This window comes from Haliotis asinina, chromosome 7 (assembly GCF_037392515.1).
Source record: "Haliotis asinina isolate JCU_RB_2024 chromosome 7, JCU_Hal_asi_v2, whole genome shotgun sequence".
Classification (NCBI taxonomy): domain Eukaryota; kingdom Metazoa; phylum Mollusca; class Gastropoda; order Lepetellida; family Haliotidae; genus Haliotis; species Haliotis asinina.
Window position 1 is genome coordinate 8,583,377 of NC_090286.1, and position 144,179 is coordinate 8,727,555.

At 39.8% G+C, this 144,179-nt stretch overlaps 8 protein-coding genes across 11 annotated transcripts; 3 read left to right on the forward strand and 5 right to left on the reverse strand.

The window, feature by feature from the left end:
• Positions 1-1,283: 1,283 nt before the first annotated feature.
• On the reverse strand, positions 1,284-6,586 carry LOC137290773 (uncharacterized). The gene is made up of 6 exons (XM_067821888.1): positions 6,489-6,586; positions 5,967-6,014; positions 5,088-5,177; positions 3,788-3,810; positions 2,720-2,793; positions 1,284-1,687 (listed from the first exon to the last, which is right to left on the reverse strand). Exons 1-6 carry the CDS (start codon positions 6,523-6,525, stop codon positions 1,633-1,635), a joined length of 327 nt encoding a protein of 108 aa, XP_067677989.1. The 5' UTR covers positions 6,526-6,586; the 3' UTR covers positions 1,284-1,632.
• A 13,626-nt stretch (positions 6,587-20,212) lies between these two features.
• Positions 20,213-28,449, reverse strand: LOC137290651 (peptidyl-prolyl cis-trans isomerase FKBP1A-like). Of its 2 annotated transcripts, none has more exons than XM_067821727.1 (6): positions 28,332-28,449; positions 26,896-26,943; positions 26,302-26,397; positions 24,863-24,885; positions 24,483-24,556; positions 20,213-23,913 (listed from the first exon to the last, which is right to left on the reverse strand). In XM_067821727.1, exons 1-6 carry the CDS (start codon positions 28,369-28,371, stop codon positions 23,859-23,861), a joined length of 336 nt encoding a protein of 111 aa, XP_067677828.1. In that variant the 5' UTR covers positions 28,372-28,449; the 3' UTR covers positions 20,213-23,858. The 2 variants fall into 2 exon arrangements, with proteins under 2 accessions (XP_067677828.1, XP_067677829.1); XM_067821728.1 differs by having other exon boundaries at positions 23,325-23,908; positions 24,478-24,556; positions 28,332-28,431.
• Positions 28,450-28,458: 9 nt separating this feature from the next.
• Positions 28,459-52,469, forward strand: LOC137290641 (mediator of DNA damage checkpoint protein 1-like). Of its 3 annotated transcripts, none has more exons than XM_067821715.1 (24): positions 28,459-28,527; positions 28,852-28,943; positions 29,382-29,445; positions 31,003-31,055; positions 31,537-31,629; positions 32,441-32,533; positions 33,705-33,860; positions 34,541-34,616; positions 34,798-34,857; positions 35,460-35,555; positions 35,921-36,004; positions 37,174-37,421; positions 38,366-40,501; positions 41,322-41,391; positions 42,398-42,489; positions 42,696-42,836; positions 43,267-45,576; positions 46,793-46,966; positions 47,120-47,188; positions 48,411-48,510; positions 49,749-49,904; positions 50,108-50,133; positions 50,386-50,538; positions 51,158-52,469. In XM_067821715.1, the coding sequence occupies exons 1-24, from the start codon at positions 28,461-28,463 to the stop codon at positions 51,257-51,259; spliced, it is 6,711 nt and encodes a 2,236-aa protein (XP_067677816.1). In that variant the 5' UTR covers positions 28,459-28,460; the 3' UTR covers positions 51,260-52,469. The 3 variants fall into 3 exon arrangements, with proteins under 3 accessions (XP_067677816.1, XP_067677814.1, XP_067677815.1); XM_067821713.1 differs by having other exon boundaries at positions 46,790-46,966; positions 50,386-50,546; positions 51,163-51,341; XM_067821714.1 differs by having other exon boundaries at positions 50,386-50,546; positions 51,163-51,341.
• A 2,743-nt stretch (positions 52,470-55,212) lies between these two features.
• LOC137290650 (mitochondrial substrate carrier family protein S-like) lies at positions 55,213-71,814 on the reverse strand. The gene is made up of 8 exons (XM_067821726.1): positions 71,687-71,814; positions 68,371-68,524; positions 66,499-66,567; positions 66,059-66,121; positions 65,408-65,480; positions 62,291-62,338; positions 61,433-61,638; positions 55,213-60,387 (listed from the first exon to the last, which is right to left on the reverse strand). The coding sequence occupies exons 1-8, from the start codon at positions 71,742-71,744 to the stop codon at positions 60,213-60,215; spliced, it is 846 nt and encodes a 281-aa protein (XP_067677827.1). The 5' UTR covers positions 71,745-71,814; the 3' UTR covers positions 55,213-60,212.
• Positions 71,815-72,040: 226 nt separating this feature from the next.
• On the forward strand, positions 72,041-75,354 carry LOC137291040 (DNA polymerase epsilon subunit 4-like). Its single transcript, XM_067822298.1, has 4 exons — positions 72,041-72,234; positions 73,895-73,979; positions 74,440-74,481; positions 75,129-75,354. Exons 1-4 carry the CDS (start codon positions 72,052-72,054, stop codon positions 75,143-75,145), a joined length of 327 nt encoding a protein of 108 aa, XP_067678399.1. The 5' UTR covers positions 72,041-72,051; the 3' UTR covers positions 75,146-75,354.
• Positions 75,355-75,611: 257 nt separating this feature from the next.
• LOC137291039 (coiled-coil domain-containing protein 152-like) lies at positions 75,612-80,640 on the reverse strand. The gene is made up of 7 exons (XM_067822297.1): positions 80,541-80,640; positions 79,275-79,343; positions 78,368-78,432; positions 77,606-77,708; positions 77,035-77,162; positions 76,622-76,711; positions 75,612-76,474 (listed from the first exon to the last, which is right to left on the reverse strand). Exons 4-7 carry the CDS (start codon positions 77,637-77,639, stop codon positions 76,298-76,300), a joined length of 429 nt encoding a protein of 142 aa, XP_067678398.1. The 5' UTR covers positions 77,640-77,708; positions 78,368-78,432; positions 79,275-79,343; positions 80,541-80,640; the 3' UTR covers positions 75,612-76,297.
• A 589-nt stretch (positions 80,641-81,229) lies between these two features.
• LOC137291897 (DNA ligase 4-like) lies at positions 81,230-96,851 on the forward strand. Its single transcript, XM_067823455.1, has 17 exons — positions 81,230-81,572; positions 82,117-82,194; positions 82,440-82,541; positions 84,105-84,518; positions 84,890-84,996; positions 85,247-85,392; positions 86,256-86,466; positions 87,616-87,898; positions 88,456-88,623; positions 89,214-89,351; positions 89,796-89,936; positions 90,289-90,406; positions 90,629-90,761; positions 91,667-91,802; positions 92,610-92,704; positions 93,814-93,966; positions 95,250-96,851. The coding sequence occupies exons 1-17, from the start codon at positions 81,375-81,377 to the stop codon at positions 95,395-95,397; spliced, it is 2,769 nt and encodes a 922-aa protein (XP_067679556.1). The 5' UTR covers positions 81,230-81,374; the 3' UTR covers positions 95,398-96,851.
• Positions 96,783-110,051, reverse strand: LOC137291899 (threonylcarbamoyladenosine tRNA methylthiotransferase-like). Its single transcript, XM_067823456.1, has 15 exons — positions 109,980-110,051; positions 109,486-109,683; positions 108,899-109,000; positions 108,346-108,509; positions 107,585-107,651; positions 105,396-105,516; positions 103,645-103,748; positions 103,185-103,351; positions 102,189-102,334; positions 101,764-101,824; positions 100,361-100,480; positions 99,903-99,965; positions 98,924-99,007; positions 98,336-98,512; positions 96,783-97,545 (listed from the first exon to the last, which is right to left on the reverse strand). Exons 2-15 carry the CDS (start codon positions 109,664-109,666, stop codon positions 97,441-97,443), a joined length of 1,662 nt encoding a protein of 553 aa, XP_067679557.1. The 5' UTR covers positions 109,667-109,683; positions 109,980-110,051; the 3' UTR covers positions 96,783-97,440.
• Positions 110,052-144,179: the final 34,128 nt, after the last annotated feature.

Genomic DNA, 144,179 nt, shown 5'->3' on the forward strand with positions numbered 1-144,179 from the left:
CAGTAAATTACGCCATTTAACAATCTTGCATCTCGTCCATTAAATGTATTTAATCAAAGTGGAATTTTGTATTGTTTGTGTAAGAGAAAAAGTTGAGTGATGTATACAATCCATTTGCATTCAAATGAGATTAAATAACTCAAAATAGGAATAAGTGCACAAACCAAATGAACACATGGTCCTGAAACCACTGTACTTAACAGGATCTGAAATCTGATCTTTTATGATTATCACAGTAAACGTTATGTAAGAAACAGTCATATAACTTTGTTCTATTTTCATTACACCAAGGGGTGACCATTTCCTTACCAGCGCTGGTAGGGGTGGAGTTGCAAGTGTGTGTCAGCGCTGTTCCACCAGCCTTTTGTCACTCCTCTGTGTGAAGAGTAATAGCAGAACAGTATTACATATTATGATTGATCATAAAACGTCAGATTCAGATCCTCTTGGATTTCAGGACTGTGCGTCTCTGTTTGGTACACTTATCCCCATTTCAAGTTACCAAATTATTCATCGTACTCAAAATGAACCCCAAGAGACAAAAGACACAACTAAGCAAAGTGTCCAGCAATCAGGGAAGGTCAACAACAAATTCTCAGTTGTCTACATTGTGACAGTCTAAGTAAACTTCGTCTCAGTGTATTTTGTCACACTCCACCACTGAGTCTAATGAAACCTAGTAGAAGGTCGCGTCAGGTAACCTTTGAGCTACTTATAACCGTCCAATCAAACGTGAGGCGGTTAAATAGATTTAACCAATCAAACAACGGCTACTATTTAGGGATCGGAGGGACTTTCAAAATATTCAAGTTACTGTCACTGATCTCTCGACAAACACAAATCTGTATATAACAGTTATTTGACAAGGCTGTATATACACTTTGGGGGTTCTGTTGACATGGTTACCATTAGCCAATATTTCCACAAGACGACATCCTTGAATATTGCCAAAAACACTATTTTCAGGGACTGTTTACTCACCATTGTCATGGTTGTAACGTGCACCGTGTGCATCACCCGGAAGGGATCGTACACTAAATAGCATTCGGAATCGTTCGGGTACGAACCATTTCGAGATAAAAAGTTCAAAAGGTATGTGCGAATGTCCACTTTCGCAATTTGGTAAGCTGTGTTCTCATTGGTCAATCTCAAAGGTTACCTGACATGACCTCCCATAAGGTTTTGTTGGACTCAGTGGTGGAGTGTAACAAAAAGTACTGAGGATAAGTTTACTTAGACTGACATTGTGAGCAAGGATTTTCACTGGATAAGAAAGGCACATATCGATTTCATTCAGGACTTTTATTGAGAAAGGAAAGTGTAAGACAGTACAGCCAGACTACTGCAGAGTGCAGTTAATTTCTTCCATCACTTTCACAGAAAATGAAGCAGTCCATAAGACATCACAAACTGATATCCATTACTATTAAGGGAATCGGAATATGCTATAAAGAAACATTGAGACTCTGCCATCCAGCTGTTAAAAGGTACATGAAAAAGGCTGTAGAAATGATGCTTGGGTTACTATGGTGACAACACTGACAATCCATTTCTGATGGAGATGATGACGACACCAAGACGCTGAATATGTAGATACTGGTTCCAGTGGTTATCTTATCCACGCGGCTGGACCTAGTTAATCCGAATCAGCTCCACGTCGAATATCAGAGTAGCATTAGGTGGGATAGTGGCATGGTCAAGGAGAAGAAATTAATAGTATTAAACATCAAAATGTGTACTGATCAATGCTAACAGCTTGAAGGTCACTTGTGTTTCATTTTAGCACCAGACTAGCACTTAAACCTTTTCAACATTAATCAAACTGGCAAACACTGCACCTTTAAAATCGTCTCAGCAATGAACCCTGAACTTCATGTGATATGTGATGTGCACTGTACACAGAAACTTATACCATCAAACTGACTTTAATGCAAATTGTGTTTTCCTTAGATTCAGAATCATTGTGCTTAAAGAATGTCTCAAATATCAGAAGAGCTTATAAGGAAGCATTTTCTGCGATGTTATATCTGTGTATGCAATCCAGCTGATGTGTTCTGTTTTGTTCCTTAACTTGGCACTTGGCAGTATTTCAGCCATACAATACCAGCCTGCATAAAATCAAGATCAGACAACCTTATGACTAACACAAGCAATTATCCCTCCAGGGTGCAAAGATCCACTTGACACTAGGTCACAGAGAAGAACCACAAAATCCATATGAAAAGTGTGATTTGTTTAAGCAGTGTAGGTTTTGTGAGAGTGCGTGCAGAAATAAAATTATAAATTAGTAGTTCAAATCATTTGCGTGTGAAATGTTCATTACAATCCAGAAACATTTCAAAATTTCTTCTTTTTTTTTTCATATGTGGCTGTTTTAATGTATTCTTTATATTTAAGCACATCAAAATCTATGCATCCAAAACATACTCGCTAAAGAATGTTTGTGTATTTTATTTTGTTTTTGCCTGAAAAATGCAGGTTTCTGCCTTAACACAATCACTGTTTAAGGCCTCGCTTCTGCAAATCGAGTCTCGAGCAGACAATTCAGTGATCAACATCATTAGTATCAATCTATAAATTTGGGATACGATAACATGTCAACCAAGTCAGCAAGCCTGACCACACGATCCTGTTAATCGCCTCTTGTGACAAGCAGGGGTTGCTGAAGACCAATTCTAACCCAGAACCCCAACAGCGCATACCATTTAGTAAAGGATATACTCCGGCAGCACCAGCAGCTCCATATCCATAGTCTGGACTAATGGTCAGTCTAGCCTTCTCACCTACAGTCATCTGAAACAGGAATTGAGTGAGTGAGTTTAGTTTTATTCCGCACTCAGCAATGTTCAAGCTATGTGGCTGCGGTCTGTAAATTATTGAGTCTGGACCAGACAAACCAGTGATCAAGAACATGAGCATCGATCTGTGCAATTGGGGACTGATGACGCTGTCAACCAGGTCAGCGAATCTGACCACCCGATCCGTTAGTCGTCTCTTAAGACAAGCATAGTTCCTTTTTATGGCAAGCATGGGTGTTGAATGGGTTAATTTTGTTGATTTTCACTAGAAACTAACAGTTATGTCACGATTTACAGTCACTTACTACCAAAATCTACTTTTTTAAAGAAAATAACTGAAGATAACTTGTGGTGATGTGTATCGTGTAATTCCAAACTATTGCAATACGTATCAATGCTATCATATCATGAAATTTCTTTATCATCACACCTCTAGTTGTATGAGACACATTACATCAGTTCAAGAAAGCAGATTTGGTTGAACACTGGTTCTCATCGTGTATCTTATCTCCCATGGGATTCTTTGTGAATCTAGTTACCATAGAAACATGAGTGAGAGTTTAGTTTTACGCTGCACTCAGCAACATTGCAGCTATGTGGAGGTGGCCTTGAAATAATCAAGTTTGGATCAGACAATCAAGTGATCAACAGTATAAGCATTTATCTACACAAATGGGAATTGGTGACATGTCCACCAAATCAGCAAGCCTGACCATCTGATCCTGTCAGTCACCTCGTAAGACAGACATGGGTTATTGAAGATCAATTCTAACACAGATCTTCACAGGTCGCAGGAACACGACATCGAACAAGCTGCAAATGTTACTTTGGGTGAATGCTCTGGGTAGTTACTCAACTGAGTTTTCAAATCAATATTTTCTACACATCTGAAAAATACAGCTCTTAGTAACTGGGTCACTGTGATCAGTTGCCCATATAATGCACAAATGTTCTGCATATCAAGAACACAGATCCGTGTTTCCACATACCTGTACAACTGCCTCATCCCAGCCTGAAACAAACAAATACCACGTTCTGAGTAAACCATTGTTTAAAGGCTCATGATACAAGACAATTTACACAAAAATGTTTCTTCAGTCCTGTATTTGAAGGACCCTGGGATTCATACTACTAATTTTCAGGAGTCCTGGACTACAAAAAGGGGGTCCCACACACTTAACCATTATTCCTTCCACTATTTTGTATCATTGCAATTCAGTTCTTGTTATTGTATTGTGTATCATGATCATCACATTGATGGCAATGGTACAGTTATTACATTTGAAATGATACCACTACCCACTCAGAAACAAACTCTGAGATAACTATTCACTTGATCGACATTTTACGAAAAGTATTCGGATGTTTCCTGCGTCCCTATGGACACGCTATTAAATTTTGTTGCGTCCATTGAAAGTTTTAATGCATGTGGGACACAGGAACTTGCATCCCATAAATCCCTGGTTTGTTCACTCCTGCATCAAAGTATATGCAAAATTACCTAGTTATTTGTTGTCAAAAACGTTAATAACAATTTTTTCAAGTTGATACAAATTCTCCATTATTTTTAGATTGTCAAAGATTAGTATAATCAGCATAAAATCCCCAAATTTTGGTTTCTCCGTAATTTACCATTTTTCACTGATTGAAATTATAAAATAAATGAACCTGGGTTCTGACACAACCAGTAAAATGAGAGACAAGGTAAATCATAAAGTATGATGATACAAACTGCTGCAACCATGTTACTGTCAGACTGTGTTGTTACACCTCTTACTATCTTGTTGATTTGTTACAGTCACAGTACACTGGCTATTTCGAGAGAGGGAGTGATTTTAGTTTTATGTGGCACTCAGCAATATTCCAGCTTTATGGTGGTTGTCTGTAAATAAGAGAGTCCGGACCAGACAATCAAGTGATCAACAGGATGAGCAATGACGTGTCAACCAAGTCAGCAAGCCTGACCACCTGATCCTGTTCGTCTCCTCATACGACAAGCTTAGTCACCAAGCATGGGTTGCTGAAGACCTATTCCACCCCAAACCTCGACAGTCTGATGGCTATTTTAAACAACAGCACTTGGCAGATGAGAAACTCCTGATCTTAAGTGTCGGTACAAATGGATCATCTACATGAGTTTGGTACAATTATCGAGTGAGAAAAAAACCTCTGTATTTAAAATCTGTGCCATTCATTGCTAAACTTTACCTCTCAATATACTGCAATAATAATACCTGTCTTGCCATATATTCCAATAGAAATTTTGGGCCAATGTTTAAAACTACTTACCTCTTATAACTTGTCCTACACCGATATTGCATTGAAAAGGCTTGCCTCGATCTCGTGAAGAGTCAAACTTCTGGCCATTCGTTAAAGTTCCTGACAAATAAACATGCATCAGTGTTACCCTATCATACAACATATCTAATGACAAATTTCACACCACCAAGTCACCATGTGTATATTGAAGAACGGTGTCTTAAATCACAAAGTCACCATATGGATATTGAAGGAATGTGTCCTACACAACAAAGTCAAAATTGTATACTGAAGGAATGTGTCTCACACCACCAAGTCACCATGTGTATATTGAAGGACAGTGTCTCAAATCACAAAGTCACCATATGGATATTGAAGGATTGTGTCCTACACAACAAAGTCAAAATTGTATACTGAAGGAATGTGTCTCACACCACCAAGTCACCATGTGTATATTGGAGGACGGTGTCTCACACCACCAAGTCACAGTGTATATTGGAGGACGGTGTCTCACACCACCAAGTCACCATGTGTATATTGGAGGACGGTGTCTCACACCACCAAGTCACCATGTGTATACCGAAGGACAGTGTCTCACACCAAGTCACCATATGTATTTTGAAAGGAGTCTCACACCACCAAGTCATCATGTGTGTATTGAAGGACGATGTCTCACCTCACAAAGTCACCATGTGTATAGTGACTGTCTCGCACACCCAGTCACCATGTGTATCATGAAGGAAGGGGAAAAGAGTTCTTTCCATTGCACCATAACTTTCTTCCGCAGATTTAGTGGGGGGTGGGGGGTGCTCTTGGTTTTTGTGAGCATTCATGTTAGGCTTTGTTAATAATTTTAGCATATATCAATGGTACTTAGGACATAACTGAATACTAGGCAATTCAACTCACCAGTATAATGCATAGTGACCTTATCACCTTTTTTAGGATAGTTGGCGCCTGTAAAAAAAACCGGATAAGTTGAGATTTAACAGAAACTTGACTGTCCATTTACACAGATACTTCTAAGCATCTTACGTCCACGGATTAAAACATGCCAGTTTGCTTATAACGCCTATTAAACGTTTCCATTGTGCTAGTCACGTCTTTAGTTAGCTCGTACAGTATAACTGAACGCTCATTAAATGTCAACTCTGGCTGGGGAAACTAGCCCATAAACTGAGAAACATCACTCTGCGTGATCTCGGAGGCTTTGATTACAATTTACTTGACATGCATAAAAACGAGAAAGATCGCATAAATAAAATTCGATCTATTTCGAGTCAACGCGGGAACAGGATATAAAGAAATCACCAATGCCGCATGGCCATGGCACCTTGGTTTTTCGCTAAGTATGTAACTACCGGTGAATGCCTGTGTGAAAACAGTCTGAACATATCTCTTTAGGTTAATATTTGTCCAAATCAACCATACCATCGCCAGGTTGGATAACTACTTTCTCTACACCCATGGTAAGCTTTGATGCCAGCGAATTTGTTCAATGGAGTCTGAAAGGAAGGAATTTGAGTTATTTCCCTTGGTATTATAAATAACAGGTTCTCACAGGAAGCTGTTTACGTGAAGTATTCAAGTCAATCACATTTTGAAATGTGGTATCAGCGCCCCCTGTCGATAGAATGTGCGCACTACGAAAAGACAAGTCCTGCTCACTGTTAATATGATTTCACGGCTGAGCAGTTCTTATAGTCACATCTCCATATGATATAATGTTTAAATAAATATTTTTACGTTAATATTATGATAAACTATTTTGAATGGCTACCTGATCCTTTTCTACGCGTCTGACTCACCCTAGACCATAGAGAATATATAGAAAAACATACATAAAGATGTATCTTTGATTTCAGTAGGGTTTTTTTCCAAATCTTCGTAAATACTTAATCGAAAACGTCTACTTACATTCACACGTTCCACCCACCTGAGTTGTGTCATATAGCTGACCATTCAACTATGCAATTATCCGACGTTTAAAAAGGCATTTGTGAAAATACTACCATTACTTATATCACAACATCCGAGTTAGATTTTGTCTTCGTTGATTCATGCTTGTCAATAGAGTCGACTAGCGGGATCAGGTGCATGGTCCGGCTGGCCGACTTGGCTGACACATGCTATGGTATAACAGTTGCATAAATCTATTCTGATGCTGTTGATCACTGGATTGTCTGATCCTGACTTCATTATTTACAGACCTCCGCCATTATAGCTGAGTATTTCTGAGTGCGACATTAAACAATGAAGAAACAAACAAACAAACAAACAAACAAACAAACAAACAAACAAACAGATGACTATTTTGCTACCATTATAAAAAAGCTCAGGCTTACACATGAGCTTTGCTCTGAAACTTGGGCTCAACATCATTGCTATCTAAATCTGTAAATATAAAGCTAGCTTAGGCTAACACGAGGAAAATGGCTTGCTACGCGCCCGTTTTGTGTTTTGTGACGTTATACGGCCACTTAGCTGCTTACTACTCATACCTAATGTAACCCTCCACACACAATATTTCCACCATACCTGCAGACTCAACATATGTCATATTTGGGATTTCACTTTCTTAGTAAAGTACAGATTCTAGAACTTTTTTGGCTGAGTCCCATCCGGCATTCGAACTCGCACCCTCAGAGTCAGGCACCTACTCAGTAATCGCCAGCACACAAAGTCAACCGCCTAACCCGCTCAGGAACTACTTAGAAAGTGAAATCCCAAATATGACATATGTTGCATTTGACCACTTTCTAAATGGAATCGTGTAATCATAGCTTTCGGCCATGGGAGCCGTGCCAATTCACACGTATCAGAGGGGTACACAAAGTACGTAGTGTAGACTACCAGTTGTCCCACTGTCAATTTTGTGGAAGTCGCGGTGGCTGAGCGGGCTAGGCGCCTGACATTGTGTGCTGGCGATTAGGTGCCTGACTCGAAGGGTGCGGGTTCGAATCCCGGATGGGAATCAACCAAATAAAAGTACTAGAATCTGTACTTTACTAAGAAAGTGAAATCCCAGATATGACATCTTGCATTCGACCACTTACTAAATGGCATCGTGTAATCATACCTGCGGACTGTCAAGTCGAAGATGATGATTAAGATAGTCCTGAACATTTAGCAACACTAAAAAATTGTAAACATACAACACATACGTAAAGAGAGTTCGGAAGGGACTCAAACAAAGTCAAAGTACTATAATCTGTTCTTTACTTGGAAAAAGTGTTGATATAACTCATATAATCAACGAGTGTTGATATAATTTGCACCAGTTGACACTAGCGGGAGATACTATACTACCGACAAGAAATAAGGGAACTAATGAAATAATAGCGAATTTGAAACTGCTTTAAATATCCACTAAATCAATTTTAGGCGTCAAGTTCAATATCTGGTGTGTCCACCATGTTGGGCAACACATTCACGGCACCTTGATGGCATGCTGTTAATCAATTTCCGGATGGTTGCCCGTGGTATTGCCCGCCATTCCTCTTGGAGAGCTGCACCAACCTGGGCCAGGTTGGCGGGTCCTGGGTCCCTGGCGTACACCCTTCGACCAAGAACGTCCCAGAGATGTTCAATTGGGGACAGGTCTGGGGACTTAGATGGCAGGGGCCGATTTAAACCTATCGCGTAGAGCAATTAACGTAATGAGACGATCCTTTCGTGGTGTCGTTGATTTTGGTCTACCACGCCCAGGTCTCGTTGCAACCCCACCCGTTTGACGGTACTTATCCCACAGGCGCGAAATTACACTTTTTGATTTACACATCTGCCTGGCAACTTCACATAATGATGTCCTCCCCCCACTCTATCATCCCCACAATTCTCCATTTTGTTGCTTCACCGAGATACTGCCTCGGAGGCATTTCTGTCAGTAAGTGTCAATCTCTATTGCATTAGTGATTGCGACTTCTCCAGTACATTTACAGGAGTTAACTTCTGTATGCACGTGTAGCACGTGCTGGGCATGCATTATGCGAAATTCCATTGTCATTGGATGTTGCGTTTGGGAGATACGCCACGATAACGGACCCTGTCACAGTCAAAGTCATCTACATTCAATTTCTTGGTTCCCTTATTTTCTGTCGGTAGTATATTTTACATTAAAATCAAACTTGATTAGTTTTCAAGGAAATATGTACATCTCTGACCAGGGTGCTACCACTAGACTTGCAGTGCAGTGATGTCATAACATTGTCAGAGCATTGTACAACATCTACTGTCACAATAATATCTCCCAGGATATCGTTTGAGCTAACACAAGCAAGACACAATGTTGTCCCAAATAAATAGAGAATCTCACCCAGGTGTCCACTGATATCACTCATATCAACCCGAGTTGATAAAGTTACAAATATCTGAGGCTTGCCGTCTCAGTTTGGGTTTTAAAAGAGGTTGTTGTATATATTCTAAATAAACTCAAATAAACTCAAATAAACTCTAATAAACTCAAGAAATCATCAGCATGCATGGAGACATAAGTTACAACCTCTGCAGAGGCGGAGGTGTGGTTGCGAAGGCCCGATTTGTTTTTTTCACCCACTTTGGTCCAGTACTTAAAGCATATATGAAACCCGATTTGTTTTGCTTGGCATCGACATTGTGTTTTTCCCCAAATAACATCGGCCTTGTTTTACAAAGCGATCTTAGCGCCATGACTGTCGTAACTCCATGGTAACGTGTGGAAGATACGATAGCCTTAAATTAGCGCTATGAAACGCGGTCCAAGTCTGCACACATACACAAGTACAATACGTCGGGTAGTTAATGAAAGACCTCGAGCTTCTGCAAATAATAATCATAATATATATCATAAAAATGATAATGCCCTGAAAAATAGCGTTATCCTTATAGTGTATTGAAATGTAGATACACCAAGAGCTGTCTCTGGTGTCTCCAGCCGTGGTATTGCTGGAATATTGCGAAATGCGGCAGAAAACTATAGACTTACTCACTCACTCCAAGAGCTGATCTTGGCAAGCCAGAGTCTAGTTCTGTCAGATGTATACTGAATTCCAAAAGAAACCGGAATATTATAAATGTTTGGAATTATTCACATGGAAATTAATTAAGCAACATTGTATTCATAGACTTGTAATTTAATTAACCAACACCTTATTCACAGACTTGTAAGTTTGTGAATTAAGAAAACAGAGATTTTTTGATGACATACAATTTTTTTGATGATATATATGAAAAACATTTGGTATGGTCAACGTTGAAACATCACGAGGCAGGCAGCGTTCGAAACAACCGCCGGCCCGGAGGCCCAGAGGCCCAGCGCCGGTTGCTATTGTATCGGGCCGGCGGTTTCAAATGTGTGCAAGCCCTTATAGCCGTCAGTAAATTATATGTCAATTATTTTTCGACTGGGATGTTTCCCATTTTTTCCTTAGTAACGTTCGGATCATCCACGATTAACCATGTTATGATAATTTACAATTTTACTTCCTGGTATTTCAGCGCTTGGGCGTAGGAGTGTCAACACCAGTCAAACAAATAAATAAAAACTCCCCTGTGTGCAACAGCCTTCTCTTGATTTTGTAGAATCAGTTTCAAACTGTGTACGATGTAGTCTACTTTGTGTTTATTGGTTTAACCATAACAAATTAGGCTTGCAGATTTCATTCAGGGCCTGTAGATTTTAAAGCCTGCAGATAGTACCAGGTTCTGATGGACAGCTGGTAAATTAAAGCATTGCAATCACCTGAGGCAAGGTTCACCTTTCTGAATGTCGTTTGTTATTGCATACGGCAGATTGTTGGACACACAGGGGCTTGTATTGCTGAAACTAAGCATCCTGGGTCCTCTGTGTGTCAACATGAATGTACGCTCACCGAGATTTTACGGCGCAGTTTCACATTGATTTCCCTCTTCGAGGCAACCTCCTTGTTTAAGCCACAGGAGCTTGTATTGCTGAAAATAAAACATCCCGGGTCCAACAAGCCTACACTGATATCCGTATACATATCCTTCTTTATATGTATATGAATATCAGTGTAGGCTTGTTGGACCCAGGGTGTTTTATTTTCACCAATACATACCCCCGTAGTTTAAGCCCTATAACGTATAATGCCATGCGGGGAAATAATAAGTGCATATTTTGACGTAGACGTACTCTCTTACTGAAGGCGCTCTGCTTCCCTTTTGGTAATCAGTTCATGGACAGCAGCATCTCCCGTCTAGTCCCTACTGTTCAGCTATGAAGAAAGTCTAGATTTTCCACATGCTAATAACTAATGTCGCACTTGATCCACCAAGAGACAGGAATCGGTGTTAGCATGTCAGCAAGATGGAAGCGTATAAAGAATTACGTGTCCTGCACGAGCATTTGTGATTTCGGTGACCTTGACCTTAATAGTGAACCCAAACTATGAACGATTGATCAACTTTATACTGGTCCCATGTCTCCTGTCAACAGCATTGACACTGAATATTAAACAACGTTGACGACACTGAATATTAAAAAACAGCGGTGACGACACTGAATATTAAACAGTGTTGACGACACTGAATATAAACAGCGCTGACGACACTGAATATTAACAACGTTGACGACACTGAATATTAAACAGTGTTGACGACACTGAATATCAAACAGCGTTGAAGACACTGAATATAAACGGCGTTGACGACACTGAATATTAAACAGTGTTGACGACACTGAATATTAAACAGCGCTGACGACACTTAATATGAACAACGTTGACGACACTGATAATTAAACAGTGTTGACGACACTGAATATAAACAGCGCTGACGACACTGAATATTAACAACATTGACGACATTGAATATAAACTGCATTGACGACACTGAATATTAAACAGCGTTGACGACATTGAATATAAACGGCGTTGACGACACTGAATATTAAACAGCGTTGACGACATTGAATATAAACGGCGTTGACGACACTGAATATTAAACAGCGTTGACGACACTGAATATTAAACTGAGTATCGGCAACATATTCCTAACAAGTGTCCTGACAGGACCTCATAGTCAAAGCCTTTTTGGTAAGGGAAAATCCACCGAAAGTTTCACTTGGGTGACATCGAACAGTTTTCATTAAGGATATTGTTTTTGTCGTTGTAAATGATGCAGATATAATTCTAGGCTTTGTAAGAAAGGTTCCTTTTGAGCTGGAGATGACGTATAGGAAATGACACGCTTCCGAGGTTTTGTTAGACAGTACAAGACCTGAGGGATTTCTCGAACCCGATGGTTTTACTTTGTTTACCAAAACCGAAAAGTGCTTTCCCTATCATATATATCGTCAGTTGTAGATAATTACGATGTGGATGGCACCCACGGCGAGCCACCTCTTCGTGGTGGGTGCTGGGTAACGCCAAGAGCTCGCCAACACCCCCGTTGTGGACCCGGGGGTATATTTGGTCCACCAACCCGTTTGCCGTGGGTTGCATCCCTGTGTCGGTGGAGGACGCGAGTCTGGGGGTTGAGGGCACTGGGGACCTGTGACCGCGTTCCCTTTGTTCAACAGACCCCTTCGACCCTTACTTCACCTAGACGGGTTGTTGAATGGGCCCGGTTCAACCAATCGGCTGGTCACGCCAAGCCCTGAGTGTTACATTCTGTATTGTTAAAAAATTGAAAATTACATCCTTGTGAGTCTTGGCGAATTTTTGGACCTTTGTAATTCCAAATGTACACTTTCATGTTTTTGCCTAGAGTCGTATCCCCAGAAGGCGGTGGCTCATGGGCCAATCTGGTGGAATGATTAAACTTTAATTTTTCTGCTGGAGTATATCATCCGGGTATCCTTGGTGCTGCAAGCTGGAGATCCGCATGTTTTTAGCATTGTCCTTGTGATACTCCGTGGTGGGTGCAGAGCCCGGATGATGAACCAATAAATACTAACCATGGAATACCAAACCCATACCAAAAAGACAAAACGTCCACTTGACACTGATTCTGAAAATACTGAACACAGATCCACTAAATCAATTGACTACTGGCCGCGCTTTATCGTAATTGAGACTCTGGATAAGACACTGAACATTGAAACTGAACCCTTTTGAGGTATCTAAGGGAATACAAGGAATTGCAGGTGAAGTTAAAAAACATCAGATGCTTGCGTTCAGGTGCTTTACTTGTTGAATGCAGTAAACGGCAGCAAGCCACGAACCTGATGGCGATTGAATCGTTTGTGAACATTCCTGTGTTGGTCTCAGCACACAGAACCTTGAACACCAGTAAAGGAATAGTGCGAGACCGTGATCACGTGTTTGCTGACATGACAGAATTCGATATCGTGTCAGAAATGAAGGATCAAGGAGTCACTTATGTTAAGCGATTCAAAACTCGTAGAAATAATGAAACCATACAAACACATACCTGTTTTCCTTTTCGTGTCCGATTGCTCCAAAATCAATAAAGGCTGGATACTGTAACATATATTTGTAGATACTTACATTCCTAATCCTTTAAGATGCTTTAAAGGCAAATGATACGGCCATGGTGTCAGTACATGTAAATCATCTGTTACATGTGCTCACTGTAGTGAGAAAACTCACACGACGGATGACTGCACCAACACTTTAAAAAAATGTACCAATTGTGAAGGAAATCACTCATCTTTCTCAAAGGAGTGTCCCATTTGGAAACAGTAAATGGAAATCAACAAAATAAAATTTACACAAGACATAAGTTTTGCTGAAGCCAAAGAACAAGTGCAAAAATCTGAACTCACAGAAACGTATGCTTCCATATCTCGATCACCATCTGATACAGCCAAAATAACCAAAATGTCTATAAATTGTCAGACTAACTGGACATTTATAAATACCGATTCCCCTCAGATTCTGTCACCTGAAATATCCACTCAGACTGCGGAAGTACTTCCAGAGTCATCACGTATTCAGGATGCATCTATATCTAAGGCATCTAAATCCCACTCACATTCTAAATTTGATTCTGAACCAAATGTCAAAGACATTGCAAAGCACCCAGTGAAATCAAGAAATGTATCTTCACAAAAATGTCAAAGTGGCAGAGCCTCGAAAGGTTCAACAAATAAAATCCAGCTGTTCAACAAATTTGGATCGTTGGAGGACATGACTGTGTCCGAAAACATCCCCTACAGGGCACATAGCTTGTCGCCCTCTAGAAAGGCAAGGGGTAGGTCCCCAATAAATCCTCCGAAAAAATAGTTTCTTCAACCATTGTACAGTGGAACTGCAGAGGCCTTAAAAATAACATTCATGAACTTAATCTACTAGACCAGGATATTCAACCATCTGCGATCTGTTTACAAGAAACGTATCTGAGACAAACAGATTCTATAAACTTACGTCAGTTCAACACATATCATTGTTATTCTCCCCCAGGTGATAAAGCCACTGGTGGATCCTCCATTCTTGTAAGACAGCCCTGTGATGCTCAAAACAAATCTCCAAGCAGTTGCAGTGCGCCTAACTTTGAACATTACACTTACTCTGTGTTCATTGTACATGCCACCATCATCGACTCTCCTTCTAGCTGATCTTCAATCTCTCTATGATGAACTACCAAAACCATGTGCACTCGTGGGTGATTTGAATGGCTACAACCCACTGTGGGGGAGTGCGACAACAAACACAAAAGGTAAAATTCTAGAGGAGTTTATTTTAATTAAGGATTTATGTATATTCAGTGATGGTACAGACACGTATTTACATCCTGGTACAGGAACATATCCAGCTCTTGATTTGTCAATAACTGACTCCAACGTACTAAATGAATTTGAATGGTCAGTCCACGATGATCTTTGTGGAAGTGACCATTTCCCTACTATATTGAAATCTGTAATCCCATCTGATGTTCCTCCATCATCAAGATGGAATTTTACAAAAAGCTAACTGGCATTTATATGAAAAATTGTGTCTTGACAAACTTAAACCTGAACTTTTTATTGATGTTCCTGATGCTATCAAATGTTTTTCTGATGAACTGAATTACATAGCTGATGAGTGTATACCAAAGTCCTCCGTAGTTCCACATATCCGGAAACCATGGTTCAGTGATGAATGCAAACAAGCTAGGAAAGCAAGGAAAATAGCAGAACATTATTTCCGTCGCCATCCTATGTTGCATAATGTAAATAAATTCAAAAGTGTAAATGCTAAAGCGCGGCGTGCGTTTAAACAGAATAAACGCCTATCTTGGCAAAATTATGTGTCCAAAATAAATTCTCGGACACCCATGTCCAAGGTATGGAACATGGTCCAGAAAATTAAAGGTAAATCTACTGTCCACCATCTTAAACATGGAGAACAATTACTTACTGATAAATCAGATATTGCTAATAAACTGGGTGAAACCCTCGCTAAACACTCTTCCTCTTCTAATTATACACCTAAATTCCAGCAGTATCAAAAACAACAAGAAAAGAGAACTATTAATTTCAATTCAGATAATGGGGAAGATTATAATGAAACATTTTCTATTCATGAACTCCATACTGCTCTCGATCAAGCTCATGACACTGCTACAGGAACTGATAACATAAATTATCAACCCCTGAAGCACTTACCATGATATTATGACTTCCGGGAAATTTCCCTCTTCATGGCGTGATGCTATAGCAGTACCAATACCTAAACCTGGACGTGATCATACGGATCCATCCAATTATCGTCCGATTTCATTAACTAGCTGTGTTTGCAAGACCATGGAACGCATGATAAATAATCGACTAGTTTGGTACTTGGAAACAAATAACCTTATAACAGATATACAATGTGGTTTCCGTAAAAACAGAACTACAGTCGATCACTTAGTGCGTTTAGAATCATTTGTGAAAAATGCTGATTAATAAACAACATGCCGTGTCTATCTTTTTTGATCTTGAGAAGGCATATGACACAATCTGGAAATATGGCATTCTGAGAGATTTACATGATTTCGCTTTGCGAGGTCGTTTGCCTGAATTCATAGCCAAATTTTTAAATAACACACAATTTCAAGTCCGCGTGGGTTCTACCCTGTCTGATCATTACAGTCAGGATCAGGGTGTTCCACAAGGCAGTATTTTTTCAGTCACACTTTTTAGTATAAAGAAAAACAGTTTATCAAAAGTTTTAAGCGATTCAATTGATGGATGCATACCATTGAACGGCAACTGCAGTTGTGTTTAAACAAGATTAATAAATGGTGTCTTGAAAACGGCTTTAAATTTTCTAAATCGAAAACTAACTGCATACATTTTTGTCGTACATATAAACCACATAAAGACCCTGAACTATATATCTCTTGATGGGACGCCAATTAAAGTTGTTAAGGAAGCTAAGTTCATGGGTCTAATCTTTGATTCACACTTAACGTTTTACCGCATATTAAATCCCTTAAAACTAAATGCCTGAAAGCACTTGACTTGTTGAAAGTGGTTTCAAATTCTAAATGGGGATGGGATCAAGCTACCCTTCTCCATCTCTATCGATCACCCGTGCGTTCTAAACTTGATTATGGCTCCATCGTCTATGGTGGAGCCTGCAAAAGCAACTTAAAACTATTAGATTCTGTCCATCATCAAAGTCTATTACTTTGTCTTGGGTCTTTTAGAACTTCACCTATTGACAGTCTCTATGTTGAGGCTGATGAACCATCTCTTGAGCAGCGCCGTATAAAGTTGGCTTTACAGTACATTACTAAATTATACTCTAATGAATCTAACCCTGCATATAACTGGTTTCAATCCCCTTTATGAGGATTTATACAACAAAAAGTCTTCTCTTGTCCCGCCTCTAGGACCCAGAATTAAACCATTTCTTTCTGCTGCCGGCATTGAGCTGGAAAATATAGCTCCCTCCCGTCTTCTTTCTTCTCCTCCTTGGCAGTTGGTCAGGCCCCAAGTGGACCTAACATTGACCACATTTAAGAAATCAGAAACAAATGAATTACAATACAAACAAGAATATAATTAACTAAAACATAAATATAGCAACTATAAATCCTTATTTAAAGATGGGTCCAAGGACGGTGGCGCACTGGCTAGTGCCACTGTCATTGTATCCAGAACAATATCTTCTAGATTACCAGACAACAGTTCTATTTTTACCGCTGAGGCTAACGCCATACTAACGGCTCTCAAATATATTCAAAGACACCCTAAACATAAACAGTTTATAATCTATTCAGACTCTCTTTCTTGCCTTTAGGCTTTTAAAAATATTTCTTGTAAACATCCACTTTTAATTGAAATTATTGAATTGTATAATAATCTTGCTACTGGCCAAGACTTCGTCTTCTGTTGGTTACCAAGCCACGTAAGCATTTCCGGTAACGCAATGGCCGATCTTGCTGCCAAAGCAGCACTCAACAAATCTGTGACACCACTTCTTATTCCATACACTGATTATAAAGCTAACATTAGATCTTATATCCGTGGTCTGATGCAGAAGACGTGGGACACACAGGTAGGCATCAATACATTACATGAAATAAAACCCTATATTGGTTATTCCTACTTGGGCTGTCAATCCAGATTTGAAGAGGTCATTATGAGACGATGTCGTATTGGTCACACCAGATATACGCATAAATACCTATTGAAAGGTGAAGACCCTCCATTTTGTATCCCTTGTGATGAAAGAATCACGGTCAAGCATGTCTTACTTGATTGCGTTGAGTATTCCATCACAAGGGATACCTATTTTAAATCATGTAATATGAAGGACCTTTTTACTAATATCAGTTCTCGTTTAATTATTGCATTTTTAAAAGAATTGGATTTGTTGAATGAATTGTAAATAGATATTTTTAGTATTGGCAGTTTAGATTAGTAACTGAGATTGTTAGTGGCTGTACCCTCAAAGGGGGTTGAAGTATTGTATAATTATTGTCCTCCTGAGAGGGTACGTAAGTCCCAAAACATTCGATGTTAATTTAAGTCTACCAGGTTTTTAATCATAGTATTCTTGTCTTTTAAGTTTGGCTAGCATTTCATACACTCGCAAGCAGCTGAAGGGATGGTGTAAATCCAACTAAGGTCCACGCAGGTAGCAAAGGTACTGTAAGTCCCCATGGTCCCTAGTATGGTGATCTACCTTCTGTTGTTGGCGATCTATAGCCCGTGTTTTATAATGTATTGTCTTCTTTAATTACAATGTTTTAGTTTTTCATGCTGGTTTTATATTCATGTCTGTGATATTCTAGTGTTTTAACAGTCCTTTGTCGACATTTTTTTTATATTACAAATAGATTCCATTTACGTGTTATGTTCACGTCACGATATGGCTGAAATATTGACGGTGTGACGTTAAATATTAACTCACTCACTCACTTACAATGTGGATGATCATTTGAAGCTACATATCAATAATTGAAGCGTAAGTAAAATCAATTTAATGATAATTCAACCCGCTTCCTTCGTCGACCCAGTGGCAGTGTGGTAAAGCGTATGATTCAATATCAATTGACTTCAAACACTCATATCATTTGAGTGTTGATGTTCAGATACAGTTAGGAAAAGACAATTACAAAAGTAGAGCCCGGGAAGAAGTCTTACTAAAGAAAAGTAAAACATGGGAAGAGGTCAACAAAACAAAACAAAAAACTCAATTCTGGGAAAACAAGAGATGACCTAATATACAGTGAGAAGCTGACTTCGGGTTTACATAACGCAAGAGCGAACAGGGCTCGTCTTGAGTACTACCTCCAACAGAACATAAGCGCCTTTACCATGTCACTATGTTCAGTCTTGTCACCCACCAAATATTTCTGTCGTTTACATCAACAACCATGGGCAACTCTCAATGAACTTGGTGCTGTTCTGCAGGAGGAATGGAATGAAATGAACCAAATGAGATTTGATGTTTGATAAGGAGTATGCCTTGTAGAATCTGGTATTATCTTGCAAACAGAGGCACTAACATCGATATTAAGGAGCCTGACATTTCCGTTTGAATGGTCAATCACCTACCAATCCCTTTGGTCAGATGACTTTCACCGTTTTTCTCAATCAGGTGCCCTGTCACACTATTAAACTACTTATCTGAGGAGGCGTTACGTGAAAATCGACCTCTTTTTAAATCTGCATCGCAGCAGATAAGTCGACCATCTCACTTACGGTAAATATTTGTACTTCCATGGTACTTTAACAACTGCCAAGAATTCCCAGGAACGCAAAGGAAACAACAGATACGAACTTCCCACATTGGTATGAATCAAACCAGCTTCTTCTGCGCGACAAGCGAACGCTTTAACAAGAAGGCTACCTCACAGCCCAGACGTGAATAGAAAAATACAACTATACTGAGCATTATCACGAAACAAATTCAAGATAAGGTTAGTTCAATATAATATGTCGAAATGATTAGTATATATCTACAAACGCATCACAGATACAAATGATTCTTTTCAAATACCTCTTTTTCACTTATTAACACATTTTTTTTCAGAATCAAGATACAATGGAAGCTGTCAAAACCGACATCTGTCCAATCCGGCTAGTTGTCAACGCCGGCACAAAATCTCAGTCCCATTTGAGGCTTATACATTTATCACCAGCTCTACGATACGGCACATTGTAACCGGATTATTTCTTCAGATTCAGTGGGTGCCGGTTTAGACATGTCTTCAGTCTGGACCATCATTGCCGTCTAAAATCAAATTATTGATATGAGGAATGGTTTTGAAGATACCTCTTTATATCTACTGATATCTGCAATGGAAATAAAGAAAAGAGAGCTGGGGATGAGTTACATGAATCTTCACATCTGTAAATTCTCCAAGTTTCAATAACTTGTCTTCCAGCAGAAACCAAAATAGAATGAAATATTCGCTCATTCAAGATATCAGTTTGCTTACATCACTAAACCCTTTTCTAACAAGACAAACCCAGCTTAGGACACCATCAGTACTCTTCATGATTTATGTATGGTTCCACAATGCACCCCATTGGGTGACATGTCAAAGGAGTTCCTGGCACTGTACAGGGACACACAGGTCTGTATGTATTGATGACATTGAATGGGAAAATATCTCCCAGTATTTCAGTGAGATCAACTAGGCAGGCAGAGTTTGTTCACATGCATCCTCTTAGTTGACAGGCCACCAAGGTGTCTATAAATCAGATACAACACCACAATGTGCCCAGTTTGAAACCACATCAAACATTTCAAAATGACAAGGAACACCCCCAATAAATAGCAGATAAAGGTTTTTAATGCAATCATTGATGCTATACAAAATTCTATAATTATATCCTTGGTATGGCCTCCAAGCTCATACTGTGATAGCATCATCATTGCCGTACTGTGTGCACAGCTTAATATTGTACAAATATACCAGACTCTATAGCCTAGACTTTCACAAAGCCAGGTGGCATCTCAAGGCATAGTAACACTACTATCATCTCATCACAGGTACACAGGAATTTACAGCCATCATCACCGACGTGCCCACTTCATTGCAATGTCAAAATTACCTATGGCAACTTTCCTAGTACAGTTCTCTTTGGGTAACTCTATAACAAGCCTTACTTTATAACAAAACATTTCCTTAGTCGTGTTAACAAAATAAAATCAACAAGTGCTCTGTAATTTTGTTCTGTAAATTTCAGGGTATTGCTTCCATCTGACTGGAATCCAAGCTTATCACATGTTAACAGAAAGAAATTGGTAGTACGTGAATCTGCTATAAGGCAGGAATTAGTTATCACTGGCCAATCACTTGAACCATATGATATATACCAAATCACCGACATAAAATTTTAAAATAGGAACTGACAGACTTTTGACAGTCACTGCAAGTTTGTCATATGGAAAGAGGGATTATTAGATTGTAGTCACTTAATAGTTGACATGGGATCAAAATTTTACTTCTTTCATGTTTTGGGGTTTGGGTGGCACAAAATATCTGCAAGCTGCCCATCTGACAAAGTCAATGTTTCAATATAAGAACAGCTCAATTCGCTTAGTTTTATAATCAACAAATAACATTCTAGTTTTAAAAGGTGTAAAAGCTGTTCACAAGACATACTTGCAAGAAAGCATTAGCTTCAATTCTCTCCACAGTAATCACAAAAACCTAACTGAGGGAATACTAATACTTACCACTGTCACAGAAACTTTAAAAGTCAGTCAATTTAAAACAACAGAATCTCTTGGATGGTTTAAATGTTAGGCATGTACCTCATAATATAAGGTACTATATTTAATTAATTACTTAAGTTTTAAATTTCCACCACAAGGGAGATAACTCTGGATAAATGAAAAAGGAAACCACTATAAACATGTAAAAGTAAAGCAAAACACACTTGAGAAATGTTTCAAAGTACTGAAATGGGTCAATAATGAAAAAAAGAGAACAGCTATTGGATAAGGATTACATTTGACAATTGCACACACACAAAATGTTAAAAGGACGAACAAGTGTTGACAGCTGGTTTACCTCAATCCAGTCATCAAAAGGTTCCTTTCCCTTTAGTTTCATTAAGTGCATTGATGGCATTGCAAGTAAGTAGTAAAGGAACTGCACCACTAGAATTATCTAGCAGCACTCCAGCCACAAAACTTTCTCAAAATCCAGTTTGACTAAAAAGTGTGACTGTAATTTTCTATTCCATGAATCTGTAATATAACTTACAAATCCACATATAGCTACAGAGGACTATTGTCACAATTATCACCTTAATCTTCAGCTCTCCCATACATATTACTTATCTTTAACATAAAAAAAAACACACACACACAAAAAAAACCACCTTGAGAATATTTCAACACCAAATGACAAATATGTATAATCACTTCACAAAGTTGGAAAAAAGCTTTGTTTTTTACCACGCTGGCGACTTTCTCTGGCTTGTCAATGTAATGTATTTACAAACAAGACTTTCTCTGCAAGCATATGTGACAATTGTAATTAATCACTGAGCATTACTGATCACATCAATAATGATCTTCGTCTTCATTCATCACTAACAACAAGATATTATGTAACACTGGAAGATATGCAGATCCATCCCAGGAAAACTCCAAATTTCACCAACTGCACAAAACCTCTGCCCTTCTGTGTAGTTCCAAATAAACAAATACAAACATGATATATATGTCTACAATGAGAGATTCATGTATGATACCTTTTGCAATCAGCTAACAATTTTCAGTAGAAGACCCATTAAGTCTTCCATGAAAGGAAAGATTCTCATGGTCATCTCTGAAAACTTGTTCACGTCAAAACTTCTACATGTCAAATGTCTACAAAGAGTCAAGGCAGAATTATGCACATACCTTTGGATATAATGAAACAGCCCAAAGGTGGTATGACAGAGGGAGCATTTGGAAGTAGAGAAGTGAGTGAGTTTGGTTTACGCCGCTTTTAGCAATATTCCAGCAGTATCATGGCGTGGGACACCAGAAATGGGCTGTGCACATTGTGCCCATGTGGGAATTGAGGGAGTAAAGGAATACAGGGGGTAGAGGATAAACACAGGTTCAGTAACTACTTACTACTTTCAAACAAGATGAAAGAGTGTTATGTGTGTACAGTAAAGTTGAGCTGACATATTTGTGACTCATTACTTCAGATTTGACACAGTTGCATTGTACATGAAACCTCTATTGAGAATCACTGTATCTTGTATCATATAACTGAAAATTTCAGACTTCTCGGTGATATATTTTGCAGGTTCTGAGGGGACTTCTTACACCTTTTGTCACAACAAATTATTCACCGTAACAATAACAAAATCATATTTTTGAAAAATCATTTAAAATATTGATATGTTATACACTATGATATTTGTACGTCAATGAACAGTTCATCATACACCCATAACTTCTTGTACTTTTATTCCACTTGGTCTTCAGCCTAATTAAGTCTAATTAGTTGGACTAGTCCAGCCAGAGCACTTGAGGTAAGGGACAGGGGATCAGCTGTGCACTGGACCACTTATCTGTTGTTTTAGTCTGTAGAAGACTTAGCATGTAGAAGTTTTGCCAGGACACCTATCTCACTCCTTGCTGATGCCTCTTTAATCAGCTACCAGTTTTGACTAAATGACCTATCAAGTCTTCCATGAAAGTATTGGTTGTCCATCTTTGCTGCGAATCTTTACCTCTAAGGCCTTTTTGTTTTAATTACCTGGTTTACGGATTTAAGTTTTTTCTTTTAATAGGTTGGTAGGAAGGACAGAAAAAATTAAAAAAACAAAAAACAAAATAAAAAAAAAGGGTGGGGGTATATGACGATGTTATTTGCACACTTGAGCATAGCATGGTGTTATGAGGGAATATCTGAAAGGAGTGATTTGTTATTTTTCATTTTTTTTATCATTGTTTTTTTCAGGTTGGCAGCACATAATGGCAACAGAACCGAAAATGTAAAAAAAACATTTTTTTCACTTTCTTCACATTTTGGGTCAGCGGATCCGTAAACCAAGTAATTTAAAAAAAACCCCAAAAGCCTAATCGATAAATACGACAGCTGAGAAAGAGGACTTAATAAGCATATAACAGGCAGATTGTAGAAATCATACAAAGCAGTGTCAGAGACAACTGATAAGCAAAGTGTTTGACAGCCTGCACAAGGCAGTAGGGTTAGCACCAGTTCTACATAGTCTCACAAGGTACTAGATAACCGGGCTCGCCCAACAAAGCATGACGAAGCATGTACATCAGACAATACATGGGTTGCGTATGTACAAAATCTACACTGGCACATGTAATCATAATCTTATAAAGTGTCCAGTTAGTTGTTGTCATCTTCACGTTTCATGGTACAGGAGTTTTCTCCCCTGAAGCCCTCTCCTGATGATGAAGAGATGGCAAGGAGATGTTGGCAACATCTTCAGCTCAGCTTCAGCAGTTCGATGTCGAACACTAGAGTGGCATTGGAGGGTATCGTGAATCAAAGTCAAGGTCATTCAGTGAAAAGTATGACAGGGTAGTCAAGTATGCATTCAAAGCAGACAAATATGCTCACATAACCAATGGTTGAATGAGATCAAAATGATATTTTACATAGCTTTCAAGAATAATGTCAGCTTGGTCTAATAAGAAGGTTGTGAGACACAGAATATTTTTACCCATTTTAAGCAATATTCCTGCAATATCACAGCAGGGGATACCAGATACCACTGACCCTGCTGACCTGAGGATCCTGGCACACTAATAAGGGATTAAACTCTGACACAACTGAAATGACTGCGCCACCATGCCTAGGCTTAAGACTAAGAGAGAGTGAGTGAGTTAAGTTTTCTTCTGCTTTTAGCAACATTCCAGCAATATCACAATGGGACACCAGAAATGGATTAACACATTTTACCCATGTGGGAATCGAACCCTGGTCTTCTGCATGATGAGTGAGCGCTTTAACCGCTGTGCACAACAGACCCCTAGGCTTAAGAACAAAGGGAAACAAGCTCTAAATGTTCAGTAAACACTTAAATTTCAGGCATTTGAGAAAGGATATAATCCAGGATGACCCCTGTGTCCATAGGCCAGCTTGGGAGGACATGTAACTCTTGCCCGCTCTCCCATACTCATCTGAAAACACAAGCAAGTATTTACTGCAAACACGTCCTGTTCAGCAGTGTTCATAAATACCATCTGACCATCTGATCTGGCAGATTTACTGACGATCCAGTGGATGTCTTCAACCCAATGGCACCAATGTCTGACTGTATATTTCAACTTTGACTTAAGCTGTCAAATGTAACACGTCACACTTGTTTGCTATTTATAAATTATACCTCAGTTAATAATTTCAATGCCAAATATGAGAAATGTTAAATCTGAAATGTGTGTTTAATTTTTATTTAATGGGTCCTGAGGAATGTGACATATACTCACTCTTTTCACACCTTCCTCCCACCCTGAAACAAATGGAAGGTTTGATTGTAAAACATTACACACGGAATAAATACATGAACCATTGGGCAACCACATTTAATCTGATAATCTCATAAAGAACAGAACAGTCACCATGAACTAAAAATATGAAAATTTACATCTCATACGTCTCAACTCTCATATAACAACAACTCTCTTAAGATGACAGAACCAATCTGATAGTAGAAATAGAACGCTTTATTTCGTGCACATATCCAGGCACATTACCTGCTCAACATTACTATCCTCAGTCATAAGACACCATATGGCATGTAGGGCGCAATGAACTAATCATTCACATTGCCAGCACATCCTCATGGGTTCCCATTTCACAGCTGGGTGAATGGGCACAATGTGGATTTAAGCATCTTGTTCAAGGATACTACACAAATCTGATGAAATCATATTTCTTTAACTTGCCATGAAAACGAAAATGCAAGGAACACAATAATGCTGATGATAAGATAAGTCACCACCAAAACCTCACTCGACTTCCCGAGTGCTCTGAGCATTACTCTGATCAGACTAGGGTGTGTTGTGACCCTGAATGTAAGAAAAAGCTAAGATTCCTGAATAGAACACAATTTTACCAGACTCTGAGAGTGAAAGTTGTTGTTACTGTCACAGATTCATATTATTTGTTTCATTTGCTTTTAACAAACTGAAAAACTTGCACCTCCATACCCATGATGATCAGAACGAGTGAGTGAGTTGAGGTTTACTCCGCTTCTAACAATATTCCAGGAATATCATGATGGGAAACATACTTCACACATGGTAACCATGTGGGTTTCGAACCTGGGTCTTTGGCATGACGAGCGAACGCTTTAGCAACAAGGATACACCACCACACTATGATAATCAGACAAAGCTCAAGATAACATTTAGTTTATGTGGGTACAGTACCCACTGTATTTTTCTGGAGTGGGTATTATGAATGTTGAGTGGGTATTCATTGGTATTTCATTTTCCATTACCCACTGCTTTCAAATATGTGGTATTTCAGTGATTTTGCTCAGCTGAGAAAATGTAACTTAGTAAGGCTACTAAGCAGGTATGTCCTGCTTTGTGCCATAACAGATCAAAATCAACAGTTACTTAAATATAATGGATATGATTTCATAAAAACGCACTCATTCTACCTTGACAGTACAACTTGATTACATTTCCGAAAACATTTGTTTTAAACCTTTTGCACATATTTGTTTTAAACCTTTTGCATATATTTGTTTTAAACCTTTTGCATATATAGCATTTTAAATGCTTAACTGGTATGCAACAATTATTTATCAGTGTGTAACTGGAAATTTTCTTTGAATATTTTACCCAGATACGCAGCTTATATAGGCTTCTGATAAGAGATTAATACTGATATGAAATTACAAGAAATCAGTTCTCACCTTTGATCACCTCTCCCTTACCAAGCTGGAATGTGAACGGAACACCCCTGTCTCGAGAGGAATCTATTTTCTTGCCATTCTCTGTGAACAGTGTACCTGTGCAATACAAAAACAACTTCAGTGTAAATGAACCATTTTCAATTCAAAATATGCAAAATACTGACTCTCACTCTTAATCAATGTGTGAGCTCAGTTTCATGCTGCACTCACCAACATTCTATTGATATGGCAGTGTAATCGATTAGATCTTTAACCACACTGACATTCTAACAGATCAGGTTAGAAAAGATCCCTTGCAAGCTATATTTGTTCATCCAACCAACCAAATACTTGCAGAAAATTGTGCTCTGTCTCAATGACTTTCATCAAAACAATATGAAATCTGAACCTGACGTGTTGCTCTTTTAGTGGTATCTAGACTGGCACTTGTAGCCAACTTATTGCTCAATGGCATGAAATGACAAACAAAACATTTTTAAAATCTAAAACATTCTGTGACCTTAATGGGGAGTTCCTGAACCCATTGCACCTCTGAACCACCTGTTCATCTCTGTTGAGTTAGTAAGCATGGTTACACGCACTGGCATTACCCACCTACATAATGGAGGGTCACATACTGTCCAGGCTTCGGGTATGTCTGACCTGTGAAAAAAAGCAAAATATTTCTAGTTCCACACTGCACTTTTAGCATGATTCTCACTCACAGGATTAAATGGAATCAGTAAATTATTTCTTCATCTGTTTACAGCAATATCAGAAACAGCAAGAAATATAACAAAATGAATTACACTGCAACACAACAACAAAATATTTCTGTCATTGAGTAGGACTCCTAACATAGTCCACCATAAGTAATATTCAAAATGTTCAGTAAAGTTGTAAATATGAAAAATGATACAAAAACATCCCCAGTTCAAATAGGCAACTAATGTGGTTTGAAATTAAGAGGTATACTGGTTATTTACTGAAATTTGCTTGTGTACTGTTTGCATCAAGGAATCTTCAACATCCCCAGTCATACCACATTCTTGACATGGACCCCTGGATTTTCAATCACATATTTTCATAGAGCACCACAACAAAAACAAAATGAAATCCAAACCACAATCAAAACTGAAGCAAACAGCCATGCATGTATCCTATGAGTATGAGTCATACAAGAAATAGATGAAGTCATTAAGAAAACATATCAATATTTATCCCCTACAGAAGTTATCTACCTTACCCCAGTAACAGCAACAGTTACATGCCTGTTGCATCTTTTGAAAGAGGATAGTCATACTCAAACCTTCAAAATGGCTAGTTAGCACATACAGACAGAAGTAGAACAACTAACAGCACATCATGTCAGCGTCAAGCGAAGTGAAATGATTAACAACATGTTTTCATAAAATGTTTGAATTTACTCAAATACATATCTATGACTTGCCATCAGTTATGATGATATTGCTCAATGAGGTCAACAAACGCCGTAATGATGAAGACGTGACCCTAACTAAGGATTAATATAGTATCATGACTAAATTTTTCCACTCAGAAATAAAACTGTTGGTTCGTGATAATTCAGTACTTGGTATCAATATCCTTGGGGTCTGTGTTTGATGTGTGTGCTGGCGTGAAAATGGGCCATATATCATTTCATACACTTAATAATACTATTGCCTATGTCCTGGACAGAGCAGACAACAGATTCAACCTTTGTGGTCGTGGGAGACTTGTATTCTGTACGAGTTGAGATTATGGCGAATCATAATTATTAGGTGTTCATGTTGTTAATTAGAGTTTGGTGAAACAATGAATGGTCAAGCTGGATTTCCCATGTAAATGCATTTTACTTTAACGATGAACACAATCAACAGGAACTCTTATCATGATATAATGTTGATCACAAGAAGCAGACATGACATCATCAATGTTGACAGACTGTCATAGACAGGGAGTGTCTGGCGCCCTAATTGCTGCCAATGGTGATTTATTTGGCAATTAACGGCACACAGAACATTTCTACTATCAAAAACAAACCCTCTTACCGTCTCCTTCCTTAATTGTTTCCACTGTCACGCCCATCATGAGCGGCCAAGCAGATAGAGGAAAGCAATTTTGCACACCTGAGTTTCTCAGTCTCGCTTGGTCTCGCAAGGTGCGAGATGCAATGACGCATGCGCAAAGCCAGTGCGGGAAAGAGCAATGTACGAAGTGGGAAGAAGCGAAAAGTGAAACAAAAATGTAATATTAACATATTTGATGATCGTTTATTGATTATTGTCTCGAAATAATGAATGGTCCTAAGCAGTTTCACTTTGTCTGCTGTTGTCATGCAGAAGTGTATCGTAACTTTTCTTGTTTCGTTCGCAACAAGACAGCCTCCCAATCTAGACGTAATATTGTACAGGATGTTTTATGTTATGAATAATATTTTTTCGGACGAACCATTGGACTATTCCGTATGGTTTCTGGCGACAAGTAGTGGATAAAACAGCTATACCAATTGTGACTGATCGTGAGATTTTGTGTTGTTGGTCTGCCAATTCAGAATTGTTCAATTTTCAGTTGCCATGGATTTTGATCAAACTCAAGTCATAGCATTGGAAGAATTTGATGATGACACGGATGAGAATATTTCTCAGTCCCAGAAAACTCCAGTAAGTACATAGACAGCCGAACAATGAAAAAGATGGAAAAAAGTGCATACCCAGTCACTGCCAGATAATATCTTTCACTGTAATGTGTTCATCTATATGATATCAGCATGTTCATGGAAATGAAAGTGATCTTTTCAATAATTTATGAAACTGTCATGTTTTTTGTATCAATGCATTGAAAGTGCAGATCAGGATAGAACATGATTAAAATTACGAAAAGACTTCCGCCTGTATCACCCAAAGTTTTTACGTTGAGGAAACTTTCCTAGACATTCTTTTATAAGTTGGATTTGTGTTGCAGTATTTTAAGATAAATTAAAGAAACGTTAAAAATTCATCATTATCAGATGAGGAATACATATTCAGGTGATATGATTCGACTAGAATGATATCAAGAGGGGATATGGGTGGAAGTCTTACAAAAATACTTCACTGCAGGTAGCTCATTTGAAAGTTGGTTGCCAGAAAGGTGTTCCTGAGAAGTTGTACCCGTTATATGAAGGTGAGGTACACTATCATTACCAGTCTAAGTAAACTTATCCTCAGTACTTTTCATTACACTCCACTACTGACTCTAACAAAACCTTATGGGAGGTCGCGTCAGGTAACCTTTGAGATTGACGAATCAGAACACAGCTTACCAAATCGCGAAATTGCACATTCGCACATACCTTTTGAACTTTTTATCTCTAAAAGGTTCGTAGCTGAATGTTTCGGAATGCTATTTAGCGTACGCTCGCTTCCATGTGATGCACACAGCGTACATACAACTATGACAATGGTGAGTAAACAGTTGCTGAAAATAGTGTTTTGGCAATATTCAAGGATGTTACCTTGCAGAAATATTAGCCCGTGGTAACCATGTCAACAGAAACCCCAAAGAGTATATACTGCAGGTCAAATAACTGTTACATGTGGATTTTTGTTTGTGGAGTGATCTGTGTCAGTGTCCTGAATATTTTGAAAGTCCCTCCGATCCCTAAGTAATATCCATTGTCTGATTGGTTTAATCTATTTAACCATCTTGCGTTTGAATGGACAGTCATTGGTCGCTGAAAGGCTACCTGACGCAACCTTCTACTAGGTTTTGTTAGACTCAGTGGTGGAGTGTAACGAAATACACTGAGACTAAGTTTACTTAGACTGCTATCATTACTCATATGCTCTATCTAGACAATGCTCCATGGGTCTACAGCAATGATGGAACGTGTGGCCCAGTCATTAAATGAACTGTAATTTCTTTTACAGAGTTGTGTCCCTTTAGCATACCAGGACACTGATTATATCGAGTTGATTCATTTCAATTATCTTTATGGGTTTGTCTCCTTCATTCACCCATGGGTTTCACAAAATATCCAATATGTGTATAATTTTTGGATTTTCTTCCAGGTTCAGCTGACAATAGTGACATGGCATCATGTAACATCAAACATTGTTAGCTGATTAAAGCTTACATACAACAACGCATTTTGTCCCGACTGAAATATGTAGAGTCAGGCGTCAAGTAGCTTGAAAAGTGCTTAGCATGGCGTTAGAAAACAAACAAAGCAAACAGATAACTGCTGTTGCCTCAGTTTGAATGAAAAAAAATACAGCCACTCATGTCCACAATATATGCCATTAGCAAATGTACCATATTTTGCCATGACCTATTTATTATCATAATACTGAGATACTTGAAAACTATCAAACTGTAATTTGTTGTTTGTGTTGCTAGGGGAACCCATATTTATGTTTGTTGACAGTGAGAAAATAATATGAGTAAGTGCTGTCTAGCTAATTTTCTTTGTATTTCTAGTAAGAAGCGGTTTGTTGGTCTAATTTAGATGAAAACTCACCTAAACAATTTTCATGAAATCATTGAAATGGGTATAGTTAAGACAGACACAAATGGGTGCAACTATGTAAATCTCTGATTCAAACCCTCAGTCAGTGGATCTTGTCTGCCAAGGGAAACAACTCTATCCTAAATCTATTATACCCTCTGAAAACAAGTATTGTCACTTTTAAGTTTTTGTCATTGTATTAAACATTCCTAAGCAGTTTTTTACTTTTTCAGGAAACAATACTGTTGGCCGACATGAGGATTGCAATGTCTACATTCCTAGTAAGGTAACAATAGCTTTGTTTGTCACCATGGTCGGAAAAATGTCTCATTTTTTTTTAAGATGGCAGACAATGACAAACACAGATGTACCTGAGGTTAGCATGTTTATCTAGTTCCATGAACCTAAAAGTAAAAATGCATTTCATGTGCTTTTTAATTGTTCCCTATAGTATAAACATGTCCAACCTCTATTTTATGTATGTGAAGCAGGACATAGGACTATGGGTAACTGCTGTTGTACCAAACAAATATAACTCCATCAAAATCAACAGACCATCAAATTATTATCATTTTATTTAAAGCATGTATTTAATGTATGGCGTTCTTGAATATTAATTTTGTTTATTCATATCAAATCCTCTAAACAAAATAATATGTTTTGGTGTAATTGTACCTTGCGTCATATGGCCTGTGGCATTGAATAAACGAGTTCGAGTCTGTGGGTCAGCTGGATTATGGTAAACTTGTGAATATGTTGGGACCCAGGCTTTGTCGAAGCAGCATGCGTGTGTTGAGATCCGAGGAGACAGTCACTTGATCTACGACAGTGGAAGCAGGAACAGGACACGACGTGGCATGGTAAATCAGCATTGATGATCATAATGATTATAATATGAATAAAGTAATCACTGTAACCATGGTAACAACTCTGTAGTGATAATTTCATAATTGTTAAGGATTACAGCAAGTACTTGATACTTGTATCGTGACACCAAATGACCACTGCTTCTAATAAGTCAGTGTCTGTGCATTCATATGATAATTTATGTGTTGGTAAAGTCATGTGTTGAGCATATTTCTTTGTGGTTTTCCTACGAATACAGAGTTATCTCCCTTTTCTTTTGTATACTTTTACCTCAAGTATGTTTTTTGATGGTCACAGATGGTTAGATCCGTTAGATTCCAAACATTCTGTTTTTATATATCTATATAATCTAAATGATTGTTTGACTTGTGAAGGCCCTGGGCAGAATAGGCTTTCAGAAACCCAAGTTTGCCTTAAAAGGCTGTGCTTGTCATAAGAGGCGACTAACGGGGTTCAGGTTTGCTGACTTGGTTGACACGTCATTGGTTCCAAATTGCACGATTGATGCTCATGCTGTTAATCACTGGACTGTCTGTCGAGACTCGATTATTTACAGACTGCCGCAATATAGCTGGAATATTGCTGAGTGAGGTGTAAAACTAAATTCACTCACTATAAGATTGTGTGATAGTACAATTTGGGAAAATGGTGCCAAAGGATGATGTGTTCTTGAGGGCTGAATCATCATTTTCATCATATTGTCATTTGATTTGATGTTTGTGGAGCATCATGTGTGCATGGTGAATGCTTTCCTCATATTTTTCTCATTCCCAAGTGATAACGTGTTTCCTTGTGTGATTTCAGTTGTTTCTGACCCCTAATGTCCGCTATGAGCTTAAACATAATGATGCTCTTGTGTTTGCTGATGTCCATGCGTCATACCTCATCGGCAGTGATGTAAGTGAAAATGTTCTCAATACCTCGACCCATGAAGGTCTGGGTTAGAATAGACCTTCAGCAACCCTTGCTTGCCATAAATGGCAACTTTGCTTGTTGTAAGATGTGACTAATCTGATCGGGTGGTCAGGTTTGCTGACTTGGTTGACACATGTCCTTGCTACCCGTTTGTGCAGATTGATGCTCATGCTGTTGATCACTGGATCATCTGATCCAGACTTGATTAAATACAGACCACTGCCATCTAGCTTGAATATTGCTGAGTGCAACATGAAGGTATACTCACTCACTCACTCACTCACTCACTCACTCACTCACTCACTCACTCACTCACTCACACACTCACTCACACAAACATAAATATAGGGTTACTTTATTTGCATATTAACGTCACTATGTATGACGTTCAAATCTTTCATCATGAAATGTACAATAATCCATAACGTTTGTCAGTACATTTAAGAAATACATTTCGCTCTTCCAGAATGTGGAATGAACTGGATGTTAACCTCTACGTTTGCTATTTTGCACTGAGGGAACCATGTCTACGTTCTCTCTTTAAGGCATAATGACACAGAAAATCACTTGGATAAATTTGACAAATAATATTTGTGTTATTACCGAATTTACGCATCAACAGACAATCAAAGGTGCATCATTGCTGACACTGTAGGGGACTTCATTGTCTGAATCACTCCTTTGTGTCTTTGAAATATTATTATCAATATACTGTTAATTTTGCTCTGAAGCTCAGAGGTGTATACAGAGTGCATACTTTTTATTCCCTAGCATTGTCTTTCATTAAACTTTGCATCCACAAATACCAGGTGGTCAACTGCTATCTCATGCTATTTTGGGAGTTGCTGAACTCCTCAATATTTTCTGCAAGACTTGGCAAAAATATCAAACAGATTTTGAAGTAATGCCTTTTGCTATTTGCAGGTTTGGGGCATTTATGTTTTTCATGATTTCCATCAAACATTTTGGACTTAGTCCTAAGAAATCAAGATGGTCTTTAACAGTTTAAGTAACTGTCAGATGATTTGTTCTTTCAAACTTAATCGGGGCTGGGGGTTTCGTTATCTTCTGAAGACTCTTGTTGTAGATGTAAGTAAGTTAAGCTTGTAAATGAGAGTGTTTGTGTACATGTAGCCATGGTAAATGTTCTAAGGTGTCTCGTGTTGACGACTCGGGTTCTGACACTGGGTCAGAATCGATGCTACAGACTGTCATGGCAACAGACAGTGCAGATGTCAACCCAGTTTTGGACGAGACAGGAAATGATGACATGAGTGATGCCAGCAGCGACATCCTTCAGCCTACGCAGGTTTGTAATAGCCTCCAAACACAGGCCTCTTATTTCCTCTGCCCACTCAACCTGAATCCGCAGTAAGTTTTGTTATTTCTGCACTTCAGTTTCATGAATTCTGCATAAAACAACCAACACTTGCATGACTTAGGCTTTTCACTGATGTAACTCGAATATTGTTCAGTGATATTAAACTTATAGTGCACTCAATACAGTTAAAGTCAGCCACATATACAGACAGACTCTTATAGTATGAACTTTTCTATCTCTAGTTCAGGAGATCAACCAATATGTTAAACTGAGTTGGGTTCACAAATACTCATGGAAACAAACAAGGGAACACCTGAAACTACAAGTGGTCCTTTACTTGTACTTTCAGGTGTTCCCTTATATGTTTTCATGAGTATATATATATATATATATATGAGAAAACTGGATAACTTCCTGGATTTACATTTATGTTTTCTAATACCAACTAAGAATCTCTGTGATGGAATGGAAGTGACACAGTGTGAGTAATGTTTGAAGCCACTTTTAGCAATATTCTAGCAATATCACGGCATGTGATGCCAGAAATGGGCTTCACACATTGAACTCACGTGGGGAATTAAACCTGGTTTTGTGGCCTCATGAGGGAATGCTTTAACCACAAGGCCCTTACTTAGTGTCAGAAGTACTGATACTGTTTTTTTCCTCAGCCTTCCAGTACTGTCCCCTCCTGGACCAGCGGTCGGATGCTGGAGCCCACTCAGAGGTGTGTGACGGAGAGTCCAGGTGAGCAACTCTCTTATCTGATGCCCCAGCCCAGTAACGTTTCCTGGTCAAGATCACTTGACCAGGCAACTGAAAGGTTAAAATATCAGGTGACCTCCTAATCAGGAGCAACTAATCATCTTCTTTGCTTCTCCAGTGCTGAAATGATTCACACTTCTATACAAGGCAATATGTGTTGTAGATCATGTTGCGGGGGATCTAACAGTCGGGGAGACGCCATTGCCAAAGAATAATCAGTCAGGTAGGTGACACTGACGGACATTCCTCTCAGTCATTTCTCTGCATGATTATACTGAAGGAAGTTGCCAGAATGGGACTTAGTTTCCTTTTACTCCTGAAAGCTGGTAAGTTCTGCAATCAGCAAATATTCTAGCTATTTAATGGTAGTCGTTAAATAATTGATGTTGGACTAGACAATCCAGTGATTGATATTACGAGCAACAGTCATTTTTGTCAGGGTTCATTAACGCATTATCAAGCCTGACCCCTTGTCCATGTGCTTCTCTCTTACAGTATGCACAAGTGTTGACAGTCTCATTGGTACCCGGCTGTCTGTCAGAAGCCAAAACTGGTGTGGTTTGTAAGGGCTGGTGATGAATGGACGTGATCAACCCCCTGCTCAAAATATTGATCACTGGATTATCAGTTATTTATAGGCCACCATCGTATAACCATGTGTGGCATTAAACATCAAAGAAGCACAGATCTCCAGCATGTAAAATCTGTAATTGTGCTGCACAGATACATTCACTGCACATCCATTAGTGGCCACAGTATCTGGACTGTCAGAGAAGCATTTTGTGACAGAAGTTCTCAGATTTAAATAATTTTTTGCTTTGACAGCTGACCTTTCAACCCTGGTGCTGCCAGAGTCTGATTCTGAGGATGACAGTGATGGGTCAAAGGCGAACCCCCAGGCAACACTTATGTTTGAAGAAGGTAAGTATAGCCATGGAGAGTCTCCTGCGTATGGAACAAATCTGACAATGTCAATGTATCCATTTGTTTCACAATTATACATCTGTTACAAAATATGTGCCCCAAAATGCTAAACTGTGAGAATGATGAGACAAGCCTAGCTAACTATGTTTATAGGGAGATGTATTTAGCAAAAACAAAACTGAACATATTGATTTGAAATGTAAAACTCAGGTGAGCTTCAGAGTCTTGTTGGGATTTTATTTTGGTGCCATCCAGCAAACCAAGGGAAAATGCCTAAAAAAATAGAAAATAGTGATTTGTGATGCTTCAAATTGGTTTTGAGAGTGTTTTTTTCAAGATGAGCCATGTTTGAATGTTTTCAGAGAAAGACACGTCAGGTGATCAGGATCTGTTGGGGGCGCCAACCCAGGCCTTCATGTTGCATACCGACACAGATGAGGAAGAGGGTAAGTGCTGTTCTGAAGGATTTACTCAATTTGTGTGTTTCTACGGAAGTGTGAGCAAAGTGCTTCTGTCACAAATTTCTGGTGGTTGATTTTGAACTTTTCCATCTCACATGTTGCATTTTATCAAATTGTTCTCAATGGTGAGTGGAAACGAAACATAGAACATGTATTCTTCATGTTCCCAGCCTCAGAACACCTCACCCATACACAACAAAGGAAACCCAATTAGTGTAAGTTCAAATGTTGAAAACACTTAGGAGGAGATGACAATTTCAACCTCTGAAAAAAGCAATAAGAAAGCGATAGGGGTTGTGGGGGTCAAACCCTAAACTTGCTGCATGTTTGTGGAAGAGTTCATTGTGAATGGATGTGTGTGGATGAGGTGCTGCATGTTTATGGAAGAGTTCATTGTGATGAAAGTGTGTGGGTGAAGTGCTGCATGTTTGTGAAAGAGTTCATTGTGACAGGGGTGTGTGTGGGTGAGGCGTAATGAGCCTGGAACTGTATTCATTCTTGGCATCCACAAAGTGGGCCTATGACCGACCTGTCCTTTACATGGACCGTGTTGTAAATATTTTGGTCATGTCTAATTGTCATGACTTGCCAGCCATACAGTATTGGTTTCTAGTATGAGCTCAATTATTATTTCTAACTTCCATTACAGGTAAGAGTTAGTAAGTTTAATTTTACATTGCTTTTAGCAATATTACAGCAATATCATGACAGGGAACACCAGACAATGGCTTCATAAATTGTACCCATGTGGGTAATCAAACCAGGGATTGAGGCATGACAGGCAAACACTTTAACCACTAGCAGTGTAGAAGTATGACCAATTCTGACTGCCCAAGATGGTCTAGCTGTCTGGCAGACGGTCTAAATTTACAGCTAGCCAGCCCAATGGTCTGGTAAAAAGTTTGGAAGTTCTGTATATCTGAGTAAATTCACCTTGGTGTCTGGTCTGGTTAAATCCTTTTTGGGCTGGTAATAATTTACTTGATGTCTGGCTGGGATTTTAACTTCATACACTGCCACTAAACTACTCCACCACACCAAATATGGGTAAGATGAACATGGATGGTTTTGTCTAATGGCACTGCATATGCAGAAATGTAGTATGGCATCAAAGATAATTTGAATTTATGGACATTGTGTGTCTGTGTCTACAGAAGAGGATCCTGCTGACAAGAAGAACCTGATGTGTGCTGCCACCCAGGCTTGTGGCTTGGTAGAGAGTGACCCTGAGGAGGACCCCAAGGTCGACCTGTTTGCCCCGACACTGGCCGTGGTGCAGGACAGCGAGTCTGACTCAGACGGGTCGTGTATCATTGACCTAAATGCCCCAACACAAGCTGTGCTTCAAAATGATGAGGACTGGGATGAAGATGACGAAGACGATGGAGATCGAGAGGTTAAGGTCAGTGTTGCTTATTCTAGGATTAGACAATCACTTCCCAGTAGACAAAATGTCAGACTCTCAGGATGCTTTTTGAGACTAATGTTTTGACCAACAAGTCTTGACGGTCTTTGCTGCTACATTAACCTAAATAAGTACCAGGGCTGTTATTGTCATAATAGTTTGCATGTTTGCTGTTACACACTGTATCCCTGAACGAATTCAGTTCATTCTTCATGGCCGCATGTTTATCAATAAGAGCGTTTTTTACTTGAAACCCTTTAGGATGGTGGTGTAGCCTCGTGGTTAAAGCATTCACATAACACGCTGAAGACCTGGGTTCAATTCCCCACATGGGTACAATGTGTGATGCCCATTTCTAGTGTTCACTGATGTGGCTGGAGTATTGCTAAAAGCAGCGTAAAACCATACTCACTCAAAATACATCAGCAATGACATGTGGTCCTTTGCCATGTCATCCTGTCAGCCCGAACATTAGGCTTTAAGCGTTAAATTGTGACATTGATAAATAGATTCTTATAAATAATGTTAAAAGTACACATGAACTTCTGCCATGATATTGTATTTGGGAATATTTATGTCCTTATCATTTTTCTTATTACAAATCATATTCACCTCATAGTGTATTTGTTGAAGCCATTAACTATTATCTTTGGAATCTTGAATGATTGTGATTATTCTGTTAATTTATGTGCTCTTTACTGTGTTTTATGCTTTGTTGTTTTTCTTTGAGGTAATTGTACAGAGATTGGGAAAAAGAGCTTTGACAATGGGCCATTTTCAGGATTATTAGCCATTTCTGAATTTAGATTGTGCTACTGTCCTTGTATCAGAAGAAAACTTCAAAATTTTTAGGGGCCATTTTGTATTCTAATGTGCAAAATGGCCCATGGCCCCTGCCTTTCCCAATCCCTGATTGTATCTCTACCTTCAATCTGTTTCAGACGATGGCCTATGAAATGGATGTTGAGAAGGAGAGACTGAAGAAAGGAACAAAGTCTGAGAAAACAAAATCTTCAGGCCGAGTGTGTGCTCCAACCCTTGCCTATGACATTGACATAGGAGAATCCAAAAAGCCTACAAAGATTCCTGAGAGTGGTGCCACTGTTGCATATGATATGGACACAAGTGGAGGGTCCAGGAAGTCCTCGAGGAGAGGTCGTGTCAGTGAACCGACAGTTGCATATGACCTGGAGGAGGAACTCAAACAAGCCAAGAAAGATGACTCGGGTGGGTCTGGTTCGACTCAGAGCTTCGTAGTTCAGGAGGAGAAGTCTCTTGAGACAGAGGATCCTGACGATGGTGGATTGGTTCCAACTCAGGTGTTTGAGGTGGAGGAGGAAGAGAAGGATGAGGATGAGGATGTAAGTCATCTGTTAATGACATCGACACTGGCATGTGACATGGAGGAGGAGGACGAGGAGGAGGAGGAGGTCTCCAAAGTATCTTTGGGTGAAAAGGAGGCAGTACAGCCAGCTGGGGATGAGGATGCCACTCAGGTGTTTGAAGAAGGGCAAGTAGCAACACCCCAAACTGGAAGAAAGATGAAAACAGATAAGAACCAGAATGAGGATGCTACGCAGGTGTTTGGAGACGATGCTACTGTTGCTATTAGCGAACCTTCTGAACAGGAAAAGTCCAATGAAAAATGTAATGAGGCTACACAAGTGTTTGGCGATGATGCAACTTTAGCTGTTAATGAACCATCGCCTAAACAGAAAAAGTCCAGGAAACAGCCAGAAAGTGATGCTACGCAAGTCTTAAGTGATGAGACTCAAGTGTTTGGCGATGATGCCACTCTAGCTGTTACAGAACCATCACCTAAACAGAAAAAGTCCAAGAAGAAATCAGATAATGATGCGACACAAGTGTTGAATGAAGGTGCAACCCAAGTATTTGAAGAGGATGCAGTCCATGGGGAAAGGAAATCCAAACAAGCAGGGGCAGATGATGCTACACTGATGGTGTCTGACAACAATACAACCAGTGAAGATGCCACACAGGTGTTTGAAGAGGCCACTGTTGCAGTGTCGGAAGTCGACGACAAACCAGGAGAAGATGCTACACAGGTGTGTGAAGAGGCCACTTTGGCAGTGTCCGAAGTTGAGGACAAACCAGGAGAAGATGCTACACAGGTGTGTGAAGAGGCCACTGTGGCAGTGTCCGACGTTGAGGACAGGTCAGGGGAAGGTGCAACACAGATGTTTGGTGTTGAGGAACCCACTCTGTTGGTATCGGATGCTGCCAAAAGTGATGCAGATACAGATGCAACTCAGGTCTTTGATTGCGCTACTTTGAAGGTGGAGGAGAAACAGGATCAGAATGAAACCACAGATGACAGTACTCAGGTGTTCGGAGATGCTACAGTTGCCATAGAGGAAGAGCAGGAAATACCCTCAAGGAAAAGAGGTCGTGGGAAGAAATCTGGAAAAGCCAATGTAGAGATGACAGAAGCCGAGGCTACAGTTGCCATAGAGGAAGAGGCAGAGATGCCTGCGAGGAAGAGAGGTCGTGGGAAGAAGGTCCAGTCTTCAGTTGATCAGGATACACCTACTGTCCCTATTGATGTAGATCATGCCACTATGGATGCCACTATGGCTGTGGAGTCTGAACCAGAACCTGTCAGACAGGGCAGAGGAAGAGGTAGGGGAAGGGGCAGGGGGAAGAAGACTGCAGAAGCCATTGGGGAAGACTCACACAGGGTGAGAGGAGGAGTGAAGAGAGGACGAAGAAGCAACGATACTGAAGATGCCACTATGCCTGTAGCTGATGTTGGTCAGGATGCCACTGTCCCAGCTGCTGACATGGAAGATGCTACCATGGCTGTAGACGATGTTGGTCAGGATGCAACTCTTCCAGCTGCTGATGTTGACACATTAACAGATACTGTGCCTGTAGACAAAGGTCAGGACACAACTGTCTCAGTTGATGATGTTGATACAGCTGCAGCAGCTGCCCCTGGTGGTAAAACGAGTGATGACTCTGACTCTGAAGATTCGACTTTGCCAGTGGAGGAAGTGATCAACATGGCTGAGGTGGAGGGCCACGGGACCAGGACATCTGGACGCAAGAACACTGAGGTACTTGGAAACGTGTAGCATGTAGATATGTGTGTAAGACAATTTAGCTGATTGATCCGATAACCATTGTTTCATTGACCTTACACCCTGTGGTATCCTCGTGTATCCATTGTATCTCAATACTGTGTGCTCCATTACATAGTTATCCCATACTGACCTGGGCAATTTTCTTGCCTCAGGTCAAAAGGTCAAGGTCAAGGTCAGCATTCACCTTACATCAAACTTAATTTGTAGGTATTATACTTACAGCCTTGAAACTGTCTATTTACATGTATCATTACTTGTCTGACCAAATCTCTAGTGACGTTCCCTGTCTGTATGAAAGGTCAAGGTCATCTTTGAGGTGGTTGTAAAACATGGTATTATTTACTGCCAGCCACTGCTGAACACTTCTGAGATGTTTGGATGAAGTGCATGGTTGTACTGAAGGACTACTGAATGAAATGCTCTCAAAAGTACAAGCAAACATTTGTAGTTATGACATATTTTGGGAAATGGAAACACTACATATATTTTGTGTCTTGTGTGTATGAATGACTTGCTTTTGCCCACAGAACTAAAGTTTGTATTTGATCCTGAAGTGCAGCCTGCCTCTTACCCAAAGACATAAGATTGTCCTTGCTGTTACCTTGCATAGAGATAAAAATATAAAATGAAGACAGGCCAGCTCAGAGTCTCTTTAATTTGCTTGACTTGCAGATCCAGGCTGTGAAAGTATCTCTCTGGCCTAGCACTAGGATGTAAGTTCAGACACGTATGAGCATCCACAGACGCCTCATTTCTCACCAAATCTCATTGTGTTTGTTCCATATTTTGTCAGAAACCATCAACTGTAGCCAGTCCCAGGAGTAGAGGAAGGCAGACTGCAAAGACCACGAGCTCTGGAGACGGTAATGTGAAACTCCTAACCTCTGTTATAGATTTGTGATTACTTGAGTTTCATCATATTTTTACCTTTAATCTGGTGTGTGAGGTTTACATGGATATCATCCTGTTTGACTAATGTTATTCATGAGTGTCAGTTGTTGAAATGAAGGATGGTAACAAGGAAAACATCTTTTGGGATCAAACATGTAAGGCTGTTTGAGACCCTTCTATATTCTTTTGGGTTTGTTGGTACCAGGTTGTGCATAGGTGGTATGAACAGTTTATATAATGTACCTTTAGTATATATCATGTTCTTTATATATGATGTTAGCTTGTTTTATGTACCATATTGTGTAGGTGATGTACCCTGTGTATATGGTACACCGTGTATATGATGTACCCCATTTATATGATGTTACCATGTTTTATGGACCATGTTCTTTACATGATGGACCCTGTGTATGTGATGGACCTTGAGTACGTGATGGACCCTGTGTGCGTGGTGTATGTGATGGACCCTGTGTACATGATGGACCCTGTGTACGTGATGGACCCTGTGTACGTGATGGACCCTGTGTGCGTGATGGACCCTGTGTACGTGATGGACCCTGTGTGCGTTCAGTACGTGATGGACCCTGTGTACATGATGGACCCTGTGTACGTGATGGACCCTGTGTGCATGATGGACCCTGTGTACGTGACGGACCCTGTGTGCGTTCAGTACGTGATGGACCCTGTGTGCGTGATGGACCCTGTGTACGTGATGGACCCTGTGTGCGTTCAGTACGTGATGGACCCTGTGTACGTGATGGACCCTGTGTGCGTGATGGACCCTGTGTACGTGATGGACCCTGTGTGCGTTCAGTACGTGATGGACCCTGTGTATATGGTGTGCTGTGTATATGATGTACCCCATGTATATGATGTTACTATGTTTTATGTACAATGTTGTGTATACGGTGTACCCTGTGTATATCATGTGCCTTGTAGATGATATACCTGTGTATATGGTGTACCTTTTCTGTACAGGCACTGATGTTTCCGATCTTGAACCTACCCAGTTATATGGCGCAGATGAAGTGGAAGCCACACAGCAGTATGGACTTGATTCAACAGAGGAGGTATGTACATCAGTTGTACAACAGGATTTTACTATGGATACAACACTCAGTACTTTTAACAGATTGAAATCAAATTTTGCCACCTTTGCAGAAATTGTGTCATAGCACTACGTGTTCAAATGGTTAATGTATTCTGAAATGTAGATCTTACAGAACTATTTGTGTGATGCATAGTTTCTTTGTGACTATTAATGTATGTAATGCAGATGGTCCCAGACAGCCACTCCAATGAGAAGGTGCCTTCCCCTATGATTCCCCTGCCTGAGCGGTCCCCCCACAAGTCAGCCCTGGCTAGTCCAAAGAGAAGTCCCTCACCCTCCCCAAAACGAGTCGCGTTTGCTGCTGGGGTAAGTTGTTATAAGTCACAGGAAACAATCTATTGTGATGTGACATCAGTTTCATTAAAATGAAGGAAAGGAATCCGTTATGTGAACTAAAGAGATCTGTATTCACAACTGAACCATTCTGGAAGCTGCTTTTAGACCCTCATTAACAGTTGAACATCCATGGTGTTTCAAAGTAGCAGGACAAGGGTTCAGTAATTTTCAGATGTCTTGCTGATCCACTGAAATATTCACAGGACTTATAAAATAAAATTAAACACACATTTCAGATTTAACATTTGTTATAATTGCCACATAAATTATTAACAAACATAAAATTTATGAACAGCAAACAAGTGTCACATGTTGTCAACAAACAAGTTGTCAGAGCATCAGATGCTATTTGTGAACACTGATATGGTTGATGGAAATTGATAGGGAGTCTTGTTTTCAGGTTGCTGACAATGAGAACAAGACCAAGAAGATGACTGGTCTGGCTCGAGGTCGTGGGAGAGGTAGGAGGAGTCTGGATGTTGCACTGGGTGATGCTGATGTGGCGGGTGCTGATGGTGGTCGAAGGAAGAGTATGCCTGGCAGAGTAGCTGTCGTGGAGAGACTGGAGACCGGACTCGGGCGAGGAAGAGGAAGGAGAAGAGGTGCTGGGGAACAGATCATTGTGAAGGAGGAACCGGTGGCAGAAAATGCTGCAGAAGTGAATATGAAAGAGCTGAAAGTGAGGAGTGTAAGAGGAAAGGAAACTGTGGTGTTGGAGGAGAAGAAAGAGGAGACAATGAAGAGAGGAAGGAAGGAGATTGTGGTGGAAGTCAATGAAGATGAGACTGTTACAAGAGGTAGAGGAAGAAAAGAAGTTGTGGAGAAGAAGGAAGAGGAAAGTGTTACGAGAGGTAGAGGAAGAAAAGGAGTTGTGGTGGAGAAGGAAGAGGAGACTGTTACGAGAGGTCGAGGAAGAAAAGAAGTTGTTGATGAGAAGAAGGAAGAGGAGACTGTTACGAGAGGTAGAGGAAGAAAAGAAGTGGTCGTGGAGAGGGAAGAGGAGACTGTTACAAGAGGTAGAGGAAGAAAAGAAGTTGTGGTGGAGAAGGAAGAGGAGACTGTTACGAGAGGTCGAGGAAGAAAAGAAGTTGTGCTGAAGGAAGATGAGACCAGTAAGACGGGAAGGAAAGAAGTGGTGGAAAAGAAGGAAGAGGAGACTGTTAGGAGAGGTAGAGGAAGGAAAGAAATTGTGCTTGACAAGAATGAAGAGGAAACTGTTAGAAGAGGTAGAGGAAGGAAAGAGGATGAGGTGGAGACAAAGGAAGATCAGACTCCAAAGAGAGGAAGGGCTGAGGTTGTGTTGGTGAACAAGAAAGAGGAGACTGCAAAGAGAGGAAGGAAGGAAGTGGAGATTAAAGAAGAGGAGAATGTGAGAAGAGGTAGAGGACGAAAAGAAGTTGTGGAAAAGAAGGCAGAAGAAACTACGGAGAGACTAAAGAAGGAGGTTGTGGTGGAAAGGAAAGAGGAAACACCTTTAGCAGAGGGCACTCGAAGGAGCAGTGACGTGTCCACTGTTCCTGGAAGGAAAAGCAAGGGAAAGACAAGCCACACAGCTGCAGAGGGAGGAGAAACAACTGACAGTGTAAAGGAAGAACCGGAAAGTGTTGAGACTGAGGAGAAATCCTCTGAGGAATTAAATAAAAGGGGTGTAAAGGGAAGAGGGAGGATGACGTCTCAAGAAGTGACGAATGATCCTGTTAAAGAGGAGACAAATGAATCTGATGTGACAACAAGCACGAGGAGAGGAAGGACAAGGATCTCAACACCTTCTGCACCTCCTGCCGTGTTGAAAAGAAATACTTCTGGTCGTAAGAGTCTTCCTGCAGCTCTTTCCAGCCAAGATGAACCAAAATCCACAAGAAGGGGTCGATCTACTGAGAAGTCTGAGACCATCTCTGAAACTGAGAATCGAAAGTCTCGGACTGGATCAGGAGACAGTGTTAAGTCATCACTTGAGAGTTCTGTTGATGAATCTAAGTCGACTAAAAGAGTTGGTCGTGGGAAAAAGCAAACAGAAGAATTGGAGACTATGTCTAAGAGTGTTTCTCAAACAAAACATGTAGTTAATGAATCACAGGATCTTAATGTGTCAGGTTTCAGTGATAGTGGCAGAGGCAGACGGTCAGACAGACAGTCAGGGGAGATAACTGTTCCTAAAGGAAAGGGTAAGACACTTTCAAAGACATCTAGAAAGGGTTTGATAGAACCAGTAGAAAGTCCAACGAAATCTGATGACGCTGAACTTGAAACTAGAACATCTGTCAGGAAAAGACCTTCAGAAGAAGGTGTAGACCTTCCTTTTGCTAAGAGAGGCAGGAGAGGGGCAAAAGGCAGCATAGAAACTCCAGACAGTGATGTCTCAGAACTGATTCCTTCCAGAAGGAAAAGAGGAAAGGATTCTTCTAGTGCAGAAGAAGCATCTGGTTCTATAACAGAAGACAGTGCTAAGGGAACAGGTGAGAAAGATGAGACGGAAGTGTCTAGTGCTAAGAAAGGTAAGAAGAGTGTGGCGAGGAGGACATTGTCTGCTGGTAGAGGCAGGAATTCAGTGGAAGATCAAGCAGAAAGTAGTCAGGGTACAACCTCTGATGTTGAGAGTACGAATCTCGAAACATCCCGGGCAAGTCGACGTTCCAAGGCTCCTGCTATTGCTCAGGCTCCTGAGATTGGCATGAAGAGGAAGAAAGGAGGCAAAGTCGATGCCAGTCAGGTTGGTGTAACAGTTTGTAGTTTTACACTGCATGAAGCAATATTCCAGTAATGTCTGTCTGTCTGTAAATAATCAAGTTTTGACCAGACTGACCCTTGGTTGACATAATGAGCACAGATTCACACAATTAGGGTATGATGCAGGGGTTAAAAAATCCCATTGCCCGACGCCTGCGACAAGTCAGTTTTCATTTCGGGCAATCAAACAATGGTATTTTACTTCTCTGTGGACTACTAATTTTCACTTATGGTTTCAAACTGCAAATAATCTTGGATTTCTCTTCATATCTGCTCATACCGAAGCTATTAGAGTAAACAGTAACATCACAAATTGCGTAATAAAATCAGAGCAAGTGGAAAATTAGTCAAGACAAGTCACTTTCTTGAAGTCACTTGCCACAGGGCAAGTGGCTTTTCAAATATTTTGAACCCCTGTGATGATAGTATTGATACACATTAAGTCAGTCTCACCACCAATCCTGTATTGTACTTCATACAACAAGTGTTCTTTCAGAAGACCAGTGCTAACCAAAATACCTATGTGGTGTCCTGATTATTCTGCTGCGGTATCGATATACTTTTAGTGTTTGGTCCCTGATCTGTAAGTCAAGGTGAAGGTCATATCAGGATAGTATGTTAGCTGAAAATCTATACAGCGGTAAACATGAACTTTCATCCGTAATCCCAGCAATGATTTATTTCTAGTACATTCTTTTGTATCATTTCTCATTAGAGAAAATAATTTCAAGAAATTGTGGATGACAATCTGTGTCTGACGTTTTAGGATCGATCATGGAAAAAGTTGCTTAAGAAACCATGAAGTAATATTGAGCTATTTTCATGCTTCACACCAAGGGGTTACTAATGGTTGGTGCAACAGTGTAGGCACATTCTTCAGCTACAACTCAGCGCAACCAGGTGTGACTGCCAACATGCATTTCTCAGCTGTACCTCCAGCCATTTGTCACCGCTCAGTGTGAAGCGTGACAACTTTTTCCATAATCAGTCATAAATCGTCAGATTTCAAATCCCTTTGGGTACCGAGGTTTCAGGACCATGTGTCTTATTTATGTTTCTTGCACTTATCCCTACTTCAAGATATTTAATCATTCATCATTCTCATTGGAACCCCAACAGACTGTCATGACTGTTAACTATAATGCTTATGGCTGGCCATTAAGCAGTGTTATGTGAGAGTTGATTGATTCACTAAGCAGGACCAAGAGTCATCTCCAACACCAGCCAAGAAGTCACGGTCATCTGATTCCTCACCACCACGGGGTAAACAGAAGCAGGGGATGGAGATGTCGTCACCGTCGCTGCGTCGCAAGTCCACAGAGCCAAAACCTCGAGTCCTTTTCACTGGCGTAGTTGATGAACAGGGTCAAAAAGTAAGCAGAGCTACTAGGACTGTGTCTTTCATCATTGGTGTTATGCTGTCATGATATGGTTTACATTGAATATTTCAGGTTATGAAAGCCTAAATGTAAATGTTTCAGAGGGTGTAATCATCTGAAAAACCTACATGTGTGTAAATGTTTCAGATTGTGAAGGAATTGGGAGGAGGACTGGCCACATCCATACGTGACTGTACCCACTTGGTCACGGACAAGGTAGATCATAGTTGCTAGAGTCAGACACCATGCATGCCCAGGCTGGTAGAGACCTGTGAAGGTCCCTGGGTGGAATAGGCCTTCAGCAACCCATGCTTGCCATAAAAGGCGACTATGCTTGTCGTAAGAGGCGACTACCGGGATTGGGTGGTCAGGCTCGCTGACTTGGTTGACACATCTTTGGTTCCCAATTGTGCAGATTGATGATCATGCTGTTGATCACTGGATTGTCTTGTCCAGACTTGATTATTCACAGACCGCCGCCATGTAGCTGGAGTATTGCTGAGTGTGGCATAAAACTAAACTAACTCACTCACTCACTCACTCACTCACTCACTCACTCACTCACTCACTCACTCACTCACTCACTCACTCACTCACTCACTCACTCACTCACTCACTCACTCACTCACTCACTCACTCACTCACTCACTCACTCACTCACTCACTCACTCACTCAGACTGGTAGATCCCTTTATGGCTGCTGAGTGGGTGAGGTCCGTGAGTGAGCTTTTAGCAGTATTCCAGCAGCATCACAGTGGTGGACACTGGAAATGAGCTTCATACACCCATTGGGGAATTGAACCCAGGTCTTTGGTGTGGTGAGCGAACGTTTTAACCACTTGACTACCCCACTATTTTTGTACATAGATAGCAAGTTTCGATTTGTGGTATGGTAAAGTGTGTGAAACCCATTTCTGAAGTCCCCCGGTGCAATATTACTGGAATAACAACCTGAATAGAAACCAGCAATGACCTTCACATGATGTACCTATGTAAGGAATCAAACTCAGGTCTTTGACGTGAAGAACAAGCACCTTAACCCCTAGGCTACCCCGACCTCCCCTTGGTGAGACCAATGATACCCTCTGAAAAATAATGCTACAGTGAAATTGCATCACAATGCTTTACAGAATCAATCAAAACACATCACAAATGTCTCTTCCACAGAGGCTGGTTAACTGTACATGTACAAATAAGATATTCTTATGGCTGTTAAAGTCTGAAAAAGCTGGGAGAATGATTTTCTATCATATGATGGATCTCACTGTTGTGTTTTTTTTATTTAAAATATGTCCAAACTTATTCTCAACACTCAGAAATCCTTGAGTTTACATGTTAAGAAATTTAGTATTACAAGACAGGAGGGTAAGATCCTCTCTACTTCCATTGATCATAAGTGCCATATGTCATTTCTATCCTTGATGTTATGTCTGGTCAGGTACGTCGGACCGTCAAGTTTCTGGGTGGTGTTGCTCGTGGAGTGCCCATCGTCACCCTTCACTGGCTCAACAACAGCAAGAGTGCAGGAACATTCCTGGGTGAGAAAGGAATAAATTGATTTAGAATAAACGGATTGAAATGAACTCTGGACCAGGGGCTGCTCAGCCAGTTCTGGTTCCTAGAGGCAAATAAGATAGATCTAAATGACACTAAATGTAAGTCCTGATTGTACAACACAGAGGTTTATTGCCATGAATAAATGATGTTCACATGCATGGTATTTGCACATGCTTTTCAGCAATTTGATGCATGATCCTCGTGCAGGTCCCCCAAGTTAGTGGAAAAATCAATCTTCATTGTAGCCATATGTATATACATAATGTAAAGTGAGTCTTTAACTTTTGATGGGTAGTATACATCTCAGTGAAATAAATGTCAGTCCTTTGTTAACTCAAAGGTACAGTGCTTCAGCCAGGTAAGCACCATTTTGCCCATCCTTGATATCTCCAGGGTATATGTTTCGATAACTCTCCATTACACCCTGGACGCATCTACAGCCCTGCCCGATGAATTTATTACCTCCCTTGGCGGGCTTTTTACCGAATCGGGGAAAACACTGGGAAGTTGAGCAAACCAATCACAACTCACCTAAAAAGGTGAGTTGTGATTGGTAAAAATTATCTAACTGATTAAACTTGGCAGTACAAATGAAAGAGGTAGAAAACGTTTGTGCATGTATTTTTTTCGGACCTTTCAATTTGTCTGCATGATTTCCGCCAAATCTGTGTTGCACTGTGAACAAACCTACTCAGTTGCTACTGCTATCTATATTGACACTGGCAAGCTCGGTTGTAACGGCAGCTTAGCTGATTGACTACTGTGAGAATGCGGAGCCAGCAAAGGAAGGTAATAAAATTATTGAGCCGTAGGTGCATCCCGGGTGTAGTGGAGTCTTATTGGAACGTATACTCTGGAGATACAGAGGATGATGCATTGTGCCATTCACTGTAAAAAATATGCAGTCACACCTTTTTTCAGTGCTAGGACACCCATTGGTGCAACAGTTTAAATAATCCACAGGTCTTCTGTACCATGCTTACCTTGAATGGCAAAAGTCTCAACTGCATTGGCACACATTTTAGTAGTCTATGTGCCAGTTGGCAACACTCAAAAAAGTCCTGGCTGAAGCACTAAAGATAATTTTGCAGTAGTCAGATATTATCTGTAATATCTATAAATGGTGTATCTGAAATATGGTCAGTGGAGTCAACTAGTACAATATAAGGTTATTGTTTTCAACTAGTGATGTCTAGATCTGATTGTGTGTGTTGACCAGATTGCTCCAAGTTCCTGGTGTCGGACACAGCGAAAGAAAAGCAATACAAGTTTTCTCTGAAGAAGTCCTTGGCTAAAGCCGCAGAGGAAAACTTGCTCCAGGGGTACAAAATACACGTCACCAAATCCGTCAGACCAGAGCCCCCACAGATGAAAGGTAAGACACACACTTGTTTGTCCAAGGTGTTACAGGTGACTAAATTAACAGTCCAGAGTTGCAGCCCTTCAGGCATGCCAGAATCCTAGGTTTGAATCCAATATTGGTTGGTTGGGACCATTCCGCTGTCTGTTGTTTTTAACACAATGTACATCTAAGCCTTCTTTACAATATTAATCTGACATATCTATTTCTTGTTTCAGACGTCCTCCTGTGTGCTGGTGCTGAGGTATCAAATATAATAATATATCAAATATAATAACTATAATACTATAATAACTATAACTATAATATAATAACTAATATCAAATTCATACTATTAATCTACAAAGTTTGGATAATCAATAAAAAAGTAAATAATATGCTAAATCTGATGAATAATCTACTCTATGAAATTAAAATACAAATATTAATCATTTGACGATATTTGTGTTTAAATTTAAAAAAAACGCATCAATTTGGTGCATTTCATATTTTTCAGTATATTTCCACCATGCCAAAAAAAGTAGAAGCCAACCTGTTGGTGATGTCGTGCGAGGAGGATAGGTCTCTCTGCCAGGCTGCCATCAAGGCTGGGATCCCCATTGTCTCTGCCGAATTCGTCCTCACAGGCATCCTGAGACAGGAAGTGGATGTAGACAGATATCCTTTTCAGTTATCTTGACATGGGCCTGCTGGGTCTATCTCAACCGGGATGTGGTAGCCTAGTGGTTAAAGTGCTTTTTCGTCCTGTCAAAGGCTTGGGTTCAAATCCCAACATGGTACTATGTGTGAATCCCATTTCGAGTGTCCCCCATTTTTGCTGGAATATTTCTAAAAGCGGCATAAAACCAAACTCACTGATTCACTCTTACCTCAAGCGAGGTATGATAAAATGTCAGCAGTCAACAAGGAACTTAGTTTGTGTAACCTCTATCTTAGTTAGTTGACAGGCCAGAGAGGTAGACTACAAGTCAAAGCGTTCTCTCGTCATGCCTAAAACCTAGGTTCCATTCCTCACATGGGTACAATTAGTGAAGCCCATTTTTGGTGTCTCCGCAGTGATATTACTGGAATATTGGTAAATGCGGCATAAACAAAATGTAGATGTATGGGATAAAGTCTCCTCTGCTGTCTTGTGATCAAAAGATTTTCGCAAAATCTTAACAATCATTCAACAGTAGAGTATTCCTGATAATCTGAAGTATGAATTGGGTCAGAGATTCCCAGATATTTCTTTCAATACTAAAACTATGAGTGTTGTCCTTAACCAGGTCACTTTCAGGTTATTCTCCAGCGAGGTCGGAGGTGGACGAGGGTCAAGGTCAGATGTCGGAGGTGGGCGAGGTGGAGCAAGGTCCAAGTCGAAGAAGTGAAAGAAGACTTTCAATCTCAAATCAAAGGTCCAGCTGTGATCTGTGTGTTTTATCTGGCCAACATGTTTTATGACCTGTGCACTTTTTTACATAAGTAAGTATGTGAGTGGTAAAAAAGCTGTTTGTTATGTGTCTGAATGGAATGAATTTCAACGATGTTGTTGCTACATGTTAAAACCTTTGTGACGTTTTATATGCAGGTGGTTTACTTGATTTTTAAATCCCATTTTTAAAAATATGTCTCTATTCATTGACTTTCACAAAAAATTATCCGTGATGATGGTTGCCTTGGTGCCAGCATATACATCATTGATGTGAACTGTTTTCCACCTGATTGTCTGGTCCAGGCTAAATTATCTACTGGTCACCGCCATGTAGGTGGTATCACCATAGATATCTTATGTTCAACTATTCATTGTTCAACGTGTAGGAATGGTGATGCGTGTGTAGGAATTAATCAAGATTATTCAGACTGCTACCATATACATGTGTAGCTGAAATATTGCTGAGTGTGGCGCTAAACAACAATAATTAATCAAGATGGAACTTTGGTGAATATGGGTTCTGCTCTTGAACATCTGAATATTTGAGTCAAAACTCATTTTGTCATCTCATAAAATTGTAATCAGTAAACATCTTGAACTAAGAAAACATACGGTTTGGCACGGAACATATATTGCTTAAAAGAAGTTAAGGAATAGCCAGTTCTTTATATTACTTTTTATATTACATGTTACTCATATTAGCACACCTTCTTTGATTAGTATACAATCCTGAGCTTCTGTAGCATTCAGAAAAGGCAGCTGTGTATGATGTTATTGACAGTATTATTTTCATTTCCTATTTAAGTTTCAGTTTTAGCTGTAGGTTTTAGTTATATTATGTATTTAAAGTTGGATTAATATTGTTTCTGTGATGCGGAAGCTTTGTTTTCATGAGCGGATTTTCGTATGTTGGGACCCACTTGCACAAAGATGATGTAACTCACTGCAGTATTGACTTAGACTTAAGATGGTCTTAGCACTAAGATTGCTTCGTGCATCTGGGCTCTGATTATATGATGAATGAAATAATATCTCCTGATCATAATCCTGTACAGTAGTGTTAGTTTCTTTCATGAATTATTCACCTTGAATATAATTTCATCCATACTGGTTTGTGTAATAGTGCCATGCATATATTTCAATTACAAAATGTCATCACAAGATAATGTCCAGTCTTAATTATCCTTTGAAACAGATTTCATTAGACAAAATAGCAGTGCAAATTATACATATGGGTCACTGAAAAGCAGACACCAGGTGTTTTCCAAAGGGGGTAAGCACTTTCTGCGTCAAAGGTAGCACCAGCAGATGAGTTTGGATCAAAAGTGTTTGTTGCCTAATGAGACACTGCAGTCCAAGGAGCTGATCCAGGATCTTGCAGATATGTGTGTGTGCGTGCGTGTGCGTGTGCGTGTGCGTGTGTACACATAAATCATAGATCTGCCCTTGAGGACCTCCACTAACAGTTGGGACAAACCAGAGAATCGGGTGATAGAAGTGAAGATTGATTTCAGGTAATGTATTGTTACCATGTGTGACTGCCGGGAAGGGCCAGCTTTCAGCTGATGGAATGATTTGATGTCTTTATGAGTGAGTTTTCTGCTCCACAGGACAATCATGATAGAAACGCCCCTAACTCAACATAAGCATAACAATCATTAACATAGACTTAACAATCACAAACCTGACAATCATGGTGCATCGATCATTTCCAGCTGGACGTGCTCAGTAGAACATTAGAAATTCCTTTGATTCGTAAACCTGTCACTTTTGAGGGAGTTCAGATTTCAACTCCATTTCCTCAAATACCAAACCTGTCACAGTTGAAATGGCGATCCTAACTGGGATCAGCTTATATGGAATATACCTGAATTATATGTGTGTATTTAGCATATTGCAATATGCTTTCATGAGAGTGGATGGACATTTCAAAGTGATTAAACTGTACGGCTGTTGTAAGACTGCTAAAGAGTGTTATCCTAGCGATATAACATCTTAATATAATGGGTCTCAGGTATGCAATCACAGAATAAATTGTTATGACAGTACTGTGGTTGTCTCTTCATAAACTTACACATCAATGACTGTTATACACATGTGGTTAGATCAGTTCTTTGTGAAATTGCCTGGTCCCATTTGGTTGCAAAGTAAATATGTTTATTACTCTTTGGCAGTCATTTGTTAAAATTAATTTGCACCTTAGTCACTGGTTGCTTAATACTCGGATGAAACACTGAAGTCTTGAAGTGTGTTCTGCCTCGATACAAAACCCACCCAGATCAGAGTTCAGCTTCAGTTTATTATGAATTGTTCTGTGGGGGAACAAGCCAGCTCTGGGAGGGTTTTGTATTGAGGCAGAACACATTGTTCTGTGGGGGAACAAGCCTGCTCTGGGAGGGTTTTGTATTGAGGCAGAACACTTTGTTCTGTGGGGGAACAAGCCTGCTCTGGGAGGGTTTCATATTGAGGCAGAACACATTATTCTGTTGGGGGGGAACAGGCCTGCACTGGGTGGGTTTCGTATTGAGGCAGAACACATTGTTCTTTGGGGGAACAAGCCTGCTCTGGGAGGGTTTTGTATTGAGGCAGAAAACATTGTTCTGTAGGGGAACAAGCCTGCTCTGGGAGGGTTTTGTATTGAAGCAGAACACTCTTTGCATATATACTTCAACTATTTGGGATCTTACATGCTGATCAAAATTTGTGCCACTTCGTAATGGGTGCAGGTACTTTGTTTCCATTTTTAAATGGATGTTAATGACCTTGTTTTCTTCTCCTGTGGACTTTTTGTTTGGACAGGAAAGCAATCTGCATGATATTTTCTCATGGTACACAATACATTGACCACCTCTCACTTTATACATTGACACAACTTGTCCATGATGAAATTGGGCAGCAGTAGCTGTTGCTTTGAATTGTGGCTATTTCAGATCGTTTGATGAGGGTTTGTTATATTATTTATGATATCAACTACAATTTTTTTTTGCTAACAGTGGACAGGGACATTAAATAACATTCATTTCATTTTACGTTGTTATCTTGTGTCCAGTCTAGCATGAAGCAAGTGTGTTATGTTGCCTTTCAAAGACTGGTTGTCCTTGTGTAGGGTCACCTTTATATTGTTGTCTTGAAATGTACAGGATCAATAAAAAATATTGACTTATCCAAATATCGACACATCCAAGTTGGCATATCATCACATACCAACATAAAGGAAATGAAAGAAAACAGTAGATTGCATTTCTATTATTCATTTGTCATTAGAGAGATCGCAAATACACATGGTAATCTTGTCATAGTATCCATTTGGAAATATACAAAAGTTGGATTTACTCCACAAATGAAGTGAAAAAATCAGAAAGTTTTGACTTACTGGCTTGAAATCTCACCGGAGTTTGTCAATTTAGTAACAACTCAACAGTTGCTTGTCACATGATGACACAAGTCCCTGATTAGATTCTCACTGTATGTGTTTCGATTCGATTGTATAATCCGTTATCAGGAAAGTTAAGTTTAAATTGGGAGTACATTTTGGTTAGATAAACAAACGAGTGACACTTACACCTTAATCAGCCTTTAGTAGCTAACAATACCAATATCATTGATTCATGCAAGTGTGTGTGGAAATTATGAGAAATAATGATAGATTTTGTGGGGACTGAGAAATTATATCGGGACATCCGAGATATCGACTTGTCAGAGTTTGTCTTAACAGTGTTCAACTGTAGATGTATCAATTAAACTTTTTCTAATTTGTCACTGTAAATGAGGTGGATGTGGAATGAAATAATTAAATTTTCCGTTTGGAAAAACACTTTTCCAAAGGCAGGTGTATGTTTGTGATGAGCTTCTTAAATTGTTCAGCATAGACAGTTGGTTAGTTTCTTGATGGAAAACAACAGACATATAGTAAAAATATTTTATTTCAAAACAGATGGAGTGGTCGCGGTTATAAACACACCAAACATAAAAGAGAGTTAGTTATCAGATTAAATGCTGACAAGAAAATGGCAAAACTTAGTTAAAAATATCACATTGTAAATATTATTATAAGATTTCCCACTCAAAATAATATATATATTCCAATTCTCTCTGAATAACTTTACCTGAATAAGTACTGCAGAAATCCTTCACTACCAATGTCCAAACCTGGCAAGGTTCAAATGCAAAAAAATACAATATTTTTTCAGAAAATACAGCAAAAAGTAATTTTGCTTAAAACAAATATAGAAACTTCACCATTTTCACATTTCAAACCCACCAGTTACAACTGGTCTTCAATCCATGCTGGTCTTAAGAGGCAACTAACTAGATCAGGTTGTAAGGTTTGCGGACTTGAAGACACATCTCATTTTATATCCATTGCATAGGTCGATGTTCATGATGTTGATCATTGTTTAATTCAGTGCACATACTCTAAGTTTGTAGTGGCTAAGACTGCTTTTAGAAGTTGTGGTTGTTGTTTAGCGGAATATTAAAAGTACATGGCAAAGTCAGTCAATAACAGTTTGGACAAGGCAATTCAGTGATCAACATCAGGAGCACCTACGCAGTTGGGTCAGTAAGTCTGACCACCAGATCCTGTTAGTCACCTCTTATAACAGGCATGGAACCAATTCTGATTTCTCTATGTGAAATACGGCACACAATCTTGTGCAACAACTAATTCTTCAACACAGTCGATCTGATCAGTATACATTCGGGGTATGCTGGAAATTGAGAACATTTTTATTTTCACACAAATAGTTTGTAGGGCATGATGAACATCCTGAAAACAACAAAAGCAAACTTATCAATTCCTTTCTGAGAAAAAACGTCTTGAAAGGCAATAATGGTTGGAATATATTCTTTTACTTTAGAAATGCCAAGCCCCAGCAAGATTGAAGAGTGGTATGTTCCTCTATGATTTAAACAAAACTTAACAAAACTGAAGCAACAACATGAGTATTTGATCCATTCTGATTAAAATACATCCTCATTTAAGTAATATATACACAAATAACAACCTTATTATCAACATGTAGGACTCAAAACGAGTTCAAGAACATCCACATTTGGAAGGTGGTATGTTTCAATACAATCAACTGATGGTAAATGTGTATGAAAATATGTGGTATTCCTTAACTTCTTTTGAGTTGTATATATTTAACACCCACACCTACATTATACGACATTCACACACCTTTACAGAGTAGACAATATTGAGTGCTTGATTTAACCATGTTTAATAACGCACTCAAAAATGGTATGTCCATAATTTTGGAGATATGGTCCAAAATTGATTGTCACTAAGCATTGGTCCTGGTGTAAGAGAGACTGACTGTAGTCTTATGCCACACTCAGCTATATGGGAGTGGTCTGTAAATAATGGAGTCTGGACCAGACAATTCAGTCATCAACAGCAGTGATCTCTGGGAACTGATCTGGGAACTGGGAAGTGATGACATGTCAACCAAGTCAGGAGCCTGACCACCTGATCCCGCTAGTCGCCTTTTGTGGCAAGTATGGGTTGCTGAAGACCTATTCTACCCCGGATCTTGATGGGTCTCGTGGTGTAATGATACACTATTGTATTATAATGCAAACCAAGCTTATAGTACATAGATTTACAGCCCCTGTACTGCAATATATTCAACACATTACAAACCGTGAGTAAAATCATGACTAACGACAGAAACTGTTTGCGAACCCAATAATGATGATTTTCGCAGTTGGCTATTAATAATGAGTGCCTTTTATAATGAGCTAAACTAAATTCACGAAGTGAATGCTCATAGCACTAACATACTTATACTGAACAGGAAAAGAAAACGCTAGAAAAAATGGAATCTCATACAAGTAAGCATTCATGTTTATGTCTTCTATTTGTAAACTTGACAAAAACAGAGTTGTGTTTCTGCTGTTCAGTATATTATTACCCTGGATAACCCAAGCTTCCTGTGAGATGACATCCCACTGGGTACCCATTTACTGCTGGGTGAACAGGTTCAGTTAACAGCAGAATCTCCCCCCAGGAGTCAGACTTTGTTTATTCCCTATAGTATCCTATCACTGCTCCTATAAATATAGGACACATGAGGCATACACAAAACCTTCAAAGGGAAAGAATATCCACTTATGAAATATAAAAAGGTATTGTACCAGGATACAAATCATATAGCACCTATCTTAGCAGGTTATGTATCAAATTATAGCCTCCTTCACACTGAACATCTCACAGGAAGATTCATGAGAGAACATTCCTTACTTGAGGACCCTTGGGCTCACTGAATGACATCTGGTAAAGGTCTGCAATTTGCAAACTAAATGAAGAATATGGAGCAGAACAAATGAAATATGAACACGATTACAGATTATACTGATCCCTCCAAAATTGAGCTCTGAGTATTATGCTGCCTTTAACTTGATGTCTGACACTGCTTCTCGGGTAATATGTATCTGTATAGTGGTAGTGCATAGTGTTTACAGATTAACAGTGTTTACACGGTAGTCTATACTGCGTAGTGCATAGTGTTTACAGTGCAATAATGTTTACATGGTAGTGTATACTGGGTAGTGCATAGTGTTTACAGTGTAGTGTATGCTGGGTAGTGCATAGTGTTTCCAGTGTAGTGTAGTGTATACTGGGTAGTGCATAGTGTTTACAGTGTAGTGTATACTGGGTAGTGAATAATGTTTACATGATAGTGTATACAGGGTAGTGCATAGTGTTTCCAGTGTAGTGTATACTGGGTAGTGCATAGTGTTTCCAGTGTAGTGTATGCTGGGTAGTGCATAGTGTTTACAGTGTAGTGTATACTGGGTAGTGAATAATGTTTACATGATAGTGTATACAGGGTAGTGCATAGTGTTTCCAGTGTAGTGTATACTGGGTAGTGCATAGTGTTTCCAGTGTAGTGTATGCTGGGTAGTGCATAGTGTTTACAGTGTAGTGTATACTGGGTAGTGAATAATGTTTACATGATAGTGTATACAGGGTAGTGCATAGTGTTTCCAGTGTAGTGTATACAGGGTAATGCATAATGTTTAGAGAGAATAATGTTTACACAGTAGTGTATACAGGGTAGTGCATCACGTTTACACACTAGTCTGTACAAAACTGTCTATGGGGCATCATACACCCAGTGTCTTTTGGGCTGTTATACAGCTTCCATAGAGACAGACCTGTTTACAGCTTCCATAGAGACAGACCTGTTTACAGCTTCCATAGAGACAGACCTGTCTACAGCTTCCATAGAGACAGACCTGTCTACAGCTTCCATAGAGACAGACCTGTCTACAGCTTCCATAGAGACAGACCTGTTTACAGTGCAATGTGCAGAATGTAGTACTGTACATTACATAGAGTAACATGTTTACACTGTAGTGTATAGTAGTTTACACAGATCCTGAGGTAATGTAGCAGAGCTGTATATACGGAGCTGATTATGTATTCTGCGGTCACGAATGAGATGCATAGAGGGTAGTGTACATTGTTATACATAGTTAAGTAAAATTGACTGGTCAGTATTTGCATCTATACATGGTAGTATGTACTTGCGAAGTGTATACGTCATTGTATACTGTACTTTGTACATGGTAATTATTGATGGGAATTGGCTTAAATGTCACAACCGATCAATCACTGAAAACAAATAATGTGCGCAATTTATCAAAACCTTTTGGCTACATTTTATTGCACAAAATGGATAAAAAACATTCAATTATGTTAAATTTTTTTTCGCAAATTGTGCAAAATGCATTTACAAATTTCACATCATTAAAGGATGATAAGCATGTTAGAAACAAATTTCCTGGAGTCTTCAAGCTAAATTCAGATATGACAAGGAACAAGCTTGTTGTACTCTATGAAATGTAACTAACCTTAAGAAAAACGTTTATGAAACCAGTGATCCCAAACTGTGTATGTTCAGGTGTGAGAAAACATGATCAATTGTTTGGTCACTTAGTCATTGCGACCATTAATCGATTATTTCAATTAACTGGACCACCACTAGTGTTAATACATTTGGGGCTGTATACATGGTAGTGTGTGATTACAGCTTAGTGTATACACTGTATATATGTACAGGTGTTTAGCATTTGATACATGTTAGGACTATGCATGCTGTATGAGTTACTAACAGCGTGTAGCTTGCTGAAGGGGTTTGATACGAAACAATAATGCATATATGGCAGCATGCAAGAGGGGTGAGTGAGTTTGCTGCTTTTAGCAATAATGCCATAGGGGAACCAGAAAGGGGTTTCTCACACTGTGTAAGCATGTGTTTAGCATCATAAGCAAATGCTCTAACTGCCCTGTGTGTTAGAGGAAATGCACATAGTTATACACACAGAGTTGTAGAAATAGGATTGTGTACAGAGGTTTTCACATACGCTGAAGCGTATATGAAGTGAGTATGTTTAGGTTTTACCCTGCTTTTAGCAATATGTGTAATGATACACTATTGTATTATAATACAAACCAAGCTTATAGTACATAGATTTACAGCCCCTGTATTGCAATATATGTATTTCAGTAATATCACCGCTTCACACATTCAACCCCTGCGGGGAATCAAACCTGGGTCTTTGGCTTGATTAGCAAACGCTTTAACCACTAGGTTACCCCACTACCCAAATGCATATGGAGAACAGGGTTACGTAAAAGAATAAATATGGCACTATTTTCAGATAACTGTATAGGTATAGACAGAACAGTTTCTGGAAAAGAGGATGCTGTACAGACATCTGTATACACTATATAGAGGAAATGGTGGTGTAAACAGATGTGTATTAAGGGCAGAGTATACAGAGAACAGGAGTATGTAAACAGATGAGTAACTACAGGGTAGAAAACTGGGTGGTTTATATGGAGAGGGATATGAGGGTGCAAGGGATAATATATTCAGTCTTGATATATCCCACCGTCAACCCCTCAAACCCCACTCTGAGACTTTCCTCTGGGCGAAAGACATGACAATCATGCTGGTTCCGTTGGCCAAGAAGCTTCTGATGGTGCCAGGCATAAGGCCGCGATACAGGGCCAGCACCCCACCTCGCTCTTGTACAATGATTTTCATTCGCTCCATCACCGACACATGCCTGTACAGAGACGTACATTACAGTGATATGCAAACATTTCAATCGTCGAAATATGTCAAACATTTTAAAATCAGTTCAAACACCCACAAGAAAAAAATGGTGATTTACAAAAATTTACAAAATGTAAATGTCATATTTACAAAAATTTACGATTGTAAAGGTGATGTTTACAAGGCTTGTAAATTTTTGTAAATTTAGCAAGGATTTTACCACTACTTCTTTCAATTTTGCTATTTCTCAAGAATCCCCATGATTCTGTAAACTTACTATTTTATTATTTCTTTTGTTCTGCTAGAGTTCTTACTGTTGATATGCATAATGTTTGGGTTAGTTTTTTAAATATATTCCAGGTCTAAAATAGTAGCTTGTAAAGAATGATTTAGAAGAAATACATTGGCTGGTATGAGTGAGTTTGGATTTATGCTGTTTTTAGCAACATTCCAGCAATATCACTGCAGAATTTGGCTTTATACATTGTATCCATGTGGGGAATTGAACCCAGGTCCTTGGTGTGAAGAGGGAATGCTTTCATCACTGGGCTACCTCCCTGCCCTGACTGATATTTAAAACAACAGTCTACGCTGTTAGGTCATGATGTTGTGCTTTCAACCAAGTCACCAAGTAAATCCTTATCCATAATGTCACCATGACAACCAGCATCGTGTACTTTGTTCTGTAAGAGTCTATTTGTCTGTTATTAACCCTGAATGAAAGTTTCTGTTACAATGTTAACATATTTTCTGCATAAATACTGTATGAAGACTAAAAATCATATAGTTTTCAATATGGCTGTTGTGGCAGCCATGTTGAACATCATGTTCTGTTACTTTTAAACACCTAATTTCACTCACTGAGGAAAGGAATAAATCTTTTGTTCACTCAAAGACAGCCAATTTACCTGTCATTCCAATAGTTTAATGCTGATGCATGGAACAAAACATAGGCACTTAAAATAATAAACATCTACCAAATTTCAGCCGAAGCCATCAAGAAAATCTATAAAGTTTCAGTACATCTAATGATAACATGTGCCAAAAAAACTGACCTTCCATAGTCACACTGGACTTGGCACTTCATGTACTCAAGAGGCCAAACAATCCACCACGCCAATGTGGCAGCAATGCCAGAAGTCAGGAATGGTCCAATCAGTGGCTTCTTAAACTGGTCTGGGAAGTGCCGCCTTCCAGAATCCACCAGAATAAAGTAGGTACACATCAGCCCCATTGTCCGACACCAGGTCACACCGAATCCCTGTGAGAGGAGGAACATGGTGGGGCAATCCAAGTGAATGAGTGAGTTGGGTATTGTGCCACTTCTAGTAATATTCCAGGAATATCATGGCAGGGGGATACCAGAAATGGGTTTCCCACATTGTACCCATATGGGAAACTGAACAAAGGCCTTCGGAATCGCAGCTGAAAGCTTTAACCACTAGCCTATCCTACTTCCACTTTATATCAAAGAGTGTTGATTTAATCATAGTAGCATTATTTATTTCTTCAAAGAGAGAGAAAGAGAGAGAGAGAGAGAGAGAGCGAGAGAGAGAGAGAGACAGAGAGAGAGACAGAGAGAGAGAGCGAGAGAGAGAGAGACAGAGAGAGAGACAGAGAGCGAGAGAGACAGAGAGAGAAAGAGAGAGAGACAGAGAGAGAGAGACAGAGAGAGAGAGAGAGATGAGTATCATTAAAAATAGGTAAGATTGATAAAATGCAAAAGATGAAGCAAAGGAGGAAGATGAGGAAGAAAAGTTACCGGTAAATATGACAGTTTATTCCATTTCTATGGAATTATTTCATCTGTATGGATGTTTATTACTTTTTCTCATATGCACTGGCATTGCCTAGTGGTATGCTTGATAAAAGGAATATCCCCTACTTTTTTTTAATAATTTATATTTACTTACTGTGTACACCTTACTGAGCTTCCACTTCTGGTTCGTCTGTCCTCGTACCTTAAAAACACAACATCATTTTCTAAAAATATTGTCCAACAAACAAGACTAAAAATTGACGAGTGATGTGAAGTTTTTAATCTTTCTTCAATCATTTCAAGAAACTGCATATGTATAAAGTTTATCCCCAGTGAGTGATTGAATATGGTGGTTTTACGCTGACTTTAGCAATGCTCCAGCAATATAATGGCTAGGGACATCAGAAATGGGTTTCGAACTTTGTGCCCATGTGGGGAATTAGATCTGATACTTTAACCATTAGGCTACCCTGCTGTCCTGTTTGGACCCACCATGCATCTGTAAAATCTTGACTACTACATGGGAAGAATTGACTAGGGGTGTCATGATACAGCTGCCTTACCATACGATAGGTATCTTGACACTGAGGTCACAATACGATGTGTATCGTGATACGGCATTTTCGACATTTTTGTGCATAACAAGCACGTATTACCTTAATGAGAAGTTGCTAGATGTTCACTTGATCTTTGGGATAACACTTTCTTAGTTAAGTACAAATTCGAGCACTTTACTTTGTGATTGAGTCCCATCCAGGATTCAAACTCACAACCCTCACAGTCAGGCACCTAACTGCCAGCGCACAAAGTCCGCTGCCTAACTTGCTCAGCCCAAAAAATGGAAGTTGGACAAGTGGTAGTCTAGACTGCCGACTGAATTCAGATGCAAGATCATTATGAATTCATGTCACACCTTTGGGTCACCACTCTACATAGTAATATTGTGTTGCCAAGAATAAACAGGCTACAATTTTCTGAAGTGACATGACAAGAACATTTTGGGAGCAAAGTTACTATGGAGGTGAAGGTCAATTTTATATTTATGTCTTTTGAAAATGTGACTGGCACTACTATTCGGTGTGGGTCTGTAGCCTATGATTTGTTTACTTCTGGACATATGTCCTGACTTCGTACGAGAATGGATGGTAAAATGATTGAAAGATTTAAATTGAAATAAAATCACCAGGTTTGTGATATGCAATGTACTTTGCAAGGTCAACTTAGTATAAATTGTGCACGGTCAAAGCATTGGAAGCATTTGTCAGACCAAAAATGAGCCGAGACAAGCCTGGCCACCATTTTGTTTCGATTCACTGTCATACCTTTCTCATACCTTACATATTTAGGTCATACTTATAAATATATCAGAGTCAAGCACTTATGTGTCATATCAGTACAATGATTTGGCACATAGGACATACATAAACATGAGCTAGATTTACTGTGGACAAATGGCTCAGAGATCATTATGTGAAAATAGTGCAACTCTTACTCAATGTTTTCAAAACATTGGAAATATTAACAGGAAGACAAAGTCATCAATATCCCCCACAATGGCAAAATATTCTTATGAATATTTCAGTTAGTTACGACTATGTCAAATGTTTTGATGTGCATATAGCGATAAGGGAGTTTAGTTTCATGTCACACTCAACAATTTTCCAGTTGTCGATATATAACAGAATCCGGAACAGATAATCCAGTGATCAGCAACATGAGCATCATTCGACATAGATGGGATACAATATGTATCAACCATGACTGTGACTATATTAAAAAGTAGGAGAGTATTGAAAGGTTTCAAACTTCTGTTCTGGAAATGAGCACTACTACCAATTTCAGTCAAAGTCAAAATTGTTGACATGGAACCATAAAATATGTTTTATTCAGAAATCAAAAACTACCAAAAGGCACCAGTACACCACAAGACCTATCTTTGTGTAAAGTTTGGTGAGGAAATATTCAACCTTTTTAAAGATCTGCTCTGTAAAAGAGCACTGCCACCAATTTCAGTCAAAGTCAAACTTGTTGACATGGAAATTAAAAAAAGATATCATTCAGAAATCAAAACTACCAGTACACCACTAGACGTATCTATGTGCCAAGTTTGGTGAAGAAATATTAATAATGAACAGTTTTAAAGTTATGTTCTGGACAAGATGACATCCCCATAGCCACAGCCTAAGTCATGTTTCCATGGAGACCATAAAAGAAAATTCATATCTGGGTATAACCTCCAAAAAGCACATCGAGAGATTATCTCTGACATGTATACCAAGTTTGGTTCAGCTATCAGGAATAGTTTAGGAGATATGCTTCATACAGTGTGTGATAGACGCACAGACAGATGGATCTCATTTCTATGTTATTGTGGGGGATAATTAAAAATATATAGAGGCTGTCTCAATCTTGGTTAATAGAAAGAACTTTAGATTCTTTCTGACATGTAGCTGTCTGTACACACTGAACCATATTTTTTCCCTTCTCCAACTCAGAATTTTCATTGCAACAGAACATAATAAACAGTTTTATCTCAATTTTTTTCTGCTGCCATGTAAGTCTATGCCATGAGGTAAAGGAGCACTCACAGTATGGTGAATGAGTAAGGGAGTGAGTGAGTTTAGTTTTACGCCTCTTTTAGCAATATTCCAGCAATATCACGGCAGGGGACACCAGAAAATGACAGTATGGTGAAACCCACAACCAAGGATATGAAGCTAACAAACAAAGACTCTGGGTTGTCTGTGTTGTCACAACCCCTTGTGTACAGTACACAACCCCTGCACTTGAAAGAACTCACTATTCTGTTGGTATATGGCCAGATGGTGGACACATGAATACACGCAAACAGTTAGTTGTGGGTAGAGTAACGTGCAGTAAACTTGGGCAAAGTACTGCGACTATGTGTCCAAGTCCACCCAGCTGTGAACTGGGTACCTCATTTGGATGAGAGACCCATAATGAATTTGTTGCGCCTAGTGGCTGCAAGAATTGTACACACAATGAATTGAAAAACAATGTGACTTTGAGATTGACATCCAGTGATCAAGGGAAACATATACCAGTGCCTTGAGCAAGCACTAGTTGCATGGATATGTTCACAATATAAATATCCATTTAAAATAAAAAAATAAGCATAATCAGGCTTGAATCAAAGACATAACCAATCAATAACACAACAAACTACCACACTCATTCATCCATATTACTCAGTGAACATGACAAGACTAAAAGCAGCATGCAGGGTAGAAATCAGGGGATCAGGACATACCTTGGCGTATTCTAGCGGTGTTTCTATGATTGCTCTTGATGTGGACGCTATGGCACCAGCACCCAGCACACGGCTGTCAACACACAACCCATGCATCATAGACACTCATCATGTAGCAAAAACACAGACACAGAACCATATGTTTTGGGAAAAGGTCAGATCAATTTCATTATTTCTTTGTATTAATAAAGAAACTATGGAGAAACAAGCTGTTGTTGTGTACCAGGAAAATTCAGAGACAATGTTCTGTGGATGATTTTGAACAAACAGTCCTGTAAGATGATTCCTTCATAACAAACACAAGTGTTCACCATCTATCTAATGCACTGATATCAGGTAGGGATATCTGTATATGGTTCTTTCCAAGAACTTTTTTTTTCACATCTGAATACAGAAATAATATTGGGATACTCATCCTGACATTCATATTTAATATCAAGAAATCAATATCAAACTCGTCTTGCCACATAAGACAATATGTATCTACTATAAGGTTAAAGCAAAGAGTGAAGTAATATAAAAATCAAATCAAATAATTCATAAAAACATATGACTTGTGGAAAAACAATATTTTGAATTTACTTTCTATTCATTTGTTTAGACAATGAGTTAATATAAAGACTTTGATCAAGGAGTGAAGATAACACTCACAGCTGCACACCACCTGATCCTGGGACCTCATTCCGCCATCCAGGTGTGTCCAATAATGTGTACCTGAGGCCAAAAACCAGTTTGATTGGTCACAAAAACTGTCTTCAATAGTCAGAGAAATTGATTGGTCATCCAAACTGAGTTGATTGGTTACCCGATCTTAGTTGATTGGTCACATAAATCTGCGTTGATTGGTCACCTAATCTGCATTGATTGGTCAACAAATGTGCAGTGACTGGTCACCAGATCTGTGTTGACTGGTCACCAGATCTGTGTTGATTGGTCACCAAATCTACGTTGATTGGTCAAAATAAGAATGCAACACACAGGGATAAAATTCAGGTTTTCCCTGAATCTCCTGAACAACAAATGCTGACACAAACAGAAAGAAAATGCCAATTTAATGGTTTTTCACAAATTTTGTTACAAATCACACTTACATGCCTTCAAACACTGCAAACTGTGTTGACCTGTAGATCCCAGACCCCCATAGAGGAGGGATACAGCCCCTGCAGAACAAACATAGCATCAGTGTATATAATGGTTACATCAAAGATGGATTTCTCTACTAACTACGGGGAAACAACTACAAGCCTCATGCAGATGAACTGCAAGAGGATCATGCATCAACTTGCTGAGAAACCTGTGCCAATATCCTGCATGTGAACAGTTGCATTTTGGTGTAAGGTTTTGTTAAGAATTCAACAATTTTCACCAAGATTCATCATTTATTGAACTCATGACAACAATCTTTTCAACGATAGGAATTTGCTTTACAATAAAGCAGTTCATGGGTAAACAGTATGGAGTGCTTTGCAAAAGTCTAGTTTAGAACCGCTGACTGAAGTAAGTGGTTACATGTACATAAGTGGGTCCAAACTTTTGTTGGGTAGTATATATTATAGTCTGATTTCATCTACAGTGGAAAAGCACCATCTGGAACCTAACAGGACACTTGTGTGGCTTGATGATATCCAAACATGCAAGAAGCGATCCATAGCAAATATATCAGAAATCTAAAACTGCAACAGGATGACAAATTTTGCTGGCTATGTCTTCAATATTGTGATAAATTGAGAACATGCATTGCAAGTAGATGTGAAGATCTGGGTTAGGATTGTCTTCAGTAACCCATGCTTGATAGGCAGCTAACTCGATCTGGTGGTCAGACTCAACTACTTGGTTGACATCAGTGATCGAAATAATGGCCTGCTTGACTGTCCCTAGCCGGTAAATTTTTAGCCGGGCTGCCTGGAAATTCTCTCCACCAGCCCGATTGTCTGGCTGAAAATTTTAAGGTTGACCTTCTTTCAGTTCGCTCTCAGGACGATCATTCCATTTTAATTGTCATGCCATATTTTGATTTAAGAAAGATGAATGAAAGCTACTAGCATATTCCATAATTATACATGGACACCTCTTCCGCCAGTGAAGATAGCGATAGGACACAAAAACTGGCTGGCTTAGTAAGCTACGCTGTGATTGGATATCTGATGAAACATGGTTCAATGAGAACCAATCAAAGAGAAAGTTACTTTAAGGTAGGCAGGCAATTTTCAAGATGGGTAGGCAACATTTATGGGCCACCAGCCCGGTTGTCAGGTTGAGTTGAAAAATTATTTCGATCACTGGTTGACATACTGGTGTAGAACAACACTCATGCTGCTCATCACTGGATTGTCTGGCCCAGACATGATTACTTACCAACTGCCGCCTTATAGCTGGGATATAGCCGAGGTGGCATTAAACAACAAGCCCAAGCAACCATATGCTGTACAACCTTTGGACTCCGTGGTTCGTGAGTGTTTGTAGAATTATCAGTCTGCCTTGGGGCTACAAGGATTACTGATATATCGCAATATGCTTTTCAAACAATACGTATTGCAATATTTTTTCTGAGAACCAATATGTTAGGTAAAGAACAGGTCTGAAGATTTTGTGATTATCTTTATGGTTTAAAATAAAATCTGAACAGACTTTCATTAACAAAAAATGTTCGACTTGGTTATTCGATGACAAATGGCATACTGTATAAGTTTAATACCATTAATAATAAAAAATTTAATTGTATGAGAGAGAAAACAGAATCCGTGACTATGCATACAAATTTTATGATCGGTGTTATCAAAACCATAATATGTAGGTTTAGTGACTCATAATTTAGAAACTAGGATGGACATGCACAATTAGTGTCACTAACTGTCTAACATGTAGTTCTCAATATACTGCAATATGTATTGCAATACAGGTACACAAATCGCAATATACTGCAATACAAACTATTTGCCAATACACAGCCATAGTCTGCCTACCGGTACAGCCCTCGGACTCCCTGTGTCTTCAGTGTCTGTAAAAATGTCTGTATCATGTTTGTTTTTTCAAAGCCCACCTGGGCTTGCATCTTTGTCTTGAGAGTGTCAAATGGATGCCCCACACAGACATTGGTGACGCCATAGAGAACGCCAACTAAGAAGAACAAAACCAAAAAACACATTATCAGCATGGCTTAAACTCTGGCTTATGTCCTGGACAATTATTCTCATTATGTATATTAATAATTCAAAGTTTTACTCTTGTATTAACAATTTCAACATTTTTATGTGGCTTTTAAGGAGTTATCATGTCTCAATGACAGTAGGTTTGGGTGGTCTACATTTCTTAAGGTGAATTTTATGACATGTTAACATGTCAACTGTGTGCCACAGGAGACGTTAATAAACTATTTTTCTTCCTCTTTTTAAAAGTAAATGATATGAACTGGACAAAGGGGATTAAGTTTAAAGATGCATGACATGTTTTCATATGAAAATCTCCTCACAAGATGAAGGAGTCAAGTGTTCTATAAGCTTACAAATATATGCATAATGTGCCATTATCAGTGATAATGATAAAGACCATTAAGTATTACATGTTATGTCCTTGATAAATGCTGACGTCAAGATACAAATATCACATTCTACTTTCTAGGGAAATATTGAAGATATGCAGTTATAAATATGCATGACATAATCAACATAGTACAATATCTATTAGTTACTATTTATTTTTTCTCTCTGCCAAACTTACGATAAATGTGTTTAATGAGCATAACATCTTCTCCAACTGATAATATTGAACTGATCTATTATAAGAAATGGGTATCAGCTTGAGGATTAGTTGTACACTGAACCAGAATTTTTTTTCTTAAAGGTCACATGCAACCAAAAAATCAAACACAATTAAAACACATTTATCACTTATTCATGACATATAATATACATTGCTGCTTTTAAAAAAACAAATAAACAAAATTATAAGCGTACAATCGCGATTCAAAAGTGCAATATTTTGTACTTGGGCTTACTTCCCCTGAAACGAAGCCCTCGGGAGACCGAACCCAGTCATAGCGGGTGGATATGCACTCACGTGTAACGACGGCTTCTGATTGGCTGTTTCATTTGCTGATATGCTGAGGGTTCATTGTGTGTACAGAAAGATGATCTGTTTGAAGGGCATTTTAGAAGTATAGCCAGTCACAGGAAAGTAAGATTCTGTATGGAAACAACTTCTTTATGTGTACTTGATGTATCGTTTCAGTATGGATTCATATACTGTTGTCAAACAAATTCATATACACTAAAAGAAGTCGTTATCCATGAAGAATGTATATAGAGATGTTGGGTTTTGAAAATACATGTTCTCTGAATTTGCGCTCGATCCAATCAAAAATCATGTCAGTAGAGATGGTAAACTACTGCGTGACTGTAATCTGGCATTAGTCCAAGTACAAAGCAGGACTTGAAACTGACAAGAGTTTGCACCAGTTTCCGTCAGATCCAGTCATCCGAAAAAAATGAATGTAGTATGTTTGCAACCCACAGACATAAAAACATGTCATGTGTATCATACGTGCCTAATTACATAATGTGGCAGACACGGGACTCGGGTGCACGAGTCATAAATCAACTTGTTTTCTTTATGTCGTATAGTCTGATAGGTGTTAAGTTCAAATTGCACATGGTTAATGATTGAAGCTGTGTATTGCATGTTGTCTTTAGCAGACAGGCAGGCAGACACATAGGTGTGAATAAACCAGACACTGCTTACCACAAGCTTGTTTACGTAACGAGTAGATTATTTACTCGTTTGTGTACACCACCAAGATTAGACTACTGCTCACAACCTCAGACGCTAGGCATGCATACTGTTTCAAGCTCCGCGAACCTATTCACTGCGCATGCGTCACGGGCGCAGCGCAGCACAGGTACTGAAACCAGTTTTCCCCCCAACGCTGGGGGGAATTTAGTGAAACGTTTGAACTCCGATTTCGCGGGCTTTTTTTTCATCGCGTTTTTTTCAACTTTATAGGTTGAATTGGCATTTTTTATGATTTGTTTCGGTAAATGCATACCGAAAGGTACCCGAAGTTGTGTTTTACGTTGCATGTGACCTTTAAGCTGTCTAAGTTATGAAATGTTACTGTGACAGGGTCTAGAAACCCTGGAGTCAACTTTGTGTGCAGACTCTGACTGTGTTGTCACAACCCCTAACGTACAGTACAGAACTTTGAAGAACCCACAAATCCGTTGGTAGATGACCAGATGGTAGATACACGAATACATGCATGTTGCGGGTACAGCAATGTGTTGTAAACATGACAAAGTACTGTGGCTCTGTGTCCAAATCTAGCCAGCTATAAAGGGTAAATTTGTCAGGATGAGAGAGACGCAATAACTCGCAGTGCCAAGTGGCTGCTTTGAGTTGTATGGTCCCTGGGGAGTTGAGATTGACAATACAATGTGTCATTGAGATTGACATCAACAAATCATGGGAAAAAATACAAGTACCCTGAGCATGTACTAGTTGCGTGGATGTGCCTTATATAAATATCCAATAATAAAAAAATAAACAAAAAATTGTGAAAGTTCACTTTACACGTAGAGATATGTTTTTTAATGGCCCTTCATATGTTACCTATACAGTAAAATATATACAGCATGCTCATATTTTCCTTACATGCTGAGTGGCTACAAAGAGGGAATATTGCAATGACAATCAGAAAACTGACACAATAGAATATATTAAAACATGCATATAGTTTCATTTGAATGATTAATAAGAGATGATTATTCATTTGTTTATCAGAGCATTCACTTGTTACAGATTCCAGATTATTTCTGTAATTTATGCAAACATATATATACAGCTGTCTGCGACTTGATCATAATGATTGACAAAACTGTAGATCAGTATATGGGCAAGTTTACATGAAAATATACCTTTTACAGTCTGTTTGGGATCACATGAGAACGATGAAAGATTAAATAACTCAAAATATGGGTAAATGCACAAACCATTATATCAAACATGGTCCTGAAGAAAAGAGGTCCTGAAGCCTCTGTACCCAACAGGATCTGAAATCTGACGTTTACGATCAGCTTCGGAAATAGCTGTTTTAGTAACTACCACGTAACACTGTTCATTTCACTATTCAAACCGACGGGTGACAAACAGCAGGCGGAACAGTACCAACACGCTTCTAGTCAGGATACGACTGGTGCTGTTGAACCCGCAGTTTCAGTTTGTCAGTGAATAATTATGTCACTGAATCAATGCAATGTCAACCGATACGTGAGGTTTCAATTTTACCTCCAAGTCCTATGGCCCCTTCTTTTATCCAGCCTGCTCTCTCTTCGTTGTGCGTCATACTGTTACCATCCAGGCTGTACACATGTGCTGACCGTTCTGAACGCTAGCTAATGTCCACCAATAACCCCTCCCACTTTGCCGAAATATTGAAATTGTGATGTTGAAACGAAAAAGGATTGCGGCTATCAAAAGAGTAATACATCAGTACACATGTATAAATTACTTATTATAATTCTTTTAAGCATGTTAACATGTGCAAAGAATTATTAATTTTTATATTCTTAATCTTTATTCTTAACACGTAATATCCAAATCTAGATTCGTAAAAGTGTTGTGACTTTGCTTTTCGTTGTACCGTCAGAAATATGGCGGGAGAAGACGAAGTTTCTCAAGTCGTCCAAGAGGATATCCAGACACAGACAACTGAACCATCTGGGTCGGACCGTCTGTTTAAGCTTCCGTTAAGTAGAATCAAGCACATTGTTAAATCGGACCCAGATGTATCACTAGCTAGTCAGGAAGCTGTGGTGTCTTTGGCGAAAGCAGCGGTATGTTTTGCTTTCAGTTTTCGATCATTAGTAAACGAAGGCGCTGTATCAAAATGAACAATTTGAAACGTATTGTTCATTTTTATCGTATTTAAACTACAGCCACATGGAGGATCAAAGTCAGGTTGGCAATACTTCTGAGTTAATAATGATATAATTAAATGATTTCTAACTTGTTACTGAATTAGCCAGTCTTACTTCGGAAATAAATAATTCCACAATAATAGGGTGACTTTTCAATGACATGGATCATTGTTCATTGTATGAATCATTTTATAGTTTGATCTTGCAGTGAGACGCGATACGGGCCTGTCATGTCTAAACATTTTGATTGTGTCGAGACTGTGTTGCACCCAGTGTGCAAAAGAGCCACTGCTCCACTATCCCATGTCTAGCATGCATATACCTTTCTTCTGAACAGAACTCAGTTATGCAATGGCGTCTTCATTGCCCTTTTTAACAATGGACAAGCTAACCATTAAACATCTTGTGTGTCGCATCAACATAAGCCCGAAATAGAATAGGCCTTCAGCAACCCATGCTTGCCATAAAAGGCGACTATGCTTGTTGTAAGAGGCGACTAATGGGATCGGGTGGTCAGGCTTGCTGACTTGGTTGGCATACGTCATCTTTTCCCAATTGCGCAGATCAATGCTCATGTTGTTGATCACTGGATTGTCTGGTCCAGACTCGATTATTTACAGACCGCCGCCATATAGCTGGAATATTGCTAAGTGCAGCGTATAACTAAACTCACTCACTCACTCACTCAACATAAGCCATCAGCAGAGGAGGTATATTTGTGGCCCTACATTATATTGCTATTTTGTGATTTTCAGATAAACATGAAATGTTAAATCCATCCTTCACGTATTGATTATATAGCTCCATGTCAGTCACTGTATTGTTTCTGAGTTGATGTAACATGTGTTCTGATTGGATAGAAAGAAGAGAGATAATTTGTGTTGTGATTTTTGGCCATCAGGATTGTATGAGAATCGTGACATGTGGCCGCATTAGAACAGAGGTTGCATGAAAAGACATGACTTGATTAACCTCTGTGGGAAGAGAATGACCCAGCTGGGATAAAAAGTGGTTTCAACAGCTGTGCTCTGCTGCGCAAATAATGCATTCACAATGAATAGGTTCACTCAGTTTTAAGCAGGATGCCCTGATATTATGGTTGTGAGCAGGAGTAGACTAATTATGGTTGTGTACACAAACAAGTAAATGATCTACTTGTGACATAAAAAAATGTTGATTGTGATAAACAGCCTCTGTCACAGACAAAAATCGAAGTCTGTGTTGGTGACATTTTTGTTTCTGCCTGCTAATGACAATATGCAATACACAACTTAAATCACTGACCAATGAACCAGCCAGTGGAAGTCCTCGTTACACTTAAGTGTTCGCCCAGCCATTCTGAGTCTGACTAGGTTCTGTATCCTGCTGTATGCCAGGTGCTTTATTTCGAGTGTAGTAAACCCTTCTACACAATATGGATTTGCGATTATATGCTTATAATTGTGTTCATTTGTCTTTTCATTATCAGCAATGTATATTACATGTCATGAATAAATGATAATTGTGTTTTGATTATGTTGATTTTTTTGGTTGCATCTAAGTTTTCATGTAAGCCTTGAAATTGTTTTTGTTTCAGGAACTGTTCATACAGATGTTGGCCAAGGATGCTGCAACAAAGACACTACAAGGGAAAAGGAAAACCCTGCAGAGAAAAGATTTAGGTATGTCATCTCAAAATTATCACATTGTTCGACAGATGTAAATTCAGCTAATGGAGTTTTTCAGCACATTTACAGAAATACAATGCACTTAACCATCATCAAAGTACAGGAATGTAGCATGGTAGTATAAAGTGTATGATCTATATTCCATAAACTAATGAATGATTATGAGACGCTTATGTTCAACTTCAACGTCATAATTGTCCACTTGTTTGTTCAAAACATACATCTAATGTACCATTGACCAGTACAATAATTTGGTGCTTTCATTATGGATTTAGCATGTTGTAGATATGTGCATTATTTACCTGAGCAGAAATTTTTGAAGTACATGTAATAGAAAAACATGGACAACTATCAGTATTTGGAAGTAATCTGTCCGTATATTCCTGGTTTTCAGACATATTTGAACTGGAATGCCTAAATGAGAATCAGAGATCATCCATGTTTTTTGTTACAGATGTCATTTTGGACACAAGAGATTGCTATGCATTCTTAGAAGGTATGATTATTTGGTACTTTGTGGCTCATTATGACAGTCAAAGGGAAATTATGTGAAAAGCATTTGTCTGTTTCCAATTTTCCAGACTATTTTTCCAGACTCATTTTATGGCTACATCAAATAGTTACTTGCAACAAAATCTGAATGACTGTCATTTCTGGACACTTTTGGAAATAATGTTGCCATTGAACTTATTAAGCAAAATTGATTGACAAGAGTATTTTAGGATGGTTGTTTTATTGTATGATAATCACTAAATTATACCTAAATGATCTTGTTTAGTTTTGAAATAGTCAAGGCTAAGGTGGCAATCTTGCAAAATCAACTTCAGAATTCTTTCTGTACTAGTATATGAGAGAGTATACCTGAAACATGATTATGGTCTTACTCCATCATAGTTTTGACTGTAATACCTTTCTGATGTAGAATTTCCCTTTTCCAAAATTGTTAGCCTCCTAATTTCTGAAGGGTAAGGTCAAGATTTTTTGTTCTTTATATGAAGAATTTCTCCCCCCATTGCTTATAAGATTAGTTGTATCTGGCTGTGTTTGGTAAAAGGTCAAAATTCTGAGATGAGCTTCCCAATATTAAGAGTTCAGTTTATTTTATTATCATGTGTTATGGCATAATATGATCCTGTGTTTCAGGTGTCCTTGACTCTTGAGCAGATGGCTGAGGGGAGTTGCTGCAGATCTGTTACATGTGAGCCCTGTGTTTGGCTGAGAAACCACTGACGATAGCTTGGGTGTTCAGACTGTACATATGAAGCAATGTTTTTATGTCAGAAGTTCATGACCCTCAGTTCTGACTCAAAAATGTCACATTGTAAATAGTATATAGATGTCTTTTTAGTCATTAAATATTTTTATAACCTTTTTTGTCATGCCTTGTTATTAGGCTCGGATGGGTAACACGGATAACCGGGATATGTGGGTATTCATCTCAATCGTTATGATTATGCAACTAATCGATTAAGCAGTTTAATGTGTTAGTATTGCATGATTTAAAGGTGGTATTGTCCTGGAAGATTTAGACATAATGTACTGTAACTTCATTTCAAAGACCCTAAGAGATGTATGTTCTGATCATACTAGTCATCGTTTAAAGATGTGCAATTTAAAAAAAAAACGTTGGCCAAAGAACTACATGTATTTTTCTTGTTGTACATCAACAAATATAACCAGGAAAAATTCGTAAATGGTGCAAACTAAATTATTTTCAATGATTGATTGGTTGTAGTGTACCAGTTATGAGATTTTAACAAATTCGTAACACCAGTAATGGTCAAGACAAACTCTTGACTTGAAAGTTGCAAACTACATGTACCAGAGAACATTGACGTGAGTGATCACCTGATCTACCTTGGTAGGGGCTTAAGATAATCATATTGTCCACAGAATCCATCGTTCTGTAAGCCTCCATGTGACCCAATTCACAGATTTTACACTGCATTAATCTGCTTCATTTCTGCAATCATTCTGGGAGATAAATTCTCACCCAGGAAGCAAAGTTCACTCTGTTGCCAAAAGGAGATGGTAAAAATATGCAATTAATTCTTCACTGGCTTCTCTGATAGGAAGAAATTTCAAAGGTACATCCATATGTATCAGTTGATCAACTAGAGTTTATTCAGACCTAGTGTTAAGTAAAGACGTTGAATTCCCCCTTATAGTAATTTGTCTGTCCCAACACTGTCATTCATTTGGAGGTCTGCTTACTAAATCCAGACTTGCTCAACAGTCTGAATTTGAGATCCAGATTAGTTGAACTGACATTCTTGAATTACAATTACAAATGTATCCGTGTGTACAGTGAGCTATGCAATTCGTTTCCTCTTCCCCGTGGACAGGGTCTGCCTCTGCCGCTGGGTCTGTTGGAAGACACTCCCCGTCTGCACAGCGGCAGTATTTGCAAGCTTCTGTTCCAAACCAGCAACCGTCTGTCTCAGGCGGGACAACTCCATCTCATACTCGTTCTTCATGTTTTGAAGTTTCTGTAGACATACGTTCGTAAATTGAACAAGGAAAGATTATAATTCATTTACATTTATATGGTAAGCACTTGTATGATAAAGGCAAAGGCGAATCTCTGGCACATCTATATGGATGATACAGGGACATATATATACATCAGATCTGACCTTTCTGAAGATATCACTGTTGGCGGAAGATGTCTGGTTCTGGTTGCTTAGCGCCTTTTGTCTCTGCAGGCGGGCAAGCTTTCCTTCATACTGTTAAGCAATATGCCATGCTTAAACATTGCATACAATAAGCTGTAGGTGGTCAAGAATAGTTTAAAATTAATGAAACTCTACATTGTTAAATATCCACATGTTTTTCAAGATAGATTCAAATTCGTGTTGTTCTTATGGTATACATTTTTCTACAGTTTGACGTCTGTCTAATTTGGACTTCCCAAACAAGACTTAAATATCCTCTGTCACAATTCTGTCGTTCACCCTGTTTTCCATGAAATGTCAATATTGTCATGAAAAAAACTATCATGATCTGCAACAATGAAGAAACTACACCAAAGAATGATCACACAATGTACCTCCAGGGACACCCTGGATAGCTCTGCATCTTTGCTGTTCTGAAGTTGCATCTGCCTGTCCTGCGCCTCTTTCAGGGCCCGCTCGCGGTCAGCCACCTGCTGCTGCAGCAACTCTCGTTCAAAAGAAGCTGAAGAATAGTTACATCAGTCACTACCCAGTAAACCAGATGCCATGAGAGGTTCTTGGATTGTGGGAAATGAACAATGATAATAGAGGAAGTTTATATCAAGTGCGGAAGTTTTCTGAATTGCACAAGTGATTCCTTCAGCATTTATAAAGTCTTGTTTGGGGCTGACAACTCTATCAAACCATTTAGAATACAAGATCTATTTACCAATGCTGACATCTTTGTCGTAAAGATAGGTTCTGTTATGAAGTCATCAAATGAATCCGAGAATTTGTGAATAGAAAAGACAGCATCCGACTAAAAGTGTTTTATTTTTGCTAATGCTCTAGCTGGACATTCACTGCTGGCCTATTATTCTTAGCTCTTTAGTTATTTTACTCTACTTACTGTTCGAATTCATACACTTATACCTTGGGATAGAGCGGTTCGGAAACAAAGCCCACCTTCTGTCTTGAGCCTTTCGTTGACCTTGGCCATCCTTTCTTCAACCTCTTCCTTCGTCTGTTGCAACGCCTTGATGTGTGTCTGTTTGTCCTCGGATAGTTGCTGCATGGATGACGAAGAAAGTGTACATAATCATGTAATGCTTTGTTTAGCTTCACGCCCATCACGTACGGGCTATATGACGCTGCCCGTAAAAATCGAGTCAGGACCAGTCAGTCTAATGCCTCATATTACGATCAACCATCCACACCAGACGTCCCGATCCATTAGCCTCTTACCCTGGGGACCAAGTCTAACCCTGAGGTCACACTTGATTAATTATTTGGGTGATGCTAAGACCCATGCAAAAAACATTTCTGCTGACGATTCATCACTACAAAAGTAACCAACACCCTCATATGTTGTGGATGATATACAGACAGTGAGTGAATATAGTGTTGGGTCGCACTCAGCAATATTCCAGCTATATAACAACGGTCTATAAGCAATCGAGTCTGGACCAGAAAATCCAGAGATAACAACCGCAGGAGCATCGATCTGCGCTATTTGGAACCGATAACATGTCAACAAAGTCAGCGAGCCTGACCACCCGATCCCGTTAGTCGCCTCTTACAACAAGCATGGGTTACTTATGGCCAATATTCTACCCCGGACCTTCACGGGTTAGTCATGCAAGGACGAGTGCCCCGGTACATGGCGATCTTAGAAGTCAGGATGCTGACCGGATGCCTTTGATAAAGCGCTGGATACCATCATTTTACCTTCTGTAGGACTTCTAGCGCCACTTCCTTCTCTGCTGATTGCAGTCTGAGTTGTCTGTTCTCGTCTGGAAACCGCAAACATGCACAGGCAGGTAACAACATAAAGCAGTCCAAACACGAGGTTTTAATGCATAATTAATGATTAATTTGTATGTGTTAAATTATCAGGAATATGTTATTTCTCTGAATGAGTGACACACTACCACACATGGGTACAATGTGTGAAGCCCATTTTTGGTATCCCCGTGCTGTTATCGCTATAAACCTATACTCACACACTATCAAACGACCCTCTCTGTGTTTTAATAAACAATGTTTTGAGACAGCGGTTAATAGCAAAACAGTTGATAATATGCTACCGACATAAAACAAGGGATCGGACTAACAGCATGGCACAATCAACCACAATCAAGTAACGTCTGTTAACAATTATCAGATCAGTTCGTCTGTCATGACGAAATTGTGTACCTCACAACCACGTCTGCAACAATCAAGAGGGAGGGGAAGACAAGAGAGAGGAGGAGGAGAGAGATGGTGGGGGTGGGGGTGGTTGTTGTTCCAGGGCTTCCAACCGCTCCCTTGAATACTCGTGGATCCGTTTATGATTTGTCATCTGTGAATCGGAGGCACAACCTTGAATCGTTAGTGATTAGTGATTGTGAATGCCTCCAATGTCTCAAATATGCGGGCTTTTCTGTGTACATGTATCACGTACTGTTAATAGGAGGTGTGAAATTTCACTGAGATTAGAAACTGAATGCCACGGAATTGAACATATGCAATTTACGACTGCTTCGTTTAAATCCTCAATTCCGTTATTTTTTGTCGGTAGTATATCTGATCTCTGTGGTTCTACCAAGTACATTTCGTCAGAACTGTAAATATAGATATTATATAACTGAAGTACCTTCCAAAGTACAAATTCTTTCCAGATGATTGCTGGAGCTCTTGACCAGTTCGTGAACAGCGTCGAGTTCTAAAAATATGTGAAACATTAGCTGTAATACCACAGCTATGCAGATGACAATCAAACGTGAATTAAGCCAGGAGCACCACGTGAAGCCACTCCAGTTGTGGAAGGGTGCATAAAAGACGTTCAAGGTGGATAACAGCTAATCAACTAGAGCTTAATTACAACAAAACAATATTCAGTGTCACTGGCACCAAACAACAGCTTCGCAAAGCTTCATAACTTTACCACTCATTCAAGAAAGCACTGGTTTCCACAGCAAGCAAATGAAAAAACTTAGGAAACAATTTTTATCAAAATCTTTGTCCAGAGATCCATGCCCTAAATATTTCCAGAACAGCAAACTTCCATCTTGCAAATATTGGCAAAATAAGAATGCAGCTTAGACCTTGAGACCAGAAGGCTCCCCGTCCTTGACCTCAAGGTTGGATTATTGCAATCTAGTTTTATCTCCAATCTGAAGAGCATCCAGAACAAGGCAGCTACAAGGACCAAACCCCGTGAGCAAATCACACTTGTTCTAAAACAGTTACATTGCCTCCCAGTCCAGGAAAGGGTCGTATACAAAGTTCTGTCACTGACATATGCTGCTCCGCACAAACATAAATCCGCTGTCTACCTAAAGGATCTGATCCAGATGTATACACCAGGGCGATATCTCTGATCTCAAAGTATGTACAATTTCTTAGTTCCCTCAACATTCGCTAAACTTGCTGATCGTACCTTCTCCAAAATTGCCCCCACCTTGTGGAGCAATCTACCGTTTTCTACCGTGTTCAGCACAATTGCGCAGCTTAGAATTGGAAACTAGGTACTATTCCGGTTGATTATTATTATTCAAAAAGTAGTGGAACTCATTTATAATTGAGATTGAAAAATTGGAACATATATCGCATTCAATTGTGACAGGATATGACTGTAGTTTGGGCAGTGATCGTTCTTGAAAGATGATTGGTGTATGGCATGAATTTTGCATGTGTACGGTCTACCATTTTCCGTTACAAACAAACAAACAAACAAACAAACAAACAAACAAACAAAAACAGACATGTATTGGGCTACTTCTATGTGCCCCATGCTTTGTGAAAACATAAATGGTGGTGCGCTCATAAGATGTCTGTCTTTGAGCGCTTATACTGCTATCCACATTGAAAGTTCAGGTTTCTCTACCAAGACTATGTTATGCTTTTAAAATCTTTAAACCATTTATCAGTTTCTGATTCGCGTCAGTCAGTCGATGCCTTTCCAGATCAGCTGCCCTAATGTCTTCTCTCAGTTCATTGCGTTCGTTAAGGACACTTTGGAAGCTCTGAAAAATATGAAATAGTTACAAGAGATTTGTTTATTCCAGCTTTATAGAGACAGTCTGTAAATAATCGAGTCTGGGCAAGAAATTCTAGTGATTAACATCATGAACATGTCAATATGCGATACGATGACGTGATCAAAGACGTCACTGTCACGTGACTGCATTCCCGCGACAAGCACTGGTTGCTGCAGATTAAAATTCCGCTTTGAATTGAGCTTTGCATAAGAAAATTTGAAAACCACATATCTTAGTTTGTCTGTAGATATTTGAATGGAGTCCACACAAAAACCCCAAAAAACGGAACACCCCCACCCCAAACCAAAAATAAAAAAATATCTAGATCTATGGAAGTAAGTGTTCTTCGTTATATTACCAAGACAGAATGTCATTTAAACTTTAAGACGCTGATTCCTTTCAACTCACTGTATGCCATCGATCAAATGAATGTAAGAGTGTTTCTGTGTTCAAGTATTTGATCTGTGTGTTGTCCTTTGACAGGCCCTGGTTCACTGACATGATGTCCCGAGGTCAACTAAAAGCGTCGTCTGCTAGCCAAAATACTTCCTCAAAGGGACGTAACTCTAAACCGGAAGCAGCAGTTGTTGTCATGTCGTAACCGGCGGCTTGGTCTGGAGATATTTGCTGTGATCAGCGGATTAGTTACCAATAACTTGACATTTCACAAGTGACACGGCACGCTAGCGTTGTAACGCCAACGTTTCGCCACGATGGCAGATGCAAATGACGATGGAGATGTTAAGACGGGAGTTTCTGTGGCCGCCAAGGTTTCATTTACAGAGCTTTGTGGTCTCTTGGAGAAAATCTCCAGGACACAGGGAAATGATAAAAAGAAAAGAGTACTCCGAGACTTTGTTGAGAAATGGCGGGACTTTCACAAAGAGACTCACGGAGAAAATAAAGATACTGTAAGAAAATAATCGGGAAAACGCGAACCTCACATCTTAAATTATCATGATCACACTCACAGCGTTCTGACAGTGTTCTGTGAAGCTACACTAAAAATGTATTTCAGTTTTAGTAACATGCTAATCTGAATTCGTCCAATGATGATGAAGTAACTAAGTAAGAGCAGATTCTGTTATATAATACCACGTTATGCTTGCTTCATAAAGTCCTATACTGAACTGCTGATAATAGAGGTATAGTGCAAAGCCATCCATTTATATGTTGGACTACCTATTCTCGACAGTGATTTGCAACAGCCACTATCAGTCACTGCACTGATTGTCAGATTGCGACTCAAATATTCACTGGAAACCATCAGATAGCTTCAATATTGATTAGTATAGTGTTAAACAACAATAAATAAAAAATCACAGGTAGAGGATCTGCTATACTTTTTCATCAAACAATACTGAATAAATGATACACTCTAAAAACTGTTTGAAATAGAATAAGTATTACGCCCTTTTAGTTGTAATATAGAAATATATCCACTTCATCTTTCAGACGGATTCATTCTATCCTGCAATGAGGCTTCTTCTGCCTCACCTTGAGAAAGAACGTATTGCCTATGGAATAAAAGAGGTTAGAAACTCCTGGTATATTTCAATATTTATTTCCATTCCAATGGAGCCTCAAGCCTAAAGTACAAATACAGTGAACAATTGATCAGTTAGTAGAATTTTTGACTGTATAAAACAACTGGATGTGGATAAGTCAGTGGTACTGATGTAAGTAAAGTGCAACAGTTTCCCAAGCTATGAAGATCAATAGTAATTATGCACAAAGTTCATGATATACAGTTGTTTTAATTTCTCTGGATGTTTCAGCATATGCTTGCGAAATTGATGATTGAGGTTCTTTGTCTGGGCAAGGACAGCACGGATGCCACCAGACTGCTGAACTACAAGGCTCCGAAAACAGCACGAGCGGTTCGTTAAGACATTTATTGGACTGACCTATCCAAAGAATTTACTCTGTCATGGAATAATAATTTATTCAAAGCTTCATTATTGTTTCCCCTACAAACAATGCATTAGGATTCAGATATTAACAAAATATAAATATGTGAATATAGAATATATTTTGCAAATATCTGAATGCTAATATATTGCATTTAGTGGTAATAACATTGTAGGAAAAATAGCTCATCCCTACGCCCGAGACAGGTGAAATTTGTGGAGGACAGGATTGAAAAAAGAAATCTAGTCTGTCCTCATGTTGGGTCAGTTTTAGGAAACCAATGACACAACTGGCAAGGATGCAGATTCAGAATATGACTCGGACTTTTCAGATCTTGATGGAGATGTTGATGATTTATCGGACGACTAGTTCTGTAATGTTGTAACCAGATGATTCCACTAGGAGAGATTTAACAGTAGAAGCTCAGTGTGTGCATATTAATGATAGCATAAAATAAAACAAACCAATTGTAAGTCTTGAAATGGTGTTTTATTTATATTTGGAGGACAGGCTGGTAAAACATTTGACCAGCCAGTCCTGTGGACAGGCTAAATTTTCTGCATCTTTGTGACACTGGTAATAATTCATAATGAAGTTTTGTATGAATTATTATTTCATGACAGTTGCCAGCAGAAAAATCTTTTCTATTAGAATGAAATAGTCTGTGTCTTTCACTAAACTGTCACAAGTTAACTTCTTGTTACTTGTGGTAAAGTTATCTTGTTAAATATCTGTTGGCATGTCTGAAAGTGAAGACTTAAGTGTAAACCAAATCTGTTTTCATGTTAATTCATTTCAATGATAGACAGTCTTTTGCTGTCAGGTAAAATCAGGTACAGTCACATACTGTTGTGTTGAACTTTGATGTGAAAATTAAATTACATATGTCTGTGTGAAAACCTGCACCCTGAATACTGATTCTTTATCCTTTCTTTTTCATTTGTGTCAGACTCTATAACTTGTAGCAATCATCTAGGTCCAACTGTGCATGTAGAACAGGTACCAGGTTAAAACGAACATAGAAGTGCAGGCACCAGTCTTTTTATAGTTGCCTCTGATGAAGGTTGAATCTATGGTACCAATAAGTCATGGTAGCTGTAAAGAAACAGTGTAGTCCCTAGATTTCCATGTTCAGTGAAAACAGAGTAGGGATTTCTTTTTGCTCTGTCAGAGGAAAGATGAGGCACAATTGGCACAGTAGTCTCAAACACTCTCTTTTGCTGTGCAGAGCTGTGTCCCCTGGACAAGCCAGATCCCTATGGCAATGTGTTCATCGATTATTTGATGTCAGTCAGGATCCAACTTTAAGCTGTTTTGTACATTTTTTCTGTAGTGTCATTAAAAGCTAGAACTGTCATTCTGATATGTTTTACAAACCAGAATTTAAAATCAGGGCAAATATGTAATTCTAACCACAATCACCAAATTCTGGTATGTCTATGACATTTAACTCAGAATGAAAGAGGTAGCCACAGCACAGCCGTAACTTGGTATGGCACGAGAAAAAAATACTGTTTTTTTTTTTGTTCCAGGATGCTGGAGACTTTGCCAGCGTTGCATACTTTGTGTTAAAGAACCGCTGCCCAGAACGTGGAACACTGACCATAGAGGAAGTCAACGTATGCCTTGATGCAATCGCCACCAACAATGCAGCAAAGAAGAAGGAGCTTGTACGTAAGAACATCTTGCACCTGCTGAAGAACCTGTCTGCCCTGGAACAGAAGTGGTTAATCAGGATGATCGTGAAGGAGCTCAAGGTCGGGCTGAGTCAGGCGTCTGTCTTCTCCATCTATCATCCTGATGCTGAGGAGTTCTACAATGTCAACAACAACCTGGAGAAAGTGTGTCGGCTCCTTCGTGACACTTCGGTCCGTGTTCATGAGATCGGTGTCACGGTCTTCTCACCGTTCACCCCCATGCTGGGTGAGAGAGCTTCTCCAGATAAGGTATGGAACACTAAATGTTGACTAAAACTGGTGGTAGCTGTTATGGTCAGTCCAGAATTAAACTTAGGTCATATTTGTAGTGTTTGGTGGTTTGTTTGTTGTTTTATGCCACACTCAGCAATATTCCAGCTATATGGCAGTGGTCTGTAAATAATTGAGCAGTTGATTAATGATGAAATGTTTTCACAACATATGAGTCCATTTTGGGCTTCCTTCGAAAACGGAATCAAGCATGTGTAGTATATTTTGGAATCTCCTTGATAGAATTAGTTCTTTAACACCAACCCCATAAACAAGTTTTTGAAAAATTGCCAGCAGTGAAGAAGAGCAGTTTCTTATTAGCAGTAATTTCTTGTTTTCATTGTTATTAGGTGGAGAAATTATTTGAGAACAAGCCATATTTCATTGAGACCAAGTTTGATGGGGAACGAATGTTGCTGCACAAAAATGAGGATGAATACAAATACTTCTCTCGCAGGTACAGTTACTGTAGTCATGTAGGCGGTTGATTTGCTCGTAGCATCAGTTCTTTGAGAATAAATACCCTTGACCTTTGTGGAGACATTGGATAAATACCTTGACCATTTTAGTGACTTTGGATAAATACATAGACCTTTTTAATGAAATTAGATAAATACCCTTGATCTTTTTAATGACATGACTTTGTAAGGAGTGAGGATGTCACCCAGGCAAAGAACATTGATTATAATGGAATGTTCTTGTTCCAGTGGCAATGAGTATACTAATGTGTTTGGAGCTACACCGTTTGATGGCAGCCTGACACCATACATCTCCAACTGTTTCAAGGAAGACGTCACCACCTGTATCCTGGATGGGGAGATGATGGGGTACCATTCTGCCTCCAAGACATTTGGTGAGATAACTTGGAACTAGTCACTGTTGATGGTTTAGGGAGAGGCAATTAGTATCATTCTGCCTCCAAGACAGTTTGGTGAGAAAAGTTGAAAGTAGTCATAATTGATGGTTCAGTGTAAGGTGATTGTTACCATTCTGCTTCCAAGACAATTTGGTGAGATAACTTGAAACTAGTCATTATTGATGGTTTAGGAAAAGGTGATTGGTACCATTCTGGCTCCAAGACATTTGGTGAGATAACTTGAAACTAGTCATTATTGATGGTTTAGGGAGAGGTGATTGGTACCATTCCGCCTCCATGAAAAGTTGGAGCTAGTTGTTGTTGATGGCTAAGGGAGAGGTGATTGGCACCATTCCGCCTCCAAGAAAAGTTGGAGCTAGTTGTGTTGATGGATAAGGGAAAGATCTTGGGCATTCAGGCTCACAGTAAAGAAAACCTCCCAGATGGCATTGTATTTTTAATATAATACCTAGTGTGGAGATGACCTTGACCAAAGGAAGGTTTAAGAATCTGTTGTAAACAAGCAATATTTACACGTTTTTAAACATATAATTATGCAATCAATAGAAATGTGTCCCTCAGAATGATTTGTGCTTGTATTATATGAAGCACATGTGATGCATGTGGTCTCACCTCAGACAAATGAATTTGCATCTGTTTATCAAGCAGAAAATGGGTACCCAGTGGGATAAGTCATGTGACCATGAACGTTTTAGTGCCTAAGAAGCATCATGGGTTATCTGGGGTAGCAATAATCAGATTATAATTTTGAACCTTAAGCAGGATATAAAGACGGGAAAGGCACATTACAAATACACTAGGCGATTATTACATTATAAGAAATGTATTTGCGGTTGCAGGTACTAAAGCTGAGAAGTTCGACATTAAGTCGAAGGACTTGGAGGAGACGAAGGGCTACCAGCCGTGTCTACATGTGTTTGACATCTTGCTGTACAACAACAAGGTGCTGACCAACCTGCCTCTGAAAGAGAGACTGCAGTACATAGACAAGGTGGTCATCGAAGTTGAGGGACGCATCGTCATCAGTCGTCACAAGGAGGGTCTCACCAAGTGAGTGTGTGTCATCGGTCATGGAGTGAGTGAGTGGTGTCATCAGGTGAGGGGTAGTGGTGTCAGTGTTGTCACCAGTCACTAAACAGTATGACATCACTACATACTTTAAGAGTGAGAGCATGAGAGCAACTTACAGTGTTGTGACGTAAGGTAGTGGAGCTTTGTCATCTGTTGGTATGCAAAGTTTATCATATCTATTTTTACCATTTGATGCCCATGAGCCGTCAACCCAGCATGCCTTTGAACTTACTGGACTGAGTGAGTGAGTTCAGCAGTATTCCAGCAATATGAAGGCAGTGAACACCAGAAATGGACTTCACACATAGTACCCATGTATGAACTGACCCAGGTCTTTGACAAGACCCCAGTAGACCATCGCTCTTCCCTGTAAGACACTGGCAATTCCAAGTGGTATGATGACAGTTGACATTCAACCAACCATCCCATCAATGGGTAATTTTCTTGACTATGCCTCTGCATTGTCAAATGTAAGGAGTCAAGTCCAGTCATTTTGTAACAAGCAAACGCTTTAACAACTTGTCTACCCAACTGCCCATTCCCGAAAGGAGCATGAATGACTGAATGCTGACAGTCAGACAGCAAACATTTCATCAGCTGAAAACAAGACAACATCTGGTAGTAACATGTTACAGTTAACTGTACTGAAACCAAGGACAATACATGGCTTCATAGACTTAAAAGGGAACAGGTGTTGTTTTCAGGTATTTATATTGTCAAGTGTAATTGTTTTTATTATACAAAGACGGGCAAACAGAAAGAGTGGAAGAGATCATTGAGGATCAGTAGAGAATCATTCAACACATTTAGCCGAGTTTTGAATTACAATGATGACATTGTTACCATGTAAGTTTGCTGATGGCATATCCTTTTTAGTCATGTTGACAAGGCATCTGAGTCAAGTCAGCTGGTTAAAACATGCACTTGGCAGGCCAGGGTTCGATTCCCCACACAATGTGTGAAACCCATGAAATTGCTAAAAGAAGTGTAAAACCATACTGACTCAAGCGGATCAGAATATTTGTTGTTTAAATCCCAGCAAGGCCTCAGCAGTTTTATTGCCAGTACACAGTGACTTATGTAACTGTTGTGATCCCCACTGATGCCTTTCTCAACTCTTGTCCCCAGCCAGGACTGTGCTGATGCACTCAATGAAGCGATTGATAACCAAGAGGAGGGCATCATGGTGAAGAACATGGACTCGGTATACAGGCCCAGCACCAGGAAGGGAGGCTGGTTCAAGATCAAACCCGAGTACATAGGGGGGCTGATGGATGAGCTGGATGTCCTCATCATTGGAGGTTACTTCGGTGTGGGGCATCGTGGGGGAATGATGTCACACTTCCTGTGTGGAGTGGCTGTACCTTCAGAAGATGGAGGTGAACCCGAGATTTTCTACTCCTTCTGCAAGGTATTCAATGAGTCTCCATCTTTTTTGTTTCATGAGATACAGATGCTGTTCTTAGTACTGTTCTACAAATTGACATACCTGTGAAGATTTGGGTTAGATTTGTTCTTCAGGAACCCATGCTTGTCATAATTTTATTAAGAGGCAACTAATGGGATTGTGCGGCCAGCCTCTCTGACTTGGTTGACATGTCATGTTATCCCAGTTGTGAAGTTCAGTGCTTGTGATGTTGCTCACTGGATTGTCTGAGATTGACTTGGTTATTTGCAGCGCGCCACCATATGCTTGAAATGTTGCTGAGTTTGGCTTTAAACAATAAACAATGAAAGTGATTTTAGCATTATGACTGTTTGCTATCTATATTGAAGTCTTAGTGCTATAAGCACTATAGGGAATTGGCCAAAAACTACCCCATCTGCTAGTGTATCAGCATTGCTGTATTTGTTTTGTATCATGTTTTTATTCTCAGCCAAACCTCATATTTATATCGTATCTTTAAAATATTAGCTATTGATGTTTCTGACACGCAGACATGTGATTGTGTTCCTATGTCGAGCTAGGTTGGATCTGGCTACTCCAAGAAAGAACTGAGTGAGTTCAACAAGAAGATGGCCGACCACTGGCAGGTCTTTGACAAGAAGAACCCGCCATCTTGTATTGTCCTTGCATCAGGGTTCAAGGAGAAGCCTGATGCTTGGATCAGTCCTGAGAAGTCCTGTATAGTACAGGTATGTATTTAACTTCTATCTATTTCTTGATAAGAGGTATCAATTAGTAACAATGATTGATAATGGCAAACCATTGTTGACATAACCCAACCTTTCATTTCAATCATCGTTGACATCTGCCATCCCTGACACTACCCAGACTTGACATCTAGCACCCTTGATCATTCCCATATTTTGTGTTTGCCACCCTTGACATTACAATCCTTGCCATTTCCCCACCTTGAATGTTCCATCCATGACATCCACTACTCTTGACATCTGCCATCCTTGATATCCTCCAATTTTATGGCTATCATCCTTACATCTACCATACTTGACACTTGTCAAGGTTCCCTTATATCTGCCATCATTGAATCTCCCATCCTTGACACCTCTTATCCTTGTCATCTACCATCCTTGAATCTACCACCCTTGACATCTATCAACCTTGTCATCTACTATCCTTTATGTCTATCATCCTTGACATCCCCATCCTCTTTGCCAGCTTTGATTCTCCCATTATTGTCATGTACTATCCTTGTCGTCTACCATCCTTGAGACCTCTCATCTGGAATGTAGTGACATCTTTATGTCCTGCTGTCATTGTGCAGATCAAGGCCGCTGAGATCATCACTAGTGACCGCTTCAAGACTGGCACCACACTTCGGTTTCCTCGTGTTGAGATGATCCGAGATGACAAGCCCTGGTTTGAGTGTATGACTGTAGCTGATATAGAGGACATCAAAGAGGTTGGTGCATCATGTGTTTTCAAATTAAATAATGAGAATCAATCAGCATGGCTTTCATTTCATATGAAATGACATCGTGATACAATGGATGATGTCTCAATGCTTTCATTAAAACTGAACCTACCTGGTTAGAGGCTATGAAACAAAAATTTTGTCTTCTGACAAGATTTGTCAAATATGTTTCAGAACAACTTGTAATTAGTTGTTTTCATTATATATATTTAATATTCATTGATGTAATATTCAAATTAGGCCAGTGAGTTTGTTAATAATTGGTTTTGTTCACCCAGCAGTGAATGGGTACCTGGTGGGATATGAAATATGACCGTTAAACTTGAGTGCCTGCTTATATCCGGACCTACATATTTCCTCATAAGTGCATTAATAATGAAAGACCCATAACCCAATTCATCACAACACTTCACCGCAATCTTAATTGTACAGAAATCTGGTGGGAAGCTGACTGGAGCGAGATTTGAGCTGGGTGAGGGTCCGGTGAAGAAGAAGAGGAAGGTAGTGACCAGGTATGAGAAGCCAAAGCTGGCTGCCCAGTTCCGTGGAGTGGATGTATCCTCCATTACGCAGGTGAGTTGTATTGTTTGTTGTACATTGCGTACATGAAACATATACATGTACTGGGATTGTTTAGGTATTATAATGCCATGGAAGGTGTCCATAACTATTGAATAAGACTGAATCATGTATATTTTATTAAGGGGTAAATTAAACATGATCATCACAGATAATTGCGCAGAGCATCAAAATTGAACAGAATCTTGGTAATTTTTAGTCAGAGCAGAAGGTAATTAAAGAGAATCATGATAGGTGACAGTGTACAGTTGTAGTGAGCTAAGCAGATTGATGATAAATTTAGTGCAGAACCTAGGGTATGAGATGTTGATGTTGGTGTATTCATTCACTCTTTCCTTCCTTGCAGGTATCTCACCTGTTAGAGGGGAAGGAGTTCTGTGTCATCAATGGCCCCTCGGACTTCACCAAACATGACATGGAGAAGAAGATTGTTGAATTTGGAGGGACAATTGTACAGAATCCAGGTTAAAAACAGCATCGTACATTTCAATATTGCCCATATGCGTCACCCACTGTTGCATGGAGCTGTACCTTAAATCACCATTAAATTACTCTTACCATTAAATTATTCATTTAAAACAAAACATTGAGTCATTTTCTTTGGATTCTGTGGTAACCAGCCCTGATATCTGATTGGGTATTTGGCTTATTTCACTCACTGCTATAGGGCAGGTATTTAATTCCAGGTAGCAGAACATTTTGTGTTCTGGCTGACAAGGTAGCCGTCCGAGTGAACAACCTCATCAGGAGAGATGTGTATGACATTGTTAAAGTTGACTGGTTCCGTAGACTGGCAGATGCACAGAGGTGGCTGGACTGGTGAGTCTATATTACAATGGCAGGGGTGTTGACATTTGCGATAGGTCTATATTGTGACAGTAGTAGGAATGTAGGCAGCATCGGGGATGGGTCCATGTTATCACTATTGTCGGGGTGTAAGCATCATTTGGGATGGGTCCACTTTGTCACAATAGTAGGGGTGTTTGCATCATCTGGGATGGGTCCACTGTCATAATAATAGGGGTGTAAGCATCATCTGGGATGGGTCCACTTTGTCACAATTGTAGGGGTGTTAGCATCATCTGGGATGGGTCCATTTTATCAGTAGAGAAGGGGTGTTAGCATCATCTGGGATGGGTCCGCTGTCACAATAATAGGGGTGTTAGCAGCATCTGGGATGGAACCACTTTGTCACAATAGAAGGGGTATTAGAAACATCTCTGATGGGACCATTTTGTTACAATAGTAGAGGTGTTAGCAGCAACTGGGTTGTGTCCACTGTAAGGGCGTAGGTAACATCTGGGATGGTCTACAATGTTGCGATAATGACAGTGTTTGCAACTTCTTGGATGAGACCACACATTAATTGGAGAGTTAATTAAATCTGAAATGATTCCTTCACATCACAATGGCAGTTGTGTCTTTAGATGAATTGTGTGTCTTCAGTTTTATGCTAGATGTCTCTTTTGTGAATAAAATATGAACAATTCGGCTGCTGATATCCAAATGAATCTTTCACTTGATAAACTGCTTCTTCCTTGAATTATATGCCCTGTGTGAAGACTCTTGCAGTGATTGTGGTCAAAGCTAATTACAAGATGTTGTGCCCAGTTACTTGTCCAACTCTCTGTTATTGTCTCACAATGTTGTGGATTCATGCTCATGATTTTAGTCACTGGTTTAATCCAGACTCACATACATTAAGTCGTGTGCTGTCTGTGTAGGACCCCTGCTGACATGATCCACACGTCTCCACGGACACAGAAGCAGTTCAAACTGGACTATGATGAGTTTGGGGACAGCTACACGACAGACACCACCGTAGAGCAACTCAACACTGTGTTCGACAAGATGGAGCAGGTATCATCCGGCTAGGCACTCTAGCTTTTAACTCACATGCTTGTTGTCATAAAAATTAGGTGAGGAGAAGGGAGAAGGTAGCAGCCCCGTGAACTTCCAAATGTTTCAGAAAGATCTATGATTTCAGAAACCTCTGACACAAGTAACAACATTGCTGAAGATTGTTGATGTCATTTGACACTTGTGGTCTTTCTTAGCAGTTTTTATTGGTACATTTTCTAAAGGGGAGCTCTAAAGGATTTTGAAAAATGTTAATAAAAACATCATTAAACTCTCTTTTGTGTCATACTCATGTAACAATTGATGCACTGGTACTATTACATCTGCTCTTCTGTGGGAAGTAGAAGGTGTCTGGCAGTCATTTCATTAAATAAACAAATGTAAAACACGTACTTAATATCTCTAAGAATTTACATTTTAAAATGTGTTCAGGACAAAAGGGATATTTCTGTTTATCAGTATCTTTTTCTCCTTGAACAAAACAAAAACGCTGCATGCAACATTTTTGAATACTTTATAACAAGTATCATTTCTGTCTTGCCTCTCTTCTGACTGCAGTTTACCTGAACATGTAAGTTAGATGAACTTGCAGAACTTGTGCAGTTTCACTGGCATGTTTCATGTATCATATCTGCAAGTAATTTTTATTGTTAAGTCATAATATAAGGCAATGCTTGACACTAAATCTTGGCATGAATCTGTGGATGTCACTCTCAACACTCGGATCATGACAAGGTCTTTCATGCTTTTTGAAAAATGTTTGGCAAGTGACAACTGTATCAGTTGATAAACTGTACTGATATTTAGGCCAATGACAACCACATCGGAGCAACTGAGATAGCCGAGCTTGAGCAGAAGTACTTCCCAGATGAGTCACCCTATGGCCTCTTCAGGATTTGCCAGTAGGTGTCACTGTGGTCCTTTAGTGGGAATTTTGGGGCAAATAGGTCCATGGTCGTTGTGAGGATGAGGATCATTTGTGGGTCCTTTTATGATTCATGATAACTTTACGTACATGATTAAATATTGCAGCTGAAATGAACTACTGAAATAAATGGTATAAACTTTTACAGAAGTGTACCATGAACAGGGCTTTATTTAGTGTATTGTTACTTGCACTGGTGCAATCCAATATTACAAAGTGCAACCTAGGTGTTTGTCTAAATTGCACCAAGTGCAATTTTTCAGTGCGTAAACCGTTGAATAAAACATATAATACAGAGGAAGCTGTCAAGACTAGCATCTGTCTAATCCAGCAAGTTGCCTACACCAGCATATAATCTCAGTCCAACCCATGGCTTGTAATATATCATCAGCTCCATAATCCGGCACATCGTCTAAACTGGATTATTTCTTCAGTCCCAGTGAGTGCCGGTTTAGACAGCTTCCACTGTATTTCAAAAGCATATTTCTTTCATTGTACATTGCAATGAAAGCAGTGCATCTGGAATTTGTCTGGTGCAACTAGGTTTTTATCTTATGTTGCCCCTGGTGCAATTATGTTAACATGTCTTAAATCGAGCCCTGATGAAGGAAGATGGTATCTAAATGCAGATGAACCATACTCATAACACATTATATACAGTTGAAGCTGTCAAAACCAGCATCTGTCCAATCCTGCAAGTTGTAAACACCAGCATAAAATCTCAGTTCAATCAGTGGCTTGTACATTTATCATCAGCTCTACAATCCAGCACACTGTCTAAACAGGATCATTTCTTCAGTCCCAGTGAGTGCCGGTTTAGACAGCTTCCACTGTACTTCGATTTAATTACTAGGAATTTGATAGGGGAAGGACACAATACTGGGCCTTGTTTCACAAAATTAAGGTAGCTGTAGACACTAGTTCTCCATTATGGAATCATGGGTTAGATTGGTCCTGATTGTTGCATAAGATAACATTTATAAAATCAAATAGTGACTGTTGCTGGGATATTTCATGATGCTGGGTCAAAGACTGTTGTCGAAACATGAAATTGCTGCTTGAGGCTGTCAGGACTGACTGTTGCAGGATCTACCTAGACAACTGTTTGGTGTTTGGAGACAGCTCCACCCTCATCCCCAACTGTAGTCTGGATCTCCTTGCTCTGGAGCTTCGCTTCTTTGGAGCCACATTGGGCTCGAAGCTTGATCCCGAGGTCTCTCACGTCATCGTAGATAAGAAGTGAGGCACTTTTTGATTAGTACCATATATAACATATTGAAAACATTTTTCTTTTCAACCAAGCTAGATTTGATCTATTTATCATTCCTTCATCTTGAAAACATGCAGACTTGCATCACTTAACATTTTATCCGGCACTAGGTGGACACACTGTGCTATGAATGATATAGCATTAGGTGGACACACTGTGCTATGAATGATATATTTTTCAAAGTGGTATAGGAAATAATATCAAAATTTTGCTAGCCATAAGTGTTACCATTCTCTTCCCACAGAGGTTACTCCTGTCATATCTTCCTACGTAACCTCTGTTCTAATACGACGATATTTCCCGGTCATCGACAAATCCCCTTGCGGCAAAAAATCGCAACAGGAATTATCTCCCTTGTTACTATCCAATCAGAACATGCGTTAAATAGATTTGGCTCCAATATGGCAGCCCCCATGGAGTTGGTTCATCAACGAGCGAAGGAAAGATTCGGTATTTCATGTTTAACTGAAAATCAGAAACTGGCAATAGAGAGTGCAGGGATCAATCGCCATGATGTGTTTGTAGAAACAAAAACTGGTAGTGGCAAGTTTTCCCAATGCATTCGGAAATTACCGAGATCTTGCGAATGATCACTCTTGAAACACTTGATTGCACAACTAAATCTGAACGCCTCCAATCGCGAGTCTTGAACACTCGCATCATGAAATGGCCTTATTAGAACAGAGGTTACGTAGGAAGTATGACAGGAGTAACCTCTGTGGGAAGAGAATGAAGTGTTACATGCCAGTTTGATTTTCAATAGACATGGGAAAAGCACAGACCATTTTCAAAGAAATTTTATTTCAGACTGTTTTTTTAACAAATCTAAACTTGCACCTGTTTCTTTTCATTAATTTTTCGCATGAAATTGAGGTCTGGTTTCCTTACTGAAAATGTTGTGCAGTTATGACATTTGTGGACATGTCCTGAGCTAATATTAGGTTAGAGGTAAAGCATCAAAATAGAGTGAGTGAGATTACTCTAATGCCATACAAAGACAGTTGAGCTGGACCTGTGTATGATGACACCAATGTTTAGAGAGGTAGGTTAGACAAGGTACACGAAGAGGTACGTAAAGACCGGTAAGGTAGACAGGTATATGTATATGACAGGTATAAGTCACGCAAGCTAAACTAGACAGGTGTCTAAAGACAGGTAAGCTGGACAGATATGTAGTGACAGTTACTGGTATGCTAGACATGTGTACGAAGACACCGATTACATTTATGTTGATTTTGTGGTCTCTATTCAGAGATTTGAGTCGTCTCACACAGCTGCGAGAAGTGAGGAGGCGTCGTTCTCGTAAGTTCCACATCGTCACAGAAGACTGGGTACGTGCTTGCATGGAGGAGGGCAGTCTGGTCAATGAACGCAGCTTTGAGCCAAAATTCCCATCATGAGTTCTGGCGTCAGCAACACAAGACAGCCCTCTAGAATTGTCCCTTACCTGAAGTGAAGATGAGCTGAACTGTATCAAGTGCACAATTTACTTCAGTTTGGTTCATGCAGTATCTGTATCACCTGTAATGCATATCCCTATTCTCTGATATTAGATGGTGTGTATCTGTACTGACCAGCAAAAGAAACGCAAGTGGCGTTTTGTCAAGTTTTGTAATAGAAGACATAAACATGAACGTTTATTTTCATAAGATTTCATTTTTAAGTTACCTAATAAATTTAGGTGAGGTGTTGCTCAAAGGTTAAATGAACCCCATGCCTCTGTAAACCTTACCTCTGTCTGTTTTTTTATTTGAGCAATTTGTTCTGACATCTTCATGCTGTACTCAACTATAGGATTGCTGTCTGCAAATGACTCACCGAGACTGTTCAGTGATGAAGCATCGAATAAGAACAACTCAGGTACAATGTCATCTATCAACCAAGCCAGTGAGCATGACCACCTGTTCCTGTAATCTTTCAAAATGCACAGGCTGCCGAGGATTAATTCTGTCTATCTGTATTCTCATGTTCTCTCACTTTGAGAGAAACAAGGTGTAATATTGCACGAGGTTATGGAACATTTTTCATGTGAAATGCTGCTGTGATGAGTTTATTTATTGTCTGACCACACGGATTTCATCTCATCTCCTCGGCCTTGATTTCATTGGCTAACATATAGCAACTGCTCCAACAGCTGAATGCATTCATGGTTAATGGTGACTCATAGAGTGTACAAACCATGTAGTATTGATGATGCCTTATATATTGTCTCAGGGGTATATTGGCAGCTGGTAAAAGTTGAGCTTGTTATCAATCTGGATCTTCACCAGTGAGAAGATCGACTTGATTGTGATTTGTTATATCTGTGTTATATCATGTTATGTTGTCATTGTTAGACTTGAGTATTGATTGTGATGTGTCTCCAGAGTAGATTATTAAGAGCATGGTTTTACTGATAGCCTTGGAATAATCTTGGTTTTCTCGTAGAAATTCACCAACAACCCGTAACCTTAATGTTGATTAAATAAAATCATGAGTGTAAATCATGTGAACAGTACGACACAGATGTGATCATTACCAGTCGAGGCAGCACTGTTAAAACCCTGTTGTTAGTGTGTTAATGATCATCTAGAAACCAATTTTTAGTGACACAAATGTGAATCTATGAATGCTGCCGTTGTAAGACAAGAACTTTAGCTTTCATATTCACCAGATCATGTTTTTTTAATACTGACCAACGTGTCCATTTCTTTTATTCTCCATACAGTGTTTATTATTTATTTGTTTATATTTTTATATACATGCAAATCAGATCACTTCAAGTTAAGAATCTGTCCTTAAATTCTTGTTTCACAATAGACGTTTTATTATGTAGAATATGGTAAAAATAGTACATAAAGATGTTTATTTTGCACACACTGTGTCAGTTTATTTTTTCTGTTTTAAATAAACACAACAGGGTAGGCTTCCAGCAGTCCATGGATCACACATACAGCATTCTCACTGTTAACAGTTGGAAGTGTCTATATCACAAAACCTGTCTCACACAGCGTCAGATGCACATCTCTGTCAGGTCATCCCGAATTCCATTGAATCAGTCACTGTGACTCAAACTTGGTCAGGTCACTAAGCCTCCAAAGCAAATCAGCACTTCATTGAGCGTCTTGGGCAGGTCAATGAACACATCTATCCTTCTCAAAAGGTCACTAAGCCTCTTACTTTGGTCAGCAGGTCACGGAGCCTCCCTCTCTTAATCAGGTTTCTGAGCCTACTGGACAGGGCCTGCTTTCACAAAGCACTAAAGTGATTGTAGGTCAGTAAAGTAGGCTCGGTGCAATGTCAAAGAATGGGATGTAAAGTTAACCTTAGTGAAGGTTGCTTGGTAAAAGGAGTCCCTGGTCAGCAGGTCAGTGAGTTTCTGCTGTTACTGAGGTCTCTAAGCCTACTGGCCAGGTCAGCAGGTCAATGAGCCTCCCATCCTGGTCAGCAGGTCACTGATCTCCCTAGTCAGGTAGCTGCGCCCATGTCAGAAGGATATTGCACAACCTCCAGGCCATACCCACAGCAATAGCACCCACAGCAATCCACATCAACACAGAATGGGAACCCTGGAAGCAAAATCAGTGGAATATAACTGACACATGGTAACACTCTGGTAACTAGCACAGAGAAATACTGCAGGTGCTAAGATACGTTAAAAGCGATAGTTGTACTACAATAGCAGTATAGGCTTTGATAAGTTACAAACATTGACTTGTTTTGTGATACTTGCTGAGGCCAGACCAATTTTATTTCTTGTTTTACAGATCCGCCTGCCGTATTTTGTCAAGAATAAGAGCAAAAAAATTCATTTTCCCTGCTCAAAAAATAAAATCCTCAATGTTTTTACTGGCTAAAAATGTAAACTCACAAGAAAATACTTTTATAATGTTTTTGGCCTCATATACACTTCATAAACTGCCAGAAGAAAAATACTTTAATTATTTAGAAGGAATGTTACTTCGATTGGAAATGTTCTTTTTATGTTTTTTACTGTCTGCCTTTAGGTTTTAGGACAAAAATCCATAAAACAAGAAATAAAATTGGTCTGGTCTGACTGTATTTCATAAACACCTGACTTATCTTGACTATAGTCAACTATCTTGAACCCTGGGCAAGCTCATTCTATCCCAGCTAAAGCAATTCCAGCTTGTGGTATTTGGCCTGAAATGATTCCAGGTTCTGTGTTATCCTATTCCTAGCAAACATGTCAGCCCAGCTCCCATACCATCTCATCTAGACCAGCCCAGCCCATGTTCTATGCCAGCTTATGCTGCTATTCACAGGATGAAATTACCTGTGTGCACAGTATTTTGGACCCCACGGTACACAAGCATAGACAAGACAAGACCACTTTACCTGTTGCTCAGCCACCTCAACACCTGACACCTCGCCCTTCTTCTTTGGTGGAGGAACTGCAGGGCATACAGCGTCCTTGCCCTTAAGTTGTCTCCCCTTGAGGAAGTGTTTGCCGGTCTCCACGATCAGAACATCGACCATCTTGCCCATCAGGTTGTCGTCCTTGGAGACCAACACCTAGCAGAATAGAGAGGGTGAATATGGCTTTACATTGCTTTTATCAATATTTTGGGAATATCATGGCAAAGGATACTAGAAATGGGCGTCACATACTGTACCCAAGTTGGGCTTTCATCACCAGATTACTCCTCCATCTCTTAGCAGGGAAGACAAAAGAGAGTTTATCTTGGAAACATTACTACTGTCTGCCTCCTCTGTGTGATCACTGGTACATTATCGTAGAGAGGGTATATGGCAAATATGGTCTGTCCAGTACCAGTTACAGTTTTGCATCAGTGTTTTATCTACAAGTTTATGATCACAATTCAATGTCTTTAAAAAGATGTTCGTATTTTTAAATGAACTGTCTAATCCTCAGAGCCAGGTCACGTGATCTGCATGATAGAGGCACGAGGCACCTGTACACACCTGGTCGTAGCTCTTGTTGTGTGCGACGTAGTACTGGTTGTCATGGGAGATCTCCGTCACCAACACTCTCTGCTTCTCTCCGAGCTGGAAGGAACAGAACCAATAACAGGAATGAGATGCAACGTCATTAATACTTACCAGATAGTTAAATTATGCACTGGAACGCATGTTTGATTAATAATATAAAATAATGATTGTCTTTTGCCAAGTCAGTAATTGCCATCAACACAACTGCCATCACCAGCCTGTGGTACATGACAAATGAGACATAATCAAGAAGTGTAGTCTCAGTGATAACTGATCTGACTATGCTTTGGTTTCAGTGCAGCTGAACCCAAACTGAAGTTGATTGGTGGGTTAAAATTAGTTACAACATTCCAGTGTGTGAGTGAGTGATTGAGTTTAGTTTTACACCGCTTTTAGCAATATTCCAGCAATATCATGGCAGGGGATACCAGAAATGAGCTTCACACCATGTATCCATGTGGGGAATCAAACCCTGGTCTTTTGTGTGACAACATTGCATTGTGTGTGAATGTATCTGTTATTCTTGGAAAATGTAAAAACCTATGACGTAGTGATGATGTAAACATACAACTATTCAAGAAAATGAGTAAAGAAGTGATGTGAATGTGTTTCACTTTAGATAGATGGTATGAAGGTAGTTATAATATTTTTTGTGGTTTGATTATAATAAATACCACACCACACAAATATTCCAGGTGTATGACTGTAAACTGTAAATAATCAAATCTGGACCACACAAACAGTGATTGATACTATGAAGAATGTAAGGCTGCAATGAAGTTGATTTAATCCCGCATCTAAACATATACTGAGCGACAAAAGAAATGCAATTTTCAAAAAAATGAAATCTCATGAAAGTAAGCATTCATGTTTTTGTCTTCTGTTTAAAAACTTGACAGGAAGAAAGTTGCATGGGAAGTTGTATTAACAGCTGATGAATAATTTGGCCTACCTTGTGTTCATACGGGCTGTAGGACTGAAACAACTCTGACACTCTTTTCGTCCTCTTCTTTACCTGTGACAAAAGTAACTTAGTATTGAACTTTGTTGGTGCTGATTCACAACAAACTTGGGCCTTAACCCAAGTAACATTTCTATGTACCCTGCTGGAAATGCTGAACTCCTTTGGTACTACATTGTAGTCATTCTTTATCTCGAATAACATTAAATCATGTATGATGTGCAGAAATTACAAATGTTTTGTCAGTGCAAATTGATGGAAGGGACATAACTCTAAATCTATCTTTCCTCTTGTCTGCAAAATCTAGCGATGGCTACAGGTAGCATAAACAAAAACATTGAGGGTACACTGACCCATGATCTCCTTGTGACTAATGACCAGGTTATAGTGTAAGACATGATTTTCATGTATGGCAAGCCTCACCTGTATTACATGTTTATGAGACCTACCTCCTGGGGATGTATGCGGTTCATCTTAGCAGCGGGAGTTCCTGGTCGGGGGAAGAACTGGTTGATGAAGAGACTTGGGAACTTGTACTGTCTCACCAGCTCCATTGTCTCAATAAAGTCCTGCAAACAGAAGAGAGCTAGTCGAAAAGGGAACATGCAAGTATTACATTAGTAACACAATAAAGAGGAACAAAAACAGGAAAAGGTACAATAAGATGCTGCTCTGACGGAAAAAAGTGACCAAAATTTGAAGAAAAATTCATCACACACTCAGAAATCTCACAGTCATTCCAGACAGAAGAAATGTTGGTTAGCAAGACACACCTCAGCTTTTTCGATAGTCAGCTTTGTGTGCAGACTCTTTCAGTGTTGTCACAACCTGTAGTGTACAGTATACAAACCTGTGCAATTAAAAGAACCCACAAATCTGGTATGTGACCAGATGGTGGTTACATGAATTTGTGCAGTGAATGTTCTGTGACTATGAGTCCAAGTCTAACCAGATGTGAATGGGTGTCTCATAAGGATGGGAAAGCCGCAATAACTCGGTGTGTCTAGTAGCTGCAAGAGCTGTATGATCCCCGGGGTTGACATTGAAAACACCATGTAACGTTGAGATTGATATCCAGCGATCAAGGGAAAAATACCAGCGCCTTGAGCATGTACTAGTTGAGTTGATATGTGTACTATACAAATATCCAATAACAGCGAGTGAGTCTTATGCCCTGTTTAGCAGTATTCCAGCAATCTCACGACAGTGGACACCAGAAATGGGGTTCACACTTTGCACTCGTGGGGAATCGAACCTGGGTCACTACTCCTCTACGTACCAGACACGCAATTACAAGGGGTATGATAACAATTGACATTCAAGCAATCATCCCATCAATGGATTTTTTGCTTGACTATGCCTCTGCATTGTCAAATGCACGGGGTCGAACCCAGTCATCAGTGTAACAAGCAAACGCTATAACAACTTGTCTACCCCACTGCCCCTTACCGAAAGCAGCATGAACACGATGAATGACTGAATGCTGACTATCAGACAGCAAACATTTCATCTGCTGAAAACAAGACTGCATCTGGTAATAACATGTTACAGGTTATGGTCCTCAAAACCAAGGACATGGCTTCATAGACTTTAAAGGGAAGGTTGGTTAACAAAAAGAATGAGGTCAATATGTGGAGAAAAAGGACCCTCAGGAAACAACTTCTTTTGTGGTCAAACCAGGGATTCGGAGGTTGTGACAGTAACATGTTATAGTTTACTGTATTGAAACCAAGGACAGTGAATGGCTTCATAGACTTAAAAGGGAAGTACCTTGTTTCCTTTCTTCTTACACTAACTGAATGTACATTCCGAATTGTTACCTCACATGCCATACATGGAACATTTAACATACCTCTTCTGTTTCTGTAGGAAATCCACAAATAATATCTGTTGCTATGGTAACATCTGGTACTCTGAAATGAGGAATCAGTGAATGATAATTAACATCTGAGAAGGGAGAAAACTTTCAGGACATGCTCAAAATTTCTATTCCAAATAGACATGAGATGTCAGACTTCTTTGAAGGACCTTAAGATGAAATTGGAACTAACATAGTATTCGAAATGCAGATGACAGAACTATTTATCTGAATTTAAAACTCCTGCTTCCCCATGTCAGTGGGAGGGAAAAGAACTGCCATTACATGTCTTAGACATGTGTATTTATACCACAGGAAGATTACACTATGACTAGAATAGGAAAAGGTAGGTAAGTGAGTGAGGCAAGCTTTGTGTGTGTGTTGTGTTGTGTTGTGTTATGTGAAAAGAGTTGACTTACCTGCTTCTGAGGAAGTCGACAACATGCTTGAAGTCTTCCACACAATACTCCCTCTTCATGTCCATGAGAACACTGTCAGAGGCGGACTGGACAGGGACGTGAAGGAAGGAGTAGACTCGGGGGTGCTGCAGTATCTTCCCCATCTCCTGTATACAACACATGATTGAGGTATAATGGCACAGTCCAAAATGGCATAAAATAAGGCTGAGCACTTAAATATCCACCATTGCATCTCTTGCAAAGCCATCTACACCTAACAGATTGTGCTCTTATGGACCGTTGATAATTATGGCTGTGGGATCATGATTATTATGGAAAAACAAAGTCAATGACGCCCCTAAAATTTATGTACGAAGTAAGTGACCTCCCAACGTATATCATGTACAAAATCAAGTAGCACCCCCTACCCCCACCATACTTTTACGCATAAAAAGGTGAGTGATGATGCCGCCACTCCATACACACAACCCCTACACACCCAGGGGTTCACATTGCCCCTGGTTGACAACAGTCACGCTAGCTTTTAAATATTTAAGTCTTGTGTGTCACATCAACATAAACCATCGGCATAGGAGGGATATATGTGGCCCCACATTTCATTGTATTTTGTAGTCAAGTTGGATCAAAGTAAATGTAATGTGTTCTGATTGGAAAGAAAGAAGGGAGATGATTCATGCTGTGTTTCTTTGCTGCTTAGAGAATTTACAAGAACCAGGAAATATGGCCGTATTAGAACAGAAGTTTGTAGGAAGACACGACAAGTAACTTCTGTGGGAAGAGAATGACTATATATCTGCCTCGGACATATTCCATCCAAAAATTCACAAAGTTATCTGGTAATCATCTCCTGATTCTCATTAGCTGGATTTTCCAGAATTAATAAAAAAAATGGTCACAAAAGAAAATTTTAGATAATATCTCATTTATCACAGACTAGCACAAAATGAGTCATGCCAAACCACAGTACTAACACCGTTTCCATGGTGATATCCCTACCTCAAGATGTTCTAGAATGTAGGGAGGGTTGGTCATCCCCAGCCTCATCATGGCTCCCTCTGGGATAACTTCCACAAGTTGCCATAGCAACTCAGGCAATGTGACTCCAATGTCATGACCGTAGGCACCAAGGTCTTCTGATGTCAGCCATATCTCAACAACACCCTCTGTAGACAACCAAATCACAAGTTCATAACATCTAAAATTCACATCTGCACACACTCACAAGTGGCAATAACTATCTTGTTTGTTTCAGGTGTATTGTGGTGGTTTACAAATAATCAACTTTGGACCAGACATTCCAGTGATGAACATCATGAGCATCGATCTACACATCTGGCATGTATCAGCGAGGTCGATGAGACTGACTACCTTTATGACAGTGGTCTGTAAATATTCGAGTTTTGAAAAGACAATCCAGTGATTGACATCATGAGGATTGATCAATGACAAGACTTACCCTCAAATGACTGTACTGCCCTAGCTACAATGTCGGCAGGTTGGTAGCTGCCCAAATCCCCCCTTGCGTGCTTTGTCTTGCAGTATGTACACTGATTCAGGCATCTATGAACAGAAACTATACTGAACTGAAAATAAACACACTTCACAATGAACATGCTTGGGATGCTCTATGCAGAAGTCTCCTTGATATCTCAACATTAGAGTGTTTAAAGAGCTGTACAGGATGTTGGTACAGCAATGGAGCCTGTTGCCTAATGCTTTGCTTTCGGGTGTTACGAAGTTAATAAGTATAATAAAAGCTAGTCCTTTTGAAATGGCTAGTCCTTATGAAACAAGAGTCATCTGAAGATGACAAATTCCCCTGGCCTCCCAAAATTTGAAAGAGCAAATCATCTGACATTTTAACTTGATTTTGTTTGACTAAATTGTTTCCATGTAAACCGAGAAAAATACAATTGACAAAAAACTGCAAAATAGCAAAAGGCAGCACTTCAAGATCTGTTTAATGTTTTGGGAAGTTTTGTTGAAGGATATTGAAAGATTTTCAAGTTTTGCCTAGGAAACAAAGCCCACACCTCCCTTTTGAGATGTTTCCATGGAAACCAAGAAAAATAAAAAAGACAACAATCTGTAAAAAGCCCAAGGTACCACTTATCAATTGCTGTTGAAAATATTGAAGACTTTTTGAGTAACACGCCGACTAAATAATGGACGGACAGACGAGGTGATGACTATATCCTCCTGCACTACATGCCGTGTGTGTGTGTGTGCGTGCGTGCGTGAGTTTTTTTTCTCTCTTTTTACTACTGTTGACTGTGGAGGGTGCACCAAATGCAACTTATTGCCTAATCCTGATTTAGTGTACACTCATTATGTCCATAAACCAGTCTTATCCCTGAGGAACACAGTTTGTTCTATGTGGGTTTGTTTTGGATATAAATTACCACTTGTGAAGATGGTTCTTTTACTTAGTACATATTGCACCAGACAGCATTGTCTCTTGCAGGTCAGCTTGGACATGAATTCTACCACAAACATGGAAATAAATAAATGTCAGAGGTCTCAAATCATAACAATCACCTCTGACACAGTGACAAGAAATAGAATTACTTCAATATGGTATGACATAGTCAAGAAGATGCCCACTTTGCACAGGCTTCCTATCTTGTGTGCAACAATGGATGGAACAGATGGACCAAGAACAGGTTTGGGCGAGGTGTTACAAAAGACTGGAAACTTTGTTTTTAGGTTGTTTCAGCTCAATAGTTAATACAACAAGGGAAAGTGCAAAAATATTATAAGATGAAATTATGTAATTTTCTGAACAGAAGGGAACTTGAAGGGATTTCAAGGTTTTAAGTCATAACAATCACCATGACAGACACAGCCTCATCATCTTTCGCAAATATCTTGTTTCAAATTTAATTTAGCATATTAAAACCAGGCTCTTCACTGAAAATAGTATGTTTATTTCATTAAGTCTACTACATAAAAGTTACTTCCCTGTAGGATATTTCAGTCTGCAATTTGTGCTAAGTCTGATTTTAATTAAATTTCTTTAAATCAAGTAAGGTCACCTAAAAGATGGCCACACATTAACACCACTAAAATTGGATGGCAAGAAAAAAAAAAAAAGAGACTCCAAACGTTTTGTTTCAGACTGAGATTACAACTTTATTATTAACCTGGAGAAACACTGTCTGTCATGAAGATATGTGAGATGAACATAAGAAAATGCAGTATACATACCCTGTGTTGATGGCGATAATCTCGATGAGCGGGTTCCTTCTGATCTTGGGTAGGCTGAGTGAGGCGCCACCTGCTTTCTTACCATCCTGTTTCTTCTGACCAAGTAGCCGAACTGAGTTACCTGAAGTCATGTAACTCACAGGTCAAGCTGTCATAAATTCAACTACAGGTCAAAGTCCAGTTATAGCATCATGTCATTCTAATCTTGTTTCCTTGTTTACTCACCATCTTCTAGAAGCCAAACTTAAAATTTGGTCTGAAACCTTCATAATTTGGGGAAACTCACAAGCACAGTTATTGTGCATCCTCGATATCTCCTGGGCCTATGTTCTAATGAATCTCCACTATACCCTTGATGCATCTACGATAATTTTGTTACCTCCCTTTGCTGGCTCTGATTTCTCACAGTAGCCTATCAGCTAAGCTGCCGTAACATCTGAGCTTGCCAGTGTCAAGATAGATAGCAGACGTATCTGAGAAGGTTTGTTTGCAGTGCGACTCAGATTTGGGGGAAATCATATAAATTGACAGGTCTGAAACTTTAAAAACATATATGCAAGAATCCTTTCTGCCTCTTTCAGAGAACATCTGCATGGTTAGTGTTGCCAAGTTTAATCGGTTGGATAATTGAAAAAGTGAAAGTGAGTAGTGATTGCTATGTTCAACTTTCGAGTAAAGACACCTGATTGGCGAAAAAGCCAACCGAGGGAGGTAATAAATTCATCGGGCCGAGCCGTTGATGCATCCAGGGTGTAATGGAGACTTATGGGAAGGTATGCCCAGGAGATATCAAGGATGATGTTAAGGTAACAAACCAAGAAACATATAAATCCCAATGTTTCTGGTGCATCTAAGGGAAGTAATTCTGTATACCGAAATGCAGATCCAAGAACAGCTGGGCCACGTTTTTACTAAAGGAGCAACGATTCGCCTAGATCTCCATTTTTGATATTGTACCTTTGATTCGATCAGTTTCGAATTGATTCTTCATACAAGTAAAAACATCAGATTACATTTAACTCTTGGAGTCGTCTTTAGCATAAAATCCATCATCAACTTATGTCCACTTATGACAATGATCATTCATAAATAGCCAGGCTTCAACCAATCATATTTTGCCTTATTTGAGGGCTCGAAACTACTTGAGTGGAAGTAAAAATTATGTTCTCATTGTGTGGGAATAGTTTGTATCAGACAATAACACGTCAGATTCAGTTTTCGATGAATTGAACTGAATCTTTACAGCACCACTGTGTACCCTGTCAGTTCATTTTTAGAGACTAATTGTCCTGCAGGAAAACTGCTCAGTACTGGAGCGTGGGATCAATACAAAGAGAGGGTGCTTGGGTGGTCCTGTCATTCGAGCTACTGCAGCTGATTGTAGAGAGTTGCATCCCTTTGACATAATAACAACCAATGGTCATGGGTTTGAATCCTGGTTTGCCACAAGTATGTTTCCAGGTTTGTGACATGTGCTTAGAGTTTCATAAACATTGCAAACATCTGAAGTCTGCACTAATTTGAGGCGTCCCACCCACACCAAACTGAGTGAGTGAGTGAGATTAGACTTACACCACACTCAGCAAGCATATGTTACTGAAGATCACCTCCTACGACAAGCATATGTTACTGAAGATCACCTCCTACGACAAGCATATGTTACTGAAGATCACCTCCTACAACAAGCATATGTTACTGAATATCAATTCTAACCTGGACCTTCCAGCTATAGGGTGGCAGTAAATAATCAAGTCTGGATCAGATAATCCGGTGATCAACAGCATGAGCATTGACCTATGTAATTTGGACACCATGACATATATGAACCAAGTCAGCGAGCCTGGCATCTCAATTCCATTAGCACCTCCTACAACAAGCATATGTTACTGAAGATCATCTCCTACAACAAGCATATGTTACTGAAGATCACCTCCTACGACAAGCATATGTTACTGAAGATCACCTCATACGACAAGCATATGTTACTGAAGATCACCTACTGCGACAAGCATATGTTACTGAAGATCACCTCCTACAACAAGCATATGTTACTGAAGATCACCTACTACAACAAGCACATGTTACTGAAGATCACCTACTGCGACAAGCATATGTTACTGAAGATCAGTTCTAACCTGGACCTTCACAGGTACACATCAAACACGACTTCATCTATTGACGTGTTTTACCTTTCAGTGTTTCTTCCACGACCTCGACAACGCGATCAATCTGCTGCACACCAAGGACACTTAATCCCTGTAGGTGGAAAAAATATGCACTGGTGAAACTGTCACTCTTTACAGTGTGCCTTGCAGTTAACCTAAAGCATGTCATTGTCACATCCATGACAAATTACAACACTTTTTCCATGTGTTTCCTATATGTCTGAGAGTATGGTTTTATGCAGCTTCTAGCCATATTCACTTTCGGAAACCCTTACATGAATGGTCTGCACTCTTAATTCAACACATGGTATGAAAAAAAAGCATCCCTTTTCAGGTTAAACTAAGCCAGATTGCTCGTATTTCATTTGTACTCTTCCAGCAAGAAAGAAATAGTCATGTGATATGCAACTACCTTGAGGTAGAGGTGTAATGTCATCTCTTCATGGTACTGAACTGCTAATTTACATTTAAACATGAAGTATGTATGAGAAATATATCACAGGCTATAGAAGTACAATACTAATCATCATATCATACAGTCATGACACATTCATAATTTATCATCTGTCAGGAGCTGGAATTTTGCACTGTGACACAGAAGCAAAAACAAAGAAGCTTAGTCTATGATTCATATCTATGAAAATTGTAAAACATGGTCTTGGGGTCTTCTCCCAAGGCAGCTGAATCTAGGAACTGACTGAATCACCCCTTAATCTGTTAAAGTGCAGTCAAGACAAGGACACCTGCGTATTTGATGACTAATTGACGGACAAATGTTACTGTACCTGGATATAATCAGCCTTAGGTTGACCTTGAGGTACACACCCAGCTAGCACCACTTGTTTGCCTAGCTCTCGAGCCCTGTTGACCTCGTTCCGGAAGTGATCCTCAGCTGGACTCTTCACAGTACAGCTGTTGAGAAGCCACAGGTCAGCAGACTCTTTATCCTCTAGAAAAAAGAGGAGATGATGTATTTCACCAGAAACAAGACATGTGTACAAGGTCCTCATATCATAACAGTTTCTATATTCTTATCTGCCTTGCTAAAACAACAGGAGGTTGCGGATTTATAAAAGTTTTGTACATTTTACTAAGTACTGTAATATTACCAACAAAGTCTGTGTACAGCTATGGCCATTCTGTTAATTTGCAACTTTTGTTACTCGTCTGAGGCCAGAGTTAAACAATCTGCCCTGATAAGATTTCACTTGCTTCAGTAGCATGAATAAATAAACTGGATGTAAAGTAATATAAAAAGAGTTCAGACTAGAAGATATTTTTTTGACAAATTGCCATTAAAACAATAGAGATTTTTAGAACACAGAGTGACATTGAAACCTGTGATCTTGTAGCCGTATGCAGCCAGCTGTCCGGACATATATTCACTGTCCGAGTTGTTGTGCGAGCAGCCCCATGTCTTCACATAAACCTTGTGGGTTCCTAAAGAATAATCATCACATTATTGCGAGAATTAATTGAATTTGTTTAAAAAAAACCCCCTTAGGTTAATAGGTATGAGTCAAAACTGCTCTAAAAGTGACAATGGCTGTAATTTGCAAAGCCCTAATAAGAACAGGAACTGTATCATCTGGATTACTCTGGTTCCACTGTAGATTGTATATGAATTAACTTGTGTGCACGTTATCATGATAATGCAACATAGAAATGCATATAAATCCATTGTTTTGAAACTCTATAGTATTGTAGCTAATTGGCAATGGTCTGCTGAGTCTTGGCCACACAAACCAGGCACTTACGCCAAGTGTATCAATTTCTACAAAAGAATGTATCATCATATACGTGTCATGATACATATATGATATCGTATTATGATCTTGTTGTATCAGTTCAACCCTGCCCATAACTACCATATTTCAGACGAAATACAGAGAATTCTGCCTTACATGTGAACATGTTTTCTTTACCTGGAATATAACTGTCTGCTTCCACATTCTCTTCTTTCGAGAAATTTCTTTTTGTAAGTTTAGACTTGCGTAACCGTGGGAGCACTTCCGATCGAGCTATGTCTCTGTCATAGGAGCCGAGGTCGTGATGGGTGACGATGTCCTCAATATCGTCAACTGGCTTTTCACACAGGGCTGGCATATTGTCAGTGTGAGATTCTGTCAATAAACAGTGATTAATTACAAGTATGACACTTAGGGGCCGAAATTAGGCAACAGTTCACTGACGGAATGAACTTAATTGCCTTCCCTCAAATGTCAGTGTTCATTTTTAGCGCATAAGAGTAAGAGCTCCAGTTTTCGCATATGCAATAATCCTTTTAGTGTTCCTTGATAATTATTCGACATGTAACTCAATACATTCGGGTACTTCTATCAAATTGTATCAGTTTATGTGACAATGCTGGTATTGTCCGACCCACAGTGAGCTAGACATCGCGAAAACATTCGCTCACTCGATTGCAGTTCTCGACAGCGTGTTGCGTGTTTACAGGAAGTTTACATGGGAGACAACTCGGATGGAGTTCCGCTAAAGGATGCCGAACTCCAATCCCTCTGCGCTTGGGTGGAGTTTGCCGCCTTACACTCGTGCACTCAACTATTGAGAATGCCTCCTGTCGAACACGATGCATCGATTTCTCATCAAGTGAAATTTGAAAGCCACATTTTCACGAGTAGTGAAGTGAAGTATGACTATCAGATGAAAGTTGGACGTTGATAAAATCTCAGTTCAACTTTCCACAAGTTTAAAGACAACAGCCCCAAGTAACCTGAAGCTGACTCTCCAGGTTTAGCGATGTATTGTATATCCTAAAAGTTTTAATTCAAAGAAAGATAGCTCAAACACATATAACAGAACGTAGGTATTTATTATCATGTATATTGATAACTATATTTTTATTATTGATACTTTTATGTCTTATTTATTTTAGGCTAAAGTAGTCAATGAACTTATTCAAAACATGTTCGCATTTCGGCTAATGCGAAAACAAATACATGTAGTTCATGAACGAAACAGATCCAGAGGTGTGGCGGGGTGGGGTGGATTAGTAGATTGTTTCAGGTTCTGGGTAATTTTCTCAATAATCAACTGGTTTGTCCACATTAATGAAAGGGTAGTATTTGCTGGGTTTGATAATGAGACTATGTATGGAATGTAATACATCGTGAGTCATCAAGTACAGGATACGAGTAAGACCGTGTGAGAGAGTGAGAGTGATGCTTCTTTTATTTAAAAACAAATAACAAACCAAAAAACCCAAACCCCAGTATTCCAGTTATACCACGTGACATGAGTGAGTGAGTGAGTCCGCTTTGGTGAAACGGATTACTGCTGAACGCCTCTAAACCTGTGGATTCGAACCTGTGATTCAAAGGACGCAATTCTGAACGGTGGACGGCTGCGACTCGACTGACTGGGACCCAGGCAAGACAAACAGATAAAATACATTAACCCACGATCGAAGAACTTGGTATAAACAACTGAGTGACTATCTTCAACAAAAGGGGCGGTGGGTTAGCGTAGTGGTTAAGGCGTTCGCTCGGCACGCCGAAGACCCGGGTTCGATTCCCCACATGGATACAATGTGTGAAGCCCAATATCTGGTGTCCCCCGCCGTGATATTGCTGTAATGTTGCTATAAACGGCGTAAAACTTAACTCACTCACTCTTCAACAAAATATGTCTACATGCGTTACACTGATAACACTACTACTACTACTACTACTACTACTACTACTACTAATTTCGTAGAATAGGCCTTCAGCAACCCATGCTTGCCACAAAAGGCGACTATACGCTTGTAGGAGGCGACTAACGGGATCGGGTGGTCAGGTTCGCTGACTAGGTTGACACATGTCATCGGCCCCCATTTGCTCAGATCGATGCTCGTGTTGTTGATCAGTGGATTGTCAGGTCCAGACTCAATTACATACAGACCACCGCCTTATTGCTGAGTGCGACGTAAAATTAAACTCTCTCTATCACTACTTATCATATATCGATAAGAACTTGCACTTCTATTACTAGTACCACCATCATTGCAGCAGCAATAGCAACAACACTACAACTACGTCTACAACAACTACAACTACTACTACTGCTACAACAACAACTACTACTACTACTACTCCCATACCTGTCTTACTATTACACCATTTACCATTACTGCTGCTGCTGCTTCTGCCTCTAGCGCTACCAGTACCTCTAAAACAAAGAAAGTATCACAGAATTGTTTTGCACACATAAGTTGATTGGATTATGTTGATGATAATGATCATTGCTCTAATGCAACCCTCATCGACCATAGTCGTTGGAGATATATTTTATACTACGATTCTTAGACTTGTTTTGAACGGAATGTCTGACACCAAAAATAGTAGTCATACTTTGGATTATGACCTTTCCATGATTCCCATAAACGACCATAAGAAAATCAATAGCAGAGCAATTTTCCACCAATCAATGATGCTTTCTCCCACAGAAGGAGCGGAGTCGAATCCCACCCCGAGGCTTGTTGACTGCCGCCCATGACGGTGGCGCTCTTGCAACATCACCAACAAAACACCGGTGATATATCAGGTTACTGAACAAAGAAAAAACGGAGATAAGATGGTTATCATCACAGTTATATTTTGTAATTGACCAGGTCAGCCAGACTTGTTTATTGCACTAAGACTGACCTCTCTGAGCAAATATGGTTTAGTTCGTGGGTGACAAGAACCACGCGGTGTGTTGGCATGAAGGCGGATCCTGCAGGGAGCTGTGTGTTGTTTCTTCTCCGGGGTTTCCCGGTGAACTCCGCCGCAGGCTCATCTCATTCGGATCGTACCAGATGACGTTCGTCTTCTTTGAAGGCGTTGTTCCAGATCGTATCACAACGGACCTTTGTGTATGTGACCTCAGTAAGAGCAACAGCAGTCTCAGCAACAGTGGCAACATCGCCACGACGTATCAATACATGCAAGACTTGATACCTTAATGGCTACCATTAACACGGAACCCAACTTCCCTTAATTTCAGCGTTAACGATAAACATTGAAGGAATTTTAGAACATGGCTCTCGAATCAGCCCCTCCTCTCATTCATCTTATACCAAACATTTTGTATGTTTACATGAATGGAAACGCGGAAACTTTTTCTTAAACCCTTGGCGTTGTTTGCATGTGCCTCTCGAGGTTTTTTCGATGGAAGGAAAATGCCAATAAATGTGGGGCGATTTTTGAGAAAAAACGATATTTATATCAGCTCAGTGTGACACACTGGAAACGGAGCAGAATGTGAAGCTGTGTTTTATATTCAGAGAGAGAGAGAGAGAGAGAGAGAGAGAGAGAGAGAGAGAGAGAGAGAGAGAGAGAGAGAGAGAGAGAGAGAGAGAGAGAGAGAGAGAGAGAGAGAGAGAGAGAGAGAGAGAGCACGGTTTTGGAGAGGGGCAACGGCAGATGTTTTCAAGGAACACATATATGTATTGCTATAGTAATATCTCCATCAATTGCTGCTTTCAAAAGACAGAGTATCAACTCACTAAAACGTTTTACGATCAATGACGCTAAATGGAAAATGTTCATTTACACCCTCGGCGTTTGGAGGACTCTTCAAGCCTCATGCTTTTGTTTACCAACGGATTTTTGAAGCCGAGTGATGGAATCATTAGAGCTACTCGCCTTGTCCATACAAATATTCCACAACCAAACATTATGCCAGCAACCTGTTTGCTTTCACCGTAACACCATCGTGTAACTATGAATATTCCAAAAGACGCAAGCACTAGGCATTCGATGTATTACATAAAAACTTCATGCGTCAGAAGCAATCGCAGCATACCACTCAAACCATCGCAACCTCGGCTGTGTTTATCTTCCATGTAACACTTCTTTTAAGGTGAAGGTCACGCCTTCCACGTGAATTAGGAAGTAGATTTTACAGAAGTGTTAAGTTTGATCTTTGCTGTGCTTCCACTTTTGTGAAAGTTCGTCAACTTATAATCGCCTCCAATGATCTCCGTTTATTTTCCTGGGATCGATTCAAACTACGTTATATATACCCCCCAGGCACAGATCGTTGGATAAGCCAAACATGGCGGGGTCGTCAGACGCGTCTATGAGAATGCATGGTGAGTAGCTGTTGGGTATGATTCGGTGAACTCACGAGTCTGTGCGCGGCATGGGGTTTGTAATCGTTCGTAGCGCTTGGCAGTTGATCGAAAAGTGAGTGAAGCGAACTTATAATCTGGACCATATGGGTGATATTTGGTGGCGAGTAAGTAAACATACGGTTATTTTCGCTGCGTTTAGCAATCTCCCAGCCGTATTCATGGTAGCGGAAGCCAGACTGCACACACTGTAGACCCATGTCATCGAAAGTTTTAGACTGCCCCGCTTTCAGTCAAGAAGTAGATGAAGAACAATTCTAATCAGCGACAGAGTGAAGAATACACAATGACATGACCAAGTCTTGTTGTAAAGGAGTGAGTGAGTTTAATTTTACGCCGCACTCAGCAATATTCCAGTTATAGGGCGACGGTCTGTAAATAATTGAATCTGGACCAGACAATTCAGTGAATAACAACACGAGCATCGATCTGCGCAGCTGGGAGCTGGGAACCGATGACATGTGTCAACCAAGTCAGCGAACCTGACCACCCGATCCCGATAGTCGCCTCTTATGGCAAGCATGGGTTGCTGAAAGCATATTCTACCCCGGACCTTCATGGGTCTGTTGTAAAGGAAATGATATAAATAAGCTTTGATATTACATATTGCCAAAGAAATATAGTTATGTCAAGGTTCAGATAGGTGAAACAGATTTTCTTTGTTTGAAGATCTTGTATGTGGTGTGTGTGTGTGTGTGCGCGCGCGCGCGTGTGCGTGTGTGATAAATAGGTGATAATTTTCCAGGTGTTGGTGGATTTAGCAGTATTTAAGTGTTATTAGAACATGACGGGTGATGATTGAGTTCTAGCTTCAGATATGGAAAACTATGAACTAATCGAAAGGGAACGTCTGCACGAGTAGCAGAGTGGTTAAAGCGTTCGCCCGGAACGCCGAAGTCCCGGTTTCAATTTCCCACATGGGTACAATGTGTGAAGCCCATTTCTGGTGTCCCTCGTTGTAGTAATACTGGGATATTGCTGAAAGCGGCGTAAAACTACACTCGCGCACAGCTACTCCAGTACGACATAAGAGTGTACATGGACTAAGTACCTAAGGGATATTTTGTTCGGACGCATTTGTCTAAATTATGGTAGCTGATAAATACAAAGTTCATCTTAACAAAGATTTGATAAAAGTCCTATTTAACTGATTAAACTGAATTTTCTCATCCCTGATATGAGTCGACAGTCTAAACTGTTTGAGAATGATTATGCCCGATCTGTGCAAAGAATCCTTGACACCAACCCATGAGTGACACGATTCAAGGGCTGACCAAAAAGAGGAATCCGCACCTGACAGCTGAAATCCGATAAAACATTACAAAAGACATTTCAATTGGGAAGAGCATACGGCATGCTTAACTCTGTCAGATGACATTGTTGTCTTTCCAGGAGGTCACGAGAACACTGGATGATGGAATTAAATACACTTTGAAGAAGTTGAAGTATGTTCGACTTGAGCCCGAGTCATAGTTCTTTATACTAAACAATGAGAGACGTGCGACGTCACCGACAACGCTGGCGTCGCGAGTATGGCGGTGGGGTGATTTAGGGGATGAATTTAAACGTTTTTAGATTTGCAGGTGTTGGGTATTTCATTCATTAGAAATCTGACACAATCTTCTAAGGCTGTCGGGTCTAAGTGATGTACACGATCATCAAATACTCCATAACGATAGAGAAGATGGTTGATACAGAATCAATTTGTCCAACAAACGGCTTGTAGTGCACACTGGCTTTTCTGTTACAGTTTGAGTAGAAGTGACGCCTTTCCGCGTTTCCGTCTAATAACACAGATCTGCGTGTTGCAGCGTACAGCGGTTGTGTTTAAGGCAGATCTGAACGAGGTAACTGAAGGCGGTTGTGTTAAAGCTGGTCTGAACAATGTATACAGTTTACAGCGACCCTGTTAAGACAGATCTGAACAATGTATACAGTTTACAGCGACCCTGTTAAGACAGATCTGAACGATGCAGTTTATAGCCACCGTGTTAAGACAGGTCTGAACAATGCAGTTGACATTATTTGTATCAAGACAGGTGTGAATGATGAAGTTTACAGCTGCTGTGTTAAGACAGGTCTGAACGATGCAGTTTCCAGCGTTTTCGTCAAGGCAGGACTGAATGATGTAACCGAAGGGGGCTACATATATTTATTACCCACGTGGTACTTCGTAAAAGTGTTTCATAACAAAATGTGTCATAACACCTTCGAGTGATTTGATTGGCTAATACGTGAACTTTGACATTACTGGTACTACTTTCATCACTCATTCTATTCATGATTTTCATTCAAAAGTTTTCACACCTGAGAGCATGTAAAACGAAAACACTTCCATGGAATTAGATAAAATTCATTTCATTTAGTGTGGTTACTAGCATTATTTTCAATTCTACAACAACTCAAGTTTCTGTAATAAAAACGAAAATAAAACAATCTATAACAACAAGTGAACAGCACGTCTAGTAGGTCCCTCTTGAGTGTCAACAAATATGGCGTCGCCCGTAAAAGTTATTGATTTCGTCAAAATTGACTGAGAATTGGTCGAAGGAGTTGTAAATATTATCAAGAGATTGAATACCTTCTGCGTGTAGGCATGACTTCATGGTTACACACAACATCAAAAGACGAGCGGCGCTCTTGTATCTCTATCACTGCCACTGTCTGCCGCATCCATTCGCGTCCTCCCGCACAAACATAATGTCACTGCCATGCCTCCCGTGGTTTTTTATGTAGGGGTCAAAAGCATTTCCCAGAATCTTAACACAGTAGGATTGAAATCGTCTTCGTTCGAGGTTGTACGCTGTGTTTTCAGACCCAATTTCGGTGGACATAAACAACGAATTTCGACAAGTGGGAATTCTAAGCCAAGATGAGAAGGCGTCACTGGCATCCTGCGCAAAGCGTCGCCGAATTATTTACAATACCTCGTCCTCCGATGAAGAATATTAAGCTCAACTATTTGAGACATACTCTTCCCTGTTATTCACATTCATCTTTGCTGTTTTCATCGAGTTTGCTGCTCCTAATTTAATGCTCCCTATAATCTTCTTCTTTGTGAACACTTCTCAACACGACTAGCCCAACAGTGATGGCCGACTGACGTTCAGGCAAGATTTAGGTCACGTAGTCAAGTTCAAAATATTTAGACTTCACAAGAGTTTTGATGAATTACATTATTGCTTTTGAAAACCAATCCTCAACTGAAAAGAATTAAATTTTGATTACTCTGTCTTAATTTGTTTATTTTCTTGTGATAAGGCGCCGTATAGGAAATACATTGCCTCTACGCAGCGTAGGTTTTCCTGGAGTGAAGCGGTTGACATTTCAATCACCAATATGATGTATCCGCGTTATATGGTTTTATATTGGAAAGCAAAATATTGCTTTATTTTAACGATGTTTCTATTTTTAGAACGTGGATAATAAATAGGATACAAAACTCGTTCCCCTTTCATATCAAGTTTATGTCCCTCGTGAAATAATTTTATAAAGTTATTTCACTCGGGACATAAACTTGATATGAAAGGGGAAGCTCGTTTAATGTCCTATAATTATCATCTAAAACTGTGTTCCACGGGAGATATTGCTTGTGTGAGATCAGACGATATCGCTTTGACAGTAGATTTTGCACAATGCCCTGACAATGCTATGACGTCATGACCTTGACGTCACAGTGCTATGACATCGTTGGACTGCAAATCTAATGCCAGTGCTGTGTTCAGAGAGAGAGAGATGTACATTTTTCATTGAAAACTAATGAAGAATGATTTTGGATGATAAATAGAATCTCACCTTCGTGTCTACTGATATCAATTATATCAACAGTCGTTGATAAAGGTAAGAAAAATCCTCGGCAAGCCTCGGATATATATGATATATTTGATATCAGTAGACATTTTGGTGGGATTCTCTATTTATTACCTACGAGGGCGAACCTATCGGGGTTCATATTGTACATACGATGCCCTAGGGCAAGATATCAGTTTGTCATTGTGAGGTGACGTCATGAACAATGTCATGACGTCACGGTTCTTCTGTGACTTTGCGTTCATTCGTAACTACTCGTCTCTTTCCGTGACCTGCAAGAAGACGGCTTGCAGGAATGACACGAGTAGTTACGAATGACTTTGCGTTCTACATGCAACGACGGCGGGTAGTCAACCCTTGTTTGAAAGGGTCTATTTTGCTCTGTGTAGCGAGTTCTGTAATAAACAGAATATCATATTCAGGCCCACATCACACAATGTTTACGACGCTTGTGTCTAAACATCGGTATGTCCCTCGCTCGCCTGGAAATACCAGCATTTAAGCACTCGTGTCGTAGGCATAGTATGACACGTGCATTCATATAATATCCTCTATATCTTTCAAAAGAGATGCAAACAGTTACGTGCAACACCACGCACGCACGCACGCACGCACGCACGCACGCACGCACGCACGCACGCACGCACGCACGCACGCACGCACGCACGCACCATATTGTAGATACGCTTCCTGGCAATGATGACTGACATCAGCAACAACTTTAGTATCCCTGAACATTACGCTCGTTTCCCAGTGATCCGTGAAGGGCCCGGGGTAGAATGGGCCTTCAGCAACCCATGCTTGCCATAAAAGGCGACTATGCTTGTCGTAAGAGGCGACTAACGGGATCGGGTGGTCAGGCTTGCTGACTTGGTTGACACATGTCATCGGTTCCCAATTGCTCATGTTGATCACTGGATTGTCTGGTCTAGACTCGATTATTTACTGACCGTCGCCAAATAGCTGGAATACTGGTGAGTGCGGCGTAAATTTTAACTCACTCACTGCTTTACAACAAGACTTGGTCATGTTACTGTGTATTCTTCACTCTGTCAGTAAATCAGAAACGTTGCTCTTGACAAAATGGACGGGCTGTATCCAACCCGTATGTGAATGAAGCGTACGTGGTGCTTGAACATTTCACAGTGGATCGGTTTCAAGCCAATGTTTTCCCCAAACTCTGCTGAAATATGCTGCTAATGGCTGGCCAACATTCGTCTTCACAAGACCCATAGCATCGACAGGCAAACCAACAAACAGGTCAACTCAAAACTGTGTATGCTATGTGAGTGTAACACTGATTTCATATTGCTTTGTGTTGCTTCGGGCAGCTGTCCATCTAGACTTGTGCTAGTCTCTCAAACAATAAAAATTAGTTTACATATTAATTTTTAGAAAATGCAGTATCGTCTGTCACACGTTCCTTTAACCGTATTATGCTTCCTTCACAAAGCCCTTTTTCAATGCTGAGTCTACATTTCTGCGGGTACTCAATCTTCCATCCCAAATGGATACATTTCATTTTAAAAGGAATTATTTATTTCTACCAAAATTAAATATGATTAAGGACTATGCGTTAGTCTACTGTGTAGAATGCCACCCAGCTGCAGAGCAGTTGTTTTTTGTCGTTCATTGCCTGGTTTGAGTCGCCACAAAACTGGTAATTATGCTTTCTTCATCAAAACGTAATTAACACATCACATTCCTAAAGCTCGCGTGTTCTTCTCTATATGCTGTTTGACAAAAACTTGGTTTCTAAAACTTTGATGTTAAGGAGACGCGGATGAAAAGATGCCCCCTGTAACTTTGATTTCAATTGAAAAGCCAGATCGCATTATTTCGTGTTTTCGTCAAAGACACTTTCTGGAATAAGACTAGACTCTCTGTCTCTGCAGCGATTCAGCGGGGACCTCCTTGTATGGTGCAATTATGATTTAATGTTTACAAGGCGTATACTGACTTGTAGCGTGAATGACACCTCCTACATGTGTCATGACACCTCCTCAGGTGACATTAACCTTTGCTGTCAGACACCGGACGCGCACCACGGAATTGCCCACGGTGCGCTGACAAGTTGGATTTTCTTCGTATCTGTATTTCAGTTGAATTGCGGCGGGCAGGTTATTGTGGGAGGGAAGCCCGAAGGTTTTAGCAGCTTAACATTTTGGTGAATCCCACAAGGATGGAATCTAACCCAAAATCGAGGAAGTATAGACTGACGGAGTCTGACGAGTCTCCGATGTAAAAGGTTAAGATCAGCAAGGCCCTAGTGTAAAGATTAGTTGGTTGGTTGGTTGTTGAACACCAATATTTCAGTTATATGGCGACTGTTTGTAAGTATTCGGGTCTGAACCAGACAATCCAGTGATCAACAGCATGAATATCTATCTACGCAGTAAGGACACAATGACATATGTCAACCAAGTCAGCGATCCTGACCACTTGATCCTTAGTCGCCGCTACCAATTCCAACCCGGATTTTCACGGTTCCGGTTGAAAGATGTTCAAGTTTCCAATTTTTCACTGCATCTGAGTGAATGAGTGCGTGAGATTGAACACCATCAGAAGAATTCTAGTTGTGTTACGCTGTGCAGCTTCATGTCAGAGGTAAAACCGAAGAGATGCAGGTTTCAAACGTGGGTGCGGGCGCTTGTCCGGTTTAAAGGGGTCCAGACAGACAAGAACACCGTGTGTTATGGATATAGGTGTCCAGATTAGCAAGGCTCCACTCTAGGTTTGGACGATGAAAATCGACACAGATGACACTGTTACACACCGGTACACACACACTCTCTCTTTTTCCTTTCTTTCTGTGTCTGTGTGTGTTCGATGTAAGAAGGTGCAGATTACCAAGGTCCCAATGTACTGATGCCACGTGTATGGAGGTACATACTGCCATAGTTACTCTGCGTATATGTGATGTTAGTGGGTCCAGGTCATGTCTCGAAGGAGGTCCTGATTCCTCATCTGGCGAAAAGATGTTCGGATAAACAAGGTTACACTCTTTGTTGTCAAGTGTAAGGAGGTCAACCGTAACAAAGTTCCGCTGAGAGTAGTGAGTGAGTTTAGTTTTACGCCGCACTCAGCAACATTCCAGCTATATGGTGGCAGTCTGTAAATAATCGAGTCTGGACCAGACAATCCAGTGATCAGCAACATGAGCATCGATCTGAGCAATTGGGAACCGATGACATGTGCCAACCAAGTCAGCGAGCCTGACCAGCCGATCCCGTTAGTCGCCTCTTACGACAAGCATAGTCGCCTTTTATGGCAAGCATGGGTTGCTGAAGGCCTATTCTACCGCGTGCCCTTCACGGGGCCCGCTGATAGTAGGACTGCTTACTATGCCCCAAACTTCAATAATATGGATATTCGTCCCGTAAACTACCATACAGAGTCATTTGTCATTTTGCACATGAAAGTACGTGAAAGACATGTGGAAGGGTCCCTTTAATTTTAACTGAGAGTACTAACTGACATTTCCCCACCCCCACCCCCACCCCCACCCCCCAAAATACACGATCCATTATGCCGAATGAGAGGGGGACCGGTTTAAGGAAAGCAACATCCGAATTTTTAGTATACTTTTTCGTCGGACCCGTTGACATAAGACGAATTTATCGAATTTCATTTACGCTAAGATAAAAATGCAATTTAGACTTGGAGGAAATTAGAAAACGTTAAAACAAACATGCGTTGCACTTTACAAGAGGCATTCCCGCTTAACCATAAAAGTTTTTACTTCTTATTTCAACGAACGTCTTTCCCATCGAATATGGTTTAAAAAAACGGTTTTATTGCCAAAGAGGTAATGACAGAACATATTCCATCCAGGGGACACAGTCGTCTAATTTGGTGTTCAGAGTTGCGGCCCTTGAACGTGTCAGAATCCTGTCGTAGTGGATTCAAATTCGAGATTACGACCATGAGTCGTGGTGTGTCGGCGCCATGTCCGTGCGCGCGGTTGTCATGACAACCATTCACGTTTCTTTTGCACGTGTTAAGAGTTGCAAGGCGACCATTACTGTATCAGTTACATTCAGCGTCTGTATGTTGGTATTCCATGCATTCTAGTTCCTTCTGAAGTGAATGAATATTCTTTTACGTCGCTTTCAGCATTATGTCACATAATTATAAATTTCACGCAATTTATAATTCTCTTTTGTTTGGCGTTGACACAGTTTCTGGATCTCCAAAACGACGTGAGACGTAGCCATAGAACCTTTGTTCTGCTCCTTTCAAAGAACAGGAAGTCCATATTTTGAAGCATTGGAAGCATTTTCTAACCCATTAAGTATTTAAACAGTGTGTGAAATAGTTTCCAAAGTTAGCTAGCACGTCGGGTTAGCAATGCCTGAAAATGATTATCACACAACAAATTTCTCTAGCCCGAAATATGAATATAGAAACTATTCACAAGATTTGAAAAATAGATGAGAATATATTGTCAGCATAAGACGGGTTTCATCATTAAATCAATTTAATGCATTAATATTTATCAGGCCATAATCTCAATTTAATTTATAAGTGTAGTACAACCCCACAGGTCGGTGGGAGCATATTTACAAAACCCTAGTGAATCTGACTGTGATTGACGAAATTTACTGTCCCGATTCGAATTTACTAGCCACAGGCTAGCGGGCCAGAGGTTATTTAGGACACTGGATTTAAATAGTGTTTGTGTCTCTTATAATCATGTAATTAAATTCCGTAATGTTTCCACATTGCACACCTGTAGAGCATACCTGGGAAGCTGTGTGTGAAAGTACATGGTTGTTGTAAATAAAAGGGAGATCATATGATCATATGAAAGATCTTCTAAAAGCACAATCAGAGCAAATGAGAGCATATCACTATGAAACTGAGATGATACTTGCGACGTGTTATGTCCCTTTGGGGCATAAACTGTCACACACCCGCCATATAGCTGGAATATTGTTGAGTGCGGTGTAAAACTAAACTCACTCACTGTCATAAACACACGCAAAGGTATGTCAATCGTTCATCTGAAATAGGGGAACACGTTGTAAGTACAATGAATTGAATCGAACATCATTTTCTTTACTCAATCGACAAAAGGTGAACAGAGACAACCACTTCGCTAGGGTCGTATTACCGTCCTTAATATTCTCGTTGAAGGACATTGCTAGATTTTAACTCTAAGTTGTGATATGCAGATACTAAGGCTGAGTCTACGTTATTACTGCTCGACATGAAAGTAGAGTCTACGTAATTACTGCTCGACATGAAGGTAGAGTCTACATAATTACTACTCGCCATGAAAGTAGAGTCTACGTTAGTACTGCTCGACATGAAAGTAGAATCTACGTTGTTACTGCTCGACATGAAAGTAGAGTCTACGTTGTTACTGCTCGACATGAAAGTAGAGTCTACGTTGTTACTGCTCGACATGAAAGTAGAGTCTACGTTGTTACTGCTCGACATGAAGGTAGAGTCTACGTTATTACTGCTCGCCATGAAAGTAGAGTCTACGTTATTACTGCTCGCCATGAAAGTAGAGTCTACGTTAGTACTGCTCGACATGAAAGTAGAGTCTACGTTATTACTGCTCGCCATGAAAGTAGAGTCTACGTTATTACTGCTCGACATGAAAGTAGAGTCTACGTTATTACTGCTCGACATGAGGGTAGAGTCTACGTTATTACTGCTCGACATGAAGGTTGAACTCGTCCTTCCAGTCATACAACCTTAGTAAGTTTTTGTGTTACTCTCAAACTTATAGATGTGAATTTTCACCATTTGACGCGGTTTCACCCGTTCATTAATTCATCCAGATAAATCAGTCGAAGGGTTATTTAACCGTTTTCACCCTGATGCTTTGATTTGAACTTCTTGGTCTTGTTGATACTAAGACAGGAGAACACATGCTTCTAGACATTCAAACTTAATAAGGAATTTTGTGACTCTGAATCTCAATTCACATATGTGAATTTGCACTGACGAGGTGGTTTTAAGAATTTCTTTAGGTTTAACTTCATGTGGGTAAATCAATCGAAGAGATATTTAGCGACATCAGATAATCGATATACCTGAAGCTTGATTTAAACTTCTCGACCATGTTTTCTTTCTGCACAGCAAACGTGTTTTAAATGCCCAGAAGACCAGCGGATGTAGAAAGAGACAGACCATGAACGATGAGTAGCATGTACTCCCAGGCCAAAGGTAGAGATAGCATCAACGTCAAGTAATATGACCTTATCACCCACACAGTATTTCTTCACCACAGGTGCTTGTCACTGTCCATTAGTCCAGGGTTAATATTCAGGCAGTTGGTTATGGACAAGTGGACTGTGTGGTCAAGCAGTAGGATAAACTTTGTTTTCAGTAACCTGAAACATGTTTTGACTAGTTCCATGGTTATTACTGGATAACACTGGAACTGCTGCGGAGACATCCTGAAAGATAAGGATTGGCATTGGGCTTCGGACTATGAAGGTAAGGCAGTCAAAATTTGTCTCACAGTCCGTGATCCCCATAATTGTGCCAAGCCCTCTCTGCAATGTTAACGCCCCAAATGAAGCAAGTTTAGATTTCCTCACGTCCCGGACAAAGTTTGACCATTTTCGGTTAAACAGCAAACGTTACCCACATGGCGTAAAGGTCACAGTGGCAGTAAAAGTATGATAGGATTAGTTTAACGCCGCACTCACTAATATTCCAGCTATATGGCGTCGGTTTGTAAGTGATCGAGTCGATCCAGTGATCAACAGCATGAGTATCGACATATGCAAATGAGATACGATGACGTATGTCAACCAAGTCGGCGAGTCTGATCAAATGATCCCGTCAGTCTCCTCTTAAGAGAAGCATGGGTTACTGAAGACCAATTCTAACCCGGATATTCAGACAATAACCCGGATATTCAGGGAAAAGTATGAAGTCGTACCTGAAAATCAGTGATCTGTTCCCGAAAAGGATAGGCAGATCATGTCACCACTATTAGAATAAAAGTACTACAAGTATAAAAAATAAGCATTCATTGCCTGGTGCATGGAAATCTGGAAACAATCCAGACAATCAAGTGATTAATGAACAACAAGTTCCTTTATAACGATAGCCCATTTAGTGATTTTGCTCAAACTAATAACGATATTTTCATTTTCGTTTATGGGATAAACGTGCAAAGATTCTGCACATTATAAATTGATAAAACTGTCAAAGAATTCAGATTCGTTTTGCAACACTTCGGGGACAGTAAAGTCATCTCGGCCAAAACGTTTTGGTCGGTCTGTCGTCGTTGAATATGCATAGATGCCATTTTTTTCCTGGCTTATTTAATATTTCATGAGTTTCTGAGAATACATAATAGAATTACAATAACGTAGTTTAAACGTTACAAACGCCTTCCCCCACAGAAAAAAGATGGTTTGAAAGTTTCAAACTTCTTGTAACAAAGAAAGCTGGTTTCAACGTTTTATGCATCTTCTTTCGAAGAATCAAGTTTAAACTTTTCAGCAAACGTTTCAATCATCATCTTACAAGACACCTAGTTTACACATTTTGAAATATATTTCAAAGACACCTAGTTTAACCGATTTGTAAACATCTAGTATACAGGGAGGTCTAGTTTAAACGATTTCTAAACACTTTTGAAAACACCTAGTATACAAAGGCACGTCGTTTAAATGGTTTGTAAACACCTTCTGTGAAGACACCTATTATACAAAGACACCTAATTTAAACGATTTGTAAACACACGATTGCAAACATCTGTGAAAACGCCTAGTATACACAGACACCTAGCATAAACGATTTGTAAACACCTGTAAAACACCTATTATACAAAGACACCTAGTTTAAGCGATTGTAAACAATTTGAAAACACCTAGTATACACAGACACCTAGCATAAACGATTTGTAAACACCTGTAAAAACACCTATTATACAAAGACACCTAGTTTAAGCGATTGTAAACAAATTGAAAACACCTAGTATACACAGACACCTAGCATAAACGATTTGTAAACACCTGTAAAAACACCTATTATACAAAGACACCTAGTTTAAGCGATTGTAAACAAATTGAAAACACCTAGTATACACAGACACCTAGCATAAACGATTTGTAAACACCTGTAAAAACACCTATTATACAAAGACACCTAGTTTAAGCGATTGTAAACAAATTGAAAACACCTAGTATACACAGACGCCTTGCATAAACGATTTGTAAACACCTGTAAAACACCTATTATACAAAGACACCTAGTTTAAGCGATTGTAAACAAATTGAAAACACCTATTATACAAAGACACCTAGCATAAACGATTTGTAAACACCTGTAAAAACACCTATTATACAAAGACACCTAGTTTAAGCGATTGTAAACAAATTGAAAACACCTAGTATACACAGACACCTAGCATAAACGATTTGTAAACACCTTTAAAAACACCTATTATACAAAGACACCTAGTTTAAGCGATTGTAAACAAATTGAAAACACCTAGTATACACAGACGCCTAGCATAAACGATTTGTAAACACCTGTAAAACACCTATTATACAAAGACACCTAGTTTAAGCGATTGTAAACAAATTGAAAACACCTATTATACAAAGACACCTAGCATAAACGATTTGTAAGCATATGGTACACGTGTTTCAGTCACCTGTCAAAACCTCTTAGATTATTTGTCACAAGCACTGTTTTATCAAGAATCCGTGTTTAAATGTAACTAACACCTAGTTGTAACGTTACAAACACCTTCTTTCAACGACACCTAGTTTGAACGCATGTTGCAAATACCACCCTTCCATGACACAAGTTTAAATGATACTTCTAGATTTGTGTTACGATACAAGGCACACACTATATCTGTTGCCATTACCTGCAGCAGGTGCTGTGGAGGCAACAGGTTCCCGAAAATAACCACTGAAAACCCGACAACACACACAAATGTCAGATCTAGCCACGCACTGTAACAACACACCAACTTATTAAGAGGGTTGTGTTAAATGGATACCACGCACCCTGTTATCTACTGGATGACTCAGTACTAACCCAGTTGGCCGGAGTCTCCCTAAGTCATCAGGGCCTCTCCATTATGCCTGAAAACCCATACTGCTAACAATAGCTCATCCTTGTTTGTGTAGCGGTATTCAGTAGGAATTAGTTTTAATTAATATGTAAGCCTTTAATCTGTTCCGAAATCCAACCCTTGTAGTTTGCCACGTGGCGGAGTTTATTAACGTTGCTTAGATAGGTGGACGTCAGCAGATGGCTGATTGTAGGAAATTGAGCAAGTAATGCATAAATGTAATTGTGTAATCTCGTCTACGTACACAGCAAATTAAGCTAACACTTTCTATAATGGTCTATCTGTTCAACGGGTCTCGACCCTCACATGGCGGTTTTCGTCGTTGGGGGTAAGTAGAGACAACTCTACGTACAGCGCCGTTCAATTTTAGTGTGTAGTTTAGCCGTGTGCAGTGCAAGTAACTTCGTTTGCCAAACACGTGTGCACGTGTCTGATAGCATGTGTGATTGGACGCCTGATGCGCAGCACTAAATGTACAGAAACCGATACGAGCAGCTTTTGTAGAGAGACCGAGGGAGGATCTTTACCATGGTCAGTAGTTCCATAAGCTGTCCGATCCTACGTTAATAGGTGGTACTGGTAGTTCACATGTTATACAGTTGTTTGTTGCACTCAGCAATATCCCAGCTATATGTCGGCGATCGATCTACACAAATGGGAACCGATGACATGTGTCAACCAAGTCAGCGAGCCTGACCACCCGACCCCATTAATCGCCTCTTACGACAAGCATGGGTTGCTGAAGATCAATTGTAAGCAATTCAGTTCTAACCTGGATCACTGGATTGAATAGTCCAGGCTCGCTCTTTCACAAATCGTTGTCAATAAGCTGGAATTTTTCGGCAACACAACAACAAACCAGCCACAATTCTTAATTGTTTCTCACATGTAAATAAATCAAACGAAGGATTTAAAACAATAAAACAAATTCTCTATCGCCCACATCTCCGTTTGCAAAGTTTCTTGGTCTTCTCGGTAGTCTAGTGGCAAAGTCGTTCGCCTGTCACCCAAACGACCCGAGTTCGATTCCCCATGTGTACAGTGTATGAAACAAACTTCTGGTGTCTCTGCCGTGATATTGCGGGAATCTTGCTAAAAGCGGCGCAACACTATACTCCCACTCTTCCCGTTGAAACTTTAACTGCTCCATACATGCATAAGGATTCTGTTTACACACCAGTATATGTGAGGATAACCCGCTGCGCCCTAACAGACTGATGGAGTTGAATACTCTCCAAGGAGGCGAGTCATCATCATCATCATCATCATCATCATCATCATCATCAGTATTGTTTGGCAGTCATTGATTCTCTTGGGAGTATCTACACGGCTTCTTGATATACAGTTTGTATCGTTTTCTGTTTGAGGTATGTATTGCATGTTCATATTACACATTTTCTGTTATTTTAACTTTGGAGACTCATTTAACGAAATGAGAAATACCTAACTCCCTCTTGCATGTCGCTATCAGTTAAGCCACCTGAAAGTGATTAGGCTCTCAATGGGGTGTCAGTGTTTGGCGAAAGGGATTGCATCACAAGTTTCCACTGTAGTGACAGGTACACCACACTGTAATATATGAAAGTGTTGATGAAAGCATGCTATCCATACCTGAGCCCTGAAAACCAATATCACGGGTGAAGAAAACAAGAGCTTAGAAAGACATTAGCACAACTGCACAAACGCACAGCGTTGGCGTTGACGTGTTGTTACCGAAACAGGCTGTGCAGCGTACATGCCGTACACGTCCATGCTACGGCGTACACAACATTGCCAGTTTGAAGCGGCAAGCATACCATGTTTCATGCTGAGGAACTCGGCGAATGTTTACTGATCCTAAGTGATGAGAGGTATTTAATACTTGTCTGATCAAAGAATTCTTTACCTCCACGAGGTAACATTTCATTGTAGATAAAGACGATGAAGAAACCATTAGCTACAGAGCATGTCTGAGTTGGAGATCGGCTGCTTTTAAACCATATCACATTTTCCGGGGTTATAAAGACGTCATATTCTTCGAGGGTGGTTCGTTTTCTCTTGGTGGGTGTCGCCATCTTGTTGGAATATCGCGAGATTTTCCGAGATCTGTTTTTATGTCATCGCAATACTAGTTTCTGTGACAAAGACTGGCAGGCTTCCGATAGGTTTCACTGGAAAAAAACCCGATCTAGTTCAGGAGGAGGCAGCTGAAAAAAAGTGATGTCGTAGCTTCCCCAGTACTGATTTGGTTTGACACCATTTTCAGTTAGTATGATATCATGGGCTCATGAAAACCATCAGAACTTTGTAGCAAACTCCAAAACTTTAAAGGGCGTTGGAGTAGCCGAGTGGTTAAAGAGGGCCCAGGGTTGATTCCCAACGTGGGTGGGTACAAAGTGTGCATATCTATATCAGTTGTGAGGTCCCTCTTATATTACATAATTACATATTACTCTCCTGCAATGATATGTGTACGAACAGGCACATATCCGTGTATGTAATTACATGTGATCAGTTATGCAATTGTTATTCATACAATACTGATGCCTGAAGTCGGTTCTTTGAACTGACTTGGGTTTTACGGTCATCGTAACTCTCGTGCTTGAGAGTTGAGATTGCCTATTTTATCAGACAGGACGGAGGTGTAGCCTTGTGGTTATGCGTCCGCTCGTCACGCCGAGAATCCGGATTCGAATCCCCACATTGGTCAAGGCCATTTCTGGTCTCCCGCCGTGATATTGCTGGAATATTGCCAAAAGCGGCATAAAACTAAACTCACTCATTCACCCACTATTTTGTGAGAACCACACATGTTCGAATTTCGGCAAAATGGTAATTTATGGATCGAATACGTAGTGGCAGGGCTAAGAAGAATTGTCTCCCCTGATTAACAACTTTCGGAAGTAACTTGAAGCGGTTTGGCTATCACAAAAAATACTAGGAGTAATGGGGTAGGCCAGTGGTTACCGATTTCGCTCTTCCTGTTTCAACTCTCTTTCCTCATCGTATCCGAAATCGCGGGTTCGAATCTCAGTTCCATCCGATATGGTTCCCATGTTTGTCAGCACGAATCTCCTTTCTCCAGCTTACAATAACGTTATTTCTATACACGGAACATATACACATGTCAATGTATTTGAGTTAGCAGCAGAAAGATTCTTTTAAACACTGCACGCACTGTGGTGACAGATATGGCACCGAGAGGACATCAAAGGTGTCGATCTGGGATGAAGCTGGCTAGACGCCGCTGCCTGAGTCAATGTGGACCACTGTCTTATAAAATCTTTGAGGAAATTCCGAAACTAGGCTATGTATTGTATACAACGTTAGGGGTCAGTAATATTTTGGTTGATGGATGATTTTTAAACGTCGCACTCGGCAATTCTGCAGCTACATGACGGCAGTCTGCATCAGACAATCCTGTGATCAACATCATGAGCATTTGTACGCATTTGGGATACGATGACGTGTGTCAACCGAGGCAGCGAGTCTGATCATCCGATCCCGTTATACGACAAGCATGGGTCACTGAAGATCATTTCTAACCCTGATCTTCACCTGCTAATGAACAAAGAAAATGTCTTCGTGTCACGCAATGTAAACTTGTAGTGTTAAAGTGAAAAGGGTAAATGAACGGGCGAGGAATCTTCCACTTTTATCCCGTCGTGTCTGCTTGATATGGGAGCAAATGCCGGAGTGATGAACCGACCATTAACCACTTTGATGAAAGATATGAATACAGGTATGGTTCTGAGGCGCCACAAATTAGTCGAACCTAACATATACTTCCATTCAACAGTTTTGACTCACTAATGTAAATATACCCAGGTACTTCAGGCTACTGTTCTTTGCTTAATTTTGCAAAATAGTCTGAACTGATAAATATGGAAATGAAAAGATTATTGTCATGATTTCAATAAACTTTACATCAAAACTCAGCTGTTCACATGGTCCATATTTGCACACGCTTTGCAGCAATTTGATGCATGATCCGCGTGCAATTCATCTGCACAAGGTTTTGCAGTTGGTTCCCCCACTTTACTGGAGAAATCAATCTTCGATGTAACCCCATATGCACATAAAATAAAGTGAATATTTTAATTGAATCTAAACTTTAGAAATGAAGTATGCTTTGTCTCTGGCGTATCCAAGAGAAGCAACTCTGCAAAGCGATAGAGGCAAATATGTCGACACGGCAGTGTACCCCTTTAGGCTGACACGCGTACACACTAAACATTATACAGAACGATTTTAAATCTCACAAACATTCAACCCAGCGTCACGGGTTTCAATTAACAGAAAACACAACACAATGAGGGATCTGTAGTAGCGGATACATTAATCACCTTGAACCAAATCTCAATCTTCCCTCGGACGTACGTACATAAACTGTACCAACATATATGTAAATACACCCGTTGTCTAATTTCCCAAACCAAACACCGTTCCACTCATTTGTGACAACGCGTAAACGTAATTTTACTGACAACCCTTGTATAAACTCCATAACGTTCTCGCAGTCGACTTAATCCCTTCTGTTTGAATTAATACAAAAACTTTGAGTCCGGTCGCTCTGGATATACCCTTTAACAGCGGGTGTAAATTAAATCAGAACCAGCCCACTCGTTGCTTTACCAAGAACTATTTATAAACATTTGGTCGATATATCACCCCTACAGGATTACCTACAGAGCTGTTGTCAGATCTATACTCAAGCGGTATTCTCGTAATCAAATTCCCGCCATTTCCAGGTGAAGAGGTGCAACCGTGAAGGAAGCAGACGATATTTTCCTCTGGCCATATGGCCTCTGTGGGTCTCGCATTATTCATACATATCCAACCAGGCTGACATTTGTTAACGAAACAAACCTCGGCGGATTAGCACTACTAGCCTACAGCTGACTCATTATAGACGTGTATGTGTGGAATTGTGGAGATGTTTCATTACTGACCAATGACGGAACTGGTGACCCCGAGGATGAGGGTGTTCTCTAATCCATGTCCTGTTGCCCAGGGGCAAGGCCTGTACAAAACAGCTTCGGAACCTGGAACCCCAGAATGGGTTCTTTGGTTTCCGTTATCGGTAAAATGGAGTCCCAAGACTCGTTCTGGGTAAATCTTTGTAAGTGTCAAATTAGAATTGGGTCAGTGGCTTTCAGACGTATGGGAACAGACAACACATCATTGTTTTTTCACGGTAAGTAAAGATCTCAGGTGGTCTCAAACATTGGACCTTCACAACAGCTTCACCAAATTAATCATAAACAGGGACACGTCAGTTTGCAGAAATCATTACAGTTCACTCATAGCTCGATCATGCTTCGTTGACAGTAGTCCTTTAGTGTGAGGAATTCAAGTATGTCTTTTCCATATTTATATGCACCCTGTGGTTGTTAGTTCCTTAATTCCCTGGCATTCATTCCTCGCACTGACAGTAGTCGGGCCCTGATTGTGACGACAACCGGTTTTTAAAAATATATTTGGACTTAACCCTCGCATTGATGGTAGTCTGGCCCTGATTGTGTCGACAACCGGATTATCATCGTAGCTTCTCGCATTGATGGTTGTCTGGCCTCGATTGTCACGACATCCAGACTGTCACCTCAGAAGACTTCACCACTGGTACACATAGTAGTCTGGCCCTGACTGTGACGGCATCCAGATCGTTATATATTTGAACTTCACCCCTTGAACTGACCCTTCGATTGGGACATCAAGAGTGTCACATTTCTGAACTGGCTTTGACGGTAGTCTGATAATGATTGTGACTGGGGCCACATCTGGATCATTCACCTTTATGGACTTAACTCCTCGCACTGACGGTAGTCTCAACCTGATTGTGACGACATCCGGATTGTGAAAAATGTGGACTTTGCCCACGTATTGATGGTAGTGAGACCCTGATTGCAACACACACGGATTGTCACCTCTGTGGATTCACCCCTCGCACTGGCCTTTCTATTGGGACACGAAAGCGGTCACTTGTTTTGACACTAGTCTGACTCTGATTATGATTGTGACCACATCATGATTTTCTCCTCCTTGGAATCTACTCGTCGCAGTGATGGTGATCTCTTCACCTTAACGTAACAGGTAGTCAGGGTGACATCAAGCTGTGACGTCTCTGTAAAGTGGTTTAAAGATAATGACTTCTTCGATAATGAATAATGAATCTTCAATGTAGATGCATAAATGAAACATGTAAACTGCACAACGACACACCAGTGTTGATCTTCACAATAGCGTCTTATAAATAAATATTAAAACGTGTAAATCATGAAATTTGTACTGAATCATTTGTTCAGCGAATGAAATGTCATTAAACAGAGAATTAATTAAGGATATTTTGTGCCACAGACAGTCTGTGGTGAAAATAAGAATTACATTTACAAATTTAGAGGTTGTTATCAGATGTTGCTAAAAGATGAAGGAAGAAAATTAAGAACTGTTAAAAATACTACACCAGAACTGAATTAAAGTCTATTTGATTCAGCATGCAAATACCACGCGTGACATCTTCGTATACACATGTGTTTATGAGTTTCTACACTAGCAAGAATTTCATTTCGAATATATAATTTTGAGACTGCCAAAACCAAAGTAAATACCAAATAGTACCCACAACAAAAGAAGACCTCCGATATTAAATTAAAAAGCCTACCACCCGAAACAAAATAAAATAAGATAAAAGAGAAAACAAGCAAAAACACACAAAAAAAAAACCCAAACAAAAAAAAAAACCCACAAAAAACAAAGAAAACCCCAAACAAAAACAAAGCAAAAACATGTAAAAACAAAATATTAAGGAGTAATGAAACATAACAAAAATTAAAGATAAACAATCCGCGTCCCAGACTCGACTATCACCAACGCCCACCTCATCAAATCAAATATGAACAAACTCCAATTAAACTGAAATGAGCCCCAGTAAGATAGAAGACCGATATCCTATGGACAATGTAGATTTAGTTCATTTTAGTCTAGAGGATTACAGTAAGGTCTGTGAGTTTATGGTACCAGGATGGTGTGACACACTAATAAACCCCACGCGAAGCCAGGGTTCAGCTTCGATTGAGGTAAGACATACTGGAGAGGACACTAGGAAGTCTACTGGCCATTAACTCGAGATTGCTAATGAGTTGTTGATAGTATTATAATTAAACAAGATCCTTTTGGATAAGAATTCCTTCAAATCTTCAAGACCACGCATGCTGTGGCACCTACCGCTCTGACTGAGCAGTCCGTCAAATGATCCATCGAGCCATTTCTTGATCGTTGACCTATTCACCTCCAATAACTGTCTCCGCCTTGCGAGAGACCAATTACTGGTAACTCACTTACATGTGTGGCTGGCGAGTGGTCAATTTGCTTCTAATGAATGACACTTGCACTTACTGATCGCTGTGGGACCTGGGGAGGGTTGGACCTCTGTCACAACGTCCTTCATGTCTGGAATCTTAATTTCCAGAACTAGAACAGAACACAAGAAATGGCAGGACAATGATGTTTTGAATGGAAATAGATAGAAATACTTCCTCCAGGCTATATACAATTACAGAGAGCCATGGGCCAATCTCAGTCTGTTTTGTGTTTTGTGTATTATTATTCTTAGATGTCAACAACACGTCATATTTTATAACATTGATTGTAACTATGAAGGAAGGTAGGGTAGCCTAGTAGTTGAAGCGTTTGCTCGTCACAACAAAGATCGGGGTTCGATTCCCACATGGACACAATGAGTGAAGTCCATTTCTTCTGTCCCCCGTCTTGGTATTGCTGGAATATTGGTCAAAGCGACGTAAAACTAAACTCATTCTATAAACATAAAACGTCGGTGCCAGAAAGTAATCAGTCTCGATTACCCTTCGAAATGAGCCAGTTTACTTTTACGCCGCGTTTAGCATTATTCCAGCAATACCATGGAGGGGATACCAGAAATGGACTTCATACATTGCACCCATGTTGAGAATCGAACCTGGGCCTTTAGCTTGACGCGCGGACGCTTTAACCACTATGCTGCCGCAGTACCTAATATCCATCGAAACATATTCCGCTGAAAAATGAACATTGCAAAAATATGAATATTTGTTTTAAACTGGAGCAGAAACTGAATCAAAGACTGAAATACTTTTAGCGTGATACTGTAGTCTTACTTAAGTCAAAGTCCCACAGAATTAAAAGGAAAGAAAAGTGACAGACAAATCTATTCCACCCTGAAATACGTGTTTTGCTAGAAAGCATGCTCAGTTCTGATATCAATATATCGATAACACTTCAAATATCAATACATGTAGTTAAAGGACCTTAAAGGTCAAGTCACACTATCGATAGACATCGATAGATGTTATTAAGTGAAGGGATTATGTTACACAATAACCTTTCCATTCGGTTTTATATTGAATACACCTTGTTTTAACAGACATGAATTTCTAAAGCAATACGCAGGATAGTGCTCTGTTTGGCTCCAGAAATATAAATGTCATGGACAGGATAATATTGATATGAAACTTATCCATCACGTTCAGATGTTGATAATTATACCTTTGTCTGCCTAAAACGTTTGATATTTTGCAAAATGGGTGGCTGAACTGTTTTGAACCAAAGAAAAACAAGAAAATATTATAAATATTATATTTCGCCTCAGCAGTTGGCATGTATTAAAAGTGTATAAAACAGTTTGAAGTCTGGCCTGTCCAGGACTTGGCTGTCCAAAAAATGTGATCCGCCCTGAACAAACACAGCCAGTCCCAAAAACCAAAACAATCAATGAGTTAAGTTGATATTTTTAAATATATTTGCCCCGACCAAAGGACGACCTTACTAATTTGATAGAACATCATGCAAAATGATAGACCGTCATGGACTGTGGGACTAGCTATATTTTACACGTTGGTATTAAGCAGAATATTCTCCATACTTACAGATGGCAAGTGAACATAATGTACAGAAAGGAAGCATGTTCCAGGTTTTAGCCATCAATATGGCTAAATCAATATAGCTCTGATGAAAATGGATGAACTAGGCCACGTGTCACAACTCAACTAATCGTTCCACTTTCAAACTGAAAATAACTAGTAGTTCCATTTTGTTGACCTACAAAATCTAATGGTGACATGTTATAGAGTCGATCTACAAAATACATTGGCAATGCATCACAGAGTCGACCTACAAAATCTAATGGTGACATAATATTATAGAGTCGATCTACAAAATCTAATGGCGACATATTATAGAGTCGATCTACAAAATACATTGCAATGCATCAGAGAGTCGACCTACAAAATCTAATGGTGACATAGTATTATAGAGTCGATCTACAAAATCTAATGGTGACATATTATAGAGTCGATCTACAAAATCTAATGGTGACATAATATTATAGAGTCGATCTACAAAATGTAATGGCGACATATTATAGAGTCGATCTACAAAATACATTGCAATGCATCAGAGAGTCGACCTACAAAATCTAATGGTGACATATCATATAGCCGACCTACAAAACCCAATGCTACATATCATAGTGGTCCTACAAAATCCCACGGCAGTATGTTTAGTTTGTGAAAGGTAGAGCAGATGCAGGCTAGTGCAGACGATGACACTGATTCCGCGCATAGCTCCACACGCCTTGCTCGTTAGGTAAGGTAGGGTAAGACAAGACAAGACAAGACAAGACAAGACAAGACATAACAAGACAAGACTTTATCGTCCATATAGTGGAAAGTTTCATTGCACAGTTCAGTCACATTAAAATAAAAATAAAAATCATCTATACGCAACGATCGATAGCATTAAGGAAGAGCAATCTCGAAATTTTCCATTGTGCTTGATCCACAATCGGATGATCACTCTCGCTAAATTGGATGACACATGTCATCGTACCCCAACTACGTAGATCGATGCTCATGCTGTTGATCAAAGGTTGTGCCGGGGTCGATTACTTACAGATCGCAGCCATTGAAAGGGAATATTGCTTAGAGGAACAAACAAAATGGCGTACACACCATCAGCTTAACCATTGACGCGTGACGCTGAAAGTGACACAATTTTGATATGTTATGCATGCTGCATCTGTGTTGAAAATGGAGATTATGTATATCTGTTCATGAAATTATTTCGTGAAAGAGTTGACGAGTGTTTCCTGTAACATTTGCAAGCATACCCAGCAGCCGCGCCATGGTCATGCTATGAGCTGTAGATATCTGTTCTCGGATTTACAACGTACGTCAAATCTCCGAACCTGTGGCAATACATAATCAGGTTCTCTTGATATCATGCATTTAGTCCGAACCTGTGGCAATAGATAGTCAAATTCTCTTGATATCATGCGTTTAGTCCGAACCTGTGGCAATATATGATCAGACTGTCTTATATCATGTATTTAGTCCGAAGAGAACCACATACTATCACGACAAAATTGTTTTGCGAAAACGTTGTAATTTCAGTAACGAAGTCCAAACATTGTCAGATGCAATCTTGAATCCTTAAATGTATGTATGTATGTATGTATGTATGCGTGTATGTATGTATGTATGTATGTATGTATGTATGTATGTATGTATGTATGTATGTATGTATGTATGTATGTATGTATGTATGTATGTATGTATGTATGTATGCGTGTATGTATGTATGTATGTATGTATGTATGCGTGTATGTATGTATGCATGTATGTATGTATGTATGTATGTATGTATGTATGTATGTATGTATGTATGTATGTATACATGCATGCATGCGTGTATGTATGTATATATGTATGCATGTATGCATACATACACACATACATCCGTATATATAATCAATGAATTCCTTTAATGTCATGTCAAAACTGTAACAGGTGCTTGGTTCATGTCCTCTCTGACACGGGTTATAATTGATCTTCAGCAACCCATGCTTGCTGTAAAAGGTGACTATGCTTGTCGTAAGAGGCGACTAACGGGATCGGGTGGTCAGACTAGCTGACTTGGTTGACACCGGTTCCCCATTGCGCAGATCGATGCTCATGTTGTTGATCACTGGATTGTCTGGTCCAGACTCGATTATTTACAGACCGTCGCCATATAGCTGGAATATTGCTAAGTGCGACGTAAAACTCACTCACTCACTCACTCACTGTAAAAGCCGACTAACGGGATGGTCAGGTTTGCCAACTTGGTTGACATTTATCGTCGTATTCCAATTGCGTAGAGTGATGCTCATTCTGCTGATCACTGGATTTTCTGGTCCAGTCTCAATCATTTACAGAGCATAGCCATATTGCTGGACTATTGCTGTGTGTGGCCTAAAACTTGACTCATTCACTCATTTATGTCCTCTCAGCATAAAGTACACGTTTTAACTACAACACTCAAATATATCAGTTTGGAAATATTTTCATACTCTGAGGTTCGGTAAAACATTAAAGTGTCGAAATGGAAAGGTTAAATGTTAGTGTTTGTAGTGATTTCTTAAAGTTTATCCCGCCTCCTAAAAGTATCGATCACTTCCAGTGGTCAAAATAGCCCCCAACATCGCTCTTGAACACAACGTCGTGTGAATACCTTGCAATATATGTCACATAAAACCCTTCGGCCTTCGTCCACGAATATATTGCTCACACAGCACCAAATATTTTCCCATAGACTTCAATAGCAACCTTATGCTTTTGAAAAGAAATATCCAAGATATCAACAGCCATTCCATACTCCAATGGGTACAGTCTGGCTTTTAAACTACAACATAACACAATTTCTGGCCAACGTGTCTGGCTAACTTTCCTAACACAGGAAGCGGAACACATCAACCCCAGTGCAGCACCAAATGCCACCTCCCTGAAAATATCTGTACACACATAAGCATGGCGAAAAAACTGAGAGCACTAAATGCTTAAAACTGTTGTTAATTTAAAATACGGGATGAATGTGCTTTTAAAACGCATAAACGTCTTACACTATTTCAACCAATCACAAATGTCTCCTCAGTTGTTTACATACGGTCCTCACTCAGGGAGCACGTGATTCTGATTCTGCAGCCTTGCTTGAGTTGATCACGGACTTACAACGAGTATCATTTCTTTGTTGGTTTTCTCGGTACTCGGAAATATTCCTGCTTTATGGGCTGTGGGGGTGATTAAAGCGTTCAATCGTCACGTCGATAACCCGAGTTCGATTCCCCACATGGGTACAGTGTGTGAAAAGCATTCCTGATATCCTTTGTCCCCCCGGCGGGACACTAAACTGCTCTAAACTAAACATTCCTTCTACATGATAATAATCGTATCTGGAATAACCAGTGATTGAAATCCTGAGCATCGATCAACGCAGTTCTGATACGATGACGTACATCAACCATGTCAACGAGTTTGACCATCGCATTCTGTTGTAGCCTTTTTACGACTAATATGGGTTTTTAAAGATCAATTGTAAACCGGATGGTCGCGGTTACCTGGAATGCCATTTCCATTTGGGTATTTAGATTATTCATGTCGATTCGGTAAGACGTCTGTACATCATAGCAGCAAATACATGCGCTTCGTCACTTCTGTTGACGTTGATTGATAAGTGTCCTTATGGTCTTGCACGATGTGTGGTATTGCTGTGTATAATGTCTGATGGTTTTAACCATAACGAAAAGCTACTTTTCCTCAACGCGTTTTTCATAAAGTCTCACCCGTTTATTCAAGTTGTTTATCATAACGTTAAGCTTTGTATATCCAAATATTTTTTTCTCTTAAGTTTAACATTGCACTCAGCAAAATCCCACCTTTAAGGCGACGGATTGTAATCATTCGAATTTGGACCAGGCAATCCAGTGATTAGCGACATGAGCTTCGGTCTACGCGATTAGGATACGATGACATAGGTCAACCAGGTTAGCGAACCCATCCATCTGATCCCGTTTGTAGCATTTTACGACCGACATGTGATGCTGAAGAGCTGTTGTACCGCTCTGGACAAAATCAGAGTGGCCATAATATATTTTCAAACACTACATATACCGGTATATGGTCTCTGACCAGAATCCGCACCATCAGGAATCACAGCAGGAGGTCAGACACAGTAGTCAAGTGTGTCGGCCCATGACTCCAAAGTTGACATCAGAACTTTGTCACTGTGGAATCAAGGGTCCTGCCACTGGAGAAACGCTCCATCCTCCCATGTCAGGAGTTTGACATTCAACTTGATAGCGGTGAAATGCATGGCGGTATCATTTGTAAACTATATTTTTCTTACTGGATAATGGCGCCACAAACACGCGTCTCCTAAATGAAAAATTGATACTTTTCCTGACGATGACGTTTTTTTCTTGTTTCAAGAACACGTTTTTGACCTGATACTTCGTATATCTAATTATTTCACAAAGTGCAACGAGTGTATTAAAAAATTTAAAAAAAACCATGTACTTTTCGAAGTGTAATAAAGCATTAACCTAATTTGAAAAACTGAGTACACACTAAGTTGTGATAGTAGTTTCCATAAATTTTTATATTGTGTTCTGATACATCCAGTTGCTCGAGCAAAATTGATAAAATAATTTAGAAGATACAGTAGTGGCTTTGTTTCAAAGCTTCATGGCCCACATCATGCTTTTGTTTTCCTGGAATACTCCACGTACCTTTGATCCTACGTGACTATACGCCATGTTATTCAAACGCATGTCCTTTATGTATATTCGCTGAGAGACTCATATCCAACTCAAATCTGATTTTCTAACAATTGATGAAAAATGCTTGTGGGTGCTATTTCTGATTTGACAACGACACCCATTCATGTCTTGAGAATATTCAGATCGAGTTGTCTTGATAGGTCTGAGTAGCCGAATCCTATAGAATCCGGGGTGGAATAGGTCTTCAGCCACCCGGGCTTGCCACAAAAGATGACTATGCTTGTCGTAAGAGCCGACTAACGGGATCGGGTGGTCAGGTTCGCTGACTTGGTTGACACATGTCATACAACAGTATGAAAGTCATCTTGCATCCCGTTACTTTGCCTTGTTATATCCTTCTTGTATATCTGTACAACAATGTGAAAACGTATTGCATCCCGTTACCTTACCACGTTATAACCTTTTGCCTCCCGGTGCCCCCATGAGTGCAATCCTCTCGTACCAAACTGGGTGACAACCTTCACCCGCCCTGGTTCCACGTTGTGGGATAATCTGATTATATCCCGTTACCACACAATGAAGAATATCTTTTTGCACTCTGATAACAGTCATATACTCTCATTCACACCGGTGTGGTCAGTTAGTTTCGTGCGCCCTGTACCGACCCTGTGAATTGGCTTCGCAAACGCCACGAACACAGCATAATTGTAAATTTAAAAATTATTGTCAAGAGAAAAAGGCTGCTTGCATCATGTTTTGAATTGGTACCACCCGTGAGGTACAATAACAGTCCAGAACAGCTTGTACTCGTCTCCAGAGTGGCAGGAATCAATATTCTGAAGTATGTAATACCACAACGGTAGTCCAGTTGGAGACGTATCTGGTGCACTAGTGATACTTGTTATCCCTGGAGAGGACACCAGAACACTGGAATGGGAGCCTGTTTTTTTCATCGGCTCACGTGTGAATGTAGAAACATCACCCAACTAGATATGAATGATGCAACTGGGATAATGGTATTGCACTCCACTCCAAGAAAAAAAATCAGAGTACCTCCTGCGCCCTCTTCCATCCAACCAAACACAAACAGACAAATAGTTTTACTCAAGGACTAATCGAATCACTCACTCTCTAGTCGGGTCAGTCACACAGAAAATATGTGTTCATCTCACACAAACCAATTCTACACATTTAAGTGTACACGCTTAGGTACACAATCAGGAAAATAAGACACACAATCAGACTAACTATCAGTTCTCTACACAAATAATCAGTTTTGGAACATCTAACCAGTGTTCTTAAAGACAACCAGTTCATCGTGGAAACCATCAGCTACCATACACATAATCTGTTCTTTAAAGACACAGTCACTTCTTTACCGACATAATCAGTTCTCATCAGACACACGGTTACTTCCTGGAAGATGCAAACTGTTCTTTTCCGACAGAGTCAGTTCATCAACACATGGGCAGTTCTGTAAAGACACAATCCGTTCTTTACCGACATAATCCATCCATCAACACATAATCAGTTCTGTAAAGACACAAACAGTTCTTTACTGACATAATCAGTTCTGTAAAGACACATGGTCAGTTCTGTAAAGACACAATCAGTTCTTTACTGACATAATCAATTCATCAGACACATGGTCAGTTCTGTAAAGACACAATCAGTTCTTTACTGACAGAGTCAGTTCATCAGACACATGGTCAGTTCTGTAAAGACACAATCAGATCTTTACCGCCATAATCAGTTCATCAGACACATGGTCAGTTCTGTAAAGACACAATCAGTTCTTTACCACCATAATCCATCCATCAACACATAATCAGTTCTGTAAAGACACAAACAGTTCTTTACTGACATAATCAGTTCTGTAAAGACACATGGTCAGTTCTGTAAAGACACAATCAGCTCTTTACTGACATAATCAGTTCATCAGACACATGGTCAGTTCTGTAAAGACACAATCAGTTCTTTACTGACAGAGTCAGTTGATCAGACACATGGTCAGTTCCGTAAAGACACAATCAGATCTTTACCGCCATAATCAGTTCATCAGACACATGGTCAGTTCTGTAAAGACACAATCCGTTCTTTACCGCCATAATCCATCCATCAACACATAATCAGTTCTGTAAAGACACAAACAGTTCTTTACTGACATAATCAGTTCTGTAAAGACACATGGTCAGTTGTGTAAAGACACAATCAGTTCTTTACTGACATAATCAGTTCATCAGACACATGGTCAGTTCTGTAAAGACACAATCAGTTCTTTACTGACATAATCAGTTCATAAGACACATGGTCAGTTCTGTAAAGACACAATCCGTTCTTTACTGACATAATCAGTTCATCAGACACACGGGCAGTTCTGTAAAGACACAATCAGTTCTTTACCGCCATAATCCATCCATCAACACATAATCAGTTCTGTAAAGACACAATCAGTTCTTTACTGACATAATCAGTTCATCAGACACATGGTCAGTTCTGTAAAGACACAATCAGTTCTTTACTGACATAATCAGTTCATCAGACACATGGTCAGTTCTGTAAAGACACAATAAGTTCTTTACTGACATAATCAGTTCATCAGACACATGGTCAGTTCTGTAAAGACACAATCAGTTCTTTACCACCATAATCCATCCATCAACACACAATCAGTTCTGTAAAGACACAATCAGTTCTTTACTGACAGAGTCAGTTCATCAGACACATGGTCAGTTCTTTAAAGACACAATCAGTTCTTTACTGACATAATCAGTTCATCAGACACATGGTCAGTTCTGTAAAGACACAAACAGTTCTTTAATGACATAATCAGTTCATCAGACTCATGGTCAGTTCTGTAAAGACACAAACAGTTCTTTACCGCCATAATCAGTTCATGCACGGAATCAGTTCTCCATGTAGTGAATTAGTTCCTCATAAACCTAATCACATGCTCAGATAAGATACACCTTATGAGAGATTTCGCAATCATCATAATCCATTGCCAAGTCGAGTGAGTAATGGGGTGTGTACATTAACAAGAGCGTGTAGTCGAATTGTAGACGATACATTTAATTGATTTTGGTTTTAAATGTCACAATATTATTACTTTACTGTTTTAGACAGTAGCACAACTAAAAGATGACGCCATTCACCGACTGGGATCCTGTCTACCTTAGCGACAGGCCGGCGATTTGACAACGTCAAATGAAAACTGTATTTATTCATGGTATGGAATAAAGAGAAACAGCAGACTACACATCTTGTTGTACTCAACCGTTAACTCTTCAACATGACGTCAGTGTCTCGTCGGCACGTACCAACAAAGGGCATGCGAGTGCACGAGGATGTGTGTATCTGTCCCGATACTACAATGGGTGACATTAAAGCACTTACAGTTGACTTACTGACGCCCAGCGTCTGTTGTCGCTTCAATGTGGAACTTTCTCTGTGATGTGGACCTGCAAAGGTTATTCAGACCTCAGTGTAATGGATATGGAAGTGGGTTCTAATAGGGTCTTGTTTGTTTCCGCTGCGCCTGGGTATGTCTCCTGTGTTTTGAGCTATACGTGTCTCAGTTCTCTGCTAAACGCCGGAATACCATACCTAACTCGTGGCATTGAAAACAAGGGCGCGAACTGACTCAACGATTTAGCTGACAAATCATCTATCTACCAGACCCAACAGCACACTACTTGCCCCGACGCCTCATTGCCCGAACCAACACCTCACTACCTGACAAAACACCTCACTTCCTTACCTAACACCTCACCACCTGACCTACCACCTCCCTACTCCCTAACCAACACCCCAACACCCTACCAAACACCTCAATACATAACAGATCACCTCACTTCTTTACCTAACACCCCACTACCTGACCCAACACCTCACTACCTGACCCAACACCTCACTACCTGACCCAACACCTCACTACCTGACCCAACACCTCTCTACTTGACCCAGCACCTCCCTACCTGAACCAACACCTCACTACCTGAACCAACACCTCACCACCTGACCCAACACCTCCCTACCTGAACCAACACCTCACTACCTGACC

Excerpts from the sequence above, each read along its gene's own strand:
- LOC137291039 (XM_067822297.1), bottom strand. The coding sequence starts at position 77,639 with ATGGCCAAGGTCAACGAAAGGCTCAAGACAGAAG. Across the intron at positions 76,712-77,034 it reads TATCCAGGGTGTCCCTGGAG|TATGAAGGAAAGCTTGCCCG; the intron begins GTACATTGTGTG and ends ATTGCTTAACAG. Across the intron at positions 76,475-76,621 it reads ACAGTGATATCTTCAGAAAG|AAACTTCAAAACATGAAGAA; the intron begins GTCAGATCTGAT and ends GTATGTCTACAG.
- LOC137290650 (XM_067821726.1), bottom strand. The coding sequence starts at position 71,744 with ATGACGCACAACGAAGAGAGAGCAGGCTGGATAAAAGAAGGGGCCATA. Across the intron at positions 65,481-66,058 it reads GGATCAGGTGGTGTGCAGCT|CCGTGTGCTGGGTGCTGGTG; the intron begins GTGAGTGTTATC and ends GTGTGTTGACAG. Across the intron at positions 60,388-61,432 it reads GTCCAGTGTGACTATGGAAG|GCATGTGTCGGTGATGGAGC; the intron begins GTCAGTTTTTTT and ends GTCTCTGTACAG.
- LOC137291897 (XM_067823455.1), top strand. The coding sequence starts at position 81,375 with ATGGCAGATGCAAATGACGATGGAGATGTTAAGACGGGAGTTTCTGTG. Across the intron at positions 89,352-89,795 it reads ATATAGAGGACATCAAAGAG|AAATCTGGTGGGAAGCTGAC; the intron begins GTTGGTGCATCA and ends TTAATTGTACAG. Across the intron at positions 91,803-92,609 it reads TGTTCGACAAGATGGAGCAG|GCCAATGACAACCACATCGG; the intron begins GTATCATCCGGC and ends ACTGATATTTAG.
- LOC137290773 (XM_067821888.1), bottom strand. The coding sequence starts at position 6,525 with ATGGGTGTAGAGAAAGTAGTTATCCAACCTGGCGATG. Across the intron at positions 6,015-6,488 it reads AGTTATCCAACCTGGCGATG|GCGCCAACTATCCTAAAAAA; the intron begins GTATGGTTGATT and ends TTTTTTTTACAG. Across the intron at positions 3,811-5,087 it reads TGTAGGACAAGTTATAAGAG|GCTGGGATGAGGCAGTTGTA; the intron begins GTAAGTAGTTTT and ends TGTTTGTTTCAG.
- LOC137291899 (XM_067823456.1), bottom strand. The coding sequence starts at position 109,666 with ATGCCAGCCCTGTGTGAAAAGCCAGTTGACGATATTGAGGACATCGTC. Across the intron at positions 105,517-107,584 it reads CGTGGAAGAAACACTGAAAG|GTAACTCAGTTCGGCTACTT; the intron begins GTAAAACACGTC and ends ACATGACTTCAG. Across the intron at positions 101,825-102,188 it reads GTCGACTTCCTCAGAAGCAG|AGTACCAGATGTTACCATAG; the intron begins GTAAGTCAACTC and ends TCCTCATTTCAG.
- LOC137291040 (XM_067822298.1), top strand. The coding sequence starts at position 72,052 with ATGGCGGGAGAAGACGAAGTTTCTCAAGTCGTCCAAGAGGATATCCAG. Across the intron at positions 72,235-73,894 it reads TGTCTTTGGCGAAAGCAGCG|GAACTGTTCATACAGATGTT; the intron begins GTATGTTTTGCT and ends TTTTTGTTTCAG. Across the intron at positions 73,980-74,439 it reads CCTGCAGAGAAAAGATTTAG|ATGTCATTTTGGACACAAGA; the intron begins GTATGTCATCTC and ends TTTTTGTTACAG.
- LOC137290651 (XM_067821727.1), bottom strand. The coding sequence starts at position 28,371 with ATGATGGGCGTGACAGTGGAAACAATTAAGGAAGGAGACG. Across the intron at positions 26,944-28,331 it reads AACAATTAAGGAAGGAGACG|GTCAGACATACCCGAAGCCT; the intron begins GTAAGAGGGTTT and ends TTTTTTTCACAG. Across the intron at positions 23,914-24,482 it reads CACAGGGGTCATCCTGGATT|GATACCCTCCAATGCCACTC; the intron begins ATATCCTTTCTC and ends ACTTTGATTCAC.
- LOC137290641 (XM_067821713.1), top strand. The coding sequence starts at position 28,461 with ATGCGCAAAGCCAGTGCGGGAAAGAGCAATGTACGAAGTGGGAAGAAG. Across the intron at positions 33,861-34,540 it reads ACATCCTTCAGCCTACGCAG|CCTTCCAGTACTGTCCCCTC; the intron begins GTTTGTAATAGC and ends TTTTTTCCTCAG. Across the intron at positions 40,502-41,321 it reads CTGGACGCAAGAACACTGAG|AAACCATCAACTGTAGCCAG; the intron begins GTACTTGGAAAC and ends ATATTTTGTCAG.